The sequence below is a fragment of the Lynx rufus genome, unplaced genomic scaffold (genome assembly GCF_022079265.1).
Source record: "Lynx rufus isolate CCGP_SWC_20201006 ecotype Redwood Valley unplaced genomic scaffold, mLynRuf1.p SCAF_19, whole genome shotgun sequence".
Lineage (NCBI taxonomy): Eukaryota > Metazoa > Chordata > Mammalia > Carnivora > Felidae > Lynx > Lynx rufus.
The window spans coordinates 13,710,694-13,820,000 of NW_025814833.1; the positions used below are offsets into that span (position 1 = coordinate 13,710,694).

A 109,307-nucleotide genomic window follows, 5' to 3' on the forward strand; every position below is an offset into this window, starting at 1 on the left:
ATTGTCATTTCGAACTGGATAATTCTTTTTTTTTTTTTTTTTTTTTGGTGGGGGGGGGGCGGATGGTCCCCTGCATGGCAGGGATGTTTAGCAGCATCCCTCACCTCTACCCACTAGACGCCCATAGCACGCCCCCCCCTTCCCCCCCCCAGCCCAAGGCGTGACCACCAAAAATATCTCCAGACATTGCCAATCGTCCCCTGGGGAGGAAAAACCAACCTTGATTGGGAACCTGCGCACTAATGTCAGAAGAAGGGAAGTTCCCTATTTGCTATTTCCTTTCTTTCTTTGCCCTGCAGTGGCTGTGAGCATCTGTTGGGGTTTCGCCTGATAAAAGGTGGAAGACCTTTTGTGAGATTTTTACCTAAGGGGCCAGAATTCGTAGCTAAGCCCTTGGTATGTATGCTGGTGTCTGTGTCCTTTAGAAACTCAGGAGGCCGTTTCTAACGGGCTGGAAGGAGACCTGACCGTGGCAAGAGGAACATCATTCTTTCCCCCCAGATATTTCCTGGCCTGTGCCCTTTTCTGACTCCGCTTACAAAAAAAGGGGAAAGCCTTAGGGAAAAGGGCAAAGACCCCAAAAGCCAGCTGGAGAGGCCGAGGTACATAGATCAGCCCAGAACTCCAGTCACGTCAGGCCAAGGCGAAAAGAAAGGTGATTAGCCGAATCATCAGGGCTCAAAGAATTAAGGACTAGAGCTAAACGTGATGTTGACTTCATTATGACTTTGATTACACAAAGCCCAAATAAGAGCTGTTTGTGGCAGTTCCTGAAAAGTCCTCATCTTGTCCTCATCCTCCTGCAGAGCAGAGCAGTGGCCTAATTCAGTCTAAGATGCTTTTTGAGCAAAAGTACACAGAACTTACAAATAAAACATTGATGTTGAAGAAACAGCATTCCTAAGCCTCACCACCCCCTTCAAAACATTAAAAAAAGATTTTTTTTAAGTTTATTTTTGAGAGACAGAGCGTGAGCAGGGGAGGGGCAGAGAAGAGGGAGACACAGAATCTGAAGCAGGCTGCAGGCTCTCAGCTGTCAGCACAGAGCCTGACATGGGGCTCGAACCCATGAACCGTGAGGTCATGACCTGAGCTGAAGTCAGAGGCTCAACGGACTGAGCCACCCAGGCGCCCCAAAACATTTTTTTTAAATGTTTTTTAATGTTTATTTATTTTGAAAGAGAGAGACAGTGGGAGAGGGGCAGAGAGAGAGGGAGGCAGAGAATCCCAAGCAGGCCCCGCACTGTGAGCACAGAACCTGATGCGGGGCTCGAACCCACAAACCGTGAGACCATAACCTGAGCTGAAACCAAGAGGTGGATGCTTAACCGACTGAGTCACCCAGGCGCCCCCAAAACCATTAAAAAAAAAACATTGCTTCAAGTTTAGGGTAGAGAGGAAGTAGAATTGGCTAGAACACTCGTATTTGTGGTCAGCAGGCCAGTACCATTATGGCCACACCACTGCCCTTTCTTTGTCTCTTGCCTCACAATGTTTAAGTCACAGGGACGTCTCTGGAGGCTCATGACAAATTGTGACCCTTATTTTTCTAATCATTTGCTGCCATTACTGCTCATTTCATTAAGCACTCAAACTATGCCAGACAGTGCCCACGGTGGCACGAAGCCAGTGTCCAGGGGTTCCAGTTCCAAGTGGAGACTTCTTAAAAGGCAGATGACATAATCACTTTGGAAATGTTATTATAAACTTATTGTATAATGTTTATAGCAAATGTCAACAAGCGCATGTGTGTGGTGATGGGGGGGGTCTTAGGTTAGAGAGTGGCTGTCCTATTTGCAGGGGGATTTAGAAACAACGGTAATATCTCTCAGTTCTACCAGCTTCGATGGCTTACAGAGTGTTTTCCTAAACATTACGTCGTTCAATAACACAAGGACTTACTCTGAACCTTGAGCGCAAGACTTAGAATTGCAAGATTCTGTGCAGGCAGGCCTGCCTTCTGGAAGCCTCCTTTGTCTCTTCTCTCCCAGAGGGCGACCCCTTCTTTGTGTCCCACAGTTCCTTGCTTTTGCCTTTACGATAGCCCCCCCTACACCGGTTGCAGCTCTTCCTTGGCAGGGCCTGTTTTTAATTAGTGGCTACCACAGGGCCTGAAAGGCCAGTAAATATTTATGGAACTCGAGGGCCACAAATCTAAGCGTAAGGCCTTTGTTTCAGATACGTTAAAATATCCCCATGACTTCTGGGTAGGGTCTAGACTAGGTGTGTTATCAGCATTGTTATTGCTATGTATTTCTTGCAACAGATCTCAGGTGCATACATTGGCTTAATTCAACCTTGGCTTAATTCAACCAGAATATACACCTAGGTTAGTAGGTCTCATCATCCATCCAGATGCAACCCTTTTGGAGGGTGGTGGTGAGAGAACAATGCCCCTCCCCAAAGATGACCATGCCCCAGTCCCAGGCAACTGTGACTGTGTTACCTTATAAGGCAAAAGTGACTTTGTAGATGTGATTGAATAAAGGATTTTCAGACGGGGAGATTATCAGGGATGATCTGGTAGGTCCAATCTAATCACAAGGGTTTTTATAAATGAAAAAACGAGGCAGGAGGGTCAGAATCAGAGGAGAGGAGACAAGGAAAGCAGTGGCCTGAGTGGTGCAGCAACAAACCAAGGAAACTGGGAAGTCTCTAGAAGCTAAAAACAGAATCTCTCAGGGTGCCCGGGTGGCTCAGTTGTGATCTCTCCATTTGTGCGTTCGAGCCCGCGTCCAGCTCTGTGCTGACAGCTCAGAGCCTGGAGCCTGCATCGGATTCTGTGTCTCCCTCTCTCTATGCCCTTCCCCCGCTCAGCTTTGTCGGGGTCTCTCTCTCTCTCTCTCAAAAATAAATAAACATTAAAAAAAATTTTTAAACCGGAATCTCTCTCGGAACCCCCAGAAGGAACACAGCTCTGCTCACGCCTTGAGTTTGGCCCGGTGAGACTTCTGACTTCCAGAACGCTAATAAAACTGTGCTAAGTCACTAAATTTATGGTAATTTGTTACAGCAGCAATAGGAAAGTAACAAGGGTTCCCATTTTCCTCCATCCCCAGCCTCATTGACCTTCATAGTCACCCACTTTCTGTATCCGGTGTGTGTCCTTCGGCCTAAACCGGTAAAAAAGAATTATGTAGAAAGTTGCATGTGCGCTTTTAAAATGCAAGAACTGTACAGAGTATGGCACTGTCCTTCACATGAAAACTTTTGCTCTCCCCCAACCCCGACGCCACGTTATGCGTTACCAGCTTCCCAATACACCTTTCGGCCTATTCACCAAGCACGCCCCTGCGAAGTCCCCGCTGTGCACTTGGAGCCCAGTCCACCGTGGGAGGTGGGGTTGGGATTACTAAGCCTGGAGTCAGAGTTTAGGAAACTAGGGCTCAGAGGCCGACGATTGGCAGCCGCGCCTCCCGACTCCCGGGCCGAGGCTGCTTCCCGTAGGTGGCCCTCGTCCCGGCCCCGCCACGACCCAGGCCCCGCACGTCCGCACGGAGCGGCGACGCCGGCCGGGGCTGCCTCCCGCGCGCGGAGGGGGGAGGGCGGGACCGGCGGGCGCCCGGGCCGGGCCGGGCCGCGACGCGGTCGAGGAAGTTCAGCGCGGCCCGAGCCGAGCCGGGGCTCCGGGGTGGGGGGGGGGGCGGGGGGGCGCGGGGCGGCGGCGGGGCCAGGTGCGGCGCGAGGCGCGAGGCGCGGGAGGCGCGGGAGGCGCGGGGGCCCCGGCGCCCCGCCCCCTCCGCCCGCGCCCGCGGCTCGCGGCTCGGGTTACCTGCGGCGGGTGGGCGGGGCGGCCTTTCCGGTCTGCGCCGGCCCCCAGCCTCCAGGGCGGCGGAGCCGGGAAGTGGGAGAGGGAGCGAAGGAGGCGGAGACTGCCCGAGCCCGCAGCCCGGCCGGGCTCCGAGGAGAGGGGCTGCATGGAGCGGCCGGCGCGGCTCTGCGGGCTGTGGGCGCTGCTGCTCTGCGCCGGCGGCGGCGGCGGCGGCGGGGGCGCCGCGCCCACCGGTGAGTGCGGCCGCGGGCCCGGGGCGGCGGCCGAGGGGGCGGCTGGGGTCGCGGCGGACAGGGGTCGAGGGCTGCGGCGAGGGAGGGCGCGGGGGGGTGGGGGGGGCGGTCCTCACGACGCCCGGCGACCGCAGCCTCCGGCGCCCGGTTTGAGGTTGGGGACCCGGGAGCGACGGGGCGTTCCCGGGTCGCAGGCGGTGGCGGCGGCGGCGGCGGGGCAGGACGACGACTCGTCGCCGTACTTCCCTCGCGCCGTCGGGAAGAGCCCGGCGCCCGGGCGCCGGACGGAAACATGCCCGCGGCGTCGGAGGGCGGCGGGTCAGGACCCGCGAGGTCGTCCGGGAGGGGATGAGGGGCCAGGAAGCCGCGCGGACGGCGACCGAGGCCGGGGCGAGCCGGGGTCGCGCCGGGGCTCCTTGTGAGTGAGGCGGTGGGAGTTGAAGGGAACTCCTGGAGACCCCGGTCCTCGTAGAAAAAAGACGCGAGGGCCCCCGCCTCCTCCGGCGTTCAAGAAATCCGTTGGGAAACCGGGAGCAGCATCCGGGTGGATGCCTTTTTGTTTTCTTTACTAACCTTTACGTTTGGAAACGATTGTCGGCTTACAGACGAGTTGCAGAGATACTACAGAGGGGTCGCACGTCGCCCTCACCCCGTGTGGCAACTTTTCGTTAATCGGCCCGGCGGAGTTACACTGTGAAAAGTTGGGGGCTGATGACTTTTTCACGGACAGCTCCTGGCTTGAGCGGCCTCCTGGGCGCGTTGGGTGACCACAGTAGCTCCACATCGGAGAGGTCTTATTACCATATTGACACAAACACCCACAATTTGCTGATTGCATTTCCATCAGTGTGTTGTGCTTTGAAACCCAAGTTGAAACGTTGATTAGGAAATCTTGATGCCCCTTATTGATTCGGTCAACAAAACGTATGCACTCAGCTCCGTGCCAGGGTTCTCGGGGCTGCGGATGCAGCGGTGAGCGAAATAGACCGAGCCAGCCCCTACCCTGTACAGCTTCTAGGCTCTTGGCAGAGTCAGAGAGGAGGGAAAAGTAACATATCAGGTGTGTGGGACGGCGCTGAGTACAATAAAGAAAAACGAAGCGGAGAAGAGGTTTGCCATTATAAACAGGGTGAAGTGGGAAGGCCTTACTTGAAAAGGTGGCATTTAAAGTGGAGGCCGGAGGCAGGTTGGAAGTTTTCGGTTAATAATTATTCAAGCGTCTGCCTTGTTTAGCACTGAGCCGAGCTCTGTAGGTTAGCGGACAACCGTGGAGTGTAGTTCAGTTGGGAACATCGGATTCCCATATCCTGTGGGGAAATGAAATCCGGAGAAGGCAAGGGACTTATTTAGGGTCACCTGTCTCCTTAGTCTCCTGATGTTCATGGTCCTGCTCCAACACCCTGCCTCCTGCGTCCTCCCACACGCACCTGAAACAACAGCTGGCCTTCTAGGCAATACCGGCAACCCCCACCTTAATCAGTTTTGTCTCAGCAGTTCTTTGGTAACTTGGGTTACTTAGAATACAGAAACTTTTTTCCCATTAGAAATATTGATAAAATTGCGGGGCCTCTGGCTGGGCTCCATCAGTGGAGCATGTGACTCTTGATCTCAGGGTTGTGAGTTCAAGCCCCATGCTGGGTATAGAGATGACTTAAAAAAAAAAAAAAGAAATATTGATAAAATTTCAATGAGATATGGTGAAGAAAAAAAGAAGCAGGGGACTTGAGTTTTAGTGGTCCGACATCTCCCACCTGTGGGACTCTGGGTTCATCATTTCCCTTGTGTGGCAGTTTTCTCATCTGTAAGTTCTTTTTTTTTTATTTAATTATTTATTTTGAGAGTGAGACAGAGAGTGCGGGGGAGGGAGGGAGGGAGGGAGAGAGAGAGAGAAAGAAAGAAAGAAAAAGAAAGAAAGAGAATCCCAAGCAGGCTCCGTGCTGTTAAGCCAGAGCTCGACACAGGGCTCAATCGCACGAACCGTGAGATCGCAGCCTGGGCCAGTATCAAGAGTCAGACGCTCAGGGTGCCTGGGTGGCTCAGTCAGTTAAGCATCTGACTTCGGCTCAGGCCACGATCTCATGGTCTGTGGGTTCGAGCCCCGTGTCGGGCTCTGTGCCGGCAGCTCAGAGCCTGGAGCCTGCATTGGATTCTGTGTCTCCCTCTCTCTCTGTCCCACCCCTGCTCACACTCTGTCTCTGTCTCTCTCAAGAATAAATAAACATTAAAAAAAAATTTTTTTTAAAAGAGTTGGACGCTCAACCAACTGAGCCACCCAGGTGCCTCGCCTGTAAGTTCTAAGGGCTCTTCCAGCTCTAATCTTCTGTGTTCATAAAATGATTAGGTTACAAGCTTAATTTAGTCTGCTTCGTCTGACAGTCCACATGGTGGCATGTCTTAATAACAACAACTAGCATTTATATAGTGTTTAATATTCTTTATGCCAGGCAGCGTTCTGAGTCTTCCATTTGTGTTGTTTCATTTAATCTTTACACAAAACCTATCCTATAGGTGCTGCCGGTAGTCCCATTTTGGATATAAGGTAGCTGGGCACAGCGAGGCTAAGAGTCTTGCTCCAAGCCTTGTGGGTGGTAGAGTGGAGCTAGGTGTCCAATCTGGGCAGCCTGACTCCAGAGGTCATGCCCTGACCCCTGTATTCAGTGCCTCCCTCTGTAGAAGGGAGGGGGAGTCCTTGGCTGGGAGAGGAGCTGGCCACCTCCCAGAGTAGCAGGTAGGATTGGTTGGGACCCATGAACAGATGGACAGGTCATTTGTTTTGAAGTGATTGATCGTATATTGGAGACTTGCTTTCTAATTGCCAGACCGTGTGGCCCAAATAATAGGCACTGTCGGCGTTCAGAAGAGGGGAAGCTGTGAGGACTGGTAGTTGTGGGGAAGAGGTAAAACTTGAGCTAGACCTTCAGGATGGGTGGAATTTGAGTGGGTGGAGAAGTTCTTCCCAGTCAGGGCAGAATAGCCAGAGTGGAGACCCAGAAATGAGGGTGAGACGGTGCTCCCTTGTGGGCAGCAAGGAGCCCGGCTTGGCAGGAGGGTGTGTTGGCAAAGTCAGTCCAGGCAGAAGAGTTTCATTTGCCCGTGAAGGCCTGGAGTGGGGCACAGCGTGAGGGAAATGACACCAGAGGACAAGCAAGCAGGGAGACTTGACCGGGTGACAGGACTCGCTGGAGCGTAAAGCTGTGCAGGACTCTAGGGTTGAAGTTGTCCACCAGAAAGATGTGTTGTGGGGGCGCCCGTGTGGTTCAGTCGGTTAAGCGTCTGACTCTTGATTTCGGCTCAGGTCATGATCTCACGGTTTGCAAGTTCGAGCCCCGTGTCGGGCTCTGTGCTGACAGCGCGAAGCCTGCTCGGGATTTGCTCTCTCCTTCTCTCTGCTCCTCCCCTGCTCATGCGCGCTCTCTCTCTCTGTCTCTGTCTCTCTCTCTCAAAATAAAGAAATAAGATTTAAACAAAAAGAAAGAAAGATGCGTGGTGAATGCCCCCTGTCCAGGGCCATGACTTACTGGTGTCAGCCTGTCTCGCAGGCCCAGAAGAGCACATTGGTATGATTGGGATGATTAAAAGAGATGTTGCAAGAGAAAATGGACAGACGTTGATGACTGAGTAGATGTAAGGGAAGGAGGCGGTGACTCATATATGACTGTTGTGATTTCCTTAACTTTTCCCGAAATATGCAGGCCTCTGCCATCTCCTGTGATTGAATAGGAGAGAGCAAAAACTATTATCTAAGCAACATGCCCTATTAGAGCATTGACCGTCTCAGTTTCTAAGTAGAATGGAATCTTGTGCGAGGTGACCGTACAGACTCTCTTGAGGGTTGAAGTTTAGTTGGGGGTAGCTACTTGAGTCCCTCCTTCCCATTCCCCTTTCTGAAGCCAGTGATCAACCTCTGAGGAACGGTTGGAATTAAATGCCCGTTCTGTCTTACAGGCGGTGGGCACGTATCCCTTTCACAGACAGCCAAAGCAACTATTTTTTTTTTAAGTTTAATCATTTTTGAAAGAGAGAGACAGAGTGTGCGCAGGGGAGGGGCAGAGAGAGAGAGAGGGAGACACGGCATCTGAAGCAGGCTCCAGGCTCTGAGCTGTCAGCACAGAGCCTGACGCGGGGCTCCAACTCATGAACCACGAGATCATGACCTGAGCCGAAGTGAGATGCTTAACCGGGTGAGACATCCAGGCGCCCCCCAAAGCCGCTATTTTATTTTATTTTATTTTATTTTATTTTATTTTATTTTATTTTATTTTATTTTATTTTATTTTATTTTATTTTATTTTATTTATTTTAGAGAGAGAGGGAGAGCATGAGTGGGGGGAGAGGGCCACAGGGCAGGAGAATGAATCTTAAGCAGGCTCCACGCTCATTGCGGAGCCCGCGGGGCTCGATCCCACGACCCCGGGATCATGACCTGAGCTGAAATCAAGAGTCGGACACTTAACCAACTGAGCCACCCAGGCGCCCCCCAAAGCACCTGTTTAGAACTGTTTTGTTTCTTCAAAAAGAGAGCAAGTAGATTGCTAACGTTTATATAGCACTTGCTCTGTGCCAGCCTCCGTTCTGAGCATTTTATCTGTAGTAACTCATTTCATCCTCAAAATTGCCCTTTTGTGATAGGTCATTCTTGATCATCCTCATGCTATAGGTGAGAAACCTGGAGCACAGAGAGGTTAAGGAACTTGCCAGCCAGTCTGTAGCAGAGCTGGGATGGGAACTCAGGCAGTCTGGCTCCAGAGTCCATGCTCATAATCCTACGCTGTACTGAAATTATATCATGTCTTACATATGAGGAGCTATTAGAGATCTGTACGAGAAGTACAGTCACCGGTTATGTACGTACATATCTCCGTGTGTTATACCTACATACACATGTATCCATATATATTTAAATGGTTGGAGATTGTATTTTAAGTTTCAGGATGACTGAGAGTGTGTGTGTGTGTGTGTGTGTGTGTGTGTGTGTGTGTGTGTATTTTTAAAGTATAGGAAGTGGAAAAACCTCAAGAGAAATGGAAGGAACCATTAGGGAGAAAAAAAAGGGATGGCAGATAGCCACAAGTAGCCTAAAATGCAAACCAATTAGAAGATTTGACTAAAGGACACTTAACAGATGGGGGGAAAAATAAACCCATCTGAGAGATTGGAAATAGTGCAAGCTATTGTTCTATTAAAATACTGAGGTTAAAAAACAGATTTTTTTAAAAGTTTATTGATTTATTTCGAGAGAGACAGCACGAGTGGGGTAGAGGCAGAGAGAGAGGGAGACAGAGAATCCCCAGCAGGGTCCGTGCTGCCAGTGCAGAGCCTGATGCGGGGCTCGAACCCACGAAACCACAAGATCATGACCTGAGCCAAAACCAAGAGTCGGGCGCCTAACCAACTGAGCCACCCAGGCACCCCCAAAAATAGATTCTAAAAGGTCTTAAATTGCCTTGAAAATTGAGGTGTGAGTTATTACATTACCATAAATAGGTAATATTTTTTATTATCGGGGCTTTAATGTTTGCGTGGGAGTAGGAAGGTAGAGCGTCAGGAAGTTTGCTGCCGGGTGTTTCTGGAAAGTGCGGAATATGGCAGATAAGCCTAGAGTAGATCGTAGTCTTCGGGAGGAACGAAGTTCTTATTAGAGGCTCTAGAGCTGACAAATGATTTGTCTTCACGGGTGCTGATGTGGCGTTAGAGAGGCCAAAATGAAACCGCTGTATTCGCCCGTAGTTGCTTAGAATCCTGACGCCAGCACTGTTGCCTGAGCCGTCGATGCTTCCGGACGCTAGCTGGGTTTTAACTCAGCGCAGTGGGAATTTTCTGCCTCCGCTGGTCCTGCCGCGGGCTGCGCGTCCCCACACTTGGGCCTTTTGGTCACCCTTGCGGGAAACACTGATGGTAGAAGAGTCGGGAAAGGGAATGAATATCCAGAGTCCAGAGCCTTTGGGGAAATGCCAGCTACGTAGTGCCTGTGGGGCTGATGTTTGGGGACCAAAGGAATCTTTTGTTCAGTTGAAGAGGAAGGTAACGGCATAAAGTATTTACGGATTATGTAAGAGGCCCAGTGCACTCCAGTGTGTTGGCATAGAGTATAAAATAGAGCTCTGTGGATTGGTAAATTAAAGACAACGGTATCCCGTAAGCAATCAATAAGGACTGAGTTTGCAACTTGGGGCAATTTGGGAGGATTTATTTATTTATTTGTTTTATTGTTTTTTAAAGGTTTATTTTATTTTGTGTGTGTGAGAGAGAGAACGCACGCGAGTGCAAGTGGGGAAGGGGCAGAGAGAGAGAGAGAGAGAGGGAGAGAGAGAGAGAATCCCACGCAGACTCTTCACCACCAGTGCGGAGCGGAGCCCGATGCAGGGCTCGAACCCACGAACCGGGAGATCATGACCTGAGCTGAAGCTAGACGCTTAACTGACTGAGCCATCCACACACCCCGGGATTGTTTTTTATTTAATGAGTTTAATGAACTTTATTTTGGAATAATTTTCAATTTCTAGAAAAGTGGCGAAGGTAGAAGAGAGGTTCTGTCATCCGGTTCCCGGGGGGTGATTTTGGTAGTCCTGGTCTCAGAAGCTCTCGGCAAAGTTTGAAATGGTGTTTCCTTTCCCCCACTCTGTGTCTTTCCCTGTTTTTGGCAGAAGCTTTAAAACTCTTTTCCCTGGTGATAGAGCCGGGTCCAAAACGATAGAGTCACTAAGTATTTGGTGGAGGCAGTGGTGGGTTTTCTCCAAATGAAACACATTTTTAAGACACTGGTTCAGTTTCCCTCTCTTCTTCCCTCTTCAGATTAGTCAGAGCTACAGTCCCAGCTGTTTAGTGTCAGACCTCAGAGGAATGACAGGCACTGTTAAATCTTTCTCAGTACTTCTTTGGAAAAGTTATAAAAACAGTTCCCGGGTCACGTTAGCAAGCACGATTAAAGACACGCTGCTGAGACCCACCCGCGGAGCTGCCGAGATTGACGTGTCTGCACTGAGTGAGCTGTAGATCCCGAGCAGAGGGAGCCCCGAATTCCTGCGGGAGGAAAACAGAAATTTCAGGCTGCACTCTTCCCTGTGTCCACACTAAAGCAAGTAGTTAAGAACGTGGCCCCGGAGCCACACTTCCTGGGTTGTATCCCAGCTCTGCCATTGACGAGCTAGGGGACATGGGGCAAGTGACTCAGTGTCCTTGACCTCGGTCACTTCATCTTCAAGATGAGGCTCCTCGTCCCTGTCTCGTAAGGTGGTCGTGAGGATTCGGTGCATTAGTATGTGGAGAGGACTTAGAACGGTGCCTGGCTCGATACCCGGGAGCTGTTGTTCTCTCAGTCATCCTATTCTTGGCCTCTAGGACTTGGAGGAATGGATCAAACGACCCACTAAAAACCCCGGCCAGTGCTGATAGATGTACTCCTTGTGCTTCATTTGAACAGAAACTCAGCCGCCTGTGACAAATTTGAGCGTTTCTGTTGAAAACCTCTGCACGGTCATCTGGACATGGGACCCTCCTGAGGGAGCCAGCCCGAATTGCACCTTACGGTATTTTAGTCATTTTGACAACAAACAGGATAAGGTAAGTTTTCTGGAAGGTATTGCATTGATGAGGCAAAGTGAACACTTTGAACCGGAGCCAAGAATAAACTGAATTCTAACCTCACTTCGAAGTGGGAATTTTGTCTTGGGTTGCGTCTAAATTTTACCTGGGAAAATGACTGTTGAAAAAAATCGAGCGTTTGAACATTTGAAAATGTTGGCTCATTATTTGATAATGAAATGCAATGAGATACTCTGTTGGGAAATACTAGGTATCTTTATCTACTGGGCTCTCAACAAATCATGGCGTTAGCATTTCTTCCTGTGTTCCTGCCTGCATGTATATAACGCTTCCAGTTTCTCAGGGAGTTTTCCCATTTACCGTCTTGCTAATGACACGCACGCAGGTATGTAAGAACTATGTGACACGAAAGTAATTGGCCATATGGAGAGTGAAAAACTAAGACATCAGTGGCAGATAGGGTTGGCTAGGTTTCCCGATGCCTGAGGAAAAATGAGGGGAACTTTCAGCCTTTCCAGTCAGATGTAGTCAACTGATATAAGTGAATTTTTGTTAACAAGATTGGATGATTTTCAGATTCTTTACGGTAGTCTTGTCCAGTGGAATTTTCTCTTGGGCCCTATCGTCTTGTAGCCCCTTCTAACTGACAGATTCTTCAAAGCATCAGATCAGCTGTTCAAAACTATTTTGTATCTTTATACCTTCTTTCAGTGAGGGGAGAGGTCAGGGGTGGTTGGGGTTGAATTTGTCAGGGACTATGAGAAGGCTGAATGGGAGAAGTTGTTACTAGTGACGGTGCTCTGGATCAGCGAACCGTGGAATCATCATGTTCATGCAGCCTGGCAGCAGGGGGAGTCAGGAGAACTAGGCTCTAGTTGGTGGCCACTCAGCGATCCCTGTGGCCTGGGGTAAGTTCTTGAACCTCTCTGAGCCTTAGTTTCCTGCTGTGTAAAGTGTGGCTCTACTCTCTTCTCTGGCTTTCTGGGACGTGGAAAATCATGTATGTGAAAGCTTAATAAAGCAAGGATGAAACAGGCTCTTCCTCTTGAGGGAAACTTACTAATCTGCCTTTCTTCCCCCTTTTCTGCTGGGGTGTTAATTACGGGTTAGGTGTTCATTGATAGAGAATTGAGGCTACTCAGGGCCAGGGTATTTGCTTTTTTTTTTTTTTTTTTTTTTTTTTTTTTTTTTTTTTTAGAGAGAGAGAGAAAAGTCTTTAAGCAGGCTCCATGCCTAGCGTGGAGCCTGACGTGGGGCTCCATCCACCTCAAGACCGTGAGATCGTAACCCTGAGATCATGACCGGAGCCGAAATCCAGAATCGGACGCTTAACCGACTGAGCCACCCAGGCACCCCAGAAATATTTGCATTTTAAGAGGTCCTCTGGGTGGCTCAGTCGGATGAACGTCCCACTCTTGATTTCAGCTCAGGTCATGTTCCCAGGGTCATGGGCTCGAGCTCCAGGACGGACTCCATGCTGAGCATGGAGCCTGACTAGGATTCTCTCCGTCTGTCCCTCTGTCCCTCTCCCCCACTTACACACACACTCTAACATTAAAAAAAAAGAGGTCCTCTAGACCCGAATAGACATTTTTTCCAAAGAAGACATCCAGATGGCCAACAGACACATGAAAAGATGCTCAACATCACTCATCGTCAGGGAATGCAAATCAAAACCACAGTTAGATCTATTGCTTCATACTTGTCAGGATGGCTAGTATCAAAAGGACAAGAAATATCTGGGTGCCTGGCTGGCTCAGTCAGTAGAGCATGCGACTCTTGATCTCAGGGTTCTAAGTTTGAGCCCCACATTGGGTGTAGCGCTTACTTAAAGACAAAATCTTAAAAAAAAAAAAAAAAAAAAGGGACCAGAAATATCAAGTGTTGGTGATGATGTGGAGAGAAGGGAACCCTCCTGCACTGTTGATGGGACTGTAAGTTCTGGAAAACAATATGGAGGTTCCTCAAGAAATTAAAAATAGAACTGCCCTACGGTCCAGCAGTTCCACTTCTGAATATTCACCTGAAGAAAATGGAGACACTAATTCAAAAAGATACATGCACCCCTATGTTTATTGCAGCTTTACTCACAATGGTCACGGTAGGGAAGATGAAGTGATGAAGAAGATGCGGTATATTTATACAGCGTCATGTGACTCGGCCATAAAACAGAACGAAATGTTGCCGTCTGTGACAACGCCGATGGACCAAAGACAAATACCCTGTGATTTCACTCATGTGGACTCGAAAAAAACCAAACGAACACACAAAACAAGACAGAAACCGATTCACAGGCGCAGAGGACAAGCTGATGGTCGCAGGGGACGAATGGGCAAAGTAGGGGTAGGGGATTAAGCCGTACAAGCTTTCGGTTATTAAATAAATAAGCCATGACGGCAAAGACCACAGTGTAGGGAAGACAGCCAACAATATTCTAAGAAGTTTGTGCGGTGACAGATGGTGACCAGACCTACCGTCAGGGGGACCGCTGAGTAAGGGACATAAATGTCGCATCCCTGTTTTGCGCACCCGAAACTAGTATGTCAACTATACTTCAATGAAAAAAAAGAAAAAAAAAAAAAAAAGCAAGCCGACAAAAAGGAGATGCCCTCAATGCAGAAGTTGAGCTCAGGAGTTGAGTTCCCCTTCCGCTCTGTCGGCTTCCTCTTGTTCCTAAGGAGGGGCCATCAGGCATTTGGATTCTTAGGGGCAACTCTCAGTACTTCAGGCCCTGCGAAATCACAGAAGAGACCTTATTGAAGGGCTTCGCCTAAGTATCGCGTTGAAACCGAGGGGGAAGTCACCTTGTCTTCTAACAGGTCCACGTTCATTAGCCAGCCAAGCACACTCGAGGGTCGGTCGCGTAGACACGGTGGTATCGTAGCCTGGAAATGGGGCCGACTCCACAGGAGAGATACAGAAACAGACTTGAAAGCGACCGTAAGAGGCAGTGGAATCAGAGAGGATTGGGTTTGACGGTGTGTCTCTTCCCCTGTCAAGGCGTGTGACCCTGGGCAGGTCACTTAACCTCCCCGAGCCTTCATTTCCTTGTTTGTAAAATGCCGGGGTGGGACCCACCCGACGTCAGCGGCGCGTGCATTGGAGGAGAGGATGTTCACAATGCACCTGGCCCCGAGCTCATGTTCCATAATCGTCCCTTTTTCTTTTCTTTTTCTTGTTACGTCGAATCACATGAAATTGTTGCTTTTATAGGTCATATGGTTCAACCTAACATCACCCTCCATTTTGCCCCTGGGGAGACCAGATGGAAACCATGAAGAGTGACCTCTGCCTGAGGCCTGCTCATTTATATTCCAGCCACCTGACCTCTGACCGTTGGTGCTGTCAGTGCCACAGTTGTGAGAAACACGGATTATCTCTTCTAATCAATGATGGGAGATATCCCATGTGACCTTTTGAAGTTTTTCAGTCCTGAGGCTGAGAACGAGTGGCAGGAGCGGTTTCCCTTTCCCCTTCCCATCCTTTGGACAAAGCATTAAGATGATCAGATTGTCTGGTATACGCTTTGAAGCAGATCGCAGTAGTGGCTTTAGGATAGTTTGTACATGTTAGGGGGGCTTGTGAGACCGTCTAGAGGTCTTACGTTGCTAAATGAGATAAACCCTTGAGGTCACTTTCAGTCTTTAGATTGGAGGGCCATGAACACAAGAGACAGGGATTCATATACGATTTTTGTTTTTTTAAATACAAGATGAGTTTTAAGTGGCAGCCCTCCACCATTGTTGTAGCAATATCTCCTAGTTTCCCAGTCTGGTGAGTCGAAGAAGGATCTAGCATCAGGTTTTGTTTTTGTTTTTTTGGCTGGTTGTTGTTAAAAGAACGTTGATTTATGTGCTTTGGCATCAGATTAGGTATCTTTCATCACCAAGAGATAGGCAAGTCTCACTAGGTGAATAAATTAAAGAGCTGTTGTGCCATCCAGGCATCCAGAGAGGCAAAAGCCGAGGCCGACGCGCTTTTCCTACTGAGAAAGGAATCTGGAATTGGGAAAGGTGTGATCCAGCCAAATGAACGTTGGTCCTGAGGGGGAGGGATCATTTCAGGACTCTGGCCTTGGATTTTGATAAGTTTTCAAAGGAGCCCAGATTCCCTGAGGGGTGGAGCCTCGTGTCATACAGCAGCTACCCGTGGAATGAGTCACCGCAGCCAGCCGAAAGTCACGTGGGAGCCATCGCACGTACCTCATCAAGATCTGCTGGAAGGGGTTTAGTTCCTTGTCTGATAAAGGTGTGCTGGACTTGGCGGTCGTTGACAGTTGGGGTTTCTACTTCTTTCGTGCCAATTGCATATTAACTTACCTTGAGCTACATGGGACTGGTGCTTGGTGAGACTGGGAGGTGGGTGACATTTGCATCCCGGGGCCTTCGCGCCTCCCTGCCCACGGTCCTGGGGCCGGTCTCCGCTTTCACGGGCTGAGAGCCCTCACCTCCTCGGCACGCAGGCCTCTCTCGAGGGCCGATTCCTTCCTTTGCCGTGAGAGCTCTCTCGGGGGAAAAAAAAAAATTCCAGAAAGCTTTGTGCTGGCATAACCGGCGTGTTCCATCCCTGTAGGCAGCACCGCCATAGAAAGCCAAATGGTGAGTCGGTTTCTTGTGAAGGATCAGAAATGAGTTGTGAAAATGTATTTGGCTAAGAGCGGCTGGAGGTCCCACTGCAGAAAGGCAGAGCTTTGCCGGTGGCACAGAATTAGTGTCCGTGGAGCTAGATCCCCCCCCAGAACCTTCTGCCGGCCAGAAGGTTGCTCACACACCTTTCTTTTTCTTTGTTTCCTCAGGGCTGACCAGGTAAGTCCCTTTTCAGAGTGCTGTTGTGCCTGGGCCTAAAGCTCTTCAGTCTCTGATGTGATGTTTTTCCTGTCTTTGCTGCTGTGATTCATTACGTGTTGATGTACTAGCTCCCTCTCAGAGGGCACCCTTAATGTCTTGCTTTCGGGGGTATCTCACAGTTGTCCTTACACTCAGCTGGCAGCCGGCCTCTGAAATGGCAGAGCAGCTCTTTAGGATGGCAGACAGAGGCAGCCGTGACAAAGTTTTCACTTCAGGGCCGGCAGCACGTATATGAAAGGAAGTGCTATCTCCAACTTGAGTCAGACTATTGCAAAACAGGAAGCTCCTTGGAGCCCTGATTAAAAGCAGCTTCAGAATTATTCCAGCTCTGTCAGTTTGGGAAATGTTAATTTCCTAAAGAGCCCTCTAATCTCCTCATTCTAAATCATAACCACCAGATTTGTGATTTACATCTGTATGCTGTCAGGAATGGCCATCTACTCTTCAGAATAAGGGTGTGGTTCTCTGAACAACCCTTGACATTTCTGTGTGTGTGTGAGGTAGTCACAATGGTCAGACATGGGGCACCGGGGTGGCTCAGTCGGGTAAACGTCCGACTTCGGCTCAGGTCATGATCTCGCGGTCTGTGGGTTCGTGCTCCGTGTCTGGCTCTGTGCTGACCGCTCGGAGCCTGGAGCCTGCTTCGGATTCTGTGTCTCCCTCTCTCTCTGCCCCTCCCCCGCTCACGCTCTGTCTCTGCCTCTCTCTCAAAAATAAATAAGATTTTTTAAAAATGGCCAAACCGTGCAGGAAGATGTTTAATAAAAAGTCTCTCTGTGGTCCCCAGGCCCTCCTTTACTTCCTGCCCTCAGAGGTGACCAGGGTCACTGGATTCTTAAAGCAGTTTTTCACCTTGGTCTTGATCATGATACTGCATCTGGTTAGGAATGGAATATTGATCGTCTTACCGTGTTTCCTTTAAAGTTGCTTTTAGACAGTTGATGTGTTAGCATAGTAGGTTTATAGGTAAATGTCATAATGTTTGTACATTTAAAATGTAGGAAATTGTCTTTTATCTGTACTGGGGTTTCTCAGCCGTGGCACTGCTGAGATTTGGTGCGGGATAATTCTTTGTCGTAAGGGGAGGGAAGGCTGTCTTGTGCCTTGTACCATGTTGAGCAGCATCCTTGGCCGCTGCCTACTAGACGCCACTGGCAGCCCCCTCCTACGTTCCGGTGACCAAAAATATTCTTAGACTTTATCAAAAGTCCCCCGGGGGGGGGGCGGGGCGGGGGAAGCAAAATCACCCCAGGTTGAGAGTCACTGTTTTATGCCATCCGATAACTTTCCATTTTTTTTTTACACATTTGAACATGCCAGTGTTTTATTAGCTGAGTGTATTTCTGTGTATTTGCTACAGTAATGCCTTTTTAAAACTTCCTAACCTTAGAAAATTGCTCCTGAAACCCATCGTTCAAAAGAAGTGCCCCTGAACGAGAGGATTTGTCTGCAAGTGGGATCCCAGTGTAGCACCAATGAAAGTGACAATCCTAGCATTTTGGTGGAAAAATGCACCCCGCCCCCTGAAGGTAACAGCTGAAAGCACTGTTTGTTGGTATTTAGAGCATAAATCCAAATTATCCATATGCTCATGTTCGGTGTTCATTAATTCATTCAATTTTCAGATACTTGCTGAGTCTGATAAGCTCCAGGCATTGTACTAGGTGCTGACAACACAATGATAAATATGAGGATGTCCCTGCTTTCGAAGTGCTCACAACTTGAGTAAATGCCTAGTAGTTACACAGCACTTAATAATTTGGAATACGGGTATGTCTGGGTGGCTCAGTCAGTTGAGCGTCTCGCTTCGGCTCAGGCCACGATCTCATGGTTCGTGAGTTCGAGCCCTGCATTGGGCTCGTTGCTGTCAGCACAGAGCTCACTTTGGATCCTCTGTCCCCCTCTCTCTCTGCCCCTCCCACCCCTCTCAAAAATAAGTAATTTGGAATGTGATATACACACATATACACCCTTCCCCTAAATTAAGCCTCATAAGCTTGTTGTGTTTTTTTTTTTAATTTTTTTTTTTTTTGGTAGGGAGAGCGAGCCTGCAAGTAGGCGAGGAACAGAGGGAGAGGGAGAGAGAGAATCTTAAGCAGGTTCCATGCCCAGCGTGGGGACTGAAGCGCGGCTCAGTCTCACAACCGTGAGATCATGACCTGGGCTGAAATCGAGTCACATGCTTAACTGACTGCGTCACCCAGGAGCCCCAGCTTGTCTTGTGATGTGAGCAAGTTACCCGGACCCATTCCATGAGGAAGAGGGGAACTGAGTGAGTTGCCCTAGGTCTTTAGATTACAGGTCCAGTACCTTAAAAAAGCCAAAATACTGTCTTCCTCTTTAGAAAGATTAGCTTGATAAACGGGACATATTTGGGGAAAGGTGTTAGAAAAGGAAAAGGGGCCCGTGGGCCCTGCTCCAGTTCAAGACCAGCCCTGGGCACAGCTGTCACGTAGTCAGGTCGGTCACTGGCCCCCAGTTCCCTTCCCGCCCATCACCCAGATTCTTCTGGCTCTTGGCTCGCACGGAGGGAGGGGTATATACTGATTAAGAGCGGGGATGCCAGAGAGCAGATGTCCAAGCTGAAGTCTCAGCTCTGCCAACCAGTAGCCGTGTGACCTTCGGCAGGTCACTTAGCCCCTCCCGCCTTCACTTTCCTCATCTGTAAAATGGGGATGATGACAGTACTTCCTGCCAGGACCGTTGAAAAGCTGATGTAAGTCACTCGAGGTGAGGTAGTTAGAATAGGGCCTGGCAAGAGCAAATCCTGTGTACGTACTATCTATTAATGTCATGTTGCCCCTTGTTTGGAAGGTTCCCTCTCCCACCACCAGACCTTAGCGCTATGTGGCCTGGTCTCCAGACCATCCTCTCTGCCTGCCTTGCACCGATCAAAAGTATATGAAGTCGTCTTTGTAAAAGGATAAAATTCAGTACTGCCATGAGGCTGGGAACATGGTTTAAAACAACTTAGCTCCCTTTTTCTCATTTCTTTGGGAGTTTAAGGAATAATCTGAAAAAGCCTACATCGTATTGTGCCAGTAAAACAGTTGATGACGGCTCAGTCCAGTACCCCTTCAAGAATCCTGAGGGATAGCAAGTTTGCATTTTAAACAGAGGCATTTAACTTGGTGACATGATGCCCTAACTCCAAAGGCTTTATACAGGTCGAGATTTCAGATGATAAAGACGATAGGGCTCGTGGGCTCGTAAAGTCATAATCCACAGCAAACAACTACCAAGAGTGATGTTATGCTTAACTTTTCCCCGAGTTGCTTCAGGAGGAACGCTTGTTTAGTCTTTAAAACAAGATGTGTTAGTAGGGGTCAAAAGACAGGAAGGTGAATGGTGACTCAGTAGACTTGTTTTCTTGAAAGACAGGTAGGTATATATGGGTCGTTTGTATTTTCACTTTCATTTAGGAATTCCGTACTCACTTCCTACGATTGAAATACTATTTGACCTTTAGACTCTCTCTCCAGTTAGGGCTACAAAGTTAGGGTCCCACAGGGATGGTAAAGCTATTTCCTCGGTATCTGGAGGTGAGAGAGAGAGTTTTGAGCGAGTCAGATTTGGGGTTTCTCCATCCTGGGTGCCTTGTAGGTAAAATGGCATGAGAGATTAGGGATTGGCTTTCTGGGAAGACACTCTCACCGTCCCCCATGCCCCAGAGGGATTGGCAGGTTTGCCTGGCAGGGAAAGAAGGAGCCTAAACCCTTGGCTGGATATTGCAGGTGATCCTGAGTCTGCTGTGACTGAGCTCCAATGCGTTTGGCACAACCTGAGCTACATGAAGTGTACTTGGCTCCCTGGAAGGAACACAAGTCCCGACACCAACTATACTCTCTACTACTGGTGAGTGTGCGCAAGAGACTTGCGGGGGAAGAATGGATTGCTTTTGTTTGGCGAGCACTGGGCTCTAACCTAATTAAAAACCGAAACTGAGGGGCGCCTGGGTGGCTCAGTCGGTCGAGCGTCCGACTCTTGATCTCGGCCCACATCACGATCTCACGGTTCGTGAGTTCGAGCCCCACGTCGGGCTCTGTGCTGACAACACACAGTCTGCTTGGGATTCTCTCTCTCTCTCTCTCTCTCTCTCTCTCTCTCTCTCTGTATCCGTCTCTCTCTCTCTGCATCCCTCTCTTGACCCTCCCCCATTTGTACTCTGTCTCTCCCAAAATAAATACACAAACATTTAAAACAAACAAAAAACCAAAACTGAAAAAGAACAACCTGTTTTTTTGGCTTTATTTATCATTGTTTTTAATTGAGGTATAATTAACATACAATGTTCTATTAGCTTCAGGTGTACAACACAGTGATTCAACAATCACATCTTCTTTTTAAAAAAATTTTTTTTTTAATTTTTTTTTTTCAATGTTTACTTATTTTGGGACAGAGAGAGACAGAGCATGAACGGGGGAGGGGCAGAGAGAGAGGGAGACACAGAATCGGAAGCAGGCTCCAGGCTCTGAGCCATCAGCCCAGAGCCCGACGCGGGGCTCGAACTCACGGACCGCGAGATCGTGACCTGGCTGAAGTCGGACGCTTAACCGACTGCGCCACCCAGGCGCCCCTAAAAAAATTTTTTTTTAAATGTTTATTTATTTTTGAGACAGAGAGAGATAGAGCATGAACGGGGGAGGGGCAGAGAGAGAGGGAGACACAGAATCCGAAGCAGGCTCCAGGCTCTGAGCTGTCAGCACGGAGCCCCACGCGGGTCTCGAACTCGCGGACCGTGAGATCACGACCTGAGCCGAAGTTGGCCGCTTAACCGACTGAGCCACCCAGGCGCCCCAACAATCACATCTTCTTTATCGCTATTCTTTTCACAAACCCAAGAGGGGGGGCAGTATGCTTCAGTAGAAAATGCATCTGCTTTTGGTGTCTACTTTCTAAAAATATCTTTAAAAATTGTAGATCCCTAGGATGTTGCAAAAAAAAATGCACAGGGAGATCCCAGTGTACCGTTTCTCTGTCTGTAACCAGAATGCAATATCAAAACCAGAAAGTTGCTGTGGGTACAATCCACCCACCTAATTCAAATTTCACCTGTGTCACATGCAACCGTCTGTGTGTGTGTGTGTGTGTGTGTTTGTGTGTGTGTGTTTGTGTGTAGTCCAATGCAATTTTATCACATGTGTAAATATAGAATAGTTCCATAACCACAAGGATCCCCTGAGTTGCCATTTTATAGCCGTACCCTACTCCTTTCTGCACCCCCTCACCCTCCATTACTTTCCCCCAAGTCTCTGACCTCTGGCAGCTACTAATCTGTTCTCTATCTCTATAATATTGTCATTTCAAGAATGTTACTGGAATAGAGGCGCCTGGGTGGCTTAGTTGGTTGGACGTCCAACTCTTGGTTTTGGCTCAGCTCATGATCTCACGGTTTGTGAGACCGAGCTCCATGTCGAGCTCTGCGCTGAAAGCGTGGAGCCTGCTTGAGATTCTCTTTCCTCTCTCTCTCTCTCTCTCTCTCTCTCTCTCTCTCTCTGCCCCTCCCCCGCTCATTCTTTCTCTCTCAAAATAAATAAATAAACATTAAAAAAAGAGAATGTTACTGGAATAGACTCTTAGAGCATATGACTGTTTGAGGGTGACGTTTTTTTTTTTAAACTCTGCATAATACCCTTGAGTTCCCTCCAAATTGTTTGTGTATCAATAGTTCATTTTTTTAAATTTCATGGTATGGAGGTACCAATTTGTTTAAACATTTATTCCTTGAAGGATATCTCCATCGTTTCTAATTTTTTGCAGTTATGAATAAAACTGCTATAAATTCTCATGCTCAGGTTTTTATGTGAACACAACTTTTTGTATCTCTGGAATAAATGCCCAAGAGTGCACTTGCTGGGTTATATGGTAATTACATATTTGGTGTTATAAAAAACTGCCAAACTATTTTCTAGAGTGGCTGTACCAGTTTACATTCCTACCAGCAATGTGTGAATGATGGGTGTCTACCTTTCAAAAGGAAAATGCTATCATGCCCAGGGATAAAAAATAGGTTGGCTCAACACCTGAAACTATTGTGACATTGTATGTCAAGTATATGTCGATAAAAAAAAATTAAGGAAGCAATAAGAAAACAACCATTTTTGTTTGTTTTTGTCTTTAAAATTTTTTTTAACATTTATTTATTTTTGAGACAGAGAGAGACCGAACATGAATGGGGGAGGGTCAGAGAGAGGAAGATACAGAATCCGAAGCAGGCTCCAGGCCCTGAGCTGTCAGCACAGAACCCGACGGGGGGCTCAAACTCACGGACCGCGAGATCATGACCTGAGCCGAAGTCGGACGCCCAACCGACTGAGCCACCCAGGCGCCCCTGTTTTTGTCTTTAGAGAGAGGGTGTGAGTGGTGGGGGAGAGGGGCAGAGAACAAAAGGGAGAATCTTAAGCTGGCTCCACACTCGGCGTGGAGCCAGACCCGGGCCTGATCCCACGGCCAGGAGCGGAAATCAAGAGTCGGACGCTCAACTGACTGAACCACCCAGGTGCCCGGAAAACAGCTATAAAAAAAAAGTAGGTTAGCTCCCCACAAAATAACTTCTATCTGAAGTTTGTGAGCACATCTGCAAAATTTGTTAAATTTCTAAATTCAACTTTACGCATTTCCTTTCCTTTAGAGCCTAGAATTATTAGCAGCAGAATAAGGCAGAAAGGACCAGGTTAAACAGTTCAGTCCAATAAAACTTTATTTGGCACACATTGTGGCTACAGCACTGAATAGGCAGCGGAGATAAGAAACGTGGCTCTTTGCTCGTGAAGTTTGAGATGTGGAGGGGGAGACATCACCCGGCGCAGTTACGTGTATAAAAATACGTGTATGATGAAGGCTAGCGGAGGCACAAACTCATTTTAGAAGCTAGTGTGGACCTTGGGGTGGCAGCGGGGCAAGGCTGGGGGGGCTTTGTGAAGGGGGTGGACTGCACAGATGGTGGGGGGCTCTCCGGGGCCGGGCTCTGGGGAGGAGTGTTCAGGAAGGGGTGTGTTTAGTCACTGTGATACCAGGCTACGGACGCATGAGATCTTGCATTGGCTGTGTGCTCTCCACATGGCCCTGTCCCCCTTTCGGTCCTTCATTCAGACTGCTTCTGACACAATGGGGTGTGGAGGGCCGTGTCCGGGACTTCTGAAACTACAGCATAAACACGGGCTGGCTCCCGGAATGTCCATTTGGCCCTATGACTTGATGAGAACTGTTTTTGGTATCTCCGGGCACTCTGTGTCTCGTGCACTAGAATGCAGAAAATCATAGGACCGTTTGGCCAGGACCTTCCAGGGAGGCCCCGGGGATTTGCATTCACCTCCCCCCTCCCCACCCCCGCCGGCTCACAGGGCACTCCTGACAGCGTTGAGAAGCACTGCATGTGAGGCCAGATGGCACTGACACGGTGCGGTTCAGTCTTGAGGGTGTCTTTCTTTCCTCCGAGATCAACAGTTCTCGTGTGAGGCATTGTAGTTTTCCTTGCCCACTTGTGGCACTCGTTTCTGCTTTCATCAAAGCCCGGCAGCGGCGGCCCGGTGGCTTTGCCATAAGGCCCGCACTCCTCAGCACTACGGACAAAGCCCTTTCTGACCGCGCTCCTTCCGCCTGTCTGGCCTCGGCCTCCTCTCCCCTGCGCACCTCCAGCCTCTTGCATCCTGCCTGCCGGCCTGGGCCGGGCTCCTTTCGGTTCCTCAAACGGACCCTTCAGACACTCCAGCACAACAGGGGAAGCACCCTGCATCCCCTCCCAGCCCAGCCCTTGTCGTTTCCCCCTCTGCTTTGCCCTAATCTCAGCTCACACACCGCTTCCTTCACAGAAAGCCTCCCTTGGCCTCCGAAGTCTAGATACGTGCCGGGTCGTCATGTCCCACGGTACCTTGCATTTTCCTGCGACACAGAACTCAGCACAATGTGTTGTCACTTCCTGTTTACTTATCTCCCTTGAGAGCGGCTGTGTTTTGTTACCCTCAGTGGCTGACACATGGCAGGTGCTCCAGAAATAAGTTTTAAATGCGTGGTACCATCCAAGGAAGCTTAGAGAACATTTGGGATTGGCAGGAGGACTTAGGACGGGTAAGCAACTCCAGGAGCATTTTAGTTCAGGAGTTAAAAGAGATAAGCATTGAGTAGGTTGGACTCCCCAAAGAATTGCTAGCCAAGGGGTCAGAGAACTAAGCCTGCGGGGCACCTGGGTGGCTCAGTCGGTTAAGCATCCGACTCTTGATCTCAACTTCAGGTCTTGATCTCAGGGTTGTGAGTTTAAGCCCTGCATTAGGCTCCATGCCCGGGAGAAAGAAAAGGGAAGAAAGAAAGAAGGAAGGAAAGAAAGAAAGAAAGGAAAGAAAGAAGGAAGGAAAGAAAGAAAAGAAAGAAAGGAAAGAAAGAAAGAAGGAAGGAAAGAAAGAAAGAAAGAAGGAAAGAAAGAAAAGAAAAAAGAAAAGAAAAGAAAGACTGCCTCTGACAATGTTGCAGTGCAATCTGGGGAGAGCTGTTACTACAGTCTTAGAAGTTGGTAGCATCCTTGTGTTTCTTATGCTGTTAACTCCTTGCTTTCCCAGGAGTTGTTATGGGAAAAATCACAGGGAAAACCTTAAAAGAGTCTGTGTCTATAGAAGGTTCAAAGGAAGGAAGGAAAAGTCTTAAAGCTGTATCTCATTCCATGGCCGACTGTGCAGGAAAGTAACTGGGATATAGGAGTCAAGGTGTGCTAGAGGTTAACGGAGGCCGCATCCTAGGGGTTCTTTTTTTTTTAAGGTTTTTTTTTTTTTTAAGTTTATTTATTTATTTTGAGAGAGAGCAGTGGAGGGGCAGAAAGAGAGGGAGAGAGAGAGAGGAATCCCAAGTGGGCTCCCCGCTGCCAGTGCAGAGCCCGACCTAGGGCTCGAACTCATGAAACTGAGATCGTGACCTCAGCCGAAAGGAAGAGTCGGACGCTTAACCGACTGAGCCACCCAGGCGCCCCTGTCCTGGGAGTTCCTATGAGAGGAAGAGCGGGAAGTGCCTTGAGGCATGCACTGGCACAAAACAAGTCGTCTTGCAGACTGCAAAACCAGCACCCCCTCTGGGTGAATAAATTACAAAAAATTGGACCCACCGATTTTGAAAAAGCATTCTTCTTCCTCTGGGTTGAAGCGTTTCCCTTCCTCTGGGCCGATGCAGCATCTTGCCAAAGCCGGCAGCAGAGAGTGCTTGGGCTGGCTCTCAGCCCTCAGTTGCCGCCTCTGTGCAGAGTATAATCTAAACCCTAGGAGGTGGCTCCGGAAGCCATCTGAAGAGAGTGGTGGTTGACTGGTACCTGAGGGGACAGGTATACCACAGGGGTACCACTCTTGTTATACGTATTCCCACCATGGGTCATCAGAGTGGACTCCTTCTCCAGTATATGTGACCTGTGCTAACACAGAAGCCACAACTCACCTGTGACTATTTACATATCAATTTAAATTAATTAAAGATCCGTCGAATGAAAACTTCAGTTGCTCAGTCTTACTAGTCAGTTTCCCACGTGGCTAGTGGCTCCCGCCTTGGACAGCACAGATAGCAAACATTTCCATAATCCTGGGAAATTCTGTTGGACAGTGCTGGTACAGAGTATATCCTTCTGCCCTCAGCACCCCGCAGCTTATTCTTTTCTGGAGCCACACTGCCAGGGTTTAAATCTTAGCCCTCTTCTATGCTAGCAGTGTGATTTGGGTCAGGCCCCCTGTCTCTAAGCCTCAGTTTTATAATCTGTTAAATGGGCACAGTCGCACTAGTGCTGCCTCTTAAGGTTGTTGTAAGGGCTGTTACTGTATGAAAAGCGTTTGGAGCTGTACCTCACTGCTAACACACGCCGAGTGAGCACTCCGTGCGTGGGAGCTACATGGTGTTTTTATTATTCATCCGCGGGAGCTACATGGTGTTTTTATTATTCATCCGCGGGAGCTACATGGTGTTTTTATTATTCATCCGCGCTCCCGTGCAGGTGTAGCCTGTACACATTGCTGGCTTCTTCCACCACTTGGAAGAATCAGGAGCTAGTTCTTACCTCCTCCTCCCCTGCCCTCCCCTAGAGAGATCCTTTCCAACCAAAACCACAAAAGAAAGGCAGATGCATGGCTCGTTTGCTATCAAGTGCTTGGAATTGGTTTAGGTACCAGTTTAAATCATGTCAAGCAGTCAGAGATGGTTTCCCTAATCCCCAGTTAGGAGATGGAGAATCACTTTGAAACTCCAGGGCTGTGACTTCGGGTCCTGCAGGGCTAGTCTGGCATTCCACGGAGCCTGACCTCAATAGCTACAGACTAGCTCTGCCAGTGAATTTTAGGGAATTTTGTACCACATTAATCATCTTCAGAGTTGGGGAAATAGTCTTTAAATTTGTCCATTTCCTCCTTATCCCTATAGTGTGAGTCCATGGAGAATTTCCGTGTGTGAATTTTAGCAGGAAGCACCTGAGTGCCTTCTAGCTCAGGTTCTTATCTGATATTGCACAAGAAGGCCCCAAAAGTTGTCTATTCGAAAGCCAATATTTCCCCTTTTGTTCTTTTTTCTAAATTACAACCGATTTTTTTTTTTTTAATTTCCTATCTGGGATCCATGAGAGTATGTGAAATACTTGGGGTACAGAAGTGAGAAAAGAATCTTAAAGATTAACCACTAGAGAAGTTCCTTTCATGAGATGAAAAAAAATTAATTTTCTGCATATATATACATATATATATACATATATATATGTATATATATATATATATATTTTTTTAGTTATGTAACAAAAGTCTCATAAGTTTCTGCAGTTTCTGTTTCTGGGTGTGGACAGAAAACATTCCAGGCCTGTCTGAGCTAAAAACTAGCCGTGGCACTAACTTAGTTTTTAAGGCTGTGTTCATTCATGAACTACAGAGGCCTACAACCAGGAGAAAAACTTTATGTACTGTCTCTTAAGGGGCAAGAGCATTTTAGGTATTTAAATATTTCTTTGCATAGTGTTTGAGGGAATAAAATACATTAGATCTGAGTTTGGGGGTTTTTAAAGACCTTTTTTTTTTTTTTTTTTGTAGAGAAGTTTTAGGCTTGTAACCAAGTTGAGGGGAAGATAGAGATTTTCCAAATACCCGCTGCCCTCACAATTCATAACCTCCCCCATCATCAACATCCGTCCCCTCCCCCCCATCAGAGAGATATATGTTTGTTACAGTTGATGAACCTGCACTGATACATCCTGATCACTCAAAGTCCATTTACCTTCAGGCTCACTTTTGGTGTTGTATATTCTGTGGGTTCGGACAAATGTATTATGACATGTATCTATCATTATAATATCATGCAGAGTATTTTCATTGTCCTAAAAAATCCCCTGTCCTCTGCCTGTTTATTCATCTTTCCCTGTACAACGCCTGCAGCCGCTGATCTTTTCATTGTCTCCATAATTGTGCCTTTTCCAGGATGTCATAGAGTTGGAATCATACAGCGTGTAGCCTTTTCACTTTGGCTTCTCTCACTTAGTTAATACACATTTAAGTTTCCTCCATGTCTTTTCATGGCGTGATACCTCTTTTTTTTTTCATGCGGAATAATATCCCATTGTGTGGATGCACCACGGTTGATTTCTCCATTCGCCTGCTGAAGGATGTCTTAGTTGCTTCTGAATTCTGGCAATTATGAGTAAAGCTGCTATAAACGTTTGATGGACAACTGCTATAAAATTGATGTACATTTTCAACTCCTTTAGGTAAATACCAAGGAGCACAATTGCTGATCATATAGGAAGAGTAGGTTTAGTTTTGTACGAAGCCACCAAACTGTGTCCCAAAGTGGCTGTACCATTTTGCATTCCCACCAGCAGTGAATGAGAGTTCCTATTGCTCCATACCATCCCCAGCATTTGATGTTGTCAGTGCTCCGGATTTTGGCCATGCTAATAGGTGTGTAGTGATATCTTGTTGCTTTAATTTGCATTTCCCAGATGACGTGTGATGTGGGACGTCTTTCCATAGGCTTCTTTGCCATCTGTTAATCTTCTTCGGTGAGGTGCCTATGAAAGTCTTTAGCTCATTTTGTAATTGGGTTGTTTTCTTATTATTTTAAGAACTCTTGGGGCGCCTGGGTGGCTCAGTTGCTTGAATGTCCGACTCTTGATTTTGGCTCAGGGCATGATCCCAGGGTCATGGGATCAAGCCCTGCATCAGGCTCCATGAGCGGGAAGCCCGCTTAAGATCTTTTCTCTCTCTCCCTCTGCCCCCTCTCCCCTGCTTACACTCTCTCTTTCTCTCTCTCTCAAAAAAAAATTCTTTGTATATATATATTTTTTAATTTATTTAGTTTTTATTTAAGTAATCTCTACACCCAACATGGGGGCTCAAACTCGTGACCCCGAGATCAAGAGTCACATGCTCTTCTGATGGAGCCAGCCAGGCACCCTGAATTCTTTGCATATTTTAGAGAACTATCCTTTATAAGATAGACATGTCTTTTGCAAACATTTTCTCCGAGTCTGTGGCTTCTTTTTCTTACTCTCTTGCTATTCATTTTTATAGGGCAGAAATTTTTTTTTGATGTTTGTTTATTTTTGTGAGAGAGACAGACAGAGTGCGAGCAGGCTCCAGGCTCCGAGCTGTCAGCACAGAGCCCAACGCGGGGCTCAGACTCAAGAACTGTGAGATCATGACCTGAACCAAAGTCAGATGCTTAAGCGACTGAGCCACCTAGGTGCCCCAGCAATTTTTAATTTGAGTGAAATCTAGGTGATTGATTATTTCTTTTATATAGATCACATCTTTGGTGTCATATCCAAAAAGTCGCCGCCACACCCCAGCTCATCTAGGTTTTCCCCAGTGTTATCTCCTAAGAGTTTTGTAAGTTTGCACCTTACATTTAGATTTGTGATCCATCGTGAGGTTGGTTTTGTGAACGGCGTAAGGACCGTGTCAGGATTCACTTCTTGGCACGTGGACATCTTGTTGTTCCAGCACCATTTGTTGAAGAGACTATCTTTGCCCCCATTGTATTGCTTTTGCTCCCTTGTCAAAGATCAGTTGACTCTATTTATGAGAGTGGATCTGAGTTTTATAAAACCTGATTTGCAGCAGAATCCCCTGGAGAATTGCTGCCAAAGTTCTCACTCCTAGGCCCTGGGCCACACCCGCTAAGTAGGAATCTCAGGAGAGGGCTTGAGGAATCTTCACTGTATACGGCTATAGGTGATTCTGAGGTAACAAGTCAAGAGTTTGGGACTCATTACTCCTGGTTCGTTTTTAAGTTTGTCTTCCTTTCTGTAGAAACCTTTGCACGACTCCCATTGTGGCTGACGTAAGGCTTGACTCTGTCTTCTGCCAGGTAGTACAAGAGAGAATCCTTGGATAGCCTAGACAGAAAAGTGTAATGAGTGCCTTCTGTCTGCCTGCACTGTGCTCGATGCTGGTGATCAATGGGGAAAGGTATGTGTAGAGGTTCGAAATGGGAAATGAGACGCCAGCAGACCTGGTTACAAAGGCATTGAAAGCTACGTGGTGGAGTAAGACACTTAGAAAACCACTGTATTCTGGAACGTTCACCTGGCAGTGATTGGAAGGCACTAATAACAAAGGTCAGGGGGGTCAGTCTGAAAAGGACAGGAAGCCTGAAGTGATGAGGGCGTGAGACAAGGTGAGGGTCACAGGAATGTCGCAGGAGAGACTCCAAGAAGCTTTGTGGAGGAAGAAATGACAGAATTTGGTGATAGAATATAGGGAAAAGAGGGGGGGACGGAGGGGGGAAAGGGTGATTTCAAAGGCTGTAATCTAGGAGCCCAGAGAAAACGAGCTCTGACTGATGGGAACGGGGAAGGTTAGAAGAAAGGCAATTTAGCAGGGAAGAGAGGGCATAAGGACGTTGGCTTTGACGCCAGAGTGGAACACACAAATGGAGCAGTTAAAAATCTGGGACTGGCTCCAAGGAATCCCCAGTGTAGAAATTCTAGTTGAGGGATTGAAATGGTAAACCGGGGAAAGATGGATGAGGGCGTAAGCAGTAGAAAGGAATGTGCACAGGGCCGAGGACTGGATGTGAACCCTCTGAGAAGAGAGAAGGGGGAGGAGAAGCCAAGAAAACAATGCAGGCAGACAGAAGGGCCAGAGGAGAGCCACGGAATTCAGCACGTGAGACATTTTCAAGAAGCATACAACTTCTCATCCTGGCCTCGGAAGATCCCTCATACAGACGAGGGAAAGGAGGCAGGGCTCCATAGCTGTTGAAAGTAGCAGGGGTCGGGGCGCCTGGCTGCTTCAGTCGGTAGAGCATGTGACTCTTGATGTCGGGGTTGTGAGTTCGAGCCCTACGTTGAGTGTAGAGCTTACTTAAAAAAACAAACAAACAAGTGTTCATCGAAGAGGAACCTTCGTTTCTTCCTAGAGTATGAAACAGAGCCACATTATAAAACAGGGTTTTGGGAAAAGCTATCTTTCCATATTGCAAATACTGCTTTTCGTGGTCCTCTTCAGTCATTGAAAAGCAAATGTCTGCCTTTGTTTCCTGAATACCTTGTTACAAATAATCCGGAAGGTTGTCTCCTTATATCTTGCAGGCACAGCAGCCTGGGCAAAATTCTTCAATGTGAAAACATCTATAGAGAAGGTCAACACATTGGTTGTTCCTTTGCTTTGACTAATTTGAAGGATTCCAGTTTTGAACAACACAGCGTCCAAATAGTGGTCAAGGATAATGCGGGGAAAATTAGACCATCCTTCAATATAGTGCCTTTAACTTCTCATGGTAAGTTTTAGAAGTCCCGCACGACAGTGTGGATAAAAAGCATTACGTCTTTTGAACCATCAATACAGTTACTAAAAAAGTGACGATTCTGGTTTTAGGATTTTCCCAGGAAAAAGGATTGCATTTATGTATACCTTTATTTGAGTTCTTTTAAAAGAAGCAGGCTTGCAAATTCTAATGGTTCTTGAGCCCGTGTGTCACATGTTTTGTTCTTATTTGCTTCCGAGTGTGTCCAGACTTAGAGCACACAGTTAGCTGTAGAACCGAGATTGGATACAGGCTCTCTGTCTTTTAAGATCCACTCTCTTTTAGGGGTACCTGGGTGGCGCAGTCCGTTAAGTGTCCAACTCTTGCTTTCGGCTCGAGTCGTGATCTTGCAGTTCGTGGGATCGAGCCCCGTGTCGGGCTCTGCACTGTCAGCTTGAGATTTTCTCTCTCCCTCTCTCTCTCTCTCTCTCTCTGCCCCTCTCCACCCCCCCCATTTCAAAATAAATAAACGTAAAAAAAAATCTCTTCTTTTACTTATGATACTTGAGAGTCTCTTAGTTGAAAAAAGGACTGGACTGGAGGAGGAGTGACCAGAAGTGATACTCAAACCGGCTGACGTGCTGGGCAGCACAGGCAGCCAGCAGTCAGAACAACCAAAGCAGCCGAGTGTCGGCCCATTGGAAAGAGGCCTCGAGTTGAAAACAAAATGTCTGCTTGAGGTCCTAGGTCTTCCCATCGGACAAAGCATATACTCTCTTTCAGCGTTTCCTAGAGAGTCCCTCTGACCTCAAAGGATTGTCATGAGTTCCAAATGATGTGAGGTATATACGTGTTCTGTAAGTCCCTAAAGCAGGCTACTGTAAGCATCACGTGTATTTATGTGTTGCAAGGTCCCAACAGGGAGCTCAGATTCTGGCTGAGAGAGATACAGAAAATATATCAGCAGATAACCATGCGCTGACCAGGTTCGCAAGTCTGCGACTGGAACACTATTTACCACTCCTTCAGATAGTCGTGGAAGTGAATTCTACTAGTGGACCGAAGGCCAGGGGAGTGAGGTCGTGGTAACTTGCCAAGTGGCATAATCTGAGCCCTTCTCTGTCCTGCCTCTTGCTTGGCCGATTGTCCTTGATGGACCTTTCAAAGCTCGTTTTCCTATCCTTCCTGGAGATTAGTGGTGCCAAAGAGGGAGATCCTCCGCAGCTGGAAGATGATAGCTTCAAGTTGTTTTCTGTCATTGTCCATTCTCTTCCTCCTCCTCTTCTTCGTCGTCGTCTTCTTCTTCTTCTTTGTCGTCATCTTCTTCTTCTTTTTATTTTTGAGGGAGAGAGAAAGCACGTGCAAGTGGGGGAGGGGCAAAGAGATAGAAGGAGGCAGAGAGAATCCCAAGCAGGCTCTGCACTGTCAGCATGGAGCCTGATGTGGGGCTCAAACTCATGAACTGTGAGATCGTGACCCGAGCTGAAATCAGGAGTCGGACCCTAAACTGACTGAGCCACCCAGGCACCCCCTCATCCGAATTCTTTTCTGTTGCTTAGTCTTAAGCATAGTTGACTCATTAAAAAGTAAATGGACTAGGCTAGTTTTTCTTACTTTATTTAAAAAAAAAATTAATGTTTATTTTCGAGAGAGAGAGAGAGAGAGAGAGAGAGAGACAGAGCATGAGCAGGGAAGGGGCAGAGAGAGAGGGAGACACAGAATCCAAAGCAGGCTCCAGGCTCTGAGTTGTCAGCACAGAGCCTGACGCGGGGCTCGAACTCGTGAACCACGAGATCATGACCTGAGCCGAAGTCGGACACTGAACCAACTGAGCCACCCAGATGCCCCCTTTTTTCACTTTATTTTTAATTGTGGTTATAATCATATAACATTAAATTTCCCATCGTAACCATTTTTTAAAAATACTTGCTTTTAAAGTTTATTTATTTTGAGAGAGAGAGAGAGAGAAAGTGAGTGTGGGGGAGGGCAGAGAGAGAATCCCAAGCAGGCCCCGAACCATCAGCATAGAGCCGGATTCAGGGCTCGAACCCACGAACCGTGAGATTATGACCTGAGCTGAAAGCAAGAGTCGGTCGGTTAACTGACTCAGCCACCCAGGCACCCCTCCTGTCGTAACCGTTTTTGACTATACGGTTCAGAGGTGTCAAGTATATTCACACTGGCGTGCAACAAATGTCTAGAACTTTCTCAAATCTTTTTAGAACTGAAACTCGATGCCCACTAAACACTGATTTCCCCTCCCCCAGCCCTTGGTAACCAGCTTTCTATTTTCTATGATTTTGACTACTTTAGGTACCTCTTCTGGGTGGAATCCTGCAGTGTTTGTGATGGGCTTATTTCACTTAGCATACGGTCCTTGAGGTTCATCCGTGCTGTGGCGTGTGACAGAGACTAGGCTAATGTTTTAATTGGGGTCTTGGCGCAAGTGAGTGGCGCCTGGGGAAACCCCTTGTGCCCGGTGCCCCCCGTTAGCCATTAGGTGGATGCACGTGTGAACCTAAGGGCTTCTTTTCTTTATTCTCTGTCACAGCTAGATGTCCTGATTATACCCCATCCGTGTTCTAACCGGATGCAGGTCAGAGTTCACGTCATCTTCCAGACACCCCGAAGATGTTCGTTAGATCCATTTGGCAGGGCAGCTTAAAATAAGCTTTCTCCATTCATTGTGACCTTCATTATCTCTCCCTGTGTATGAACCTCATCAAAATGAACCCTGGAAGCTAACTTGTATGCTTCTATTTCTGTCTTTCAGTGAAACCTGATCCCCCACATATTAAACGGCTCTTCTTCCAAAATGGTAACTTGTACGTGCAATGGAAGAATCCACAGAATTTTTATAGCAGATGCTTATCTTATCAAGTAGAAGTCAACAACAGCCAAACAGAGACGCATGATATTTTCTACGTAAGTTTTTCTTAGCTAGTTGATGTAACTTGGCTATTTTTCTGTCACTCGAGTTTCTTACAGGGTAATATACCGAAATGTCAGTGAAGTGCAGCTCTTAGATTTGTCACCTGATGATGACGGTAATGAACTTTCTCGTCTGAAATAGGGCGTGGTGGGAGCTTTGAGGGTTTATGGTAGTGGCACTGGCCGTCAGATTCAAGCCATTCGTTGATTCGTTTGCTGAACGCATTTTCAGTACATATCTACCACGTGCCGGGCGCTGTTTTAGGTGCACGTGACCCTGACGCGAAGGTCTTTTTTTCCCATGAAACCTCCCTACTGGAAAATGAGTATGTAAATGAGCAAGCTGATTTCAGAGCATGAAGGCTGTGAAGAAAATTAAATAGGTCATGTAGTGGCATGACAGGTGGGCCTGAGGGAATATGAGGTTGGGCAGTCATCTGAAGTGATGACATTGGAGATGAGACCAGAATGACGGGCAGGGGCTAGCCATGTGAAGATGGGGGTGGGGGGAACAGCCAGTACAAAGACTCTGAGGCAGGAACGGGCTTGGCCTGTGTGAGGCACAGAGAGGAGACTCGGGTGGCCAAAATACAGTAGGAAAAGACGCGTAAGCGGGAGGCCGGGGTCAGATCGGGTAGATACTTCGAGGCTCTGGTATGGCCATTCCCTTTTCTTGGAGTTTGTGGCAACTAAGGTAGTCCACTTTGAGGAGTCCGTATTTGTTGGCGTATGTACATTTACGCTCCTGGGAAGCTAATACAAAACACACTAATTAGAGGTCCCCGTGGGCCACCGGCCATAACAGGATGTGGTGTAACCTCAGGGCGTCAGTCCCATTCTTCCGCTTTACAGGAGAGGTCACACACTTGGGCCTTAAACATTTTTGTTTGGACCACAGGCACGGTGGGGGTTCGTTTATTAAATTTGACGGAGGCAAACCATAAGAGGCTTAAATACAGAGAACAAACGAAGCGTTGCTGGAGGGACGTGGGTGGGGGATGGGCTAAACGGGCAACGGGCCTTAAGGAGGGCGCTCGTTGGGATGAGCACTGGGGGTTCTGTGTGAGTGATGAATCGCTAAATTCTACTCCCGAAGCCTAACTTGAATTGAAATAAATACATTTAAGAAACCAAAACAACGACGACGACAAAATTGGGAAATTTTGCCCAGATTCAAATACCCTGGCCCCCGAGGAGTGTAGTTTCCATGAGGTGGCGCCACAAGACCACAGGGGCCGGGCCGTGGCTGGTGTGCCACCTGCCGGCGGTGGGGGGGGCGGGGGGGGGGGGGCGTGTGCATTTGCATTTCAGAGGTTAGAGCCCAGTTGTTTTGGCTCATCGTGGGAGTTTCAAAATACTTACTAAAACAAGCCACTGTTGACAGGCTGTAACTCCAGAGGGAGTGGCCGGGTCCGCAGCTGACCGGAGCTTTTCTGGGCATCTGCAGGTGAATCTGTTTGCCGAAATAGAACCACCATTATCCGTACCAGAAAGTGGTGTCCCCGTACCGTGCCGCAAAGGGAAAGAGCAAAGGGCTTCCAAGTGGGGAGAAGGTGAGGCTTGGATTTACGGCAGACTCGGCTTGTCAGGGCGCTGAAGCATACTTGACTACTCCAGCCTCTCCTGCTCTCTTCTGCCTGAAATCCTGAGACACATGCTGCTCGTATTACTCATTTGGCACCGAATTGTGTCCTGCGAGTTACCCCGATCACATGTTTGAGCCTTTTCTCTTGACTAAAAATAAAAGCTCCTGCAGGGAGGACTTCGGGGGTGTTTACTTTGTGCCACTCCCGCTAACAGTGGCTAGCACAGATCGAGCGATTACTATGTGCTAGGCATTTTATTTTTTAAATGTTTTCTGGAGAGAGAGAGCGAGCATGCGAGTGGGGGGTGGACAGGGACAGAGGGAGAGACAGAGAGAGAAAATCCCGATCCAGAGCAGGGACTCTCCACGCTCAGCATGGAGCCCGATGCGGGGCTCGATCCCACGACCCCGGGCTCACGACGTGAGCAGACATCAAGAGTCGGCGGCTCAACTGACTGAGCCACCCGGGCCCCCCTGTGGTAGGCATCTTAATGGACACATTATCTCAACCCTTTCTTGTAATCCTCACGGTTACCCTGACGATCTAGGTCCTATCATTTTGTCCCCATTTCACAGATGAGCAAATGTGGTCTGACCCCAAAGCTTGTGCTCGTAAGCACTGGGGACCACCTCAATACTTCCTCTTAATAGTAACAGCCATCCCTTGTTAAGTGTTCATGATATGCTACAAAGCTACTCTTCTAGGTGCTTCTTATACAGTAGCATATAACAGTCTGTGAAGTGGTTCTATTTTAATCTATATTTTATTGGGAAACTAAGGCTCAGAGAGGGTAAGTAATTTGCTACAGGCCACACAGCTAATCATTTGGTCTTTATGTAGTCAAAGGTTGGTCCTGATGTATTAAACTTTGAGAATATTTGGGATTAACACCATGTGCACGGTCATCACTTAATAAATTATTGTCGAACTGAGTTAATCTTTTTTACAAACTTTTGAACTGAAGAGTGTGTACATGCTATGGAATTTGTCCTCCTAAATCAGAACTGTAGCCTATTGGGAATTAACTCTGTTTACACATTTGAGCCGAACGTTCTTTCCCCTGGCAGATGTTCACCAGCTGCTTCCTCTCCCAGAATGTCATCAGCTTTTTGTACGCTCACTGATTTTGAGCTCCTCTGGTTAGACCCTTCCCCCCACCACCCCCCCCCCCCCCCGGCCCTGTTTTTTGCGAGCCTTTTTGAGGAATTATTTCGCCTGGTGTTCTAGTTAAGAGGGGGAAGTAGGCTGGGACATGAGCTGGTGCCATCACATGGGGGCTGTGGTCAGAAGTAACTCATGACAGAATCACAAAGCAAAGAATGACTCTTGTTTAACCACCCCCCTTCTCCACAAACTCTCTGCTTGGTCCTCTGTGCCCTTGTCTTCCTTCTCCCACAGGGGTATCTGAGCAGCCCATAAACTATGCAAGGGAATTTACATTTGAACAAGAGCCCAGAACCTTCCATTTGCGCCGTGATTTGCTGATGTTTGGAATACATATATATCTGGGAGATGGTCATGAGGAGGGAGGCACGAACCTGCAACCCGATCCATCAAGTGGTAGTTGACGCTTGTGATTCCCCAGCAGGTCTCTGATTCCCAAGTGGCCTCTTCTCTGCCCTGGAAGAAGTAGCGATAGGACAACTCTCCATCACTCAGCTGGCCTTCCAGCTCATCACAAATGCTGCAGGGAACCATTTAGTGAATAACATGCACGGTCAAAAATCATAGCTCTGTGTTCTGGCTTTTGTCTCATGTTTAAGCGTCTCTTTGATAAAAGGTGACTGTTTCTTCCAGCTTTGTTGAGGTATGATGGACAAGGAAAAAGTATATATATTTGGGTTGTACAGTGTGATTACTTTCAAGGTGTACAACATGATAACTTCATATGCGTATATCTTGTGAAATGATTACCACAGTCAAGTTAATTAACACATCCATCACTTCACACAGTTACCTTTTTTTTAATGTTTATTTATTTACCTTGAGAGAGAAAGCATGCATGTGTGCCTGCGTGAACGAGGCGGCGGGGGGGTGTTGAGAGAGAGAGAGAGAGAGAGAGAGAGAGAGAATCCTAAGCTGGCCCTGTGCTCAGCGTGGATCCTGATGTGGTGCTCGATCTCATGACCATGAGATCATGTCCTGAGCCAAAATCAAGAGTCGGATGCTTAACCAACCGAGCCACCCAGGTGCCCCCACAGTTACCTTTTTTTAAGTAGTGAGAACGCTTAAGATCTACTCTCTTAGCAAATTTCAGTTATACAATACGGCATTATTAACTACAATCACCACTCCGTACATTAGATCCCCAGAACTTATAACTAAAAGCTTGTACCCTTTCACCAACATCACCCCACTCCCCCCTTGTCCCTCAGCCCCTTCTGCCACCATTCCACTTTTAGCCTCTACGAACTCAACTTTAAAAACACTTTTTTTTAACTTTTTAATGTTTATTTATTTTGAGAGAGAGACAGAGAGTGAGCAGGGGAGGGCAGAGAGAGAGGGAGACACAGAATCCGAAGCAGGCTCCAGGCTCCGAGCCGTCAGCCCAGAGCCCGACGCGGGGCTCGAATCCACGAACTGTGAGATCATGACCTGAGCCGAGTCAGATGCTTAACCCACTGAGCCACCCAGGTGCCCCTGAAGTCAACTTTTTTAGATTCCGCATATATATGAGGTCATACGGTGTTTGTCTTTCAGTGCCCCCTGAGTTTCATCCATGTTGTCACAAATGGCAGGATTTTCCTTTCTCACGGCTGGATGATATTCCATCATATATACATACCACATCTTCTTTATTCATCTATGGGTGGACGCTTTGCATATCTTGGCTATGGTAAATAATGCTGCAGTAAACATAGGGGTGCATGTACCCCTTTGAATTAGTGTTTTTGTTCCTTTTGGGTAGTGTGATTATTGGATCATAGGGCAATTCTATTTTTAATGTTTTGAGAAACCTCCATACCGCTTTCCACAGTGGCTGCAGCAGTTTGCATCCCCACCAGCAATGCACAAGCGTTCCCCTTTCTCCACATCCTCACCAACACTTGTTATTTCTTGTCTTTGATGTTGGCCATTCTAATAGGTATAAGATGATGCCTAATTATGGTTTGGATTTTCATTTCCCTGATGATTAATGATGTTGAACATCTTTTCATATAACCTGTTGGCCAGAAGTAGACTACTTATACTAAGCAACAGGTTTTCACTATTGATTTTTCGCTGCACTTTTGAAATGTTTGCATTTTAGGAACTGATCTTTCTGTCTACATCAGACAGCAAGTGATTTAAATTGTGTGGAAGAGAATTTTGCATTATACTTTGTTTTCTCTGACTCCGTCGTTTTCGATATCGTACTCTCAACAAGGGAGACTGGTTTTTTTTTTAAACTTTTAATTGATGTAGAGTATCCTATAGAAAAATCACACAAGTGGCTATGCATAGCTCAATGAGTTTTCACAAGTGATTTTTGCAAGTGATTTTTCACTTATGTAACCAGCACCCCAGAAGCCCCATCATGACCCCTTTTAGTCACTCTCCCAAAGCATGGCTGTTACCCTGACTTCTGATCCCATAGATTAGTTTTGTTGCCTCTTTTTATTTTTATTTATTTGTTTTTAAAGTTTATTTATTTATTTTGAGAGAGAACAAGTGAGCAGGGGAGGGGCAGAGGGAGAGGGAGAAAGAATCCCAAGCAGGCTCCACGCTGTTGGCGCAGAGCCCGATGCGGGGCTCGATCTCGTGAACTGTGAGATCGTGACCTGAGCCAAAACCAAGGGTTGGGTGCCTGACTGAGCCACCCGGGCGCCTCTGTTGCCTCTTTGAAGCCTTGTATGAACGAATTCTCCAGCATTTGCTTTTTGTGCGCGTCTGCCTTCTTTCACCCAGCGTTCCGTTTAGGAAGAGCCACAGATATCGTTGCCTGTAGTTGTCAGTGTTTCGTTCTCACTGCGTTGGTTCTGTCATGTCGGTATTATCACATTTGATTCATCCATTCTCCCTTTGGGGCCTATTTGGATAGTTTCCGGTTGGGAGTTTTATGAATAGAGTTTTTATGAACATTTGCGTATTTGTCTCTTGGTGCGCACGTGCGTACGTTTCTGTTGAGCCTGTATGGGTCAGAGGGTTATATGTGATGGTCTCTAAGTGATGATCAGACTTTTCCCAAATGGTTGTGCCCATTTACACCACGAAGAGCAGAAGCTGAGGACGCTAGGTGCTTCCCATCCTCATCAGCACTCGGTGTTGTCTGATAGGCGTGTGTGTGTCATTATCTTGTGGATTTAATTTGCATTTCCCTGATGATTAACGAAGTTGAGCGCTTTTGCACATGTTCGTTGGCAATTTAGAATACCCTCTTGTGAAATGCCTGCTCAAATCTTTTGCCAGTTTTTCTGTGGGGTTGTCTGCCTCTTCCTCATTAGTTGGTGGGCTATATGTATATGTGCGTGGGTGTGTTACATATAAATATAAGTATATATTATAAATAGGTATGTATGCAAGTTCTTTGTCAGCGATTGCAGGCATCTTCTCTCACTCTATGCGTCACTTTTCAGATTTCCCAAATAGGATATCTTTGGGTGAACAGAAGAAGTTTGGAATTTTGATACAGATGACTTTATAACAATTTTTCCTTTAGGGTTACTATTGTGTGGTTTTATTTAAGAAATCTTTTCCTGCTTCAAGGTCATGAAGATGTTCTACGTTTTCTTCTAAAATCTCGCCGTATTTATGTATTTGTTCAGTTTATTTTAACTTTCACATTTAGATGTGCGGTCCATTTGGAATTGACTTTGTAAATACTGTGAGGTAGGGGTCAAGAGGTTTTTTTTTTTCCTGTATGTGTATATAATTGATCCAGCGCATCTTATTAAAACAAAACAAAACTAGCCTTTCACGGCACCTGGTCCCCTTCAGATGGGATGAAAGGAAACCTTGTTAGAAATGGTGAAATGATGCGATGGAGTCTTTTAATTCTTTTTGAATGTATTTGTTTTTTTATATCTTCCAGGTTGAAGAAGCCAAGTGTCAGAATTCAGAATTTGAGGGAAACCTGGAGGTCAGTAAATTCAACTTTCGCTCTTTGGGTTTAAGCTCACAGAGTGACTGGGGGTGGGGCGGGGTGACTGTGGCCTCAACGGTAACTGCTCTGAGCAAAAGAAACTCCTTTGTTTTGCGGGTTATTGCCAAGTTTCGTTTGAGGAGCTAAAGTCAGGTCACGGGGGCCGCCATCCAAGTCTTGACCGCGTACAGAATTTGGCAGAGAATTCTATTTCCGCGGGATTCAGAAGCAGAAAAAGAGAACCGCCCGGTAACATGCCTCGTGTGTGTTTGTCTCCCCTCTCAGGGTACAATTTGCTTCATGGTCCCCGGCATCCTCCCCGACACTCTGAACACAGTGAGAATCCGGGTGAGGACGAATAAGCTGTGCTACGAGGACGACAGGCTGTGGAGCAACTGGAGCCAGGCGATGAGCATAGGTGAGGGGACGGGACCTCGCGCGCCACGGAAACCAGCGAGGGGCCGAAGCGGAAGATCGACTGGGGGAGGGGGCGGCACCGCATTCCCGACATCCTCCAGGGGAAGCTGCAATCGCACTGCATTTGCTGTTCAATTACAGCCAGATCACCCAGGTTTAACTCACACCGCGCAGCTCTTTGAAAACCCACAATCCGAAAGGCGTCACTCTCTCTCTCCTGTCCTGTCTCTATGTTTTTAACAACCTGAACAACATACCAGGAGGCGGGCATGATGAAATCCATAGCTCGTGCTTTGCTAGAGGACCATCCTGTGGGCTAGTGACAGAATCAAGAGTAGAACAGTGACCTTGATGGCGTTTGATAGAGATCAAACCGTATCCGGGTTTGAAGACAACAGTTTCGTGTATTAACGGAGTGCCTGAGCAAACTGGGTGTCAGGCCCAAGAACAGGATTGGAAAGAGCTGTGCTGTTTTTTAAAAAAAAATTTTTTTTAATTTTTATTCATATTGGGAGAGAGAGAGAGACAGAGCGTGAGTAGGGGGAAGGGCAGAGAGAGAGGGAGACACAGAACCCGAAGCAGGCTCCGGGCTCCGAGCTCCGAGCTGTCAGCACGGGGCCTGACGCGGGGTTCGAACCCACCAACCGTGAGATCATGACCTGAGCCGAAGTCGGACGCTTAACCGACTGAGCCACCCAGGCGCCCCTAGAAAGAGCTACGCTTCATGGATGTGTGTGTGTGTGTTGTGGGGTGGAGTGTAGGAGTGACCCAGCATTGGATCCTTAAATACCCCCAGTGTGTAGCCACAGGCCGCGGTGATAGTGTAGCTCCCAGAACAAGGGGATTCTACAGGGTGGGACACAGTGTCCTGGCCACATCAGAAGCGTGCAGTGTTCTATTCTGGGCGCCACGTTGTAGGAGCTTCATTGGCAGACTGGAACCTATCCTTGAGAGGGTCATCGGGATGTTGAAGAATCACAAAACTTAGGGACAAGTGGTTGGATGAAGCAAGCCTGGGGGTGAGGAGTCCTGATTGCTGAATTTTAAGTAGAAGAGGAGATAGGTTATTTTCTTTTGTGGCTCCTTGGGGCAAAATAAGACTATCGGAAGAACTTTCTAATAGCTCTCTGACAGTCGAGAGACAGGTTATTGAGGTAATCGGTTCCCTACTAATTGAGGGACTGAGCAAGCTAGGTGCCAGGCATGGTTGTATTCCTTATCTATTGTTGCATAACAAAGAATCTCAAAATTTGGTGGCTTAGAAAACACATTTAGCATCTCACAGTTCCTGTGGGTCAGGAATCTGGGCACAGCGTGGCTCAGTGCCTCTGTGCCAGGTTCTCTCATGAGGTTACAGTCAAGCTGTTGGGTGGGACTGCAGTCTCATCTGAAGGCTTGATTGGGGCTGGGAAACCCACTTCCAAGCTCACTTATGTGGTCGTCAGAAAGCCACTGTTCCTTGCTGGCTGTTGGATGGGGGCTGTAGCAGGTTGAATCGTATCCCTCAAAAAGATACGTTCGGCTCCCAACTCCTATACCTGTGAATGTGACTTTATTTGGAAATAGTTTTTGCAGATGTGATCAGATTAAGATGAGGTCACGCCATTAAAGTAGACCCTGCATCTGATGGCTAGTATCATTATAAGAGAGGATACACAGAAACACGAAGAGACCCCCCCCCCAGGGAAGAAGGCCCTGTGAGGATGGGGGCAGACGATGGAGTTGATGCAGGTATAGCCAAGGAACCCCAAGGGTTCCCGGGAGCCACCAGAAGCTAGGAGGAGGCAAGGAGGGATTCGTCTCCAGAGCCTTCAGAGGGAGCACGTCCCTGCGGATACCTTGCTTTTGGGCGTCTAGCCTTCGGAACTGTGAGAAAACACATGTCTATTGTTTTAAGCCAACCGATGTGTGGCGATTCACTCTAGCAGTCCTAGGGAGCTACTGCAGAGGCCTCCCTCAGTTTCTTGCCCTTTGGGCCTTTCATGCAGGGAGGCATTTCATGCCTCATGAAACGGCGACTGGCTTGCTCAAGCAAGTGACTCAAGCAAGGGTGTGTGAGAGGACACCCGGTGTGGAAACCACAGTCTTTTGTAACCTAATCTTGGCAATGACATGAACGCTGCCGTTCAGTTCTTTACAGACAAGTCAGTCAGTCCGGCCCACCCTCAAGGGGAGGAGGTTACGTAAGGGCGTGGGTATCAGGAGGCAGGGATCATTTGGGGCCATCTTAGAGGCTAACACAGGGATGCTAGGCCCTGACGATGCTTCCTAGGTGGTCATGCCCTCGTGGAAAAGATGAGCATGTAAGCAGACATGACATTCTGCGTGTGAAGCGTAGCAAGTCAACTTCTCAAGTGATCGAGAAGCTTTGGAACTTGGATGGTGCCGGATTTGAGGCCTGACTTACTAAACCCTTCTGAACGAGCCACTAACCCTCTCTGAGCCTTATCCTTCTCATCTGTATAAACGGGAGACACCATCGTCTCTCTCCATAGCATACATAGAAACACATCGAGGCACTCCGGGCGGTATCACATATGTAGCAGATGCTCAGTTAAAAATAGTAGTGGTGGTAGTTAGGAGTGCCTTAGGTGTTCTAGTAGTGGTTAAGTGACCAACAAGAAGAGAGAGTCACTGTTAATGACATGATCTTTCTAACAGGTGTAATAGCATTGGGAATAGTGTCTAGAACTAGTTAAGATACCCTGGCTTCAGACAACCCTCAAGGTGTCTTTTCATCTGTGGCACGTTGGGCACTGGAGCAGGACTTTGTTTTTCGCTGCTAAGGGAACGGAAGATGAGATCATTGAAGCGTTTTGGGGGCGCCCGGGTGGCTCAGCCGGTTAAACGTCCGACTTCAGCTCCGATCATGATCTCATGGTCCGTGAGTTCGAGCCCCGCATCCGGCTCTGTGCTGACAGCTCGGAGCCTGGAGCCTGCTTCGGATTCTGTGTCTTCCTCTCTCTCTGTCCCTCCCCTGCTCACAGTCTGTCTCTCAATCTCTCTGTCTGTCTCTCTGTCTCTGTCTCTGTCTCTCTCTCTGAGAAATAAATAAGCATTAAAAAACCTTAAAAATAGAATTGAAGAGTTGGAAAACAGGTTGGGGTAGAGTGCAGAGATAGCTGCGATCTCGCTAGTTTGATCCAACCGTTGCTTGTTGTTTCTCCCCCCCCCTCAAAAGGGTTTGATTTCTCATGTCTTTTTGTTTGCTTTCCGTTTGCCAGGTGAGAACACCGACCCCACGTTCTATATAACCATGCTGCTCGCCACCCCGGTCATCGTTGCGGGTGCCATCATAGTCCTCCTGCTTTATCTCAAAAGGTGAGGCGGCCGCCCCGGTCGGCTTGGCGGCTTCTGTTGGCCCTGCCTCTCCAGTTACTACTGTTCGTGAGAGCGTTTGGTGTTTGCCCCGCATATTAGGAGCACTTTGGCTATCAACGGCTTTTGGTAGTATGGCGCGGCCCAGAGGGATTACCGTGCCCATTTTCTGGGGAGGAAGGTGTCACGTTAATTTCCCGCGGCCCCGCTCTGGCACCGTTCCCTTCGCGTGTGTTTGGGATCATCGACAGGCCCCGTGTTCACCCTGCTCTTTCAGATGCCTAATACGGCCAAAGGCGGTAGCGCTTGGAATGAAGTCTTAGCGTGACGCATTCAATGACCCGTCCAGTATTAATGCAGGGCAAGCTGCTACTTTAAAGCTGCGGGAAAGAGAACTTCGCCAAGTTGTCTCTCTCTGGTCGGTAGAGAGACGGCACTCGGTGTGTGCAAGGGGCGAGCGCCAGATGAGGCTGGAGAGGTTGGCGGAGCCAGATCATGTGGGCCGTGGCGGGGGAATTGAGATTTCGTCCTAAGCATGAGGGGGAATTGTTGCAGAGTGTTAAGCGGGGAAAGGAACCCGCCCTGATTTTACTGTCATGAAAGGTCACCGACATTGCCGAATGAAGAACTGGCTCGGGCAGGAACGGAAGCGGGTGGGCTGGTCAGAAGGTGCTGCCGCGTTTTGGGGGGTAAAGACGTGGGAAGCCTGGCCTGGGAGGTTAGTGATGGCGGTAGTAAGACGCGGTCAGAGGTGGGACGCATTCGGAAGGCAGAGCTGAGAGCGCTTGCTGATGGCCGCTTGCCCGTGAGGCCCGAGGGAAACTGAGGGTTCACGGAGAGCTCAGGTTTGGGTGAAGGCTGGAGCCTTCGGCTGAGAGGGAGAAGATTGTGCGGAGCGCTGGCCCTGGGGCAAAGGGGAGGACTCAGTTTGGAATGTCAGTTCCAGATGACTGTTAGACACCCAAGTAGGGATGTTACGTGCGATGAATCTGGAATTTCAGGGAGAGGTCTGGGCCGGAGATGGAATCTGGGGAGCCCTCGGCGTGTAACTGGACCCGAAGCCCTAAGACTGGAAGAGAGCGCTCGTACAGTGAGAGGGCCAGAGGGCGAGAGACAGAGCCCTGGGCCACGCCGATGTTCAGAGCCTGGGAGATGAGGTGGGGCCACCAAAGGGTAGTCTGAGGCGTAAAGATGGGGAGAGGAGAAAAGAAGAAAGTAAAATTAAAGAGGAATGAACCCTGTTCTCGGAAGATTTTTTTTTTTGAAATTATGAGCAATGAACCCCCATCTGGCCTATGATGAGTAAAGCACCGTTATTATTCAATTATAGGGATGGCTCACACGCGCGCGCACACACCCACGCACGCAGTCATAACCGTGTGAGGTGATGGATGTGTTAATTTGCTTGATCGTGGTCATCGTTTCATAACGTACAACATCATGTTGTTCACCTCACGTGTATACAATTTTTTTCCCTTGAATAGATCTCATTTAAGCTGGAAAAAACATTTGTGGTTTTTTTCAAATTTATCTTGGGAGAGATGGGGGGGGGGCGAGCGAGCAGGCAAGCAGCCTCCGCGCTGACGCGGGGCTCAGTCTCATGAACCACGAGATCATGACCTGAGTCGAAATCAAGAGTCAGACGCCTCACCCAGTTAGCCACCCAGGTGCCCCAAGCTGGAAAACAGTTTTAAAAATGATGAGAGTGGGGCGCCTGGGTGGCCCAGTCGGTTGGGTGACCGACTTCGACTCAGGTCACGATCTCGCAGTTCGTGGGTTCCAGCCCCGCGCTGGGCTCTGTGCTGACAGCTCAGAGCCTGCAGCCTGTTTCGGATTCTGTGTCTCCGTCTCTCTCTGCCCCTCCCCTGTTCATGCTGTGTCTCTCTCTGTCTCAAAAATAAATAAATGTTGAAAAAAAAATAATAAAGTGCCTTTATTTAAATGGGACGTTCCTGTGGACTGGAAGATTTGATCAAAAAATGTCTCTGTTTTCTTAAAGGCTCAAGATCATTATATTCCCTCCAATTCCTGATCCTGGCAAGATTTTTAAAGAAATGTTTGGAGACCAGAATGATGACAGCCTGGTAAGTACTGATTCCATGAAGTTCGAAACTGGGTTTTGTTTGGAGGCTGTGGGATTTGTAAAAAACAAAAACAAACCCAGAAAATTTGCCGTTTTGACCCTTTTTAAGTATACATCTCAATGGCATTGAGTACATTCACAGTGTCGTGCAACCATTATCGCTATCTCCAGAACTCTTTCATCATCCCAGATAGAAACCGTGCCCGTTAAACACGGACTTCCCATTCCCCCCAGCAGCTGGCCACCTCTTTTCTACTTTCTGTCTCTATGACTTTGCCTATTCTGGGTACCTCGTGTAAGTGGAATCCTACAATATTTGTCCTTTTGTGTCTGGCTTCTTTCACTTAGCATAATGTGGTTCATCCATGTTGTAACATGTGTCAGTACTTTATTTCAAAATTGGTTATTTTGGGGCACTTGGGTAGCTCAGTCAGTTGTGTCCGACTCTTAATTTCAGCTCGGGTCATGATTTCCCGGTCATGAGATCAAGCCCTGCATCGGGCTCTGCGCTGGGTGTGGATTAAGATTCTCAAGATTCTCTCTCTCCTTCTCCCTCTGCCTCTCCCCCGCTTGCACACGCTCTCTTGCTGTCTCTCTCTCTAAAGGAAAATGCAAAATTGATTATTTTTAACTACATTTTACCTAAAAGATTAAGGAAGAGGTGATTTAAAATGTTGCATCTCACAGTGCACAGCTGGTTCAGTCTGTGGGGCATGCACTTCTTGATCTCAGGGTCATGAGTTTGAACCCCACATTGGGCATAGAGCCCACTTAAAATAAAAACTAAGGGGCGCCTGGGTGGCTCAGTCGGTTGAGCGTCCGACTTCGGCTCAGGTTGTGATCTCACGGTTTGTGAGTTTGAGCCCCGTGTCGGGCTCTGTGCTGACCGCTCGAAGCGTGGAGCCGGCTTCGGATTCTGTGTCTCCCCCTCTCTCTGCCCCTCCCCTGCTCATGCTCTGTCTCTCAATAACAGACAGTAAAAAATTTTTAAAAATAAGTTAAAAAATTTTGTATCTCAGACTACGCAGACCATTTGAGAAGTCCTCGGGATACTTTGCCCAGCTCATATCACTGGGCTTTGTTCTCTCCGGGGTAGGGGGTCTGTTTAATCCAAACCCTCAGTGAGAGGAGCCTTCCAGATGAAAGCAGTCCAAAGGGCAGGGTTTCTGCCTCTTGGTGATTTGGGGAAATAGAAAGATAGGGTAAACATGGACATAGATTTTGTTCATGCTGGTGCCTGGAAAGCTGGCCTCCAAAGACAAACTCACCCCAACTGTTACAGTTCGTTTGCTGCAGACTCTCATGCTGGAATTTGTGGCTAGAAAAGCGAAGACCCCAGGGGAACCGAAGAGTTTCAGGTTTCTCCGATAAGTACATTCACCCAAAGAAAATAATAAGGACACTAAATGGAATAAATATCAGCATTATTACATATATCTTAAATTAGTAATATCAGGCCCAGGGCAGTTAATTTAGTGAAATAGTACAGCATAGTACATGATAGCCTGGGCTCTGGAGTCACATTGTCTGGATTCAAATCTCATTTACCATCTGTCTGACCTTAGGTAGCTTCCCTAACCTCTCTGTGCCTCAGTTTTCTCATTTGTAACATGAAGGTAATGATAGCGCCCGCCTCTTGGTGTCGTTCTGTGGTTTAGATTAATTTAGTACATACAGACTGCTTAGCATGCCCGGTACAATTACTGGTGCTTAGTGAGCGTTAGCGATTAGTATTACTGTGGATGCTTTCCCATTCTGGTGCATCCCCAGACGGTTTCTTTTTTAAGTAAGCTCTACCCCCAACAAGGGGCTTAAACCCATGACCCTGAGAGCAGGAGTCACACGCCGAACCAACTGAGTCAGCCAGGCGCCCCTCCCCAAACAATTCTCTTAATAGCAAGTGATTCACAATAGCAGCGATGATATAAAGCTAAGGAAGGAAGGCAGGGAGGCTGATTTGCTTTCAGAGGAGGATTCTTCTGGATCAGTCTTTCATCAAGGCATGGTCATACTGCCAGACCCTGAGGGTGGGGCACCATGCGGCGGAAGTCAAGTGTAACTCAGGTGAATATGGCAACCACTGGTTCTTCGTCTTTAGTTGAGTCACAACCAACTGAAACCCTTGTAAGAATAGGGACCCCCGGACCCCGCCTCCAGAAAGTCTGATTCAGGAGGTCTGGGATGGGTCCCGGGAATCTGCGTAGTGAACGGGAGCTCACAGATGATTCCTGTTCTGGCAAGATAGTTTGTGGAGACACTTTGAAGAACACTGTTCTGGGGCACCTGGGTGGCTCAGTTGGTTGAGCGTCCACCTCTTTTTGTTTTTTTAAATGTTTATTTATTTGAGAGAGAGAGGGAGGGAGACACAGAATCCGAAGCAGGCTCCAGGCTCCGAGCTGTCAGCACAGAGCCCGACACGGGGCTCGAACCCACGAACTGCAAGATCATGACCTGAGCCAGTCAGTCAACCAACTGACTGAGCCACCCAGGCGCCCCTAGCGTCCAACTCTTGATTTCGGCTCAGGTCATGATCCCGGGGTCACGTGATCGAGCCCTGTGTCGGGCTGGGCACTGAGTGTGGAGCCCGCTCCGGATTCTGTCTCTCTCCCTCTGCCCCTCTCCCCCACTCGCATGCCTGCTCTCTCTCTCTCTGTCTCTCAAATAAAAAGAAAGAAAGAAAAATGCTGTCATGGCTATTTTCCTTAGGAAGGAGGTTGGGGTCTGTGCAGGTACATGAGCGCCTCTAAGCAGTCATGGAAAGGCTACTACGTTATACGGTGTATTTATTCGGTGCTTTGCTTCTATTCCCTTCTTGCATGCTCGTAACCGTCCTTTGGTGTAGGTGCCGTAGTGCCATTTTCTTGTTTTAGTACAGATGAGGAAACGAAGCCTCAGCGAGGCTAAGTCACTTGACTGCAGTCACACAGCTAGTAGGTAGTAAGGTGGGATTTGACCCAGAACTGTCTGATCCTGGAGTTGTCTGTCTGTCTCTCTCTCTCTCTCTCTCTCTCTCTCTCTCTCTTTCCCTCTTTCCACTCTGCTGCATTGCCTCTTGTAAGATAGAGCATTTGTCCCCAGGAACCTCACTACCTTCTGAGAGTTCCGTTTGATAGAGAGGGTTGGGGTAGGGGAGTTCCGAGAAAAAGGTTTGGAGTCGCATTCCGGCTGGCCTTATATGGGGAGGTAAAAGGAGTACCATTCTGACATCAATCTGAAGGGAATGGATTAGAGGGGTAGTCATGGGAGCCACCTGGGAACCCAGTCCTGAACTTGCCACATACACGCTTTGTTTGGCCAGCGTGGCATATTTAAAATCTTTCCATTTGGCGTGGCGCACACTCTTCCAGTTCATCTCTGGCCCTCTCGTTCCCGGTTCCCACCGTGGTTTCACATGTTGAGGTAACTCACGTGCCAGACCCCTGAAACATCTTTGAGTTTGCTACCCCTCTCAGCGGAATGAAGACGAGCCCAAGTGCCATGGTACGAATGCCCAATATCTGCGAACACGTGTTTGGACTCACGAATACATACAGGACATACAGCCAGAGCATCGATAAGATAAATTTCCAGCCCAATCAATTTGTAAAGAGCGATAGTAGCCCATGTCAGCAAGTGGGACGGTGGGGGTGGGGGCCTGGCACTTCTCACGCACTTTGTGGAGGGCAACTTGGGAACACGTAACAAGAATCTGTGATCTTACAATTATACTTTTAGGATGAGGAGGTAATCCAGCAATGGCACCGGGATGGTCAGTGCAGCGCCTGTCTCTAACACGAAGACTTTAGAAGCCAGTGAGACACCCACAATGGAGAATTAGTGAAAAACCAGGTTAGGTTTTCAAAGCATTTGATGTCACAGCGAACTGCTCCTGGTACAAGAGTAAGAAACATCATAACTGCAAAGTACATTACAATCCTAACTTTTATAAAACCACACGAATGTACGCATAGAACAGTGAGTGGAAAGAAAGGAGTCAAAATGATCATCTGGGCAGAAGGACCGCGTGGATAATTGATGTTATTCTCTACCTTTCTGAAATTTCCAGATTGCCTATCATGAGCACATATTACTTTTGTAATAAAAGAAGCCCTGTACAAGTTATTAAGGGAAAAGAGAATATTTTGGCCATCTGAGTTTGAGAGATAATAGGGACTTGAACTTAGGTGGTAGCAGGGGAGATTGACGCAAGAGACATTATTAAAGGCGACTCATTACAACTTGGGGACTCTGTGGGCGATGAAAGGTACAGAGTAAAAATAATCTCAAGGTTTCAAGCCTGAGTGATAGAGTGAACGGCAGTAACATCGACAGCAAAATCAGATCAATTATCTGTCTCAGAGATGGGAAAATTGCTTTTTTTCAATTTGCTGTCTAGAGGATAATATGTTATCCTGATGAGTCAGAGAATTCTATAATTTAGCGAGGCGGATACGCTGACAAGATGGACCGCTAAAAGCATAAGATGTTTTTGTTTGTGGTGGTTGCAGACCATTAAATGAAATCAGGGTTTAAAACTAAAAGTGTAATACAAATGCCAGACAGGGGAAAGGGGAATGGAACAAATTTTCATGTTTTCTTTTTAAGCAAATGAATAATCTTTTCTCTGCACGGCACCAAGCCTTATCAATTGAACTGTATATGCAGCAGAAAGATGAGCCTTTTACTTCTAGAATTATCGAATTATAGAGTGAACATGGCCCTAGGGGTCATCCAGTGAGGTGGATGTTTTACATGTTGAATTATTTATCTTTTTTTTTTAATGTTTATTTATTTTTGAGAGAGAGACACACACACAGAGTGTGAGAAGGGGAGGGCCAGAGAGAGGGAGACACAGAATCCCAAATAGGCTCCAGGCTCTGAGCTGTCAGCACGGAGCCCACGCGGGGCTCAAACTCACGAACCTCGAGATCGTGACCTGAGCCGACGTCGGACGCTCAACCGCCTGAGCCATCTGAGCGCCCCGAATTATTTACCTTTAATTGTCAATTTTTAAAACTCTTAGATGCTAGTCCTACCCCTTCATTTTAGAGATGGGGGCAGTGGGGGGTTGAGAGACCTTTCTCCAGGACTGTCATACAGAGAGGCCATTGCAGAACCTGAACCTGAAGCCATCGTAGCCCAAAGTTGGTGTCTCCTGAGCCTGAAAAATAAGCCATGCCCTTCCTAAACGCTCGTCTTCCACGCTACACCACCTATAGGGGTTCTTTTCAGAAACTTATGTAGGTGTGGCCGCAAATAAATGAAATCCTCCGTATAGTTTTCCTTAAGGTTTCCACTGTTTTGACAGTGTTTTCCTTGTCTCCATGGTAACGCTGTGGCCAACAGCGTTTCTTCCTGTTGCTCCGCCGCTTGCCGTTTTCTTTGTGACTAATTGGGCTGCGGGCCATGTCTGGGGGCAGGGGGCTGTGCGGAGGGAATTGCTTCTCCTCCTGCATCTGCCTTTCTTTTTCACCCGTAAAAAATGATCTATTCTTCCCCCGCTTCTTGGAAACCAATTATGTTTTCAGTACCGTGCCAGTTTGACATTCCTGATTGGAAAGCGGCTTGATAACTTGGAGTTGACTTCCAAATACTGCTGAGTTGTTGGTTTTTGTGGGTTTTTTTTTTTTCCCACTTCAGTGTGTATCTTTAAAAACAAGGAATGCAAAAAAAAAAAAAAAAAGAAGAAGAAGAAGAAAAGAAAAACCAGGAACGTAACCAAAATAGTATGGCTGCGCTTTCGAAGTGATTTGTTCTTTACTATCGTGTAACAGTCCATTGTAAAAATTTTCCACTTGTTGGGAGACAGGTAGTATCCAGTCCTCCCACCGTTAGGGAGGCTGAGATTGAGCGCTGTGTTTAAGGTGCTGACGGGGTGTCCCCTCCAGCCATTTACACTGATTTCCAGCCCCGTGCCACCTGAAGATAGTCCTCGTGGTGCTAAGTTAGCACCCTGTCAGCTCTTTAGCGGATGCTTTTTTGTGCCGCTTGGTCTCATGGATCAAATCAGTGATTTCAGCAGGCGTTGTGAAATGATGATATTCCTGTCATCGAAACTACATTTATAAGCTGGCCCTTAGTACTCTAAGGCTCTTTGGTTGTTCTGAAATTCTGTTTCTGCTAGGAAGGCAGATACGCCTTTCATTCTTTCCCTTTCATTTTCATTGTGAAGCGGGGTTTGGGTCCATCGCTACCTCAAATGGTACCAAATTAGTTCCCTTCACACCACATTCAACTGGTTCTTTTTTTTCTTTTAATGTTTATTTATTTTGAGACAGAGAATGAGAATCCCGATTAGGCTCCACACTCATTGCAGAACCCGACAAAGGGCTCGATCTCATGACCGAGAGATCAGGACCGGAGCTGAAATCAAGAGTAGGATGCTTAACCAACTGAGCCACTCAGTCGCCCCCCGCCCGCCGCTTTTATTTAAGTAATCTCTACCCCCAACGTGGGACTCGAACTCACAACCCCGAGATCAAGAGCCGCATGCTCTACTGACTGAGCCAGCCAGGTGCCCCTCAACTGGGTCTCTTTTAAGCTGCAGCGATTTTCGAGGCATGGCGATCCACAATTCATATTGTTCCACTTTCTTTGTGAACGTTGATCTGCAGAAGACTGGGGCATGTAATCTGTTGACTTGTATTCCTACAAAAGGCCAGTGTTTTGCATGGTGCTTAGGTGGCCTTGAGGCCCACTTCACTTCCATGGAAAATTCACTGTGGGAAATAACCAAATCTTGAAAGTCTTCTTAAATTGGGATTTAGCATTCCACTGTGCCACGAAATTTATTTCTTTAAAATTTAAAAGCCTGTATAGCGTGCTGCCTTTTCTAGAATTGGATGACTAACAACCAAAAGCCAGTCATGTTAGCTTCCCAAACACTGATTTGTTTTCCATCCACAATGTTTTTCATATTTGGCCATTATTCTGTTGTTGATTACCTTGTTTTAAAAAATTGGCAGTGTGAGCTGAATTATGGACTGGTAATTTTGTGGGTTCAGTTTTTTTTCTACAAGTAATTTTGAAATGAGACTGGCATATAATTTATGAAATTGAACAACAGGTCAGAGCATTTGTTCCCTTTTCTTACATAGGCATATTCATAGAAGCAGTCCTCAGGAAAAGGCCGTGATGCTGATAATGGGTGGAAATGAGAATAGTCCAGGTTTTAGGAATGAAAAAAGGCAGTCGAAAAAATGAATGTCTTCTTGGAAGCCATCTCTTCTGCGCTGTTCACTTTGTTAAAATAAATTGGTTTTCTTCCTGTCCACCACAGCTAACCCATTGGGTCTAATGACTAGAAACCAATGAAGGTGTGATGTTCAGCACGCATTTTTTAAAAATGAAAATATTTTTCCTTTTAAAAGCAATATGTATTCATTACAGAGACATGAGAAATACAGAAGACCAAAAGAGAAAAGGCTAAAAATCACTCTTCATCCTGTGACCCAGACAGAACCCTCTTGAATGTTGTGGGAACAACATAGAGAAATGGAACTTTTATTGGTCAGTGGGGTAATAATGATGACAATAATAATGGCTTGTACTTACTGAACTTCTGCTTTGTAGCAGACACTCTTCTAAGCACTTCCCTTGTTAATTTGATCCCCTCTTGCAGTTGGTATTCTCTCCAGTACACGGATGAGGACGGTGAAGTACCATGGCAGGGTGGCCGGGGTGGGGGGGGGGGGCGGAGAGGAGGGGGGGCGGGTGGTGGTAACGTGTGGCTCGCTCCAGATCACATTGCGAGGACACAGCAGAGCTAGGATCCAAACTTAACGAGCAGGCGTCAGAGGTGGGACCCGAACCCAGGCATCCTGATTCTCCAGTCTAGACTCTTAGCCAACCATATGATATGTTTTAACGACATGCTCATATTTAATTTTATTTGAATTTAACAGATGAGAAAGTAGTAGGTGCAACTGAAGGAATTTCTGAGCATTTGACAAATTATAAAATAAGTTTCAGTGATCACTAAAAGGCAGTTTTTCCCTGTGTCCTCCCCTCTGTCTGTCTGTTTCGAAAGCTGTCCAGTGTCTGCATTGTCAGCGCATGTAACTTACATACTACGGTGTGTCCCCTATAGCCTACATTTGGTCTTCGTTCCGCGGGGGTATTTCTGCTCACTACTGGTCTTTATGTTCGTGTCTCCCCAGTCACTTTGGTGGTTGGAAGCTCTAAAAGTTTTCTCAGGGAGGATTCAGGGGACCAACATTTCCTGAATTATTTGCACATTGATGGACTTTGCTGCGTTAATAATTGAAAATCAGTTTAGCTAGGTACAAAATCCATGGCTCACATGTTCTTGCCTCGGGTATCTTAAATATGGCATCCACTTTCTTCTGGCATAAAATGTCGAAGTCGGCTGACAATATAATTTTCTCTCTGCGTTAAAACACTTGGTCTTGGGGCACCTGGCTGGCTCAGTCAGTCTGTGGAGCGTGCGACTCTCGATCTCGGGGTTGTGAGTTCGGGCCCCACGTTGGCTGTCGAGCTTACTTAAAAACAAACAAACACTTGGTCTTTTCTGTCTGGTTGTCAAAAGTTTTTTTTTTTTTTCAATGTCCAATAATTTTGTCAGAACGTGCCTTGGTGGTGGTGTTGGTCAGCCTGGCCTGATTCTCTGAGGGATATGGTGTGCCCCTTTCAGTATGTAGTTTCAGATGTTTTTTTTAATTTCAGTAAACATGTCTCCACTTCTGGATTTCAGTTATTGTGTTCCCTTTTCTTTGCCCATCTTCTGTATTTGTTACATCCTCTTGAATAATCATTACCTGCCTTCGTGTTTTTTAAATGTCTACACCCGACACGGGGCTCGAATTTACAACCCCGAAATCAAGAGTCACATGCTCTTCTGACTGAGCTAGCCAGGGGCCTCTCATTTTTTTTTAAAAATTTTTCTTGAGTTTATTTGTTTATCTCGGGAGGGAGAGAGAGAGAGAGAGCACAAGCAGGGGAGGTGCAGAGAGAAGGAGAGACAGAATCCCAAGCAGGCTCCGCACCATCAGTGCAGGGCCCGACTTGGGGCTCGAGCTCCCGAACCTTGAGATCATGACCTGAGCTGAGATCAAGAATTGGACGCTTAACCGACTGAGCCACCTGGGTGCCCCCTCATTTTTTTTTAGTTAAAAAAAACCCCTGCTTTTCATCTTCTGTTTCTCTTGAGGTATTATCTGTTGTGTTCATTTACCCCTGTGTTCCTTTTAGCTTAATCTTCATTTCTGAAATGATTTTCTTTTCCTTCTCATTCTTTCCTGAATCTTAACAGGTCATTTCTGAGTTGTTCTTATGCTAAATGTTTATGTTCTTTCACATCATATACATTATTTTCATATCATATAACTTTTTCTTAATATATGTGAGCTAGTTTTAAAATATTGGACTATAATTTCATGTAATTTGAGGGGGCATTCTTGCATGTTTTAATTCTGCCAGGATTTTATTCTGTTGCTGATTTTTACATGAAATTCATTTCCCTGATGTTTTAGAAGGAGGCTTGATTTAGGATAGTTTTCTTTTGTCCCCAGTTTCATGGCTATGGAGTTCCATCTTCTAGCACTTTTTACAATTGTTCAAAATATAGTGAATTTCTTACCGAAATCTCCCCCACCTTGTCTTGCCTCCTCTACTTTTTTTTTTTTAATGTTTTTTGAAATTTATTTTTGAGAGAGAAAGAGAGAGAGACAGAGTACAAGTGGGGGAAGGCCAGAGAGAGACAGAGAGAGACACAGAATCCATAGAAGGGTCCAGGCTCTGAGCTGTCAGCACAGAGCCTGTCGTGGGGCTCAAACCCAGAACCCGTGAACTGCGAGATCATGACCTGAGCTCAACCGACTGAGCCACCCAGGCGCCCCCTGCCTCCTCTACTTCTACCTGGACTTTCTGTTTGATCTCTCTTGTCTCTGTCCTGGCCAGTGTGGAGTCTGTGTGCACTGGTGGCTCCTCAGAGTGGCCCTTTGCCCGGGAAGGGAGCTTGGGGTGATTTCAAGAGTTCAGAAGGCCCGGGCAGCTCCCAGGCTATACCATGGATTCCTCGTACCCAGTCACTATTCAAAAGGGCAGACGCGTGCCGGGCTCACTTGCTGTTCATAAATTAGCTTGCTGATGTCCGGGTTATTTTAGAGTCCTCCTATCTGTCAAATGTCCTGCTGGTTCCCCTCCCCATCCTCCCCCATGACGGATTCCACTGTGCTCTTGTCGCTGGCTCTGATCTGTTCTATCCATTCATATCTCAGGGTCCATGGGGGGCATCATTTTGTTCCTGTTTTGTTGTAGATTGTGTCTGTGGGTCTGAGTTTTGCTCTCTACTTACCCTACTTCTGTTTCCTGCTGTGTTCTTTATGGTGGCGTCTGCGGAGATTCAGAAGCTATGCCGCCGACCACTGCATTTCTCCCAGAATTCCTCTGTAAACTACAGACCACGGGCCAAATCCCGTCTGCTGCTTGTTTGTCTACAGCCTGCAAGCTAAGAGTGGTTGTTATACTTTTAAGGAGTTGAAAAGATCTGAAGAAGAATACTACATCTTAGCACATGAAAACTATTTGAAATTCAAATGTCAGTGTCCCTGAACGTTTTGTTGGAACCCAGCCATACCTGTTCATTTACATGTTACCTATGGCTGTTGTCGTGCTGTAACAGCAGAGTGAGTTATTGGGACAGAGACTCAAAGCTGAAAATATTTATCATCTGGCCATTGACAGAAAAAGTTTGCCAACCTTGGCCTATAATATACTTTTTAATGGCTAAATAGTATTCCATCGTGTGACTATATCATAACGTACCTAACCAAGTCCCTATTACTGGGCATTTAGATGACGTCTAAACGTCATTGTCATAGGGATCATTTCCAAGCTATATTAGCATATATGTTTTATTATTTTGAGGGGATAGATTGTTGTAAGTAAGATTGCCGGATCAAAGGAGATTACACTTTTTAAACTCTGTGATTAATATTGACATATTATCATCCAGAAAGGATATACAGGGTAAATATCTATTACGGTTACTGTTTCGATAAATTATGGTGCATTCAGGCAATGAAATATTATGCACAGGGCAAAGAAAATGAGGTAGATCTGTTTCACTGATATATAAAAATATGTAATATATGTTGTCAAATGAAACACCCTGGTTTCAGATGTAGAGTCTGATTCCTTCGTGTTAAGGAAAGGGGAGTGCTAGAACACATACTCTGAAATCGTTCACAAGAAGCATAGATGACAAGTGGGTTGTACCAACTTAGATACCCTGTCTCAGTGTCTCCGTGGTGTCTCAGTGGTGGTTTTGCCACGCCTTTGCTAGCGTGAGTGTATCTAATTTAAAAAAAAAAATCTTGCCAACTGACAAATGAGAAAAGGGCATCTTGTTTTAAGATTTTTTTCTTTTTTTGAGAGAGCAGGTGAGAGCAGGGGAGAGGAGCAGAGAGACGGAGAGAGAATCTTAAGCAGGCTCCACGCTCGAAGCACGAAGCCCCATGCGGGGCTCGATGCCAGGACCCCGGGATCATGACCTGAGCTGAAATCCAGAGTCTGACGCTCAACTGACTCAGGCTCCCCAAAGGGCATCTTGTTTTAATTTTATGTATCAACTTTCATATTTTTTGGTATGTCCATCGGCTTGAAGTAATTCTGTTGTGAAATTCTTGTTCATTGTCCATTTTTTCCCTTCCATATTCATCTTTTGGAAACCTTGTAGTTTGTGAAGCTCTTTGGGTCTATCAGCTGTTAATCCTTTGCTTGTCATCTGATTGCCTTTGTATGGAATTTAGGGTGATTAACGATGTACGGAAGGTTTTTTCTTTTTTGTGCATGCAGGTCTTTATTTTCTATGTGTAGGAAGCCTCTTTGTATCTCAGACTTATGTAGTTGTTGCCCAGTGTATTTTTCTAGAACTTACTTGATTTTGTTTTTTACATTTAGGTCTTTAATCCACAGGGAATTTACACACGTGGGCCGTCAAGTGGGGCTTAACTTTATTTTTCAAATGCTTAGCCAGTTGTCTTAGTGCCATTTATTGAATAAGCCATTATTTCAAGGTCATGGAATTTTTTCAGATTGTTTTTTTTTTTATTTGAAGTCTCTGCATTTCATGTTTTCGAAACTCCCGGTTTGTTGATTCGATTCACGCCAAATAAAATTTACTCTTTGAGCATACGGTCAGAGGAGTTTTAGCAAGTGTATGCACTTTTGTAGCCACTGCTCCAGTCAAGATACAGAACATCTTCATTGTCCTCTGCAAAGTTCCCTCATGCCCCTTAGTAGTCAACCCCCTCGCTCCTGACCCTCTACCCTTGCAACCACTGATCTGCTTTCTGTCCCTAAATTTTTACCTTTTCCAGAATGTCCTCCAACTGGAATCATCAAATACATACATTTTCGAGTCTGGCTTGTTTCACTAGGCATAATGCATCTAAGAGACATCCATGTTGTTGCACGTATCGGTAGTTTATTTCCTTTTGTTGCCGAGCGACATTCCATTATAGCGCTGTACCACGGTTGATTTAGCCACTCACTTGTTCAAGGGCGTTGGGCTCGTTTCCAGTTTGGGGCTTTTATGAACAAAGGCTACTGTAAACATTCATGTAGAGGTCTGCGTGTAGATCGATGTTCCCATTTCTCTTGGGTGGATACCTGGGAGTGGGATTTCTGGGTCATGCGGTAAGTGTGTGCTTCGTTTTCTGAGACGCCATCAGACTGTCTTCCATAGTGGCTGTACTCTTTGACATTGCCACCAACAATAGATGAGGGATCTAGTTACTCGTGTCTGTGGCAGCACTTGGAATTGTCAGTATTTTTTATTTTAGCCCTTCTACTAGGGGTGTGAGGGTTAAATAATTTAGAAGAAGTTGGAAATTTTAAGCATCGTTTCTCAACTCTTCCCTCCATATGCTTTCTGTGAAGAGCTAGATAGTCAATATGTTTGACTTACCGAGCCCTTCGGTCTTCGTCACGGCAACTCACCTCCGCCGCAGTAGCATGAAAGCGGCCACGGACGGTACAGAAGTCAATAGGCGTGGCTGCGTTCCAATAAAACTTTATTTACCAAAACAGCCTGCTGGATTCTGCTCTTACGCCATAGTTTGCATAGACACCAGGTTTCGTCTAGTGACTTTATTTTCCAGATGAGGGGACTGAGCTCAGGTTCCACCCTTTCCCTTGAGTTATAAGTAAAGAAGGCAAAGGCCAGGATCTTGGCTTTTACCATAAGAGACACACTTAACATTGAGCTCAAGATGAGCTCACCTTACGCATAATTCCTGGTTCTAGCAAATGCTGTCACGTGAAACTGTTAATATAGGGTCTTTACAAAGTTGTAACTGCAGTAAGACTTTTTTGGGGACATTTTATATACCGCCATTGGCCTAGATGCTGGTTGACATTTGGAGCCTATTCTATCTCTGGAACAGAGGTCACATTTGGGTAGTAAGAAAATAAAGGAAGTGACAGTTAAAGTAAGAAAAAGCACTGCCACCCTATTCTTCTTCTTCAAAAGACTCGGTTTCCAGTTTTGAAGATGCCCAAATGTATCTCCTGAGATAGCTCTTTTTTTTTTTTCCTCTGAGATAGCTCTTAAACGCTGCGTCACGATCCCACGCTCTCCCCCCACCTCGCATGTTAATTCCTGATTGTTTCGTTTCATTGTTCAAATAGACGAAGATTCTTAGGTCAAAAAAAAAAAATTCAAAACCGTAACAGGAAGGCATACACTCATGGTTCCATGCACGCAAACCTAAAATTAAGCCCTGGCTGGGAGTCCTCAGGGAGAGAACATTGTTTAGAAGAGTCATCGTGTGTGTGTTTTCTTCCCTTCCAGCACTGGAAGAAGTACGACATCTATGAGAAGCAAACCAAAGAAGAAACTGACTCTGTTGTGCTGATAGAAAACCTGAAGAGAGCCTCTCAGTGATGGGGCTAATTTATTTTACCCTTCGACGTGACGATTCATCCCACTCTCCGTTTGTTATCTGGGAACGTGTTAAAAGGAAAGCGAAACTACTGGGCCATTTAAAAACAGGCAGCTCGTAAGAGCCACGGTCTTCACGTCAAGTTGTGCACTGAGAAACTAAACACAAGGGGCTCTTTGGCGAAGAGAGCGGAGTCATTGTCGTTGAATTAGAAAAGCAGACCTCCCTCGCGAAGGCTTCAAAGTAGGGGGCAAAGCAAACAGCGGTGATGGCGGTAGAGTTCATCTTATCCAGAGTTGTGACGACTTCTGAGGGTTCTGTGCCTGCTTTGTACGCTTTGTGTCCAACCACACCGATGCATTTTATGTGGGGGCGGGGGGAGGAAACTCATTCTGGATGCAGGCGCTAGCTAATGCCAGACTTGAGTCACGGCGAGCATCTAACCAAACGAACTTGATGGAATCTATCACAAACGAAATTGATGAAACCTATTATCCGTTGTTCGGGATCTCACGGCGTGTTCGTGGCTCTGTAAACCCTTAGCAGTCCGGACTCGTCAGCCCCCTGAGCAGCAGCTTGCCCCGCTTTGGAAGGCCCGGGCATCAGTGTTGGCCACGAGCGTGGCCACTACAGCAAGAGCCTTTCAGAGCCGTGGCAGGCTTTTAAGGGCAGTGGAGGTCGAATGCCTTATTGGGCCTTGGGATCTGCCCCATGCCATCTCTCATGGTGTCTTGTTTCTTCTTCACCTCTGCTACTCCAGTCAAATACTCCGCCTGTGTCCAGATTGTGCTAGGCCCCCGGGTGGGAGGCACCACTCAAAGGGTTGACGGTCCAGTTGAGACGCCTCTCTTCTGACCCCTCTATCTCCACCAGTCATTTTCCAGAGCTTTCGGCTCCCCGGTTCCCGTACCCGTTTCCCCTGCCCCATCGGGCCCCCCCCCCCCGTTCCCGCCGTTGTGTCCTTCTGTCCCCTTTCGCTAGAAATTAGAATATAAAGCTGCTCAGCACACCTAGAAGAGCAGGGAGGACTCTGCACCTCAGGTAAAGTGTGAGGCGACTAAGAAGCAATGACTGATTCTTGCATGTTTTGTATGTAACTTCTTGCATGAGTCTGCGTTCGTTTGAAGGTTTTCAGCGCTTACTATTTCTCTATGCATTTTTCTAAGCAGAAAGGAGGTATTCTCCTCACTTAGAACTTCGCTGTTCGTAGGGGTGCCTGGGTGGCTGGGTCGGTCGAGCGTCCGCCTTCCGCTCAGGTCGTGATCTCACAGCTGGTGAGTTCGAGCCTCGCGTCGGGCTCTGCGCTGACAGCTCGGACCCTGGAGCCTGCTTCGCGTTCTGTGTCTTCCTCTCTCTCTGCCCCTAACCCACTCGCATTCTGTCTCTGTCTCTCTCAAAAATAAATAAACATTAAAAAAAGAAAGAAAAAAAAAAAAAGAACTTCGCCGTTCGCTTCAGAAGAGGAGAGTCCCATCTTCCCCTTCCCCCGTGCTGCCCCAAGTGGTTACGAGTAGGTTTTGCATCTTATATCGATAGCTTCTGAGGCTCCAACATTTGTATCCATTTTTGTTTGGGTTTTTTTTGGCCTACCAAGTGAGGGCTCCACCGGCACCCAGCCCTACAACACATGCACAGAGACGTTCCCCTCTGCTCCTCCTCCTTCCTCCAGGTTTAACGAAGCGTGGAAGTGAGGGGTCCCCCTCGCCCTCCCCCCCCCCCGCCCCCCAGTGTTTCTCACCTCAGGCACACGGACTCAGATTCCTGGTAGGAACTTGAAAGCCCGACGACCACAAGTTCTGCAGACATCCACCTGTTGGATGCGGCCCAGGCGTCGTGACCGGTGCCGCTCCGGTGGGAGATGCCCGCTCGCCGCAGGTTTGGGCGAGAGTGGCAGCCTGCCGGCCCTGGGGTGGAGGAGGGATGTGCCCGGCCTTTCTGAGGAAATCCCTCGCCAAGGGTAGATGTCAACGGGTTTCCTCCCTGGGCTGCTTTTTTTTTTTTTTTTTTTTTTTGGAGGTCACATTGGGGTGGGCGTAGTAGATGTCCCCACTTCGTTCTCTGGTTCTCTGGCAAGGACACTTGGTTTCCCCGTGTAGGAGCGAGATTATTTCCTCGTCAAGTCTTTTGCAGTTTCTAGAAAGCAACACACCCACTAAACGCCTCCCCGAAAGCCATTTTTTCCCCTGGTTTTCTATGTAGATAGCAGCCAGGGGGATGCCTTGGTATTACGAGTCACCGAGGGGCTGCCGGTGTTGACGGTCACAGCCTGGAAGCGGGGAAGCTGTATCCGGTGCCATTCTCCTCTTTTAGCCGTAAGATAGTCGAGGGAAAAGGGGGCAGCGAGTTCCGGGACTAGCTAGGGCCGTTCTATAATTACGGAAAAGCGACCCCCAGGTCTGGGAGCGCGTGGGAAACTTTAATACGTCAGTGGGATTTCCATCACCCATAGGAAACTGGTAGGTTCGTTTGCTGTTTTATGCCTCAACTCTATGGATTGTTTTTCTCCACAGACCTAAGTAAACCCACTGTAAGGATGGTCATTCTTATTCTTTCATTAAGTTGTTCCTTTATCTGGGCACTGAAGGGATACGTGAAACAACGTGAAGAATTATTTTTTGGTAATGCCTTCAAACTCGGGGTCATCTTGTTTAACTTCTTAGTAGGAAAGCTTGAGTGAAATAAATATTGTCTTTTTGTATGTCACCCACGTGTTTTCCTGTGGTCTCATTTTGGGGTAACGCGTCGTAAGGAGCGCGTGGTGGAAAAATCGGAGTTAAAAGAATAGATGTTGTGGAAAAAAAAAAAACGAAGACAGTGATTTTTGTCTTACAGCCATTTCTCGCAAGCGTCCCTGCTGTTCTCGGGATGCCTGTGTTTTCTTTCTTTAATGTTTATTTATTTTTGAGAGCGAGGCAGAGCGTGAGGCAGGGGAGGGGCAGAGAGAGAGAGGGAGACAGAATCCGAAGCAGGCTCCAGGTCCCGAGCTGTCAGCACAGAGCCCGTCGCGGGGCTCGAACTCACCAGCCGTGAGATCATGACCTGAGCCGAAGTCGGACGCTCAACGGACTGAGCCACCCAGGCGCCCCCCCCCAACCTTTTTTTAAGGAACACCTATGTTTTCTGATAAGAGCATGCACTCAGTTTACTACGAGCACAGCCTGTGCAAGCGGAACCTAAAGGGACAGAAGTATTTGATAAATCGTAGTTCTGATAATTAAGGGAAATGCACCCTTTGGGCTGCTGCGAAGCGGAGGTAGGAGGCCCGGGAGGGGGAGTGGCTCCCCACGTGACAAGAGTGTGGCAGCTGGTGCCACAGGCGCCGGGGAGGCGGCATCACGGGGCTGGCAGCTGAAGAGGGGCTCCACCGGCCGTCGTCCAACCCCAGGACGGAAAAATAGGTCATTGCCAAGAACAAGAAGGGGGCCTGCTCTACCGGCTGTCGCAGGTCTCCATCCTGACGTACACAACCCCGGTGGTTCGTGGTGAAGCAGGGCTACCGTGACACCAACACCTCCCCGCAGAGCGGCCCGTCACCGGAGTCAAGGGCGTGACCTTCACCAACACCTCAGAACCCCGGGAGCCACTCTGGAATGCTGCCCATTATGTCATCCCACCCCGGAGAGAGAATGTCTGTTGTCCCCATCCTAATTGTGACCCCCCCAAGCAGTGGCAGAAAACCTGTAGGAAAAGAAAAACAAAATCCAAATGCACGCGCGCGCACGCACACACACACACACACACACACACAAAGGAGACTCTGATGGTATAAATTATATATATAATTTCTAGTTAGAAATTAGCCACATTAGCAGGTCAGGTTCGAGGGCAAGAAAATCAGTTTTCAATAGCTGTCCTCTTAAGAGATGGTAACGTAGTCTCAAATTTTCTAGAACGACAGCAAGATGGTTTGAACGTCGTGGAGGGTTTTTTCTCTCGTGTGTCATTCAAAAGAAAACCACAGGCCCAAAATGGTGTCACTTAGATTATGGCCCCAAGTCAGTAAAACAAGATCTAATCCCTAACCTAACTGCAGTCGCAGCCTCCAAGAATGTAGCCTGTAACTAGTCGACGTGGAGTTTTCTGGTCAGCACTAGGAATTTTCCTGATAGACCCCTCCCGTTCCCCTTAGCATGGACACCTTGCCTAAAACCACGGATTTCCTTGCTATTAATTTCCTTTTTTTTCCACTCCCTCTCTACCTTTAAAAGCCTTTCCTTTTCAATAGCCCTTTGGAACTCCTCTCTACGCTCAGTTCATGATTCGAATAATAAAGCCAGTTAGAGCTTTAAAGTGGACTTGGTAGAATTTCTGTTATTTAACACTGTTAAGCTCTAAGAGTGAGTCTTTGGGCAGACCGCATTTATTAATTACCCTGAATCTTTACAAAACCCCAAGCCGAGGGTGTGGGTAGGGGCTGCTGATGTTGGTGAGGTTATTTCTGTAACTGTCTAGAATGATCCAAGAAGATTCTGGAAATCTATCTCCAGGTACGCTTTGTTTTGTTTTAAACAAGAAAGCTTTGCTGCTTCCTACATCAGTGTACTGAATATTCTGACAGGAAACATTTGAGTGCGGACACTTGGGGTTTTATATCTATATGAGATCTACGGAAAACAAATTTTTGCAGCCGTAAACATGTTCACCTTGTCTCAGGAGGAGAGGAGCCGGAATGATCGAAGCACATTTGATTTCCAGAGTAATTTTCCGTCGGGTCCTCCTCTTTTACAAGCATGACTCTGTGCTCACATGAGTAACACATTATGCTCTTAGAGTATTAGTCGTTTTAGAAGAAAACAAGGAAACTAGAACACTTATCTCAGAGACTCTTCTTTGAAACCCGGATGATTAGATCAAGCAATAAAGTTCTTCGTAAATACTGCAGCTCAATCTTGGCATGCTTTTGCTTTAAGGAAGGGAGTTGTGTTGACATTTGGACGTGCTCCACCATTTTTGACATGAATCCCCAGATGAGTTCTTCCTGAAGATTCTCTGGCCTTTAACACTCTTTCCTAATGGTCATACTATTAGTTTACTATTAGCAACAGAAAAATATTTCTCTGCTAGTTTTCAACAGTTATTAGGTATAAAAAATTACATAAAAAGAAAATGGTTACTGAGCAGCTAAACGCGTGCCAAGTTACGTGTTTTATTTCACTAAATTCCCATGTGAGTCCCATGAGGGAGGTGGCCATTATTATCTTCATTCTATAGATGAGGAACCAGACATAAAATGAGTTGTGTAGATGCAAGGTCACACGGCTAGTAAGTGACGGAGACACTTAACCAAGTCGGCCCAAGGTTAGAGCCTGTATAAGACGGCCAGTGATACATTTATTTGTCCTGAGAAGGCAGCTGCCTAAAGAAGAAACACTCGGGGGCGCCTGGGTGGCTCAGTCAGTCGAGCGTCCGACTCTTGATTTGGGCTCAGGTCATGGGTCTTGAGCCCTGCATGGGGCTCCAAGCTGGCAGTGCGGAGCCTGCTTGGGATTCTCTCTCTCTCTCCCTCTCTCTCTGCCCCTCCCCTGCTCACGCGCTCTCTCTCAAAAATAAATAAACTTGAAAAAAAATAAGGAAGAAACATTTTATTGCAAACTGTGGCCAAGTTGGCCCGGCAAACGGAAGCCGTTGGAGAATTTAAATCATTCACGTGAGCTTTTCACAGCATCTTAAGATTCATCTGCGCATTGATTCACCTAGGTGCTAGGCAACGGACGAGGCGCTAGGAACTTAGAAGTGAGTAAGTTTTGGCTGAGCTTCAGGTGGTTAGTCGGGGGGAGGCTGCTTTGCACAGAGCAACGTGACTTGCGGAGTGAGGGTCTTTGCTGCGGACGCTAGCAATGCCGTGGGCAGGGCCCCTTCGTCTCCCCGGGCATCCGTGTTCTCATCTGTAAGATGGGCAGGTCGGACTAGGTTAGCTCTACTGTGACAGCCGACACAAACTAAGATAATGGCTGGTTTTACATACCAAGGGACTACATTTACAGTCACCTACCGTTGCTACAGGAAGTAGCTAGCCACGAGCAGCAGCTACCAGTAGTAACCAGAGCGGGTCCTTTAACACGACGGTAAGAACGCAGGAGGTGGGCCACCGGATGAGCCCGGTGGCCCGTCCAAAGCGGAATTTTCACAAGGGCCCCCGCCACGACTGCGCCCAACAAATACTCCTTAACACGTGTTGCAGATCTTACGTCATTTTGCCTAGAAACACAAAAATGGATTTTGTGTAATACCGATCACGTGCCTAGCGACTACATTTGATACGCGACCTAACATAGGGTCCCTTGGAACTCGATACTCACAAATTTGGCTACGGAATTAAACTTTTGGGGTTTCATTCGGTCAAAATGCAGCACGTACTTAAGTGAAAAAGTCAAAGAATACCACGGGGCTTATAAAAAAACAAACAAGCAGGCCCCTGCCCTACCACTCCTGACCCCTGATTCCTGCTCCCAGAAAAGACACCCTCCCCCTTATCCCTGGAGCCCGTGAAAATGTTCTGTTACGTGGCGAAAGGGACTTTGCAAATGTGATCGAGATTAGAGATCTTCGGGGCGCCCCGGTGGCTCAGGCGGCTGAGGGTCTGACTTCAACTCAGGTCATGACCTCACGGTTCTTGGGTTCGAGCCCCGCGTCGGGCTCCGCGCTGACAGCTCAGAGCCTGGAGCCTGCATTGGATTCTATGTCTCCCTCTCTCTCTGCCCCTCTCCTGCTCTCTCTCTCTCTCTCAAAAATAAATAGACATTAAAAAAGAATAGGATTATAGATCCTCGAATGGGAAGATTATCCTGTATAATCTGGGTGGGCCCAACCTAATCACTTGAGCCCTTAAACGCAGAGACATTTCTCTCTGCTGGAAGCAGAAAAGGAGGGCAGATTCAAAGCGCAGAAAGAACTCACTCAAAGTGCTGCCGCTGGCTCGAAGACAGTAGAGGCCCTTCGGAAGTGTTAGAAGGAATTAGATCCTGGGGCGCCTGGGTGGCGCAGTCGGTTAAGCGTCCGACTTCAGCCAGGTCACGATCTCGCGGTCCGGGAGTTCGAGCCCCGCGTCGGGCTCTGGGCTGATGGCTCGGAGCCTGGAGCCTGTTTCCGATTCTGTGTCTCCCTCTCTCTCTGCCCCTCCCCCGTGCATGCTCTGTCTCTCTCTGTCCCAAAAATAAAAACGTTGAAAAAAAAAAAAAAAAAAGAAGGAATTAGATCCTGCCAGCAAGGCGAAGGAGCCTGGAAGCAGAATCTCCCCCAGCGCCTCCAGAGAGGAGCCCAGGCTGGCCAACTACATGACTTCAGCCTTACGAGACCCGGAGCAGAAAATTCAGTCCAACTGTGTTGGACTTCTGACCCACAGAAGTATGAGATCATACGTTTGTGTTGTCTTCAGCTGCTTCTACTCGTTCTGGTGGGTTCTTTGGGTATATAACTCTTCTGAATAACGCCCTCATACTTCGGGATATTTCTTGTTTTTATTTAGGTGTAGGAATTACCGATTTCGGAATCTCTGCGACGGAACACGAGGAACTAGCTTTCCTCTGTGTCTCCCCCCCCCCCATACGTACTCACACCTCTCTCCCATACATATAAACAATTTTGGTTCAAATAGTCAATATTTGCATCATAGCGTATAATGGTGCACACTTGATCCATGTGGAGTACCATTAAATTGTATTTTCTTTCTTTTCTTTTTCCCCAATTGTCTCTTTTTTGGCTTGATCTGTTTTTCTATGCACCTGTCGTGAGATCAGCCCCAACCAGGCTTGCTGATAGAACCACAAAACTCCGTTGAGCATGGTCACGTATAATAAGTAATCGATGAGGGGCGCCTTGGGGGCTCAGTCAAGTGTCAGACTGTTGATTTCGGCTCAGGTCACAATCTCGCAGTTCGTGGGTTCGAGCCCCGCCTGGGACCCTGCACTGATAGTGAGCAGCCTGCTTGGGATTCTCTCTCTCTCTCTCTCTCTCTCTCTCTCTCTCTGTCTCCCTCTCTCCCGCCCTCTCCCTCTAGGCCTCCCTCATGCTCTCTCTCTTAAAATAAATAAACTTAAGAAAAATAAGTAACTGATGAGTTCCATTTCTTTCTTCATGGAGGCAGTCCTCATGGAGTTTGCTGCCCTCCTGATCCATTCTGGAATGTCTGCCCTCCCGGCCTGCCACCCAGCCGTCCTCCTTTGCTTCTCTTCTTTGCTAGACTCTGTTTCCTACGTTTCATTTTGCCCTCTTTCTTGCGTTACGCCTGGGTTTCGCTGGACTACACCCTGCGCTAACTTCCTCAGAAAGGTTGCACGGGAGGTAATTTTCATAAAACCCTTCCGTGTCTGAATACATCTTCACATATGATTAAAATTTGCCCTAGGTGACGAATTTCTAATTAGAAACAATTTCCTTTCAGGGGCGCCTGGGTGGCTCAGTCGGTTAAGCGTCCGACTTCGGCTCAGGTCACGATCTCGCGGTCCGTGCGTTCGAGCCCCGCGTCGGGCTCTGTGCCGACAGCTCGGAGCCTGGAGCCTGCTTCGGATTCGGTGTCTCCCTCCCTCCCTATCTCTCTCTCTCTCTCTCTCTCTCTCTGCACCCCCCTCTCAAAAATAAACATTAAAACATAATAGAAGCCATTTCCTTTCAGAACGTTGAAAACCATATTCCACTATGTTCTCTTGCTTCTCTCCAGTGCTGCTTTTGAAAGGTCTGATTCCCCGATCGATTTCCAATTTTCTGTGCGTACCTCTTCTTTCTCCGCAAGCTTTAAGCGTTTTCTTTCGGTCTCTAGTGCTTTAAAATGTAACAGTGCTAAGCCTTCTTCCACATATCCTGCCATTCCCTGAGCTGGGCTTTGGCGAGCCCTTTGAGTCTCACAACTTGTCCTTCATGTTGGACACATCACCTTGTGTGATTTCTCACGTAATAATCTCCCTTTCTATTTTCTTGATTCCTAGAACTCCTGTGAGTGGGATAGTGGATGTCCTGGATGAATTCTTTAAGTTTCATGTCTTTCTCTCACATTCCACTCAATCATCGTTTGGTTCCACTTTTGGGGAAGTTTCCTTAACTCGGGCTACCTGAGCCTCAGCTCTGATCTGTAAAAGGGTGTTAAGAGAACCTACCTCAAACGGTATTGTGAGGTGTGGATGGAATAAATCATAGAAAGCGAACTTTAATAAACGGTGGCTTCTCCTTTTTTTTGAGAGATTTATTTTTAAGTAATCTCTACACCCCACGCGGGGCTTGAACTCACGACCGTAGGATCAAGAGTTGCACGCTCCGCCGACTGAGCCGGCCAGGCACCCCTCCTTCCCCCCCCCCCTCCGCGCCTTGTGTGAAAATGATCATTCTGGCGGCCGCAAAGCATCTGGCGTTTACAGCATCATGTTACACTATTTACCCTCATTGTACAGAAGTGTGGTAGCTGCGTGACGTTTTCCAATCGCCCTGCTTTTAGAAAGAGTTCTACATTTGAATCTTAGAATGTTAGACTTAGAATCTGAACTCTTTTTGTGTTTCTAAAAACACTTAAAATCAAAAGTGGTTCCTCCCTATCTATCTACCTAATATCTATCATCCATCGATCATCTGCCTATCCATCCATCCTACCCTCCCTTCTTTTATTCCTCCCTCCCTCCCTCCCTTCCTTCCTTCCCCTCCCTCCTTTCCTTCCTTCCCATGGGGTAGATGGAAACTGGAAAAATGATGCTGGATAGCCGCTCCTTGGCAGTGAAATGGGTTGGCTTGGAGCCCAAACCATTTTCTCCCGATGCGAGTGCCGTGTAAACAATGTATGAGGATTAAGGTGAGGTGGGGGCGCTGAGGAGGCTTACGGGCAATTGACAAACCTCAGCCCCGAGGGGAGGCCTGGCTTAACTGTGAGCTTTACACCCGAGAGCTGCGTAGTCTGTAAACAGGGGCCCCGTGGAGACTAGGCCTAGAATTATAGAGGAAGAAGGTACATGAGCCAGGAGCAATCTAGGTTCGCTCTATTTAGTTGATCGTTTTCTTTCAACCAGGAGTGACATTCAAACTGTATGACATAGGGGCGCCCGGGTGGCTCAGTCGGTTAAGCGTCTGACTCTTGATTTCGGCTCAGGTCATGATCTCACGGTTTGGGAGTTCGAGCCCCGCATTGGGCTCTGGGCTTGGGATTCTCTCCCTCTCTCCCTCTCTGCCCCTCCCTTGCTCTCTCTCTCTCTCTCTCTTTCTCAAAAAATAAATAAACTTAAAAAAAAAAAAAACCTATATGACATGGGCACCAACCAGTCAGATCTCATGCCAGCCTGTGCTGTGCGATGCTGGACCAGTCACTTCCCTTTTCTTTGTCTCCATTTGTCACCTGTGAGAAAAGGAGTAAGCGATCCACAGGGGCCCTTCAGGTCTAATATTAATCAATACAATGGCAATTTGGGGTTGTTTACTTTTAAAATTTTTTTCATGTTTATTTATTTTTGAGAGAGAGAGTGTGTGTGTGTGAGTGTCGGGGGGGGGGGGGCGGGCACAGGGAGAGAGGGAGACCCAGAATCCGAAGCAAGCTCTGGGCTCCGAGCTGTCAGCACAGAGCCCAGCGCGGGGCTCCAACCCACGGACCGGAAGATCATGACCTGAGCTGAAGTCAGACGCTTAACCGACTGAGCCCCCCAGGCGCCCCTTGGGGTTGTTTTTAGAAAAGAAGGGAAGCAGATGTAGAAAACTAGCAGCTGACCTAAGACTTAATAGATTTGAAAATTGCAGAGCAAACCGGAGGGTGATCCTATGAGTTAGTGTTTGACTCGAGAACTGGACTAAGAATGAACACCGAATGTCTTATGTCCACGACATCTCCAAAAGCACTAAAGGGAGACCAGGATAGCCCTACCCAAGACGTGAGTTCGCTTTTTTGCTTTACAGCTTTGATGTTGCGGCTGCGTCCCACACTAGCCCCCACCTGCATGCGTAGACAAGATACCTTTCCCCTTCCAAGTCTACTACTTTTTTTTTTTACGTTTGTTTATTTATTTATTTTGAGACAGTAAGAGAGAGAGAGAGAGAGAGAGAGCAGAGGAGGGGCAGAGAAAGAGAGGGAAAGAGAGAGAATTCCAAGAGCCTGATGTGGGGCTCAAACTTACAAACTGGGAGATCACGACCTGAGCCGAAGTCGGATGCTTAACCGACTGAGCCGCTCCGGCGCCCTTACTACTTTCTTGTAGGCTTCTGTCTCCAGCAGCTACCAGCTGCAGGGCTCTCTCACTGGCGGGCAGTGGCTTGTCCAGTCTGGCAAGAGTCCATGTTCCAGACCTTTCCTAACTTCCTCTCTTTTCAGACTCGCCCTGCCTCATTTCCTCTTCCTTCTGACCTCTGCCTCCTTATAAGACATTTGACCATTTCATCCGTGCTCTTGTGATCAAGAAAGGCCAACATGACCTCAGGTTGTGAGTTCAAGCCCCATGTGAAATGTAGAGATTACAGAAAAATAAAATCTTAAAAAAAAAACAAAACACTACAACATGGAAAATACACATTATCAAAGCTTATTTAAGGTTGTTGGTTTAATTAAAATGGACATGTCTTTAGGGTTATCAGGATTACGGGGCACCTGGGTGGCTCAGTCGGTTAAGCATCCGACTTCGGCTCAGATCCTGATCTCGTGGGTTCGTGGGTTCGAGCCCCGCGTCGGGCTCTGTGCTGACAGCTTGGAGCCTGGAGCCTGCTTTGGATTCTGTCTCCCTTTCTCTCTGCCCCTCCCCGCTCACACTCTGTCTCTGTCTCTCTCAAAAATAAGCATAAAAAAAATTTAGAGTTATCAGGATTAAATATAGAACTTTTATCCTGCCCCTGTTTACTGAAAATCACTTAAGTTCCTGTTATCTCTGTTGCAAATTTGTCAGGAAAAAAAAAAAAAAACCTTAAAATAATGATCGACTTTGTCCACTGCCCCATGAAGTTTTGTGGATAATCTACATGTAATTGTTAGGAACAAGTAAGTTGAATACATGTAAATAAGATTAAAAGGTTTATAGGCAAACTTCTAAATAGCTTCCAAAATCTTTAAAGTTTTGCTAAGTGAAATGATGAATAAAGTTAAATTCATTGAGGAACACCTGGGTGGCTCAGTCGGTTAAGCACCTGACAACTTGATCTCAGCTCAGGTCTTGATCTCAGGGTCATGAGTTCAAGCCCCGGGTTGGCCCCCATGCTGGGTGCGAAGCCTACTTTAAAAAAAAAAAAAAAAGTTAAATTCTTGACTATCTAGATCATTTCCGAAAAGGTAAGATAAGAAAACATTACGTAGTGAAAATCAATCAATAAACCACAACGCCATCATCATACCTTAAAAAAATTAACAATAATTGCCTAATACTATCAGATATCCGGTCGGTGTTTGCACTTCCCCAACCGTCTCAATTTGTTGTTGTTGTTGTTGTTTCTATAACGTGTTCGAACTGGGATCCGGGGAGGCTCATGGTCAATTTTTGAACGCCGATGCTTTGTTATGTACAGGGGGCAAGGATTCGGGAGCCAATGATTGTTTGGCCCTCGAACCCTCTCTGCGTTGGCGTCTAGTCGTGAATATGGCCCTGTCCTCACACAGTAGTTTTTCCCCCCTTTCAGGCTGCTGTGACTAAACACTAGTGTAACTGTATTCCACGGAACTCTGGAAAGTTTTTACAAGGGACAGTAAGTCATCTATGAAAGAAGTGAAAACTCAAGGTTGGCCTTGAAATTCAGAAGTTCTTACGCAACCAACACCCAGGTTTCCCTGGGGGAAAGAAAAACCCTACACACACACACACACACACACACACACACACACACACCCCGCCCCACCCCCCATACAACCAAACGCCAACTTTTAATACGTGTAGAGAATGTTTGTGCAAATGGCAATAGAAAGCCTGTCCGTGTTGTGCCATTTTTCCCCCCTCAGAATCAGGGCCAGTATAAGCACGTGTGGTTAAGTACGTGCTCCTTCAACCTGCTGAGTGTACGCTTAGTCATGCAGTCTTTGGTAAGTTGCTGTCCTGAATAGCATTGGGAAATTTTGGTCTACACCACGTGACCGTCACCAGCAGGATATAGTAGGCACGTTGGAGTGAAACAAAGCTGACTGAATTGAACTGTGGAGTCTGGGAGCCGCATTCCTGCTGCGAGGGTCTGCGCTATTCCACGTGTTTATTCCTTCATTCCAGAAGCCTCTAAATGAGGATAGGTTAGGTACGAGATGCCGTGGTGGGTTCACAGAAGGATAGGACTTGCTTCCTGGCTCATTGTTTCTTATAGTCCGAGGGAGGGATGGAACATTTGTTTCATCTTGCGGACAAGTTCTGCCTGGAGATACTGTTTCGAGAAGGATTCTGCGAGTGAGTTTGGGCTCCGTAGGAAGACAGCTAAGATCCATTAGTGACGTCTCTCATTGGGTACTGGTCGGGGGTAACCTGAAGGATTTGTGCCCCATAGCTGCCCTCCTGGGCTAAGGGATGGAGGGAGATGGTCATGTATATAAATAATGAATGATCTTCAAGGCAGAGTGTGAAAAATTAGAGCTATAAAAGGAGGTCCAAATAAAGTGCCGTAGGCAGGGATGTTGGGGCTGGGAGGAGACCCAGAAAAAGCTTTTGAGGAAGGGGTTAGTTGATCTGCAGCTTGAAGTGTCGGTAGAACGTGAACAGATTAAGAAAGGGGAGCATCCTTGTCCTGGGAGGAGTTTGCGTAAAGTCACAGATGGGGGCGGCGGCATGGATCGTGGGAGGAAGATGGTGGAGATAAGCAGATGAGTTAGGAGCTTAGCTGAGAGGTGGTGAGGATCCCCTGTGCCAGAAACATTGGAGAGGAGAGCTCAGGTCTGAACTATGTTAGCGGTGGACTCACCAGGACTTTGTGAACGGACGGGAGATGTTCAAGATGCTATAGAGAAGCAAAGGCTTGAGTGGGGGGTGCGGGATGGGGTGGATGAGAAATATGGATTCCATCTTGGACATGCTGACTATGGATTGTTGGAGGGAACCATTGGGTCATGACTTCCAACAGGGTTGGAGGGCACCCGGGGTGGCAATGAGAGGCAAGCTTCAAGAGTCGGGGTTGTGGGAGCCGGCCACTTGGAAAAGACCAATGGCGTCACCCCCAGAAGAAGACACATTGTAAGCCTCTTGGCACAGGGTGAAGAAACTCCAAATCCGAGCTTGCCACGGGGCAATCGTGGGATGGCAAGCAAGACGTCAGGGTAGAGAGAGCGCTTACCGGCAACTTGCAGCTTAAGAGTGATACAGTGCCGCCATCTGGGGGCTGCGTGTGGAAATGGTAATGGCAGCTTTGTGAATGCCACTTAGTGAGAGGGGACATTATTTTGGCGCCCTCCTCTCAAAACCCTTTTGTAGGTCTTCCTTGAAGTCTTTTTAGCCTGCCTCTATTTCTCTGCCCCTGATGAAGAAAACTATAGGGGCACGTGTTTTCTAGTACCCTGTCTTTCCAGAAGGGTTTAACCCTTGACAGCAGACTACTTCCGGTCAGCTATGGCATCCTAGCGCTGAATTGAGATCTTTCCTGCTGCTGCTGCTGTCCTATAGCTACCGACCAAGGTTCTGGCTTGGACCACAACTCCCTGCTGGGCCCACCAAATCCCTTGTTTTGACTGAGTCACTGGTTGGCTTTGACTCTGGATACTAGAACAGCCTCCTTTTTGCCTCCAGGGGCACCGCTTACTCATTGATGTTTTCTTTTGCCAACCTCCTTTTCCGGAGTGGAACCGGGTCTTCGTCTTTTCATTCATTCCTTCGAGAAACATTTATCGAGTGGCCACAGTGTGCTAAACACTGAGGCTACGTTAGGGAGAAACACAGATGGGGCCCGTCAAAACAATTGTATGACAGTCTAACTGTAAAAACAGAAAACAATCGTATGAAATGTGATCACTGCTCTGAGGGAAAGGTTGATGATGCGGTGGGAGCAGGTAGCAGGGGAATCTGACCAAGTCTTGAAGGGTAGGTAGCAAAAGCTTTTCCAAGGGTGTGATATTTAAGCTGAAATTTGAAGGATTGGTGAGAATTAGCCAGGAGGTAAAGATTCTGAAAAATATGAACTCCACAAGGCTTAGGAAAGAAGGAGCCATCATTCTGGCTCCTGTGTCTTCTGGAATGCTAGCGCAGTAGGGAGATTCAACAGCTTTATACAGACAGTCCCTGGGACAGTCTGGAATCTGGAGTTGGCATGTCAATTAAAGTGACAAGTATGGGTCTAAAATAAAAATAAAAATTACAGTAGCAATAGTCAGGGGTGCCTGGGTGGCTCAGTGGTTAAGTGTCCAACTCCTGATTTCGGCTCAGGTCATGATCTCACGATTTGTGGGTTTGAGCCCCGCATTAGGCTCTGCGCTGATAACGCAGAGCCTGCTTGGGATTCTCTCTCTTTCGTCTCTCTCTGCCCCTCCCCTGATTGTGCTCTCTCTCTCTCTCTCTCTCTTTCTTGCTCTCTCTCTCTCAAAACAAACAAATAAACTTTAAAAAGACAACAATCAGAAAGTTGGGAAACAGAAATAGAGACCCTCCCCACCAAATTCCAAATTAGCCTCCCCTTTTTGGAAAGGAATACATACAAGTAGATAAAGAAATACTAATATTCTTGAAGTCTTAAAGTACTATGTTCTAAGAATTGAGCCAATTTTAAAAATCTCCACGTACACTCACTTGAACTGGAACATAATGTCTTAAATATTCAGATCAGAACATTAGATCTGAACCAGAGTAAGATGTCAAAACCTACTCGAACTTCAGATTCCTCATCAGTAAAACAGGGATAATAATAGCAGCTACATCCTTGGGTTTTTTGGAGACATAATGGAGTTCACACTTGCAAAGCACTCTAAACCAGTGCCTGACTCATAGTAAGCACAAAATACACGTTAGTGTTATTATTTCAGGGCTGACCTGTTCATAGAACTTTCAGGTCGATGGAACACTGAGGTTGCTCTGACACCCTGCCATGGAAAAAAACCAGCTACTCCAGCCACACAAAAAGCCAACCCTGAAGTGGTAAGTGAAAAAAAAAGAAAAAAGCCAAGTATGTTTCATGTAAGTTACCTGGTTTGCGAGGGACACAGGGAGCTATTCTGCAGCTCCTCTTCCTAAGGGATCTCATCTTCCCTCATTCCTGACAGGTAATCTAGTCTCTGCCTAAATACCCCCAGCAGCAGGGGGTTCTCTATTATTGGGGATATGTCATTTCATTCACTGATAGCCAACTCTCACTTTTTAGATCAATCTTTCCATTCTAGAGTCAAAAATCATATTCCTCGCGGATGTATCTACCTGTTAATCCTGCCCCGGGGGAACGGAAGGGAACAAAGTTTCCCACACAATTGGCAACAATGGAACAGGGCGCTACAGTGCAATAGTGTATCACTGTTAAAATTCCTGAATGTGATCACTGTGCTGTGGGCTATCTCTGAGAATGTCCTTGTCCTTGGAAATTACCCACTGAAGTGTGAAGAAGAAGAAGAGTGGAATGATATATGCAATAGTTCTGCAAGTGGTTCCGAAAAAAAGAACATTAGTGTGTAAGTAGTGAGAGAGTCCCAAAATATTCAAAACTGGTGGAATCTGGATAGACGGCGTGGGAGGATTCTACGTAGTAGTCTGGCAACTATTCCGTAATGCTGAAATTATTTCAAAACAAAAAGTTAATTAAAACAATCTTCCCTCTTCCATAGGAGAGCTCTTGAAAGGCTTTGAGAACAATGATCACATTTATCTGATGCTACTTTTCTCTTTCACTCACTTGTTCGTTCGTTCGTTCGTTCATTCATTCATCCTTCGACAAAGATCGATTAAGCATCTGCTTTGGGCCAGGCCGAGAGCGGGGCACTGTGATACAGCAGAGGAGATAGTCCCTTCCACCGGCTCTCATGGAACTTGGGGGCACTTGGGGGAGACCAGGGGTAATCAGCAAGAAGTTCTATTCTTTCTGCCTGGGATAGAATTGTAAAGGAAGAATAGAGGTGGTACTAGGAGGAGCCCACAAGCAGGTTCTGAGCCTAGCCAGTGGCCCCAGCATCTAAGGTCATAGGGATGCAGAGGGCACTAAGCCAGAGAGATTAGCACTCCTTTATGAAAAATCTGTTGGCCGAGGGGAAGGATTTGTGAGCCCAGGTGAACAGCCTCGGACAAGCATTTGACAAGTTGTTCCATCTGTTCCCTTAAATGTCACAGCGCGTTGAAAAGAGATTACCTGGATTTGAATGACAGCTGCTGTGTCCCAGTGATGTAACTATGAAAGAACTGGGATAGCCTCGGTCCCTTGGTGCAGGTTGGAACCGGTCAATGGTAGGCGTCTTTAGCCCGCCCATCACAAAGCTGGGGACTGTCCCAGGTCCCAGAGCCCCAGCGGCACCCCTGCCTCTGCTCTCGCCCCCATCGATCCCAGGACCTTTGCCACACACACAGTTGAGCTTGGGTTTGGGTTGTGCCTAGAAGAGTCCTGAGAACAGAGATCCCAACAGGAACCAAGGCAGTTTCTGTAATAGGATGTGCCTTATAGCTTAGATAGCTAGGCTTTGGAGTTAGATGGACCTGTTTTCAAAACGTGACCTCACCTAAGCTGTGTTACCTTAGGCTCCTTTCTTAACCTCTCTGAGTGCCCGTCTTTATTAAACGTAGCGGCCCACGGGCTAGGGTGGAAGATTAAGGGAGTGTGTAAAGCGGATGCGAAGCCCTTGACCCGATGCCTGGGACTTTGGAACGGTCAATACATATTTATTCCCCTCCACCTCTTTTGGGCGGAGGAGGCAGAACCAGTCTGAGCAAGACTCACACGCCTTGAGGTTTTAAACAGGAGGTTTTAAAATGCAATTTTGGTCTTTTCATGGAGCGACAACGCATGGAAAACAGAACAAAAACAGGCATGCAACAGAGACTCAGACTTTACAAGGATCACTGCCCTTAACCTTCACAGTAACATCGGAGCCGGATGCAATGATACACTCTGTTTACAGGTGTGGAAACTGAGGCACAGGAGGATTAAGTAACTGAGAACTCAGTGACAGACGCCCAAATGGAAGCTAATTGGTCCGGCGGAGCCTGAGGGGCACCACAGAAGCCCTCTGCAGGCCTCTTTTCATTCAAAACTGCTCTCTTTCCCCAGGGGTAACCACCACCCTGACTTTTCTGGTAAGCTCTCCTTGCTTTCTGTTAGTTTTATCATCTCCGTGTGCATGTCTAAGCAATACAGTCTCCCCTGTGTTTGAGCTTTGTGTGAATGGATCTGGGCCATACATTTTTTTTTATAAAGATTTATTAATTTTTGAGACAGAGAGAGAGCACAAGCAGGGAAGGGGCAGAGAGGGGGGCGGGTACAGAACATCCGAAGCGGGCTCTGTGTTGATGACAGTGAGCCCGATGTGGGGCTCGAACTCACTCACGAGCCGTGAGATCAAGACAGGAGCCGAAGTCAGACGCTCAACCGACTGAGCCACCCAGAGCCCTGCCATAAATCTTCTTTTTTAATTTTTTTTAACGCTTATTTATTTTTGAGACAGAGAGAGACAGAGCATGAATGGGGGAGCGTCAGAGAGAGAGGGAGACACAGAGTCTGAAACAGGCTCCGGGCTCTGAGCTGTCAGCACAGAGCCCGACGCGGGGCTCGAACTCACGGACCGTGAGATCATGACCTGAGCTGAAGTCGGACGCCCAACCGACCGAGCCACCCAGGCGCCCCAATCTTCTTTTTTAAAAACCGACTTCTTACATCTGACTTTGGCCCCACGTTGGGCTCTCTGCTGTCAGCGCAGAGGCTGCTTCGGATCCTCTCTCTCTCCCTCTCTCTCTCTCTCTCTCTGCCCCTCCCCCATGCCTCTCTCTCTCTCTCAAAAATAAACATTAAAAAAAAAGAATTAAAAAAAACCCAGCTTTGAAAAAAACCCCAGCTTATTAATGGCTGATTAATATTCCATTATACATATATACTTTATATACGCATTATATATATACACACCCACATTATATAAATATATACATATAGGTGTATGCACACACACTACATATTCTTTATTCATCTGTGGACGCACACTTGGGTTGCTTTCCTATCTTGGTTATTGTAAATGATGCTGCATTGAACATAGGGGTGCAACTCTCTTTTTCAGATTAGCGTTTTCATTGTCTGTGGCTAAATACCCAGAGACATGCTGGATCATGTGGTAGCTCTATTTTTAATTGGTGGAGGAGCCTTCATAACGTCTTCCCCGGGGGTTCCTCCCATTTACCTTCCCATCCACAGCGCGCGAGGGCTCCGTTTTCTCCACGCACGATGGAATACCACTCAGCCATTAAAAAGAATGAGATCGTGCCATTTGTGACAACACGGATGGACCTAGAGGGCGTTATGCAAAGTGAAAGCAGTCCGAGGAAGGCAAATACCATACGATTTCCCTTCTCTGTGGAATCTAAAAAACAAAAACAGGCAAACAACCAAATGGGCTCTTAAACACAGAGAACCAACTGGTGGCTGCGGGCGGGGAGGGGTGGGGGGATGGGCAAAAATAGGTGAAGGGGGCTCAGAGCTACCAACTTCCGGTTATAAAATAAATGAGTCATGGAGTTGAAGAGCACGGCACAGGGAAGACGGCCAACAGTATTGTAATAACATCTGGATGGTGACAGACGGGGACCACCCTAGTGGTGAGCACTGAGTACCGTGTAGAATTATCGAATCACTATGTTGTGCACCTGAAACCCATAGAGTCTTGTACGTCACCTATACCTTCAATAATAAAAGCAAATGTAAGCCACTTATGATTTTTAAAAACACAGATGTTAAAGCAATGTAAAAAAAAAAAAAAAGACAAGAAAAGAAATAAAAATGTAGGGGGCTCCTGGCTGGCTCAGTCAGTAGAACGTGCAGCTCCTGACCTCAGTGCCGTGAGTTCAAGCCCCATGCTGGGCGTGGAGCCTAGTTGAAAAAAAAAAAAAAGTAACTAAATAATAAAGACAAATAAATGACACTGAAAAAATGAAACAAAGACAACTTTATTGTGATACGCCGCACGCTCATACAATTCACCCTTTTAAGGCGTACAATTCAGTGGCTTTTAAAATATTTTCAGAGCTGTACAATCATTGTCACAATCGATTTTCCGACACTCCCATCAGCCCGAAATGAAACCCTGTACCCGTTAGCAGTCACCCCCTTTCCTCTCCCTCCCTCCCCTCCCCAGCCCCTGGAAACCATTAGCCTACTTTCTGTCTCCTTGGACTTGGCTATTCTGAACAACTCCTGTGAATGGAACCGCACGATATGTGGCCTTGGGTGACTGGCTTCTCTTACTTCGCATGATGTTTCCAAGGTTCATCCGTGGATCAGTACTTTATTCCTTTTATCCATCCATCAGTTAATGGGCATTTGGGTTGTTTCCACTTTTTGGCTATTGCTTCTCATGGTGCTATGGACATTTGGGTACAAGTTTTGATGTGGATATATGTTTCCGTTTCTCTTGGGTATTCACTGAGGTGTGCGATTATTGCACGGTATGGTAATTCTGTATTCAACCTGTTGAGGAAGTTCCTGACTGGTTTCCAAAGTGACTGTATCATTTTACATTCCCACCAGCGATATTTGAGCACTCCACCCCATATCCTTGCCAACATCTGTCATTGTCTGTCTTCTTTATTATAGACATCTTGGTAGGTATAGGGTGGTCTCTCATTATGGTTTCCATTGGCATTTCCTGATGGCCAATGATGTTGGGCATCTTTTCATGTGCTTATTGGCCATTTCTGTATCTTCCCTAGAGAAATGTCTGTTCAGATCCTTTGCCCATTTCTAATTGGATTATTTGCCTTTTTGTTATTGAATTATAAAGGCATTTTATTTATTCTAGCTATAAGTCCCTTCTCAGATATACAGTTTGCATGTATTGTCTCTCGTTCTGCGGATTGTCTTTCCCCTTTCCCGGTAGTGTCCTTTGATGTACCAAAGTCTACTTATCCATGCGTTCTCTTCTTGCCTGTGCTTTCATGTCTTAGAAGTTTCTGCCTACCTCAAGGTCACAAATATTTATTTCAACTATGATTTCTTCTAAGAGTTTTTAAATTTTAGCTCTTGTATTTAATTTTTTGGTTTTTTTCCCATTATCGACTTTGTATTAATGTTTTGCTTATTTTTTATGTTTCAAAACGTTTATTTATTTTTGAGAGACAGAGCGTGAGCAGGGAAAGAGCGAGAGAGGGGGAGACAGAGGATCAGAAGCCGGCTCTGCACTGACAACAGAGAGCCCGATGTGGGGCTTGAACTCCCGAACCGTGAGATCATGACCTGAGCCGAAGTCAGATGCTCGCTTAACTGACTGGGCCACCCAGGTGCCCCTTGTATTATTTTTTTTAAGTTTGATTTATCTCAGTAATCTCTACATCCAATGTGGGGCTCTAAGTCGCAACCCCGAGATAGAGAGTCTCATGCTTCCGACTGAGCCAACCAGGCACCCCATAGTTTGTACTAATTTTTGTACATGGTACGAAGTGGGGGTCCAACTTCATTATTTTGTATTTGGACACATAACTGTCCCCGTGTCATTTGTTGCACAGACTCTTCTTCCCCACTGAACGAATGGTCTGGCACCCTTGTGTCGAAAATTGACCGTAAATGTCTGGACTTATTTTTGGACTCTCACTTCTATTCTATTCTGATCTGTATATCTCTTCTCATGCAAGTACCACACAGTCTTGACTCTGTAGCTTTTTATAAGTTTTGAAACTGCGAAGGGTTAATCTTCAAGCTCTTCTTTTTCAAGATTGTTTGGCTATTCTGGGTCCCCTGCATTTCCACATGACTTTTACCACCAGCTTGTCAATTTCTACCAAGAAGCCAACCAAGATTATGATACGGATCACGGTGAATTTGTAGATCAATCTGTAGGTCACAATCTTAGCAACATGAAGTCTTCCAATTTGTGAAAATAACGTATCTTTCCATTATTTAGATCTTTCATTTCTTTCAGTGATCATGTGTGGTTTTCATGGTGGGAGTCTCACACTTTTAAAATTTATTCATAAATATGTTCTTTTTTGAAGTTACTGTAAATGGATTTCTTCATTTCATATTTGGATTGTTCATTGCTAGCGTATAGAAATACAACTGAGTTTTGTATATCGATCTTGTATCTTACAACCACGTTGAACTAGTTTTCCAGTGGCTTCTGTAGGCTTTTCTATATACAAAAACATATCATCCACAAATAGAGATCACGTTACTTGTTTCCAATGTGGATGTTGCTTATTGCTTTTTTCTGCCCTAATTTCCCTGGCTAGAACCCCCATCTCTTAGGGTCGCTAGACCCAATTCTAACTTGGGGTGGGGGCTGATCCCCCAGTGAACACCAAACAATTCTCAGATACCACCAAGGTGTCAGAGAATTCAACTTAATTCTGACACTGTCTACCCGGAGGTGGCATCAGACGCCATAGTTAAAGGGCTTAGCCTTACAGGACAGTCCCCCACCCCCACCACAGATGCCAGTCTCAAGCCCAGGCTGTTACCTGTGCTTCTATCTGGCTACACGTTGGAGGTTCCAGCGACCTTCTCCTTATTTATTTTTGAGAGAGAGTGTAAGCGGGGGAGGGGCAGAGAGAGGAAGGCAGAGGATCCAAAGAGGGCTCTGCGCTGACAGCAGCGAGCCCGGAGGCGCGGGGCTCGAACCCGCAAACCGCAAGATCATGACCGGCGCTGAAGTCGGACGCTCAACCGACTGAGCCACCCCAGTGCCCCTCTTGTTTGCTTTTTAATATCTGCAAATGGATACTTAATTCATTAGCTTTTGGCCTTTCACCATTGCTAAAAGACACTTTTTCCTTCTAAGCACTGCTTTGGCTGCATCCGAAGCAGTTTCAATGTCTTTTCACTGTTGTTCAACTACAAATGTTCTGTGACTCCACTATTGCCTTTCTAATACCCAGCTTTTTCAGTTGTCTTTTGTAATTATCGATTTGTAACTTCTTTGCATTATGGTCAGATTCCAACTTTTTGAAATGTGGCTTGCCTTCCGGCTTGGGACATGGTCACGTTTCATCAACCTTGTGCACGTGTATTCTGTGGTTGTTGGTTGCAGTGTTCTATATAATGGCTGTAAAGCTCAAGTTATTGATTATGTTGTTCAAAAATTCTATATCCTTGGAGACCCTTTTTATGTCTCTTGGATGAAGTACGGGGTGGGGTAGACCTCCCACTCGGATTATTGTATTTGTCTATTTCTCCTTTTAGTAAGTTAACTTCTCCTTTATATATCTTGAGGTTTTGTTATAAATGCATAATCACTCCTGGTGAATTGAGTCTTTTATCATTAGGAAATGTCCTTCTACATCTCGAATAATGCTGTTCGCTTTTGAAGTGTATTTTGTTTGAATATCTCTATACAAGTGTTCTATCGCTTATGTCATTATTCGGGTGACTTAGCTCTCCCCATCTTTTTATGGTCAACCTATCTGTATCCTTATATTTTGAATTTGTCTCTCTCAAAAAGCATACAGACGCACTTATTCATCCTACTTGATAATACTTGAGCGTTTAGCTCATAAACATTTGTTTATTTATTTAAAAAAATTTTTTTAACGTTTGCTTATTTTTGAGACAGAGAGAGACAGAGCATGAACGGGGGAGGGTCAGAGAGAGAGGGAGACGCAGAATCCGAAACAGGCTCCAGGCTCCGAGCGGTCAGCACAGAGCCCGATGCGGGGCTCGAACTCACGGACCGCGAGATCATGACCTGAGCCGCAGTCGGACGCTTAACCGACTGAGCCACCCAGGCGCCCCTTAGGTCATAAACATTTAATAAAATCATTGATACATTGGGGTTTCAAGCTACCATTTTATTTTGTGCTTGTATTGGTTCCCCCTGAGTTTCTTTTGCCTCTTCTTTCTTGATTTAAAAAGAATTGACTTAAAAGGAATTTTTAAAAATTTTTCGGTTATTTTCCATCTCCACTAGTTTGAAGATTTACATCCTGTTGTTGTTATTTTAATAATTACATCCTATTATTGCCTACATACATAATTACCTTTGATAAAAGTCTAGATGTAAGTACCTAAGTCCCTTCCGATGTGATACAAGGCCCTTAGAAAACTTGAACTCCATTTACGCTGCTTCTGACGTCTTTTCTTATTGTAAGGTCCTTGCAAGTTTCTTTTTTAAAAAACAGAATGGACGTTTGTGTGATTCCTTCTTCCATCCGTATTCACTCATATTGCCCACGTACTTTCCCTGCTCTCCATTCCGTCCTGCGTTTCCTTCTTCTAAGATAATTTTCCCCCTGAAGTACATCCTTTAGAATCTCCATTAGGGCAGTCTGCCGGTGGCAATCTCTCTTAGTTTTTCTTTGCCTAAAAATATCTTGCAATCACCCTCTCGTTGAGTATTTCCATGAAAGATGCCGCCCTCAGGGTCTCAGCTTAGGCTGGGGAGGGGTCTTTCATAAGCGTCCCGCATCCGGGCTTTGGCTTCTGATGAGCCAAAGAGCTCGAGCGTGAAGTGTCTGTAAGCCCTCAGCTACTTCGATGGGAGAACAATGTCTATTTCAACAGGGCTGCTGGAGAGGCTTAAGTGAGATAATGGATGGAAAATTCCTGACAGAGAGGAGCAAAGCAACCAAAGGTAGCTATTATTGGTTCCACCGAAAGTTTTAGTTCCTAACCATCAACTTTTCGAAAGTTTATGCTTTTGCAATTGGCAAATAAAATGCGGTCCCCCCTTAGAGCCACCAGAGCCTGAATCTTTGCCATTGGAAGTGGCCCCCGACACCCCAAAACATGCAGCCAGAGATAAGGGATGTTCAATAACCGACTAGAGCCAGCTTAGCCACCCTCCTCCCAGGTCTGCATGGAAAGACCCTCTTTTTGTTCTCAGGACCCAACCCAGACACCTGGTACGCAATCCATTTCTTTTTTTTTTTTTTTTAGTGTTTATCTATTCATTTGAGACAGGGAGAGAGGGGCAGGGAGAGAGGGCGAGAGAGAATCCCAAGCAGGCTCCACGCTGTCAGCGTGCAGCCAGATGCGGGGCTCGATCCCACGAACCGCGAGACCAAAACCAAGACTTGGGGGCTCAACCGACCAAGCCATCCGGGCACCCCCTCACACTCCGTTTCTTTTCAGCAATCTTGTAGAGCTCTGAGGTCTAGTCTTTGTCTTTTCTGATGCCGCCAGGGCCGGCTGCAGATCACCTGACTTGGTGATGAGACCCTTCAAATTCGGAAAAAGAATCTGCTGAGAGGCCAGGGGCAGATGTCGTGGTCCTGGGGGGCCAAAGGAAGAGTATGAAGTTAGCCCATAAGCTACTGCTGACCTCAGCCCTGGGTCTGCAAGGTGACCAGCCTGCCTTCTCCCCACCTCTATCACCCCATCCTACTCTATCCCGTCCACAAGAGACAGGCCACAATCCTGAGATGGAAGGTGCTTCGCCTCCAAATCTGGATTCTATACTTTAAGGAATTCTAAATACTAAGGTTGGAAAGAAGAGTACAGAAAGGGCAGGAGCGGGGGCGGGGGGGCCTGGGTGGCTCTCAGCCGGTTAAGCATCCGACTCTTGATTTTGGCTCAGGTCACGATCCCACTTTGCCCATGTTCTCTCTCTCTCTCTCTCTCTCTCTCTCTCAAAATAAATAAAGAAACTTAAAAAAAAAGAAAGAAAGCAGAAAGGAGCAGGTGAAGTACCTTGAGTGCTAAAGAGGAACCCAACAGTAGCTTGAAGGGCACCCCACTGTTGACTCACTTCCAGCCATCACCAGTCACGAAAAAGCAACAGCAACTGCTTTGTGCGTGGGCCGTCCACTCGTGCAACGCATGCCCCCGGCACCCTGGCCCCCGAAAAGTCCCAAGTGGGGAAAGGAGCCATGCTGTTCCAGAATAAGGGGAACGAGGGTGTTACGGGCTGAATTGTGTCCCTCCAGAGCACACGTGCGGGAGCCCTGGCCTCCGGTACCTCAGGACGTAACTGTAGGTGGAGATGGGCCCGTAAGACAGGTGACTGAGTCAGGATGAAGCTGTCAGAGTGGGTCCTAGTCCAATCTGACTGGGGTCCTTAGAAGAAGAGGACATTTGAAGGTGGGAGCAGGTACACGCAGACCCTGGGAAGAGGCAGCAAGAGTGCAGCTGTCTGCAAGCCAAGGGGAGGGACCTCAGGGGACACCAATCCTGTGTGCACCTTGATCTGGATTCCTAGCCTCCATACCTGTGAGGAAATAAATGTCCCCTGTTTGAGCCACCGGCTCTGTGGCCCCCCGGTTATGGCAGCCCCAGCAGTCTCATACGTGGAGCCACTGACTTCCGACCCATTCACTCTGGACAGACTCCCTTTCACGGAGTTGCTCCTTCTCTGAGGCCAGTGATGCCCAACCCGGCAAAGGAGGGGTCTGCTCAAGAGCTCACAGAAGGGCGACCTAGAATGCAGTCTTCGGGTTGAGAAATGGAAGAGCTCCATCACCAGCAGAGAGCTGTGGCTCGGGGGGGGTCTAGGCGAGTTGCGTTGGGTGTTAGTCCTCATACTTCTTCCTCAAGTACAAAATGAAGGAGAAAGATATTAAATGGAGAAAGGTTGGAGGGGGGTGGTTTTTAACCATTACTGGACCACAGGCCCATCTAAACATGTGCAAAGCTCTGGACTCCGAGAAATATAGAGTCTGTATTAGTTTCTTGTGGCCGCCCTAACTAATTACCAACTCAGGGGCTTAAAACAATTTATACTCCGGAGTTCTGGAGACCAGAAGTTCAGCATCAGTTTCTCTGGGCTCAATTCAAGGTGTGGGCAGGGCTGTGCTCTGTTCTTTGCCTCTTCCGGTTTCCGGTGGCCGCGGGCACTTTTGCCTGTGGCCACGCCACTCTAATCCCTGCATCAGTCTTCAACATCACCTTCTCCTCTTCTGCTTGCGTCAGCTCTCCCTCTTCTTCTGTCTTACAAGGACGCGAGATTGCATTGAGGGCCCACTCAGATACTCCTGGAGCATCTCCTGACGGCGAGATCCTTAATCTAACCACATCTGCAAAGACTCTTACTTTATACAAGGTTAACATCTGCAGGTTCCGGGGATTGGGACTTGGTATATTTGGGTGGCCATTATTCAGCTTCCTACAGAGTCCAGAATCTTTGCATCCAATTTCAGGCAGACCGTGGACCCTAGGTAGGAGCGTCCGCTCTGGAGCTGCATTTCACCCAAGATATGCTATAAACGGATACGTTGGAGGCAGGTCCATTTACTAATTCACCATCCTCCTACATCCTCTCGGGATGAACTACAGCGACTTAACAAAAATCACACCCAGCTCTTGTCCTAGTCGATCGGAATCCCCGGAAGCGGGGCCCGGGAATCTGCATTTCTAACCAGCTCCCTCCTCCCCCCCCCCCAAATGATTCTCATGCAGCCAGACTTGCACCCATACCTTAGTGAGTACCCGTTAAGGGCCCGGATGCCCGAGTGCCTTCCTTGTGACATGGACACGCTACCACCTCCCTCACAGTAAAAGAATTGTGTAAGTCTATTTGCACAGAGCAAGCGCTGATGCTTTTTTTTTTTTTTCTCCCTTCCCCCTATACAAAGGTGAGCCGCTTTTATTGTGTGTTTGGTTTCGATCCCATTCGGTGTTTAATGCGCCGGCCCCAAGGCGCGGAGTTGAGCCAAGAGCGAAAAGAGGGAGAAGCGGGCAAGAGTCGCAAACTCTTCCAGTCCAGGCACCGAAGCGGCCTTGGACGCCCGCCGGCCCTTCTGCCCACCTCACCCCGCCCCCCTCGGGCGCACATTTGCATCCGGCTCGAGACCGCGCGGGGACCCGCCCCCGCGCCCCGCTGATTGGCCGCGCCGGCTCTCTCGTCACGCTCTTTTGTCTCCGTGGGCCGAAGATAAAAGCAGCGGCGGCTGCCGTGGGAACCGTGCTGTCTGGGCTCAGCTACCCCTCGCTGGTGGCGGGGGGCGCCGTGCGGAGCAGCTCCGCGGGCAGCTCCGGGTCGCTTAAGCGGCCGGGGACGTGCCCGTCCTCTTCCCTCGCAGGGCCGCGGAGACCGGAAGGCGGCATCCGCAGCTGGCAAGGCCCGAGGGTCCGCAGCCCACCGAGCCGAGCACAGGTAAAGAAAGGGGGGCGCGATTGCCCGGCGGCGGAGAGAGGAGGGGCACCGGTCCCGGGTGGCTCCCCGCCTGGGGGAACCGGGGACGGCGAGGCGGGGGGAGGAGCACGCCCGTGGACCGGCAGCGCTGAGGGAGGAGGTGGGGTTGCGCTGGATGCCGCCTAATGGGTAGGATTTGCCTGGATTGAGCGGCGGGGCCTTTTCGGGGAGGGGGGACGAAGGGTCGGGGTGGGGGGAGGGAAGGATGGCAAGCTGTCTGCCTTGAACCCCCTTTGCATCTCTTCATCTCTTCTGGAGAGGGCTGTGTGGGTGTGCGTGTTCAACTCCTATTCCCTATCTCCGTGGCAGGCCATCAAAGCCGAATCCGAACTTGAATTCTGTGCGGCTGATTGCAGAGCTGGTAGGCCGACCACTTCCCGGGGGAAATGTAATGGGGCGGGGGTCGCTTTGGCTTGTGCTCAGAAGGTGGGAGAGGGAATTTTCCGCCTACCCACAGCGGAGGCAGCGGGGAGGGGGGTGGGTGGCGGGGGTGGAGGGAGCGGGATGAGCGAGGAGGCTGCTCCTGACCCTTCCCTTCCCTACCCTCCGCCGCGGCGGCGCAATCTTGACGCCCGGAGGTCTCGGATCGGCGACCCCCCCCCCACCCGCCCCGGTGGACAGAGATCGGCTGTTAGCCTGGAGACGAGCTTTCTCGCGGAGGCCACCGGTTGCAGAAGCTGGAAGTGAAATAAAGGCGCGCGCGCGCCCGTTCCTGCGCTCCTGTAAGAATCTGAGACATAACCGGGGCGGGGGTGGGGCGGGGGGACTTTCAGAAGGGGGTGTGGTTGGGACCTGAGACCAAGAGGTTAATGAGATCTTACGGATTCCGACAAATCTGTGACCACTGTGCTCTATTTTGAGAGGCCAATATCAGCTTCCGTACACACGATTACACTTAGAATTAGAAGCAACAGTTGCCCTCCCTCCTGGACGACTGGCTGGATGTGGCCGTAAAAAGCACCCTGCTTACACCGAGACACCGGCTGGCTCCGTGAGGTTGTAATCGCCAGTCTCCCAGAAGATATTTTTAGGGAGGTGGGCATATATAAGATGCACTGTAGGATATGCAGGAAGGGAGAGAGTAATACGACTGCAGCCAATTCCCTTATTAACTGCCACCCGGTTTTTTTTCTTCTTCTTCTTTACAGCCCCTACTGAGATAGGAGAGTCCCCCAGCACGCCTGCACATTAGGCTAACCCACAAAGCCTGAGCGTCTTGTTCCATTCGGACACCCCGACCGTCATCAGTCATGGCTAGCATCATTGCGCGCATGGGTAATAGCCGGCGGCAGAACGCACCCTTGCCGCCGTGGGCCCATTCTATGCTGAGGTCCCTGGGGAGAAGCCTCGGCCCTTTAATGGCCAGCGTGGCAGAGAGAAATATGAAGTTGTTCTCGGGGAGGGTGGTGCCAGCCCAGGGGGAAGAAACCTTTGAAAACTGGCTCATCCAAGTCAATGGGGCCCTGCCGGATTGGAATATGTCTGAGGAGGAGAAGCTCAAGCGCTTGCTGAAAACGCTTCGAGGCCCCGCCAGGGAGGTCATGCTTTTGCTGCAGGCGGCCAACCCCAATCTAAGTGTGGCCGATTTCTTGCGTGCCATGAAATTGGTGTTTGGAGAATCGGAAAGCAGTGTGTCGGCTCACGGTAAATTTTTTAACACCCTGCAGGCGCAAGGGGAGAAAGCCTCCCTTTATGTGATCCGTTTAGAGGTGCAGCTCCAGAATGCTATTCAGGCGGGGATCATAGCTCAGAAAGATGCAAACCAGACCCGCCTGCACCAGCTCCTTTTAGGGGCCGAGCTGAACGGGGACCTGCGCTTTAGGCTGAAGCATCTTCTCAGGATGTATGCAAATGAGCAGGAGCGCCTCCCCAGTTTCCTCGAGTTGATCAAGATGGTCAGGGAGGAAGAGGATTGGGATGACACTTTCCTTAAACAGAAACGGCCCAAAAGATCCGAGTCACTGGTGGAGAGGGCCACCAGCCTGATGGCATTTCAGGGCTCCCCGCAGATAGTGGTCGGCAGTCCCGACTGCAACGTGATAGAGATAGATGATGCCCTCGATGACTCAGATGAGGATGTGATCCTGGTGGAGTCTCAGGACCCTCCACTGTCATTCACGGCTTCTCCGCTCCCCAGACGCAGGGCCAGACCTCGGGACCAAGTGCTAGTCATCGATTCCCCTAGCAGTTCCCGGGCTCAGTCTCCTTCCACCAGCGGGGGTTCTGGGCATAAGAATGATGGTTCTAGGCACCTGCGTAGAACCCGGAAGCGAAAACACACAATCCGCTGCTCCTACTGCGGCGAGGAGGGCCACTCAAAGGAAACCTGTGACAATGACAGCAGCCGGGCCCAGGTGTTTGAGAATCTGATCATCACCCTGCAGGAGCTGACCCATACAGAGGAGGAGGGACCCAGAGAGGCCCCTGGCCAACAAGATGACCCTTCTGAGCTGCAGTGAGCTGGTGTCCCCTAGCCTTAAATGAACCCTAACCCATATTCTGAGTCCAGCAATGGGACAACTGGGGAGGGGCGCTTCTAATTGCATGAATCCACAAAGCAGCTTTCCTTTGGGAGTGGAGTAGAGAGGGTCTTGAATACCAGCACAGTGGAGGGAGACAGCCTGACCTCTGTCCTTGCTTCCCCAGCCCCCCTGCCTAAGGGCCTGTTTTCTTTGTGCGCTCATTTCCTCGCTGGCTCTGTTCTCTTTGTGAAAGTGGCATCATTCATTGTTAAATCTTCAAACAAAGAAAAGTACAAGAAAGTAAAGTACAAGTTACCCCCAGCTCTCCACCCCGATCTAACCGTCGTCATCCCTTTGATGGACGTCCTTCTAGATACTTCCCTATACCTGTGTACCCAGGTAGATGTATGTATAGATAAAAATGATCACATAGAAGTGCTGTTCTATAGTCTGTATTTTTTCACCAAATGATATATGTCGTGGGCTTCTTTCTATGTCAATAAATATTTATCAGCATCGATTTTAATGTCTCTGTTACTCTTTTAGGGAGAGGTAAAGGGAAAAGGAGCAACATAGCAGAAAGCTATACAGGGATGGGTTTGTACCCCGAGGTGGGGTTTTTATCGACCTCAATTTGCAGAGGGAAGGGAAAAGGGAAGAAGGAAGAAGAGAGGGCTGAAACCGTTCCCAAAGGTAGATGGACGGAGCCCCTTACAACGGGCCTGCCCCTCGGGTCAGACAAGCCAGGCTACGGTGCCCGCTAGTTGGATAGCAGTGGGGCGGTGCTTTCTCCTCTACTGGATTCAAAGGAGTCCGGTGCTGAGGTACTAGCCCCAAAATAGGGCTCCCAGGGGCACCATTCCTGGTCACTTTGAGGAAGAGCACTTCTTCCTCTGGGTGCATCCCTGGGATTGCTGTTGCTGCTGCTACTTGTGGACATCCCGGGTCACAACCGGGAATGTCTCCTGTGGCCTGATGCCACCTTCTCCTCACCACCCCCCACCCCCGAGCCTCACTCCCCGGTGAAGGAAAGGAGAGAGCAGAGCCCAGCGCCGGGAGCGTCAGGGCCTCCCCCCATCAGCCCTGAAGTGATTTGCTGGAGGACAAGGGCACCCGAGGACTCCAAGCTAACCCCCTCCTCACCCCAAGAATTGAGACTCGCTGGGGAGGGATGAGAAGTCATCTAGCAGCCGGGCACCTGCAGGAACCCGGCCATCAGAAAGCCGAGAGGCCCCATACAGCATTTTAGTGAGTGGAGGGCACTCACGGGGGTGGGAAAGAAGGGACGGACCCTCCTGGAAGCTGGCCTGCCCCCCCCCATCTCCTCCTCTCATATTGGAGGGTGGTAAGCGAGGACGTGGGTGACCTCAGCCCCTGAGGGTCCCTGTGTTTTGCGTAGGTGCGTGCGTCCCTATTTCTGTGAGCAGGACGAGGCGGCGGGGGGTGGGGGTGGGGGGCATGATTGCATTGAGGGCTGTGTGTGGAGAGGGAAGTGAATGCGCAGATCCGAGGGCCCGGGGGAGTTGGTCGTGCATCAAGTAGGGACTTCACAGAGCTGAGAGGGTAGCGTTTGCAGCAGTGGGAGATGGTGCATGGGGCGGGGGGCAGAGAGAAGCACAGGGGAGAGCGGGTGAGGGCGTGATGACCAGGAAGACACATGGAGCTGACAGCCACAGGAAGCCTGGCGGGAATCGCAGGTTCCAGGGGACCCTACAGAACTCTGGGCTGTGCTGTCCTAGCAGGGGCCGAGGGGAGGTTAGGGGCCCAGGGAGAGGTACTGGGTTTTTTTTTTTTTTTTCAACGTTTATTTATTTTTGGGACAGAGAGAGACAGAGCATGAACGGGGGAGGGGCAGAGAGAGAGGGAGACACAGAATCGGAAACAGGCTCCAGGCTCTGAGCCATCAGCCCAAAGCCTGACGCGGGGCTGGAACTCCCAGACCGCGAGATCGTGACCTGGCTGAAGTCGGACGCTTAACCGACTGCGCCACCCAGGCGCCCCGGTACTGGGGTTTTAATTAGGCTGGCGGTTGATGACAGCTCAGTGGGGATGACGAGCTCCGTAGGGACACAGGGCTGCGGGCTGAGGCCCTGAGGGAGCAGGAGAAGCCACGGCAGCCTTCCTTGGGCCCTAACCCAAGGAAGGCTGCCGTACTCAGAGCCTGCCTTGAAGTACTTCTCTTTCCAGAAAGAGCCCCTCAGCCCCTCCCAGGCCTCTCCCTCCTGCCCCATCAATGACCTCACAATCTGACCCTAAAACCCTCCACTCCAACCACCCACGCTCCCCTCTCAGAAGTGGTGGTGGTGGTGAGGGTCCGAGGCTCAGCCTTCCGTGCTCCGCCATCACCCCTCCCCCACCCCACGCCTCACACCCCGAATTTGCCTTCAGCCTCAGCTTTCTTAACCCTCATGTGCAGAAGGAGACTGGGAGAGCCTCTCTTCCTCGGGATCCTTTAGCTGACAACTGGCCAGGAGAGGGCCCCCTCCTTGCATCCCTCTGGGGCACCTCTGGGAAAGTCACCCCTATCTCTCCCAAGCCGAAGAGGACCCCCTCCCGACCCCAGGCAAGTGGCAGCTCCACTCAGGCCCCGCAAAACCACTTCACGGTGTATGTAGATTTTTAACCCTTAATTCCTTGCTATGCCTCCCTAAATCACCCCTTGGGAGGTCTCTACCTAGATTAGAATATCAGCCCACCTCTGGATCGTTCCCGCCCCCCCCCCCTCGCTGACTTCACTCTATAAACACTTGTTGAATATTTGTCCAAAGACACAGCTTGTGCTGTCGTAATTTCTTTCTGGCACCAGGCAGAATAGAAAGACGGAAGGAAAAATCCATACATTTGGCCCATTTCTCGACCCTCCTTTACACCGGAGTCAGTGTGGGGGTCCGGTGTAGACCTCTGCTTTGAAAACCTGTTCTGTGATCCGACCTGTTTTCCTCCCTTCCCCGCCCTTCCCCTCTGCCTTGTAAATTTGAGATTGTCTAAATTTTCATTTCACCCACCTGATGTAGCCTGACATTTCTTTTTGTCTGTTTCATTTCAAGAAAAGCCAAGAGATACATATTTTCCCTGATTAGAAGACATGGAAATGACACCTGGGCATTCTGATCGGCTTGATGAGGTTGGTCTCCAAAAGGCTTCACTTGAAGCTATAGGCTAATTCGCATTGATAACGGATGGAGCTAGAGAGTCTAGCGCTAAGTGAAATAAGCCAGAGAAAGACAAATACCATATGATTTCACTCCTATGTGAAATTGAAGAAACAAAGCAAAGGAACAAAGGGAGGGGGAAAGAGACAGAGAGTAGAGGCAAACCAAGAAACAGACTCCACTATAGGGAACAAACTGATGGTTACCAGAGGGGCGGGGGACAGCGGGGGTGGGGGAGGGGAGGAATAGGTGACGGGCATTAAGAATGCACTTGTCCCGATGAGCACCGGGTGACGACGCATGGACGTGTGGAATCACTCACTATATTGTAAACCTGAAACTAATGTTACGCCGTGTGCTAACTCACCGGAATTTAAAGGAAAACTTAAAAACAAAAAAGAAAGCTAGAGGCTAATTTTCTTCCTTTCTGCCTTTATTCTCATCGGTCGCTAAGAGATGAAAATTGCTCTTTTTGTCTTGTCAGAAGAAACCGGCCTCTGAGTGCCCTTTTGTGTTAGATCTCCCTCCTTCTTGGCATTCTCTCCCTTTGGTTTCCATGACACCCTTTTCTCGTGGCTCCCCCCTCCCCGGTCTTGTGGTTGCTGCCACTTCTCCGTCTCCTTGGCCGAATCTTCGTCCTCTCCTTGATCCCTCCACCATAGTCATAAAAATAAAAATCCCGACAACCGTGATTTATGAAGAGCTTACCGAAGTCCTTTAAATGCATTAGCTCTTTTAATCCTCTTGTTAACCCCCTAAAGTAGGCATTACCATTAGCGCGCGTTTCAGACAGAGGAAACAAGCTGGGACCTTAAGGCACTTGCCCAGGGGCTTGCGGGTACTTGGTGGGGGAGCCGGAGGTCAGACTCCGGGGTCAGGGGCACTTGCTTCTTAAAGGTCTCAGCCGGCCTGTGATCACAACTCCGCGCGGCTGTGATCGGCTGCGTATGACCTGTGAGTAAATGGGGAGGTTCGTATACTCAGGAGAAGACGACCTGCCTTTCCCAGGTGTGCCCTGTGTAGGAGTCACTAGCACAGGGCCGGGCCGGGGTCGGCCCTCAACATCCGGTAGCTGCTCGGTAGCTGTAGCTGCTCGTACTCTGCTAGAATGCTTTGCTCTGCTGGGCAGGGGTGGGGGGGGCTGGGGGGAGCTCATCCCAGAGGGCCACAGAGGCTCCCCAGTGTGTGGTGGGACGGGGACATGACTGAGGTCGGAGGAGTCCTTTACAATCCGGGTGACCCTGAAATCCTGTCACTACCGGGTATCTCAGGGGCATCAAAAAAGGGAGCAGGGCCGGTCTCAGGCCTCCCGTTGACAGGATGCATGGCTCTCCAGCCGCAGCCTCTCATCTCAGACCAGAACTCACAACTTCTTACACACGGTCTCTCGCAAGCACTCCTACAGGTAGGGACTCTGTCCACTGCCCCTATCTTACAGACCAGGACGTCGAGGCCCACCCGGTTATAGTCACTTGCCTAAGATGAGACAGCTTGTAAGGGCTGGAGCTGGAATGGAATTGATCTGCCCCTCCCCAGAGCCAGAAATCTTTCCTGAGCTGGAGGAGTCCTTCCTAAGGTAATGGGTACAAATGATCTGATCATTCTGTTGGCTGCATCCTGAGGTTGGATTTCTTTTCCATTTCTTCCTTCCTTCCTTTCTTTTTTCTTTCTTTTCTTTTCTTTCTTTCTTTCTTTCTTTCTTTCTTCTTTCTTTCTTTCTTTCTTTCTTCTTTCTTTCTTTCTTCCTTCCGATAGAAAGAGCACGAGTCGAGGTGGGGGAGAGGGGCAGAGGGAGAGAGAGAATCTTAAGCAGGTTCCGTGCTCAGCGCAGGGCCCGATGTGGGGCTCGATCCTACGACACTGGGATCATGACCTGAGCCAAAATCAAGAGTCGGACGCTCAACCGACTGAGCCCCCCAGGCACACCAGTGAGTTTCCATTTCTGGACCGTCATATTCATGATTGAAACTCTGCACGGTAGGACGGCCTCAGTCTCATTTCTTTTATTGAACAAGACAGAAAAAAAATGATCAGTTCAGGAAACTTCCTTCCAAGAGCCTGAAACCATCTTCTCGTCGTATTTATTTTTATATCCAATTTCTGGGATAAGATACTAAAAATAACAACCTGTTGGTAAGGATGTGGGCAAAGAAAGTCTCTCTCCTACACCCGCTGGTGGGGCGGAGAATTGACACATTCTTTCTGGAAGGCCAAGTGGGAAATGTATCAAAGGTGGAAATAGGAAAACCCTTGAATGGGGCAGTCTAACTTCCTGAAACTGACGCTAAGATAATAACTGAACAAGTGTAACAAAGGTTATGAATCAAGATGTTTACCCTAGCCCTTTTGGGTAATAGTGGGAAAGCTGCGCACCAGTGGAAAGACCAGGAGTAAGGTTTGGCTGAAGAAATTAGGCTCCTCCCTTGGACTGCAATGCCGGGCATCTAGAAGTCTGGGTGTGCCTTCACATCCTCGGGCCTGACCGGACAAATGAAGTGTGGCCCCTCTGGGGAAGCGCTTTCAAAGATCACCAGTCGGCTAGGTCATCTGTGTCATCTTTGACTCCCAATGTGTTGTCCCATCAGGCCTCTTCATCTGGCAAAACTCTTGTCCAACTTCTAATACCATTTCCCCCGGCACTCCCTTGGGTCAGCTTTCCCTGACTCCACTCAGGGTCATTCTTTATATCTTAGGTAGCACTTAGCATTTTGCCGTAATTGCTCGTATAATGATCTGCCCTCCTCTCTAGGCTTATAATAACCCTGGTGCCTGGCGGTGTTGTTTGGGTATCTTGGTACAGAATCCAGGCACGCTCCCACGTCATGTGTTTGCTCTGGCGGTTGGTACTGGCCCTTCAGATGTCCCCGTGCCTCGATCCCTCATCACGTTCAAATGGCACCTCCTCAGTGAGGCCCATTAAAGGCGACGCACCTGGCCACCAGCACCCTCATACCCCTTCCCTGCTCTATTTCCCCATCACATGCCTGTCTTCCATGCTACATAATTTACTGATGTATTCTATCATTTATTCCTGTCTCTCCTCGCTAGAGTATAAACTCAAAAGCGTTTTAGCTTGCTTAGTTCACTGGTGCCTCCCCAGCTAGAACACTGCCTCTCATCACGTGTTCGTAGCTGGAATGTAGCTGGAACGACGCGCCTGGCACACAGTAGGTGTGCACGGAGTGGCCGCCTTTGTTCTTTCTGCCCTCCTGGAACCGCTGCTGCCGGGGAAGAGACAGTCAGGGAGAGAACGGTGCCCGTCGCTGAACCACCATCTGCCTAGTGGATGGGATAAGAAACCTGGGAGACATTCGAGATCGGTTGCTTGCTTCTCTCTCCCCCCACCCGGGCTGTGGCTTATTAGCTGGACTGTCCAGTCCTAGCAGGGGCCGAAAGTGAGAGATGGGTTTCTTTGTGGCTTCATCTCTGTGGCATGGTCAGACCTTAGGTTTGGTGTTTCAGATTCCCCGTCACTCCATGTGCATCTGCAAATATTAAAAAACAGCTGCCCCGGGGGCGCCTGGGTGGCTCAGTTGGTCGAGCGCCCAACTCGTGATTTCGGCTCAGGTCTTGATCTCACGGTTCCCGAGTTCGAGCCCTGCATCGGGCTCCGCTCCCACCCTCCCTCTCTCTGCCCCTTCCCTGCTCTCTGTGTCTCTTTCAAAATAAATAAATAAATAACCCAACTGCCCGGTAAAATATGAATGTTTGGGGTACTGTTTGCTATTTTCCTTATAATAAAGAATAATCAAGAGTAATGACAATAACAATGAATATATTTTCAATTGTTATGTGTCAAACATGTCAATAATACAGTAAGAATTACTAACCTCATTTTAGAGGATATAAATGAGTCTCAGTAAGAGATCGCCACAGGATAAGGCTATATAGCAGTAAACAGATGGTAAGCCCGGAACCAAAGCCCGTGAACTTCCCATCATATATTTCCAAGGAAAAGTACTGACATTATTGAGAAAAAACTGTATCACAGTGGAAGACCGGTTATTGGGGCAGGGGTGATAGGCAGATACAAATATTTGACCAGTTTCCTGTCCGTTAAGCAGAGGTTACAGCTGTCTGAGAATTTGGAAGTAAAAGAACTTAAATTTTGGGGCTCCTGGGTGAGTCAGTCAGTTAAGCATGTGACTCTTGATTTTGGCTCAGGTTGTGATATTACGGTTTGTGAGCCTGCTTGGGATTTTATTTCTCTGCCCCTCCCCTGCTCGTGCACCCCCTCCCCCAAATAAATAAATCAACATTAAAAAAAAGAACTTAAATTTTATTAGAGGGAACGTGATGAGGGGTGATTACATTTTTTAAAGTTTATTTCCTTTTTTTTTTTTTTTAGTAATCTCTACACCCAACATGGGGTTCAAACTCATGACCCCCAGATCAAGAGTTGCATGCTCCTTCAACTGAGCCAGCCAGGTGCCCCGATGAAGGTTGATTTTAAATATCCTGGATAAACCAAGATCTAATTTAGCTCAAGAAAACATAATTGAAAATAGAATCTTTTGGGGGCACCTGGGTAGCTCAGTTGGTTAAGCAACTGACTTCGGCTCAGGTCATGATCTCACGGCCCGTGAGTTCGAGCCCCGCGTCGGGCTCTGTGCTGACAGCTCGGAGCCTGGAGCCTGCTTCAGATTCTGTGTCTCCCTCTCTCTCTGTCCCTCCCCTGCTCGTGCTCTCTCTCTCTGTCTCAAAAAAAAAAAAAATTGAAAAAAACTTAAAAAATAAAATAAAATCTCTTTGGTATCATTCATACCTGACACTTAAGAGACGACATACAAACTTTTTCCTTCACTGCCGGCCACAATGTTTTGTAACACTATTTTATTTATTAAATAATTTGAGCTGTTATAAAAGTAGGATGTTCAGAACGACACAAGAGTATGTAAAAGATTTTGAATGGTTAAGATTTAAATAGCTATTAAAATATACAGGAAGAGCAAATAAAGTATAGGTAAGCATTGAATCTTTCGGCATATTCCTTTTTTTTTTTTTTTAGTTTATTTATTTTGAGAGAGAGCATAGGAGGGGCAGAGAGAGAGAGAGGGAGAGAGAGAGAATCCCAAGCAGGCTCCGCACCCTCAGTGCAGAGCCCGATGCGGGGCTCGAACTCACGAACCCGGGAGATCACGACCCAAGCCGAAACCAAGAGTCGGATGCTTAACCGACTGAGCCACCCAGGGGCCCCTGGCATATTTCTTTTAAAATGTTTTTCTAGGGGCACCTGGGTGGCTCAGTCGGATGAGCGTCTGACTTTGGCTCAGGTCATGATCTCGCGGTCTGTGAGTTCGAGCCCCGCATCGGGCTCTGTGCTGACAGTTCAGAGCCTGGAGCCTGCTTCGGATTCTGTGTCTCCTTCTCTCTCTACCCCTCCCCTGCTCCCTCCCTCTCTGTCTCTCAAAAATTAATAAACATTAAAAAATTTTTAAATGTGTTTCCTACTCTGTGAGTGTACATACATACATAATTTTCTTTATTGAGGTTATGCTCTTTGTATAGTTTTACACATTCATAGCTACAATGGTTTTGTTCTTTTTCTAATGATAAATGGAATAATTTCAAGAGCAGAAATTAAAGCTGGCTTGTAAGAAGAGGAGTGTGTGTGTGGGGGGGGGGCAGTAAAGTCTAAGCAAGTATAAAAACATACAAAAAAACCCAAACAACCCTACAAGCAATAAACACTGTTGTTACTGCCTGACAAATACTGAGCATTCGTTGTAGTAAGTAGGAATGTTGTCCTAGGAAAAGCAATGAATTTATTAGAATTAACTGGTGGAAACTTCTGCAAATAACAAGGGACAGGCATTATTATAAAATCTGAAACAGTAAGAAAATGATAAAACTCTTTTGGGCACTCTCTTCGAAGATTTGAATGGAAGGAGAGACTTCAAGCTTAGCTATAGGATGGTGGAGTGCCCGTGGAGAGAACTGGCTTCTCACGGGGGGTGATGTGACGACCCCAGGATTAGCAACCTTAGCAACTGGGGCTCAGGAAAGGGATCAGAGCTTCAAAGGACGTGAAACCTACACACCCCACCTTTGTGGTCAGAAGAGCCCCGAACAGGAAGTTTAAGAGGCCTCAGAGGAGCCCAGTGATTCCAGCGGAAGGTCTTGAGCTCTAGTGAGGAGGTCCCAGCTTCCCCAGGGGATCTCTGCGGGGCTCGGGGATGGAGGCTGTCAGCTGACTCCTGAAATACCACCAACACTACCTGTGGATTTGACAAAGCGGAATGCATTCCTTACCTTGGTCAGGGAGAACCCCACCTCCCAAAGTTGTGATAGCGTTTCAGGGAGGAAAGGAAAGGTCAGAATTTACTGAGAAATGCAGGTCTGATTTAAGGCAGAGAGGGTCTTTCAACACAGAGACTTGATTACGATTGGATAAGGATCATGATGTCAACAGGCTCGGACTGGTGGAAGCAGCAAGGGAGGATTTTGAGAAAAGGGAAGGATTTGAACAGTGCAAACTGTTGCTGCTTTTCCGCTGAAGAGTTGACGGTACTCTGGGAAAGTTCCTGTAATGAAGAAACTTTTGCCTGGCCAGGACCGTCCTGGGAAAGAAATTCACATGAAGACAGCGGACTAGCCAAGTCCTGTTGATGTAGCCAGTACCCGTGCGGTTTTATTTCTCAGGGTCGAGGCTGAGTGTGGCAACAGACTGTCTTAATTCTCATATATTTACCATTTTTATGAACAACTCACCTTAGGTATGTGTTTATTTTGTGGTGGTGAAATTCTTCCGTTTCCCTGAATCTCGAGAAAAAATGACCCCTATTCTTAGGTGTCTGCTAAGCCCGGAGGAACAATTTACATAACTAGCTTTTCACCAGTCTGCCGAACCTGTTAGGTATGTTAAAACCCAAAATTCAACTGAGGAAATTTTAAAGATCTTATTGGCTTTCTTTAACGATTCACCGTTTGGGCAGCATTCCATCTAGCAGACAGAAAGAAGCTTGGAGGAGCTGTACAAAATGAAAGGCTTTTTTTTTTTTTACACCGAAGGGAGCAGGAACAAGGAAGACACTAGCAAAAAGTGGACTGGATGTGGGGAGGTCGCTTTCCTTTAGGGGATGGCAGGTTGGCCCGGCTACTTCACTGGTACTGACCAGGTGATTCCCCACTGCTTTAGGATTCCATTTCTGGGAGAGGCTGAAGCCCAAATTAAGTCTGGGTTTGGTGACACAACCACCCTCCCCCCCCCCCCCCCCCGCGTCCAAGCTTAGCATAAGCGACTCCATTGCGGGATGGCTGTCTTATTTTTAACAGGTGGATTCTTTTATTTAGTCCTCCCAAACACCTCCTCAAGCTATTATTATCCCTATTTTATAGAGGAGGAAACTGAGGCTCAGGGAGGTAATGAGCTCACATCCAACCACCTGCAAATACATTCTTTTCAGGAGCATCAAGAAAGGCCCACCTTCAACCAACCTGCCTTATTCTGTTCCATTTTTGCAGAAGGGAACTGAGGTCCAGGTTCAAGACAATCATTGGGCCCCTCAGCCCTCTTCGGGGTCCCTGGGGAGAAGGAAGGCAGGGTGGAAGGCAAAGGCCTTCAGAGACGCCAGTTTGGGTCTGGGTGGGCTCCCCTCGGCGTCCTGCACCGCCGGGGGGGGGGGGCGGCCCGCGGCGATCAATGCCACCCCTACCCCACCCTCCCCCGCAGAGGCCTCACCTGCCTCTGCACCGGAAGCCGGCCCGCGCCGGTCCCCGCGGCCGTGCCCGCCGCTGGTCACCAGGGGGCGCTGTGCGCCACAACCTCGGGCGCAGAGGGGCGGTGGCCACGTGACCGGACAACCGCGCGCCGGGTCCCGGGTCCCGGCGTCCGCCCGGTGGCCCCCGCCGGCTGCGGGCGCGCTCGGCCTGCTTCCCGCCCCCCCCCCTTCTCCTAACGCTCCGCGCGGGCCACTCGGGGGTGGTGCGGCGGCGACGGCGACTCCGGTCCGGGCTCCATGACCTGTAACCTCCCGGGGACGCTGACGAGCAGCCGCGTGAGTTTCCCGGGCACCAGGAGACGCCTCACTCCGGCTTTGTGGCCGGTTTGGCCCTCCCCGCAAGGCAAAGAGGGGGGGCTCGGTGCCAGGCTTTCCCCTAGCTCGGAGAGGTGCTGTCACATCCCGTCGCACCTCCCCGCCGCCCTTGGAGGGACGCGCTGTCCCCTGGAGGACCCCATGGGAGCGCGCCCAGCGCCGGGGGTGGGGGGCGAGTTTGGATCATGTGGCTGCTCTGGCGGGACCTCCTTGCCCAATAAGCACTGAGCAAATCACCCCCGCCCCGTACCCCCAAATCGACATTTTCACGGATATGCCCCGATGGGACATTCACTTGGTCGTGAACGGGGGCTTGAGAGTTGCAAAAAGTGACTACGTCTCTCACTTGGAGTAGGGACTTCAGGGACGCTCCCGCTTGACCTGGCAGAGGCCGCGGGGTCGCCCGCATTACACGCTTGCAACACTCAGCCGGAAACGCATCGTACACCTCAAGATGTCTTACAGTTACACACACACACACACACACACACACACACACACACACACACACACACCTCTCTGCCGACTTTGATGTCTCTATCAGCACACCCCCCAGCCCCAACCGACAAAAATGCCTGAGAAACTGCATTCACCACCGTCCTTACCAGGTCTTGTAGTGGGGGTAGTCCAGCTGGGGGAGGGGGGGTTAATTTAGAGAGAGATTCAATAATGTGATAGATTGAGGGGTTTTCAAAAGAGCGTTACGCTTTGCACGCTAGAAACTTCACTCATTTTTTTTTTAATTTTTTTTAACGTTGTATTTATTTTTGAGACAGGGAGAGACAGAGCATGAACGGGGGAGGGTCAGAGAGAGGGAGACACAGAATCCGAAGCAGGCTCCGGGCTCTGAGCCGTCAGCCCAGAGCCCGACGCGGGGCTCGAACTCACGGACCGCGAGATCGTGACCTGAGCCGAAGTCGGCCGCTTAACCGACTGAGCCACCCAGGCGCCCCGAAACTTCACTCATTTTAAGTGTACAATTATTTTTAGTAAATTGGCAGAGTTGCGCACCTGTCAGCACATTCTGGTTTTAGAGTATTTTCATCCCCAGCCACCCCGGAGCAAATGCCCATAAAGCTGTCTGCAGTTAATCTCCCCTCCGACCTCTAGCCCTAAGCAACCATTTATCCCTCTTCTGGCTCTATATAGTTGCTTTTTCTGGACAGTTCATATGAATGGAATCATACACTATGTGGTCTTTGGGGACTGGCTTCTTTCACCTAGCGTGATGTTTTCTAGTTTCATCTGTGTTGTAGCACTTACCAGCATGTAATTCCTTTCTATAGCTGAATGATATTCAATGGTGTGGATATACCACATTTGTTTCTCCATTTATCAGTCAATGGACAATTGGGTTGCTTTCATTTTTCGGTTATTAAGAGTGATGCAATAATTGAGAACATTTGTGTGGACATGTGTTTTCAATTCTCTTGCTTTCGCTGCCCTTTCTTTGCTGGTGTTTCCCCTTAACACCCTTTGCCGACCTCTATCACAACACTTTGCACACTGCCCTGCGAATGAATTTGAATTCATTCTCTGACTCTCCACTAGAGAAGGCAAGGACCATGTGCACCCATTCCCTGGGGTAGGAGTGGAATTTCTGGGTCCTCTATGGCAACTCTATGCTTAAGCTTTTTTATTTTTAGGAACTTCCGGGCTCTTTTCCAAAGTGTCTGCACCATTTAATGTTGCTAGTGGTAAATTATGAAGGTTCCAGTTTCTCCGTCTCCTCACCAACACTTGTTTTGTCTTTCGTTTGGTATCTCACTGTGATGTTCGTTTGCCTAGACGGAGTGGTATTTGCTTAACTAGTTTCATTTTGCTTTAATGACTGGCTTTTTAAATGTTATCAAATCGAGTTGCTGAAATGAATAATACACAGCCCATCCGTGCAAGGAGCTCATGGCTCCAAGAGGGAGACAGAGGAACATAATCGTAGTACCGTGTGTTACCTGCTCTGATGGAACTGAGCACAGGCAGGCTGTCAGCACAGAGCCTGACGCGGGGCTTGAACCCACAAACCTTGAGACCATGACCTGAGCCGAAGTCGGTTGCTCAACTGACTGAGCCACCCAGGCGCCCTGCACTGATTTCTAAATTGGTCAGCCACATTAAATGGGAACACAGGGTTAATTATGAAAGCCACGGTCATAAGGCAACCTACCTTCTTGCAAGTTTAACCACAGAAGGCAGGCATTACCAACAGATACTAGGGTAACTGAAGCAAGACAAGATCATGCATTTTAAAGGAATGGCTAGGGAGTTGTCCTCGTTGGTACTTTAGTACCACATAACTTCAGTAGGCCAGAACCCAATTCTTTTTTTTTTTTTAATGTTTATTTTTGAGAGACAGAGACAGAGCATGAGCAGGGGAGGGCAGAGAGAGAGGGAGACACAGAATCCGAAGCAGGCTCCAGGCTCTGAGCTGTCAGCACAGAGCCTGACGTGGGGCCCGAGCTCACAAACTGTGAGATCATGACCTGAGCCGAAGTCAGACGCTCAACCGACCGAGCCACCCAGGCGCCCCGGCCAGAACCCAATTCTAACTGTTCATTAAAAAGGATGTTGTAAGCCAATTTGACAATAAATTATATTAGGAAAAAAAAAAAAGGATGTTACTTTCACTCAAACGTACAAGGAAAAAGCCAAATCACAGACAAGCCGCATAGTATAAGACAGATTGGACAACTATGACCCACGAGCTAAGAACGTTTTATCAGATGAACATTTACAATCAGTTTGATCATGGGAACATGAACTTTCAACCACAATTAAACAAAATATTTTTCTTCTATTCCATTTTTTTCATCAGCAGACCTGTATTACAAAACCATGCAATTAGTATATTTTTATCATCATATTGTATTATAAAGCCTAAAATATTTATTTTCCGCTCTTCACAGAAAAAGTTTGACAGCCCTTGGTTTAATAGAGTAAACAGCAAAACGGAAAGCAATTGCCACATACTTGCTGGGTGACCTTGGGAAGTCGCTTCACTTCTCTGGTCCTGATTTTTGTTATCTGTAAAATGGAGATAAAAGGTGATGGGTGGGTGAGATAAGCTCTAGGGTGAAACCCCCATTCCCCCAAGTTTTGTATTCATTTGTTAGTTATTAAGGCACCTGGGTGGCTTAGTTGGTTAAGAGCCTGATTCTTGATTTCGGCTCAAGTCAGGATCTCACGGTTCCTGAGTTCGAGCCCTGCATCGGGCTCCGCGCTAACAGCGCGGAGCCTGCTTGGGATTCCCACCCTCCCTCTCTCTGCCCCTTCCCTGCGCGCGCTCTCTCTCTCTCTCTCTCAAAATATATACATAAACATTAAAAAATAATTATGTAAACGTCTATTGAGATACTATCGTGTATTAAGAACTGTTAAAGGCATTGGGGATACAGCAGGAAGCAAAACCCCTGTCCTGAAAAAGGATATTATTCCAAATGAAGAGACTTAAGATGCAATGTGTGGTCTGAGATTGGATCCTGATTTGAACAAGCTAGCGTTATAGGACACTTGGGGAAAAGTAGGGAAATTTGACTATGGATGGGTATTAGATGAGGTGAAAATTGACTAACACGAAATGGTAGAGGTGATTAACTGAAAAAAGCAGTTAGAAAGCATATGTACACGTATTATCTCATTTTGGTAGAAAGTGCATATACGTATTATGTAAACTTGGAGGAATTCTTGATCTGGAAGGATATATATAGTAAGGTCTTTTTTTTTATTTTATTTTTTATTTTTATTAAGAAAAATTTTGGGGGGGGGGGCGCCTGGGTGGCTCAGTCGGTTAAGCGTCCGACTTCGGCTCAGGTCATGATCTCATGGCTCGTAGGTTCGAGCCCCAGATCGGGCTCTGTGCTGATAGCTCAGGGCCTGGAGCCTGCTTCACATTCTGTGTCTCTCTCTCTCTGGCCCTCCTGCGCCTGTGCTCTTTCTCTCTCTCAAAAATAAATAAACATTAAAAGAATTTTTTAAAGTAAAAACATGAAAAATAACGTTTAATGTTTATTTTTGTCTAATTTCAATGTTTAAATGTTGATTTTTAAATAAAAATTAAAAAATTTTTTTAAATTTATTTTTGAGAGAGAGAAAGAGCACAAGCGGGGGAGGGGCAGAGAGAGAGGGAGACCCAGAATCTGAAGCAGGCTCCAGGCTCCCAGCTGTCAGCAGAGAGCCCGATGCTGGGCTCGAACCCACGAACCGCGAGATCGTGACCTGACGCTTAACTCGCTGAACCACCCAGGCGCCCCCTAATTTGTTTTTTTTTTTTTAAGTTTTTTTAGAGAGAGAAAGAGTGCAAGTAGGGGAGAGGCAGAGGGAGAGAGAGAGAGAGAGAGAGAGAGAGAGAGAGAGAGAGAGAACCCTAAGCAGGCTTCACGCCCAGCGCCGAGCTCTATGCAAGGCTCGATCTCATGATTGTGAGATCATGACCTGAGCTGAAATCAAGAGTCGGCCGCTCAACCGACTGAGCCACCCAGGTGCCCCCTATACTAAGCTCTTAATAGTGGTAATTTCCGGGTGGTGGGAATATAATGTTTCTGTTTTCTTATCTTTTCTGATTTTCTACATTGGACATTTACCGCTTTTGTAAAAATACAAGATTCTGTCTAATTGAAAAAAATCCTCTCTCTCTTCATGGAATTGACATGCGAGTGCCTCTCGTAAGTGTTCACATGGCCGGATCTGTCACTTTTTATGGGGGAAACATCTATAAAAATGGAGGCTGCTCTTTCCCCCTGCAGGTAACAGGGCTAGAGAGGCAAATGATGGCAGTGTCCATCGAAGCACCGTTTAGGAGAGAACGTGCCCAATCTGATACCAGAGGTAGGTTTATCTCTCTTGTATCAGTGGACGCATTAATGTGATTCAGCATTTCAATCTTGTAACTACTTCTCTTATTCTAGGCCAGGGGTCCATAAACCCTGCCACCTATTTTAGTAAATAAAGTCTCATCGGAACACGGGCCCACTGATTTGTTTATGTGGTATCTATCACTGCTTTATTGCCCCGCAATGGCACGGTGGGGTAGGGGTGCAGAGACCATATCACCCCGAAAACTAAACGTATTTACTGCCTGGCCCTTGAAAGAAAAAGTGGGCGGAGCCCTGTTCTAGGCTGGCTGGAAGACCGCCTCAGTACACAGGCCTGTGGGAGGGAATGCCCGGCTCCGCGTTAAATGAACAAACGTATGCTCCGATTTACAAACCTCGTTCTCTCCTGAGCTGGATCAGCGTGTGCCAGTATTCCCAATTCTGGATAATTCTAGGTTACTTACAGTATTGGGTTTCTCATCCTGCAAGGCTGAGGCGAAGGCCAGCCCGCAGGAAGACGGACGTGTCAGCGAGGTGAACGATAGCCTGTGAGCCCTATCACAGCTGGCTAGTCGGTCTTCCCTTGATCTAGCTAAGATCTCCGTAGGCTTCACATTTGGTTCAAATGCCTCCTCCTCCCAGAAGCCCCCTCTGACTCCTCACCCTGATTTCACCGTCCCACGCCAGTGCTCCCACAGCACCCTGGCAGGCCTCTTTCATAACACGTAGCACCCTACCCCGTAAGCACGGATTCCTTCTCGGATTCTCCCCCAGAGAAGGCAAGGACCATGTGCACGCACTCTCTGGTAGCCCCTGAGCCCAGCCTGAAGCCTAGCATATGGTAGCTTCCTAGCCGCGCGTCCTTGGCCACGCGACTGCGCTGAGCCTCAGTTTTCTCGTCGGTAAAATGGGGACAATAGCAATAGTTGCTCCCCCGTAGTGTTGTGTGTGGGTATTAGCTATTCAGCGAACACTTAATGAATGAATGACATATAGGATATCGCGCTGGACTGGGAATTGTGAAAGCCCCCAGCAGCAGGGTACGGTAACAGGTTGTTACGTTTAGTCTATGTAGACCAGCAACGCACTTATCCTACATTGGGCCCCCGAACTGGAGTCGCGTTCATCCATCCCGTCAACACTTGTGGAGCGCCTACTGTGGGCCCAATACCGTGCCAGATATTACAGATATACAGGGATATCCACAGTCTCCGCCCTCACGGAGATTACATTCTAGTGAGAGAGATGGGCCAGTTTACAAACTGATACAGAATCTATTACGGACTGTGCTCAACGTAAAGAAAATACATAGGCCAAACCACAGTTACCGAGACGGGCTGTTATCTATGTGGCGATCCAGGAGAACTCCTTTAAAGAGGTGACATTCGAGGGGAGACTGGAAGAATGAGCCAACCATGAGAGGAGCTGGAGAAAGAATATTCTAGGCGGAGAAAGAGTAAGTGCAAAGGCTTGAAGCCGTAAAGGATTTGGCAGAGTCGAGGAGATGGAAAGAGGCAAAGGAGGCCAGAGGGTGAAGAGGTGGGGCTCATTCTAAGAAGAGAGGGCAGCTGTTTTCATGATTGTAAGAAGGCGAATTCCAAGATCTGTCACTCTGCGTTTTTAAAAACTTAAGCAAATATCTGTGTGGGAGAATGATGGCCTCCCCCAAAGGGGTTCACATACTAAACCCCAGAACTGAGTGCCCTGCTTTACATGACAGAAGGGACTTCGCAACTGTGATTAAGTTAAGGATGGAGACCTGAGGGCATTCCCCTGGCGGTCCGGTAGGATTACAAGGGTCCTTTCCTTGTAAGAGGAAGACGGAAGGGGCTCAGAGGACAGAGGTTTGCAGATGGCAGCAGGGCTCACAGAGAGGTCTGAAGATGCTGTGTTGCTGGCCAGAAGGTGGAAGAAGGGTCCATAGCCGAGGAATGTAGGCAGCGCATAGAGGCTGGAAAGACAAGGGGTTAGATTCTCCCGTAAAGCCCCCAGAAAGAACACAGCCCTGCTGACGCCTGCAGCTTTAGCCTCGTGAATCTCATTCTGGACTTCGGACCTTCTTTTATTTTTTTTAATTTTTTTTTTCAACGTTTTTATTTATTTTTGGGACAGAGAGAGACAGAGCATGAACGGGGGAGGGGCAGAGAGAGAGGGAGACACAGAATCGGAAACAGGCTCCAGGCTCCGAGCCATCAGCCCAGAGCCCGACGCGGGGCTCGAACTCACGGACCGCGAGATCGTGACCTGGCTGAAGTCGGACGCTTAACCGACTGCGCCACCCAGGCGCCCCTGGACTTCGGACCTTCAAAACGGCAATCTAATACATTTATGGCATTCTGAGCCCCCGAATTTGTGGTCACTTGTTACGGGAGCCATGGAAAGCCAATACTCCTTGTGTGGAAAGATACACCA

General features: G+C 47.8%; 2 protein-coding genes and 2 long non-coding RNA genes across 5 annotated transcripts in view; 3 read left to right on the forward strand and 1 right to left on the reverse strand.

The window, feature by feature from the left end:
* Positions 1-3,819: 3,819 nt before the first annotated feature.
* IL13RA1 (interleukin 13 receptor subunit alpha 1) lies at positions 3,820-61,433 on the forward strand. Its single transcript, XM_047081866.1, has 11 exons — positions 3,820-4,005; positions 11,426-11,565; positions 17,785-17,923; positions 20,129-20,249; positions 30,928-31,115; positions 33,856-34,007; positions 40,611-40,658; positions 40,947-41,079; positions 44,303-44,399; positions 46,396-46,480; positions 60,275-61,433. Exons 1-11 carry the CDS (start codon positions 3,918-3,920, stop codon positions 60,365-60,367), a joined length of 1,284 nt encoding a protein of 427 aa, XP_046937822.1. The 5' UTR covers positions 3,820-3,917; the 3' UTR covers positions 60,368-61,433.
* A 4,499-nt stretch (positions 61,434-65,932) lies between these two features.
* On the reverse strand, positions 65,933-67,398 carry LOC124513963 (uncharacterized). The gene is made up of 3 exons (XR_006962558.1): positions 67,263-67,398; positions 66,358-66,563; positions 65,933-66,250 (listed from the first exon to the last, which is right to left on the reverse strand). It is a non-coding gene; the product is annotated as an uncharacterized LOC124513963 (long non-coding RNA).
* Positions 67,399-75,759: 8,361 nt separating this feature from the next.
* Positions 75,760-91,419, forward strand: ZCCHC12 (zinc finger CCHC-type containing 12). Of its 2 annotated transcripts, XM_047081959.1 has the most exons (5): positions 75,760-78,472; positions 87,878-88,398; positions 88,747-88,798; positions 89,016-89,159; positions 89,586-91,419. In XM_047081959.1, the coding sequence occupies exon 5, from the start codon at positions 89,688-89,690 to the stop codon at positions 90,894-90,896; it is 1,209 nt and encodes a 402-aa protein (XP_046937915.1). In that variant the 5' UTR covers positions 75,760-78,472; positions 87,878-88,398; positions 88,747-88,798; positions 89,016-89,159; positions 89,586-89,687; the 3' UTR covers positions 90,897-91,419. The 2 variants fall into 2 exon arrangements, with proteins under 2 accessions (XP_046937915.1, XP_046937916.1); XM_047081960.1 differs by lacking the exons at positions 75,760-78,472; positions 87,878-88,398 and having other exon boundaries at positions 88,657-88,798.
* Positions 91,420-101,964: 10,545 nt separating this feature from the next.
* Positions 101,965-109,307, forward strand: part of LOC124513978 (uncharacterized) — a 42,407-nt gene continuing 35,064 nt past the window's right edge. The window contains exon 1 of the long non-coding RNA XR_006962561.1: positions 101,965-102,048. This is a non-coding gene — a long non-coding RNA (uncharacterized LOC124513978). The remainder of the gene's footprint in view (positions 102,049-109,307) is intronic.

Coding starts and splice junctions, on each gene's coding strand:
- ZCCHC12 (XM_047081959.1), top strand. CDS start 89,688: ATGGCTAGCATCATTGCGCGCATGGGTAATAGCCGGCGGCAGAACGCA.
- IL13RA1 (XM_047081866.1), top strand. CDS start 3,918: ATGGAGCGGCCGGCGCGGCTCTGCGGGCTGTGGGCGCTGCTGCTCTGC. Junction 17,924..20,128: donor ATGCACCCCGCCCCCTGAAG/GTAACAGCTGAA, acceptor TGGATATTGCAG/GTGATCCTGAGTCTGCTGTG. Junction 41,080..44,302: donor GAGCCAGGCGATGAGCATAG/GTGAGGGGACGG, acceptor TCCGTTTGCCAG/GTGAGAACACCGACCCCACG.